A 143,634-nucleotide genomic window follows, 5' to 3' on the forward strand; every position below is an offset into this window, starting at 1 on the left:
TTCCATTTTCATCTATCCTCATTTCCCGCAGCCTTCCGTATACTGTCTCGGATACTAAACTGTAGTCTATGCTGGACTGTCTGTTACCGCTTTCCCACGTTATTTGTCCATCACACTTGCTTTCCGTGTTTACTATTACAAGCCGGTTTTCCTGGCATAGATCTATCACTAGAGAACCGTTGTGGTCTGTGTATCCATCCAAACCTTCTATATGGGCATTCATATCTCCAACTATGATTATTTCGCCCGAATCTTTGAACTCGTTTATATCTCTTCTCAAACAGTTTACCATTTGCTAATTTTCCTCCCTAGCACTACTTCCGGTCCACAGATACACCACTCCTAACCATGTATTTTTCCCCTCTATGGTGCCTCTTACCCATAGATGCTCTTTACAACTTTCATGCACTCTCTGCCAGTCGGTCCCTTGTTTAATAAGCATGCCAACACCTCCCCCTTTCTTCATTCCTGTGGTCCTGTTGCAACCTTCCCAGACATAATTGTCTATGATAGGTGGGGCTTCTAGGTCCCGGAGGTGAGTCTCGGCTAAAGCGTACACGTCTATTCCTTCCCGTTCAAGTTGCTTTTGAATTTCCACCCACTTATCTGGCTTTCTGCCTCCCTGCATATTTATGTAGCTGATTAAATATTTATTGCATTTGTTTTTCCCTTTCCGCTTACGGGGTCTGTTTTTGTCTTTTACAGAATTGTTTGCTCCATTGTTTTCACTTAAATGGCTTCTGTCAACGCTCTCAGTTAGTCTCTCAACCTTAGGCTAACGGCGCCGCCTAGCGGCGTGTGTCGGAGTTAGCAAAATTACACCGCTCCCCTTGCTTCCGCGCCGAATGGGACGGCCTAGGGTGCCTGGATGTTCCTCCTCGCCGCCCCTCCGTGCACGGAGCGGAGGGCGAGGAGGAACATTCAGGCACCCTAGGACGGCCGGAGCAACGGCGCGCCGCCGGCAGCAAATCGCGGAGGCCACGCCCTACGGCTTCAACTTCCGCTAGGCACGCTAGGTGGCAGCACACCGCAATGAAAGAGGCGGATTAAAGCCTCACTTTTGAAGTGGCAACGACGAGAGGCTCTAAGTTCGCTTCTTATATGCCAGCCAAATCTACTACGCGAAGGTCTGTTTAGCGCGCCATTTGGACAACCTCCCACACAGACGATATACTGTCTTAAAATTTAAGAATGTATATGATTTCGACTCTTCCGCGTGGAATGCCCCATAGCAAAAAAAAAAAAAGACAATCGGAAATATAGTTTTTGGCACCAACCGATTAACCAATACATTAATTGGCTAATGCCTTCAGCATGGGCTCCGTGATCATCCCGTGCAACGCGCGCGGGGGAATCTCGAAGGTCATGCCTGTAGATTATTTGGATTAATTTTTTAATCAATGCCCAGCCCTAAAAAGTCAAGGCTAGCGCCGATTAGACTAGCCACAGCTAGCGGTTATCGAAATTTGGAACGAATTGTCAGGTCAGCTGTTAGTCGCTAGGCTGAGCTAAATGCGCGGAATGCCTCGCGCTTTACGTTCGAATTTATTTATCACAATCGCTGCCGACGGCGCGTTTCGACGTGCGGCGTGCGACACCACTGCGCCCTCCCGTTTGAATTTGGCGCTTCGGCCTGAGGCGACCCTGGAAGCAGACGACGCGCCTGGGCGCATGCGCATGGAGCTGGAGGGGGGGGGGGGGAGGGGGGAGGGAGGAGGGGGTGAGATGAAGTGCGAAAAACCATAGAGTAGTATAAAATTCAGTGCGAAAAACTGCGTTTATAGTATGTCTTAGGACTTGCTTCAATATTTTGTTTTAAAGGCAGCTGGACCCTTACCTTCGAAATAACGCTTGTGTTTAAGAAGAATATTTTGCCGGGACCAATTTGCTGTGACATGTAGGAGAGGAGGCCTTTCCGAAGTTCCCAACCGAGTCTGGCTGCCTTTGGTGAAAATTGAAAACGCTTTGAAAAGTGTCGCGTAAAAACTTAAGAAAAGTGAGGACATGAGGGAACAAAGCAAGACACATGACAAGGGCCACAGCTCAAGAGGTGAATGTATTGTTTGCATAATTTTTGGACGCTTCGAACCTGAGAAGCTTTCATTCGCGGCCGTTTTGGTTCGCCTTTAGCAACCTGTTTTTTTGTTGTTGTTGTTGTGCTCACACTCTATTTGTTTTCTTGTTACATTCCAGGAATTGTGACTTTGTTTCTCCACCAGTTTGTTCCACAGCTTGTCTTTTCGCGTTTCGCGTGATGAGACGCTTGCACCCAGGCTGTACGAGTGATTGATTTGCTCCATGAATCTGCGCGTTCCCCGTCTTTCAAAGCCACCCCATCCTACTTGAAGAAATTCCGATGTTGCCCTTCGAAGAAAAATTTCATCTAGTGGCTGATGCCCTATTGCTCGATGAAAAGTCTTGAAAGAAAACTGGCGCCGGCCTGAACTTTTGAGTCATCTTGTAGGCAGCAGTCGGTCGCGTTAAACACGACGCCGAGTTGTATGGAAAGCAGAAAGTTAATTGACAGAAAGCTTGGGCTCGTTCACTCACCTTTTTAACTATCATGAATTGTCTCCTGTACGCATGCTTTTAAAGTTGCAGCATCGAACCAAAACAAATTAACAGATTTTGGGGAAATCCCCAAGGTGGGGTAAGTTTCTGCGAAGGAAAGATTGACATTCACCAATGCTGTAAGCTCTCATTTGTAGCAGTATGGCTGCATTTAAGTGGATGTCAATCTTTCCTTCGCATAAATTTACTCCTTGGAACTATGTGGTTGTCAAGTTTCAATGCCGTTTATTTTGGAAGCGAGTCAGAGTCCAGCCGCTGGCTGCGGCTAAAACGTGGATGCTGGCCGCTCTCGCGCCAGGGACGTGAGCGCGTGAACCCCGGGCTACATGAGCGCCTGAACGTTGAGCCCCCGGGACATAGTGGTATGTAGCATTCCCCCCCCCCCCCCCTGCTAGTTCGGGTCTTTATATCTTGCGGGACGACGTCGATTCCTCAATGGATTTGTGCGCCGTTGCAATGCTGGCTGAGGAGATGCTGCAGCACATTTTCCTCATCGACAACCATAGTGGGCGCTAGCTTTTCTTCGGAATAATTCCCAGCGGGTGTGCTGTCTATCATCATCATCTCTCGTGCCTAGTTCCTTCTTTCCCATCGACAACTGCATTTGGCACTGGCTTTTCTCCAGCAAGAGTTATCTCAGGACCCAATGTGCCCAGGGCTAATGGCATCGGTAAAGGCGACGGCTGATTTGGGTACTCGGTCCTCATTACGCCTAAATAGTTCAGATGTCTGTGAACCTGTCCAGCAGACATCTGGACTAACCACGAGCGGTGTTCTTTCTTCTCGAGTAGCTAGCCAGGAATCCATTAAGGCCCATTTCCGAAGTTTCTTATGAAAACTTGCTGTTGTGGCAGCCATTCCTTTTTCAAAGTGTCGGATTGTTCTGGATGGCGGTTTTGCTTTGTCGGCACTAGAAACTGCAGATTTGTCTGGAATTCCTGACCAAACATTAGTTGTGCTGGGGTTTTTCCTGTTGCGGAGCTAACAGTGGAGTGCTGTTTAAAAAGGAATCTTGCCAAGTGCAGGTTGATGTCCGTACCTTTCTTTCTGGCCAGAGCCAGCTTAAGTTCATACAACATGCGTTCAGCTTGGCCATTAGTTGCCGGGTGGTGTGGAGTGCTTGTAATTTTCTGAATTCCATTCGTTTGACAAAACGTTGTCATTTTGGCTGCAACGGACGCAGTACCGTTGTCAGTGACGAGCTTCTCTGGAATTCCAAAAGTCGCAAACAGTCAACAAAGCTCCAGGATGACCATTGCCGCAGTACCATTTGGCATGCAATGCACTTCCAACCATTTGGTGTATGTGTCGACGAAGACTATACTCGGTTACAACTCAAGAACAGCACCACTTCATGAAGTGTATCACTCCGCCAAAGCGCCGGACCCGTGACGTCAGTGCGCGCGCGTTTTGAAAGGGCTTTGCTATGAATGCGTGATACCGTCTGCCTTGTCTCATGCAGTTTGTTTGTCGTCACTGGAGTCGTTTATAAGCATATTAAGTCCAAAAAATCACGGGAACGGCTCACGCCATGTTCAAAATATTCCCAGTGGCGCCCTATTTGAGCCGCGCGGAGAAACATCCGGCTGCGGTGATAAGGCACAGCGGCAACATCCGGTGCCGTTCTTAAGTTGTCACCGAGTGTAAGAACATTTGCTGTTCGAGCGGTCCAGCTAAGTCCAAATGTAGCATCTACCAAAGGGAGCAATGGGTCCTCCCAAGTAGGCAAAGGAACTCTGGCTTCGTCTCTCCAGGACTGTTGACCATGGATGCTGATGCCTACCTAGTGGTTCGAACCAGTTGCGGCCTAAGAGGTTGCATCCAGGCGTCTTCATTGTCACCAAGGGTCGAGCCTCTGGGTCGAGCCCCTGTACTGCACCCTGACGATGGCAGTTCCCAGTGCTTGGAGGCCTTCCCCCGATCACGTGCGCAGAGCCACAGGTGTGTCCAGAAGAGAGGGTGGCTTCTTCAGCCAAGCACGGCAGAAGGTGTCTTCGCTGATGATGGAGTGTGATGCTCCAGAATCCACTTTGAAAAGGAGGTTCACACCGTGAACATGAGTTTCAACCAGATGCTTTGGTGTCAAAGGTGCAGCTGAGACATGATTGAGGTCGTAGCACTGGTCTTGGTGCCATGGCTTGTTATTTCTCGGAACGGGTGGAAGGACGGCGTGTAGCTTACCACTGTCTCTGGCCTTTTTCTTCATGCACACCTTCTCAATATGACCCACCTTCCCGCAAAACCGGCAACGTGATGATCGGTGTGCACAGGAATCTGGGCTGTGCTGCTCGTCACAGCGGTAGCAGGGCTTGCGCGATGTCAGGTGCGCAGAATTCTTCCCGGGCGCCTTCTCACCAGCTTTGTTCACCTCCGCGACGCTGCTTTTAGTGCTCTGCCATGGCAACTTGGCACTTTCAGAGCGTAGAGATATGTCCAACGCCTTTTGGAACTACAAATCTTTTTCGGTGAAGAGACGTTGCAGATAGGCATCTTGCAAACCGCAGACGAATCTGTCACATAACATGACATCGAGGGCAAGCATTGTTGCCTGCGCCCCCAATCCATCTCCTTGCAATGCATCCACCTGCAACGGTTTGCGAAGTTGCACTACACCGCTAAAGTCTTAAGGGTGGCGACGTAGGCCGGGATCAACTCGCCTGGTGACTGGTTGTGTTGTTGGAAACGACAGCGACTTTAGAGTTCGGAAGGCCTGGGCTCCAAGTGGTCTCGCAGGCAAGAGACGATCTCCTCGAGAGGAACATCACTCGGTCCTTGTGGTGCCACCAATGCTTTTACTGCCGCGTACGTAGTCGGTCCGCCAAGCATCAGCATAACGGCACGTTTCCGAGTGTCCGAGATGCCGTCGGCTTTGAAGTAGAACTGAAGCCGCTCCAACCACTAAGCCCAGCCTGTACCTGAAAACTCTGTGATGACGCCATGGGTCGATGCGTCAGTTTTCAAAACTGGTCATCCTCATCGCTAGTGTCAAGTTTCAATGCCGTTTATTTCAGAAGCGAGTCGGAGTTGGCTAAAATATGGCGTCGGAACAAGCAGCCCGCTCTCGTGGCAAGGATGTGAGCGCGTGAACCCTGGGCCACATGAGCGTGTGAACGCTGAGCCCAGCACCTAGCAGTATGCAGCAGGGGTATAAAGGCATGGTGAGGTTTACTAAAGCTCAGGCTGCTAGCTCTTTTATAGCGTATGCCAGATCAGTGAAGTGTCACCTGCTCCACAACAGATTGTGTTATAAGCAGGGCGTCGAGCCGAATCTGAACCGGAATGAGCTGGAATTTTGCCATAACGGAACCCAAACCGTGATTTTTTTGAGCCTGCTGAACCTGAATTGGAACTGAACCAAAAAAAGAGATAACAGTTACCGGTTCATGATGAAATGGTTCAACCACCCGTTGTTGATATCGCGCAGTCAATGTAATTCAGGCTTTCTCTTTCACACAAGATCAACTTTGTAACCTTTCACGCACTTTTCCTTTTCAGAGTGATTAGAACACTAACCATTTATACGTGGTCGCAACATGGTGAAAGGTATGCACACCAGTGCTGCAATGGTATGTTGCTGCTGGTCGCGCATTCTGAGTGAAAGGCTGAACGATAAAAATGACATACTTTGGGCGTCCTGAAGGTGATATGAATAATCAACTTTGCCCGTCCTACGTTTTGACTGTATAGAAGCATTCGAGCTGCAAGATTGCTGCTCTGCGCAACGACGAAGACCTAAACCCTAAACAGGCTTCCTGGTTGCATTTCATAATTTGATTAAAAAGGTAGCATACCTGGAAAGTGTAAATGCTTCACAAGAGCTATCCACAGGAGTAATTCAATAGCGAAGTCGCTGGCAAGGATGCATGTTCGATCACCTCCTCTGGCAGCCGTATTTTTGATGTTGACAAAAACGAAAACACCTATTTGTCGATATTTCAACGTTCGTTAAACATCCCCAGGTATTGAAAATTTTTCTGCCGCACTGCAATATACAATGTGCCTGATACCCCAGACATATTTTCAGGGCATACAACGTGGTAATATTTTTGGGCCAGTGTGTTTCCGCAGAAAAACAAAAACGGGCCCTTCACTTGGTTTTAAATTATAACGCAAAGAGTTAATACAAAAAGAGTCTGTGTTCTTTTTCACTGCCTTCAACTATCAAATAAGCACAAAACCAAGAGGTAGATTTTTAGTTAGATGTCCCTTGTCATCACTGCATATAATTCCTGGTATAATCTTTAGATTCTTAAGTCGCGTAGAGCGGACAAGCTTCTACGAACCATTTCTTGTCTTACATTGACGTCACAAGTTTGTTACAAACCACTCGAATATGTCACCGCAATACAGCTAACAAGGTTATACTATTTGGTGCTTTGTAGCAACAAAACTATTATTGCAACATGTTTTTGATTTGCTAAAAAACTGTCTTGGCTTCAGTTTGTAAAAGTTTGAAAAAAAAAGAAAGTCAAAGATACAGTTCCTTTATATTGGTTTTCAAATTAGAGTAAAATGCCCGAGTTAGTGATTGAGTGAGCGAATTGTTGTAGTAAGCAGGCGAATCTTGCCTTGCAGAGAGTGCCTACAGTTTCTCTGCTTAGCAGCACAAACTTATGTATGTCCAGTCACTATGAATCCCATTTTTGTTGCACGAACTAAAATTGGCATGAAGAATAGAAACCAAGGACAATTATAACAAAAAAATTACCTCCCGACATTTTGGCAAATTTTCAAGATGCGTCTTTCTTGCAGTTTGAAAGAATTCCTACGGGAAACGAAAAATAAATGTAAACCCATTTAAAGGTAAGCAAAGTCTCGACAGAATAAAAATCTGCGGTGATAGCTGCAATAGCTTCTGTTCTACAGGGGTAAAATTTTTGAAAATGTGTAATGTGTGCAATTTGAAGGAATTTCTATGGGAAACCAAAAAGTAAATACGTTAACCCATCCAAAAATATGCGCAAAGTCCATACAGAATTAAAATCTGTGGTGACAGCTGCAATAAACTTGTGTTTTACAGAGGTAAAAGTTACGAATTTTGTGCGACTCTTCAAACGGTGTCTGTGAGCAGTTGTCTCGGGGATATTTTATGAAGGGAAAGGGGAAGATTTTTTTTCTCTGCTAATCAACTTCAGCTGTCTTCTTTCCTGGGCACAAGGAGCTATATGCAAATGTTTTTCGTCCAAATTAGAAATTTTGATCAGACGCACGTGTCCCATCTCTGGTAAAAACAACCCCGTACTTGTCCCTAGGATGACCTAAGGCTGGGCGAGGAAGTGGCTGATGAATTGTTGTCTGCCCCTGTTCTTTAAAGGAGCCATGAAGAGAAAATACAACTTCATTTAATTTGAAAGAACTAGGATTCAGTGTCTCACTCAGCTCCATTACAGCCACAAAAGATGTTTTTTAACGAAAAAAAGCAAGAAGTATTTAAAAACTTTCAAATTTTGCGCCACAGTGACGTGTTATGAGCAAGAATGACTTCATATGGGCCAACAATAAAGCATAATTTTCAGTGCCTTAACTGCACGCTAGCATTCAAGTGATGCGGTCAAATGGAACTAGAGGCCCCATTACAGACGTGCAGTCGTGTCGTCGCGACAGGTCAGTGAGGCGGCCACCAATCGCACAAACAAGGTTCGTGACGTCATAGAAAAGTTGCGGGAAATCGGCTAGGGGGTCGCGACTGCTTCACACGTTTTCTTTAATATCTCCGTTATTTGTTTGAAAATTGCGATGATATTGGTATTATTGTTATCGGGAATGAGCAGTCTTTCTAATAAACCACACTTGTATTTTGTCTTCATGGCTCCTTTAAAGCGGCCGTGCAGACAAAATACAGGTTTGCTTTATTCGAAAGATTTCATGTTTTAGAATGCCCGCAGCGCTTGTCCGGCAGCAAACGATTCTGTATTCACTGAGAAATTAATCAATTTGGGTTAAAATTTTGATTCTCCCGCCAAATCGTGTGCGTTCTTGATGTGTGTCCTGATGCAACGAGGGCCGGTATTCAAACGAACTTTCAGTGCGTCAGTGGGCTCTTCAGCCTTGCTTACTGTCAGTCCTCCCTGTTGTCCGCCGTGGCTTTGTCTGTAACCTTTTATTACGGTAGAAAGTAATCTTTCATGAAACATGGGGTATGCTCGACAAACATGGCTTGCGCAAATTGGCAAGTGTTGTGCAAGACAACTCCACAGTGGTGGACTGCTGTGCAGCTAAAAAAAAGCATAGTGCACCCAGTACCAACAGCACTGCGCTTTGGTATATTTTCGTAACTTTCATTGTTTACCCCACCATACTTACTGCTGTAAGATGAATATGCATCACATTTAAGCGCAAATAGCTCCTTCGGCAAGCTTATAAGCCCTGCCTAAATTCCGTTTGCTTTTAGCAGCCTCAGCCAATCGCACAGCTGGTCATATGACATCATAGGTTCTGTTGCGGGAAATGAGCTTGTGGGTTGCATGGCCATTCCATTTTTTTCATAATTATTTAGCTTATTTGAGCGAAGTGTGTTAAAAGTGGCGTCAGTATGATTCTCAACAGGCAATCTTTCAAATGAACCAAACGTCAGTTTTGTTTGCATGGCCCCTTTAAAGATCTTTTTGAAATTGCGCCACTTTTGTTGGTGAAAAGCAGTATTTTGCTTTTTTGTATTTTTTACATTCTTTCTTTTAAAATACTAAACATTTTTTTTCACTCCACTGAAAATTCAATCAATCTTCTGAACCAGTCAGTTTGTTTGGGGATTTAGTCGAACCGGAACTGAACCAAAGGGAAATGAATTCGCCCGAACCGTAACCAAACCCGTACTTTTTTTCAGTTCGACACACTGCTTATAAAGGTTCCTTCCCATGCTAGCACTTGGGAGTACGTTCCCAGGCTACCTCAAGTGGTGACAATATTTTAAACATTCACGATTTGTTTTGAACCTTGCCATGGTTTGACTATGCATTCACTGGGCAAGGATGCAAAAGTTGAATGCAAAGGAAAAAATCTCAGGATAAAGAACGCGTTGGCTCACGCGTGGTGAATATTTGGCAGTGTCCATTCTGCTGGCAGCAGAGAGAAATATCCAGCTGAAATTCTGCCGACACTCGCCTCTCATTGGCTTGTAAAGCAACGTGACGTTTACATTGAAAATAAGTGTTTTGTTATTGTCACAGTACATCCTAACAGTGGTAAATATGAGGGCCAGAAGGGATCTAACTGGGCCTAACAGAATGTAACCTAACCTAGCCGAACCGACGTTACAGTAAGGCCCGCTTATATCGAACATGGATATATCGAATTATTGCCTACATCAAACCCTTGTATAATTCTGATAAAAATTGCATGCATTTAAAACTTTTTATATCGAACGCGATTTTTGCTCACAATGGCTATATGGAACTCTCCCACGCGGGATTTGTCGCTCTCCTTAGGCATGCGGCAGGCTTTCCCGCAATACATTGGCGCGCAGCGGTGACGCGAGTGTCGCTTGCGACTCCCGCGCGAGCTCAGGCGCGTCCAAACTGGCCGTGGCAGAGTGGACCAGCTCCACGCATGCATGCCGTTGGAGCCGAAAGCGCCACATTGGGCGCTGCGGGTTGTGGTGTCACCGAACTTCAAGTTCGCGCCACTCGCTGCCCGCACTTGCTCGGTTCGCTGGGTTCACCGTTAATTGCTTGTATCCATGCTTGTCTCTGCTCTGTCGACGACGCCGAGGACTCCGTACCGCTTCCGAGCACAAGCGAAGCCGTCGCTGCTGTGGCCCTGCTACGGCGATACTGCGGTGCCATTGAGGGCAGCGGTCTTGTGCTTGTCGACTGTTTAAGACACCGTGGAGCAAGCAGTCACCAGCAACGCATTGTGCTCCAAGAAGAAGGCTACACTCACGCAGTTCTTCCGCCCCGATAAATTAATGTTTTCTTTCCGCGAAAGTGTCCTATCAATAGTGAACTGTAGGCTGGTAAGAGCTCAGCGTTAGTGCGTGACTCCGTCGGCAAGATTGCTCTCATGTGTTTTTTTTTTTTTTGCTTAACTTTCCGTATCGAATTTTTGCTATATCGAACTATGTTACCATCCTCGCGCTGTTCGATATAAGCGGCCTTTACTGTACCTAGTCAAACCTAACGTTACCTAACCTATCATAACATAAACCAACCAAGCCAATATGATGGGACGCAACCCAGCTCAAGTACACCGCGCACAACCTGTCTTAAACCCAGCTCAAAGCAGCAGCGACAGCTAACGAATTTTTGAGACTGAAAAGGCCAGCCACTGTTCTCTTTATTTTTAAAGCAAAAGCTTTCTTAGTGGGATCAATGGAATTCTGTCAATAAATATAATGCGTTTCCCCGTAGACTGGTTGTCCGACCGAAGAGCTCTGATACGATCTCTGGACACACAGTGCGTGCACGAAACCGGGGTCCCATTGTTTCAAAACGGGTAACTGGAAAATTGCGAAAAAGAGACGGTTCTACATAAGACAATACAAGCGTCGATCGTGAAGAAGAAGTACAATAGTATACTGTTGTCTCATAAACCGCGTTTTGGTATGCATTTAGATCGTTTGTAGATGCGTTTACTTGGTGCACGAAAAATCGTTGCAAAAATCGTTGTTTTTGTTTGTGATTTGGGTCTTTGAAAGTTTGGCGGTAGACTGGACGCACTTTCAGCAAAGGCTTTGACACACTTTTTATGCAGTTTTGATGTCAGAAGGCTTTTGCCCTTGTCTCAGTTTTCTTTAGGAAGGTTTGGAAAATTTTTAAATTTTTACTCGGCTCCAATAACCGTCTTACTTACAGTCGCTGAATTTAGTGACACTAGTTTTACTCACTCACTCTTCTCAACTTCCAGGTTGCTTTTCGTAGTGCGTATCCTGGATGCTTGTTGGGCGGCACGGAGCCAGAATATTTGTAGGGGATGAAACGGGCAGCAAGCACAGATGAGCTGCGAGGTAATGTCACAATGAAAACCAGCACGGTCTGTAAATCTTTGGGGCTGCGCTAGCGAAGGAGAGGGCAGCAGCACCTGATCGACACAATGATAGTGGCTACGATTCTTTCGATGGCCTTGCACTTTTTTCTCCTACGACAGATGCCACTAGGTTAAGCGGGGACGTAGCTCTTAAAACAATTTCTTTTAATTTTCAAGTAAATCCTGTGAAACTTGTCAGTCTTGCTGCTTTTTCCCAACTGATTTCAAATATGCCATTATTTCTTTAGTTGGTCAATTAGTTACCAAGATAATGAGAGATAATTAGTCATTTTTGGAGGAGCAGTAGACCAAACTGTGTTGGTCGTAAAACTAATCTTTACATTTCCCAATACTATGAACCCTGGGGAGTGCAATAAGAGAATTTGTTTTTTGATGCATCGCTTGGAACTAATTTTACAGCTCATTAAACATTGGTGGCACCAGTGGGGAGGAACCATTTCGAATGCCCATTTCAAGCACCAAACTTTAGTTGCAAGCGATGCATCAAAAGACCAATCTTCTTATTGCACTCACCAGGGTTCATAGCATTGGAAAATACAAAGATTACAGTTTTATGGCTAACACTGTTTTGTCCATTGTTCCTGCAAAAATTATCTTGGGAACTGATTGACTTAATAAAAAAATAATGGCATATTTTAAATCAGCTGGGAAAAAAGCAGAAAGACTGACAAGTTTCACAGAGTTTACTTCAAAATTTAAAAAAAAATTGTTTTAAGAGCCCCCTTAACCTGGGCCAAGCACTTGTGACATTATCCGGCTGCTCTAGAAAGCACCGCTTCCCCTCGTCTTGTTCGTACTCCATGATAGACTGGTTCTCACTGTGTGTACCGGTATTTCCGCAGGCCGTGACCGGGGAGGTGGTCACTGGACCCCAAGGAACAAGCAGCGAAGGGCCGACGACAGGGAGCGTTCGGACGTGGACGAGTCCCTGCCGGTCGTCAAGATGTTCAGGGCCTTTCAGGTGGAGCTGGACGACCGCTATGACCGCTACGAGCGTCTGGTCAAGCTCAGCAGGGATCTGACCATCGAGAGCAAGCGCATCATCTTCCTGCTGCATCGCATCATGAGGTCAGCCGCCAACTCGCAGATTTCAATCTGCACTTTAAGTCCACGTTTCTTGCTCCCTCCCTAGCGGCCATTCTCTTCGTTTCAAGCAGGCCAAAGATATCTGTGAAGCACAATGTTTGTTCCTTGTGTTTACATGTAACAGTAAAGCTGGCAGCAGACTTGGCAAGTTTGTTTTTAATTTACACTATCGGAACATTAACGAAAAGTGCAGAGAATATTATTTGTTCCTCCTGTGCATTCTATGCAGTGCTCACATATATCTTAACTCTTTCGTGACCGTGCAAAAATGGACGATTTTGGGTGCTTCCAAAAACTTTTTTTTTCTCTGTTGAGCTACTGGACACATTTAGGATTGCCGTGCATGAAATTGTAGCTTATAGAGTTTTCTTTCAAAGACATAACAGCAGTTTTGGGAAATTGGTAATTATGGACAGTTTATTGGTCAACGAAACAAAAAAAATTGCCCGAAAAAAGTATATACAAAACACAAATAGGCAATTTTACTGAGTCTAAAATTATTTTAGGGACTCTAAGATATGAAAAATGTTTCTATGTTCCTAAGCTATAATTTAATATATACATCAACGCTGTACATCAAGTTCTGGATTTTTGCGGGCCCACCAACCTAACAACTCAGACGGCTGTGCCACTCTGCGAAGCCACTCGAGAATCATTTGGTCTCTCTAAAATATGCATCCAAGCATGCTTGTTTGTGTTCTCACACAAAATCCTTATCACTGCAGTGGTAAAATACAAGAAAAAAATTTACCGCGCTTGAGAAGCAGTGTGCGCCACTCCGCCGTGCTAATTTTACATGAGCGCCAGGCTATCTTGAAGGTGATAACGCGATACAGCGCGGTGCATTCAGCAAAATATCCCGGCCACACGTTGTCCAGACCCTACACATAAAAGTAGTTATTAGGCACATTTTGCTTATACAGTCGAACACGGATATATCGAACTCCAAGGGGATCGCGAAATAGTTCGATATATGAAAAATTCGATATAAAAAATATGGGCTCTGAGACCTCACCTATGGCGGACGATCACTTACCGATCGTCGCATTCAAGAATGACAACTAATTCCGCACTCACGACGCAACAGGACGCTTTATTTCCGTGAAAAAAAAATCGCTGATCTTGGCCTGCTTCTTCGTCCGGGAAATGAAATTAAAGACGCTGGTCTCGATCTTTTCGAGGCTGCACAACTAGAAAATTCCAGCAGTATGCTGCACCTTCGCACACCATGCACAACACGCACGCAAAAGAACAGCGCGCACGTACCACAAGAACTTTGAAGGTAACAATTCCAAGGCTCTCTGAACGGACTCCAACAAAGCGCTCGCGATGGTCATCTCCGAGAGAAACAGTGATCTCCGAAAGGTGCGGGACAACTCGCCAAACAGCCACAACAGCAGCAAAATGCAAAAGAAGGAGGAGGCCGTCAGCGCCTTCGTTCCCTCTTCCGTTTCCCGAGACGACATCGGGGGAAGACAGACCCAGAGAGAGAGAGAAAAAAATTCTTTTTCGGCAAGCCGGGGAACGTACGCAGCCGAAAAAAAAAAAAAGAACGTGCGCAGTCCTTACCTCACACTGTCACATTTTCCGAGCGTTCGGGCTTGTGTGCCTAGAGAGATGTAGCATTCCGTGCTCCGTCCGCTAACGCTACGGCGGCCGGTAGCGGGGCCCGACTGGGCAAGCGCAAATTCGTTCCGGTAGGGGGGATTAGTTCCGTGAGCCAGTCTTTGCCATGCCCGCGCAATCCTCTACATCCTGCTCAACCTCAATCAGGGGTGCAGCGACCGCCGAAGAGCACCTTCCAGCTCGCGCGGCGTTCGATATACCCAATGTCGGGAAAAATACGGTTCGATATAAACGTACGAATTCCTATACTTTTACACAGAATTTTCAAGGGGATAACTTATGAGTTCGATATAGACAATAATTCGATATACCCGTGTTCGATATATCCGTGTTCGATATATCCGTGTTCGACTGTAAATACAGCACGAAGTCAAAAACGAATCTGCCCTAGCAGCACCTGTCAATGTCTGAGGCTGTTGAATGGGAAAGTCTTGAATGGGAAACTGAAATCTGAAGAATCCACGTCATTGCTGGAGTCATCACTGCTGCTGGGTAAAAAAAATCAGCAGCAGCAGTGGCCGAAGTCCCTGCAACCGGTCCACCTTTGCAGAGCGCGGTGAAACAGGATGCTGTTTTCGCCCAACTCGCCGCTACCTTGGGCTCAAATTTCACTCGCAATGCCGTCTAACTACGCGAAATGTAAACAAGCAGCAACGGAACTGAAAAAAGGGGTTTCCAATGAACGCGCCAAATGGAGTCAGTTGTCCGAATAGCGCCGTTTTTAGTTGTTGTGGGAGGTTTGAAAATCATCGTTAACCCGTGAACAATGGCACGGTCACGAAGGAGTTGAGCATCGCATGTTGTTTGTTCAGAAAGGAAAATTTTTCTTACCCATGCTCTTCCACCAAACCATAAGGATGTGTGCAAAAGACAAACAAACAAACAAAAAACGAAAAACAACACCCGTAGCTTCTTTGGTGCTGCAAAGAAACGGTGGCAATGTAGCCCGGTCCCCACTAATGCAGGGAGTGCAGCAGAATTATTTCAGTCTTTGGTGTAAACAGCGGCATTTCATCTGCTCTATCTGGATCAGGATTACAGAGGGCGGTGGTATGCTAGCTCTTGAGATAAACTGTGGCGTTTCATCCCCTCTTCCGATCTAATTCTCTTGGATTGAATTCAGAAACAGGAGCATTGTTACACTCTGAGCAGTTGGAACACAGGACCCAAAGGCACATGTGCGCATAAAGTTTGTGTATGAGTATGCCAATAGTGCTTCTCAAAACACACTCTCTTCAGAAGCACTGGTGGATGTACAAAATGTGGACGTAAAGGTGGATTGTAATTGGTATCCTTCTTCTATTCGCCACTCTTTAAAAGCCTTAAAAACTGGCCATACAACCTGAAGCCCGTAATATCTGTTACCTGTATTATACGTAACTCGTATAACCCGCAAATGTAACCCATATGCCTGTAACACAGCCTGACCTCTCTTTGGTTCCCTTCCAGCCAAGAGCAGAAGGACAAGGTGCTGGCTGAGGCTGACAGCAAGCTGACCGAGCTGAACGCCTCATGCCTCAGGGAGATCGCCACCGAGCTGAAGGGCCAGAGCTACTACCTCTACCTCAGGGCGTTCTCTCCCGGTACGCGCAAGAGTTGTGCTTGATGCGGTATCATTCGTGCACTTGTCATTCTGAGCGTTCACGTCTGTACCACTCCTTTCGCAGTTCACTGATTCCCTTTGGTATTTCTGGAAGAACGACTGAAACATTAGGGAAGTTCTGATCCCCTGGAAGTTTATCATTTATGAAAATGCGAGATCCACTGTCGAGGAATCGCACCAAATTGTCCTTACCATTTGTAGCTTGTTTGGCTGGGTTGTTCAGAAATTATTTGTGGATTGCCGGAAAAGGCAGCTGGATTATTGCTCTGAAGCTCAATTCGTCGTGAAATTTCTACCTCTCGTTCCATGGTGGTGGTGAATTTGCTCAAGAATTGCTTCTTTCCCGCTTTCTGTCCAAATGCTTATCAAAGGTGTGTCGTGGAATGTGAAACTGGTCAGATGTTATGTTTGGCGAGCGGTCGATGTGGAAAGAAGGGAGGAGGGAATGTTTACTGAATATTGCCAAGCGTCAAAAACATGTCTTGTGGTCTGAGGTTAGTAATGTTTTGGAGAGGGAGGAAAATTGGGAGGAATTTCTGCAGAACTCCAATCTGGGCGACAGCATGCGAACATACAGCCTTGCAGTAATGCCAGGGATTTGATGAAGTCATATGTGGGAAGGCATTGCGTAGCTTAACTGATGCAATCCGTTATTTAACCGTTTATGAAAAGTGTAGAGCCGTAGTTTATTTCTGATTCCCAGCAAAAGAGGAAACAACGTGCACCATTTGCGGCCACCGCACCAATTACTGCCACGGCGTCATGCTGATTTTGTAATTAGTGTTCACATTAAATCTTTGAAATTGTTAATTTCACCTGTTTTATGATTAAAAGCAATAATTTTTGTCTTTGTTTCGCAAAAGGTTTGGCAGATTACACAGGCTAGCAGTACACTAAATATAGCTAAAGGGTTTTTGCCAGTGTGGTGTTGTCATAGACAGTGGCAGGAGAACAGTAGGAAGGGTTGATGAATGAAGTGGCTGAGGTTAGTTGGCTGGAAAAAAAGAACCCCCCCCCCCCCCACCAAAAAAAAAAAAAAGAAAAAACAGAAAGCTCAGAATATTACCTATGCATTCTTGACATTAATCTTATAAGATAATTAAGTCACCTTTGCAACTTGCATTTAAGACTAGTAAGGTTTCGTAAGCACTGCTTGGTTTAATATTGGTGGTTTGCCATAACTTTTTCACGATAAATTCTGGGAATAAATTATGGTTCAAATTTTTATTAGAGGCCCCAATATTTTTCTTTTTAATTGGTTGGGAAACTCTACAGTGGATAGAAATAAAGAATTATTGAAGTAATATTCTGCCTGAAGTCCCTGCTAAAAAAAAAAAAAGCGTATCACAGCCTTGCTTTTCCCATTTTATTAGGCCAGGCTTAGGGAACCGCGTGAAGGGTAGTGCAACGTATGAAGGTTAGGGCAATAGAAAACCACATTAATATTAACGCAGAAACCAGAGTAAGCTAATTTGGGATCAAGTGAAAGGAATTTTGACTGCCGCCTTTCTCCTCTCAAACCATTAAGTCATCACATTATAATTTACCCAGTTTGTTCAGCGTCACATTGCAACAAAAAAATGAAAAATAACCCTTGTATTTGGAATCCCTCCTCTTGAGCTTCCTTGAGAGGAGATCCTTGAAAATTATTTTTGCATGTGAAGGCATTGCAGTGTCCTCCTCCTCTCAGCTGAGTCGAGGAAACGCATTGGTGATACTGAGGCTTCCGTCTAAGCCTGCAAGCACAGCACAGCCTCTAAGAAGGAGCATGTTTGGGGCGGGAAATTGTCAGTTCTGTTCTTTCGGAGGGGAACGCCTTAGATGGATCGTTCGTGAAGTGGTTTCCCTATTTTTGCCTACTCGCAGGGCTTCAAGAGTACGTGGAGGCGGTGACCTTCTTTCACTACATCAAAGATGGCCGCCTGATTACCCTGGAGGAGATTAACAAGGCTTTAATCTTCGACGAGCAGGCAGAGGTGGGTGGAATCATGTCACCTCCCCAACCCTTCTGTTTCATGCTGGGACATTTGACTTCGACCTTCCACTCGCAGCGCATATTTCGTGCGTTTGCCTAAGCCCCCACCAGAAGTCGTCAAAGCCCTGTTGCATCAGATCTGGTGTCTGGAATTGACTGACACTTCATTTCTTATGCTTTCACGGAACATGTTGACAGGATGGCGCAGTGTGTGGTTAGTGCAGAGGTAAAATTTGAAACAGATCTGGTTGTCATTTCGCGGGGTGAATGTTAATCGTGGGGATTTGGTGTCTGCCAAGAAAACCGTAAATTCTGTTCCTTTACTAGTCCGTAAACTTGCTGAAAAGTTGGGGCCTTTCATGTAGTCTATGCATCATCATTATCATAATCTTTATGGAACGCCACAGTCAATTCCTTTGTTGTGTGCGTGTGCAGCAAGTTTACTTTAGCAACCAAGTCGAAGTTGCGTGTGGCAAAAGTTGCTTGCTTTAATAAATATTTCCCTTTTTTTTTTTTTTTTCGCCATGAACAGGAGGCTGAGAGTGACATCGTCGCTGCCAGCGAACCTACCCCAGAGACGCCGCCGGCCACAATTGCCCTGGAGATTACTCCCATGGATTACATACTGGGCATTGCCGACCTCACTGGAGAACTGATGCGCAAGTGCATAAACGCCGTTGGGCAGGGTAATCTCGAGGAACCGTTCGTGCTGTGCAGTTTCCTTCGTGACGTGTACACTGGCTTCATTGGCCTTGGGAACACTGCCGGTCGGGAAGTGAACCGAAAGGTGTGGACCCTTTTCCAGAGCGTCCGTAAAGTGGAGAACGCCTGCTACACCATCAAGGTCCGTGGCTCGGAGATTCCCAGCCATATGCTTGTGGACATGTTCAACTCGTCTTTCGCAGAGAAAGAGTCTCCAGAGTGTGTCTAGAACGGGTGTTTTTCTACCTTGTGTTGCGTTTTGCACGGCGTGCAATAATACACTGCCTCCGGACAGGATCTCAATAAAGACTACATTGGTCATATCTTGCTTGTGACTTGTCAATTTGGAGTATATATTTGTGTTTGTGTGTGTGTGGGGGGGGAGGGGGGGGTATAGGGAGCTATTCCTAGCCGAAAAAAACAATTGGCAGTACATTTGGGCTGGCCAAAAACAATTGGTTTAATTGGAACCAATTACAAATGCAAATGGTTCCAATTAGAGCAAGTGTGTTCTCGGCAGGTCCATTTGGGCCTCCAACCGTTTTTTTCGGCTGGGCAACAGCCAAGAGAGAATGGTATCTGTCACTAGCTGGTTGATGGCAAAATTCCCAGCTGTGAATTTCATTTTGAACGCGATCTCTTGGGCGCAGGCAGAATGCACTTGAAAAAAGCATTTGCGAAGGTTTTGCAGTGGGTTTAACTGGGTTGGCTAACGTAGTGTCATGTCGGAATTTTTAGTAAAAATAATGCGAGCTTGTCGCGGAAAAGAAATCAACCAGAGAAAAAGTTTTGCTATGCATGTGCGAAGTTCCCTGAAAAACGAAACTAGTTGAGCCATGATTTTCGCAGTTTCTTTCAGCTAGTTTCTTGCGGGGTGCGCATGGATGTAAGTTGTAATATACGCCTTTAGAATTGTTTTCAGTGTGGTCATTTTGATGAATCGTTTCATTGAGAACATTTTCACTGCCGTTAGTCGTGGTTCACGTCCGCAGGGCGTCGCGGCAGTCGAATCAAAATGGCCACGTGCGACCGGTAGGTGATGTTGGCTTCCTTCGCAACCGCAAAATATCGCGTAAATATCCGCCTTGCTCTAACTTCTTTTGCTCTCAGGTCCTTGCAGCGAAAATATCGCTTTTTACAAGCGCGTTTCCATTAGTCAGTAACACCCTAGCCCCCTCGCGTCATTTGTGAACTACCGATCGTCGCCGGCGAGGGGATATACACGTTATCATAACCTCCCCACCTGACCAAAGCTCCCTCTGCTCCGAGGTCCCGGAGCAGTGATTATACGCATTTATGACGTGCCAGGAAGCGACGGCTTGAACGGGTACCCGGCTCGCTCGTCCATTCACTTCTTTTTGCCCCGCCACCCTGAGATTGTTAGCTTTTTCTCCTAGCGACCCACCGCCTCGCCTTCACCCTTTGTGGTTTCACGCTTCGCTGTTGCTTTTCCTCCTACCCAGGCGGAGAACCATGCTAAGGCTCGCCGTGTTCCTAGTCGTGCTGGGACACGTCTCACTAGTGGACCGATCAAACTTCAAGACGTGCAATGACAGCGGCTTCTGCAAGTAAGTGTCATTGTTCTCTTTAACATATTTTTGCTTCCCCGCAAAGCACCCCCTCCCCCCACTGGCGCGCCGGCGCCAGCTGAACTTTGCTTACCATTAGGTTTTGCCTTCGCACGTTCAAAAATTAAATTTCCGCATAAAGGGCATCACTGAGGAATTCCCAGGATACAAAAAGAGGTAAAAAGATGTGCCCACTGCTTCGTGATTTAGAATTCAAGCGCGTACGGGTCGACCGGTGCAAGTTTCACCGCCGACGAGCGAACGGCATTTCATGCGCACGAAAATATAAGAAAATATTTAGCCCGAAAATATAAGCTGACGTATTGGCGTAAAGCATTTTTAATCTGTTGGGTGTCCCATCTCTCGTCTTCTGCCTTCAAGAGCGATCTGTTGAGGCAACTTTTTCGTTGCTGCCCTGCTCAGTGTAGTAAAGCTGTGTAACTTGCGACTGTTAGGACATGTTAGTATGCTTTAGTGAGGCCAGTTTACTAGCTATGCGCCACCAGTTTAAAACTTCCTTGTGAGAGCTAACCAGTTCAGAGTGTTAGCAATGCTTAATGCCATTATAAGGGTTAAGCGTGTTGGGCCAAAAATCGAAAAACATTTTACTGGGGTAGTGCTATCCTCAAAAAAATGTCTACTTGTTATGTGGATGGAAAACACTTCCAGAGATTTTTTTCTTTCTTTAAATTAGTTTGCAGGTGTAGACATCATGCGTGATGTGTGTCTGTGTGTATCTTAACCTGAAGTAAATCGTTCCCTGTGAATGCCTTTGTTAATTCTATATGTGGAATTACTTGTAACACAACTATAATCTTGCTAAACGAAGAGTTGCCAGGGGGCAACACCCAGCCCTCGTGCTAATCTTAAATTCACCTTGTGTTATGACAGTTTAGAGAAATAAATAACTCCTTTTGTACGTTTTTTTATAACCTTGAAATAAATTAAAAATGAGGGTGTACGAGAGCTTCCTGTCACCAGAACCCTTATACTTTTGAGGTTTTTGTGATGCCTTCAGGGCTTTAACCGCTGTCATTGTCTATTCTGTGACCATGATCATGCCTTAGATGAAGGCCTCCTACAAATTCTTAGATCAACCACTTCAAATGTTGTCGCTTGCATTTCATCGCTATTTTAGCGGTTTAAACACCACAAAGGTTGACCAAACACCATTATTACGGGGTTCTTCAGCCTCTACTCCCCTTGCACAAGAAGATAAGCATTCACCTGTACTATGTCTTGCTAATGTCATGCACCGCTGGCAAGGCACGCAAAACAAAAAAAAATTCCTTAACGCGTTTTCTGCTTCCAGCTAATGAAAGCAGAATGAGCGCACTTTTGAAACATTTGTAGGCGCATACGCCCCCCCTCATTCGCCATTTCCAGTCGTAGCCTATCCAGGGGTGTGGGGATTGGCCAAATGGCATCTACGGAGGGCAACACACTTGTCTATAACACAGCTTTTGCACTTCTAGCCTTATCCTGTCTCACCTAAACAGGATTTAAGAAAAACTACTACGGCATTGCAGAGTCTTACCCACCACTTCTGTCCTCAATGTTTTTCATAAAAAGATTGTGTGTGCAGTTTTCGGACACAACTTATTCAAGTAGACCTTGCTGTTATTGATAAGTGTGTTGTGGGCTGTACAGTTTGTCGTTGACACCATTTTTGGCACCTCTGTGTCGCAGGCGTAACCGCAACACCAAGCCTGGCGAGTCCCCTTACCATGTCCAGCTGCCCACGGTCAAGTCCAGCTCACCCAGTCGGGTCGAGGCGGAAGTGATCAACGTCAAGAACGGCGTCGTGCTGCGGCTGGAACTGATTGCGATCGACGATGGCCTCCTCCGCATGCGGCTCAACGAGGTCAACTCTGCCGTCGCTCGGTTCGAGCCCAAGGAGGCGCTCGTCGAGAACATCCAGGAGACCGAGTAAGCTGAATCGGTTTGGGGAGGAATCTTGGAAAGATGTGAAGCAGTGGCAACTCCACGGCCACTTTTGGGGGAAATTGTTAAAGGGGTCATGCAGACGAAATACAAGTTTGAGTTGATTAGAATGACTGTTCTGTCCCAATAACGATAGCACCAGTTTTGGTGCAAACTTTAACCAAATAATGAAGATATTAAGCAAAACAGATGGAGAAGTAATGACTCCCGAGCCGCTTTCCGGCAATTTATTCACGTGTTTGTGTGATTGATGGCCGTTGGCATAAACCACCGCCAAGAAAAAAGACTGGGAGGTTATAGTGGGTCCTCTGGTGTCATTTAATCGTATCACTTGAACGCAAGCGGGCAGTTAACACACTGAGAACTACATTTTTAGTGCCGGCCCATAATACCGTATTTTCGCATGTACAAGCCGCCCTGCATATAATTCGCACCCCCACTTTCAGCTCGCTGGGAAAGAAGAAAAAAACCCTCGCGTATTGCCCGCACACTTGATACCGAAAAGTTGCACCAAAGCTACTGCTCAAGCAGCACATCACATACTACATAGACAGAAAAAACGTAAAATTCAGTTGTTAAAGTGCGCTTGTCTTTGTTTTTCCTTCCTTGTCCTGGTATGTTTTGCACAATCGCTGCCATGGAAGGCTTAGTCAGTGTTACTGCGTAGGAGCTTCACAGCACGATGCACATTGCCGTGAAACTGCACTAAAGAACCCCACGTATTATCCGCACCCGTACTTTGCCATTGAAATTTTCGCATTTTTGGTGCGGGTTATACACGCCAAAGTACAGTATGTCTCTCTTGCTCATGTGGCGTGAAATTAGAACGTTTTTTTTTTTTCTTTTGTATTTCTTGCGTCTCTTGGCTAAAAAATCTTTTTCATGGCTGGAATACAGCCGACTGAGAGCAAAGGCTAGCTCTTCCAATCTGCTACAGGTTGTGTTTTGCTCCATGGCCCTGCAATTTTGTGAAAAAATGCTGTAATATAGGCAACGACTGTTCTTTCTTGGGGAGAAGGGGGGGGGGGGGGCATAGGGGACATAGCAACAACTGTGGGAACTCCATGTTTATGAATGTTTTTTTTTTTTTTTTTTGAAGAATGTCACAATTAGGTGGGCCGAGACGTCAGCAAGCATCTTAGAAATTGTTGATCGGCCACATCTGAGTGTGTAACCCATCGACACAAACCTTTTGTTAGCATTTGTAGGAGTGAAAAAAAAAAAGGCCGATTTTTCTCATACCTGTCATAAATTGCAAGTAACCAGCAGCAGTGCTTCTTATCTTATTGTCTTGGGAGTTAAATGCAGGAGAATGCAGTAATTTCCACTTAAGAGTGCAACCAAGGAATACAGTTTGGGACAGTTAAGCTTATAAAAAGTAGGTAAGCCTTCCTGTCTAGTTTTTCATAGTATTTAGGCAGGCATAATGAAGAGCTTAAGTTCAGATCATACAACTAAAATGCATTCACCGATCAATATTTTAGATATAGCAGTTACGGTAAAAACGTCCAAATAAACAAGCAATGTGAAAAATCGTTTCATAAGTGTACTGAGGCACTAGAAGGCAGGCTTAGTAAAAACGTCTGAACCGTTGAGGTGGCCTATGAAAGGAAAAAAAGTGCTTGGTAATTGCTCACACAATTGACTTGAATGAAATTTGTGGCATTTGAAAAATGTTAAAATGTAGAGAATAGGGTGTGTTGAAGATGTTTAAGTAACCTCATTAAAAAAAAAAAAAGGTGCGAGAAATTGTGGAAGTTTAGTTACCAATTTTAATCTGCCATACATCATGAGCTGAATTAGCTATGCAATGATTTTATCGAAGGCCGTCTATTACAGTGTTTCTGGAGGAATGCATATAACCCAAACTATTTTGGAACTGAAGTTTGTTGTATGAAGAGTGCTTGATAGAACAGGTCTGTAAGATGAAACTAGCAAGCTCGGAGAGCATTGTACCGCTTCTCAGCTGGTTTATTGTTGGTAAGAAGTGACATTAAATGAACAATAGAAGATGACCTTTTTGTGGACTTTACTACGAGGCGGGTGGGCTTTCATGCGGAAGCCTCAACTCATCTGTTGTTAGTGACACGTAAGCAGTCGGAAATGAGGGCTTATCAATTTCTTGCAAAGTGAATGAAGTGACATTTTGTGGAATTTTAAATGACAAGCTGACATTTGGTCCATTGTCACCTTAGGCTTTCGGGCTAGCACCTCAATTGTGGTAGCTGTGAAAGTGAATGCTTCAGGTTCCGGAGTCTGAAGAACAATTGCATTTTGTAACCATGGCATCTGTCAAATCAATTTGAACTTCACTTTCTGAGCTGGGCAGATTTGAAATGTGCCATTTCTCTTTTTTTGTATCAGAAACACTGATATGCTTGTGTCAGTTTTTCAAAGGTCACAATTATAAAAAAGCTCGTGCGCAAGGAACATGCTGCACACATTAAGGTTACAGTGTATGCACTTTAGGCTGCCACAAAGGGCAGAAGGGAAGTTAGCCTGACTGCTGCAGCAGTTATCCGTAGGACTAGACATTGGGATGAGCAAGAGATCAAGTGTGGACATGAAAACGTCAATCTGAATGTTTTAGTTGTGGTCTTTTGTCTCTTTTAACTAAGAGTAAATGTTTGCTCTAGCAACTAAAAAGTAGGGATTCTAGTCGTCTCCCTGTATGCATGTACCGGGCATGCGGCAGCACTTAATGAAGAAAAATTGTTTTGTGTTTGGATTTGTGGTGTCACAAAGTTGATGATGCGACGTATCTCTACAAAATAGTGTGATAGAGTAAACTGGCACTTAAAAATAAAATAGCTAGGTAGAAAACAGACGTCGAAGAAGCAGTTAGATTGGTGCCAAGTCTTTGTTTGGTCTGCCGGCTTTTATACCTAATTCAGTGGCTTACAAAAAAAAGAAAAAAATGTCCTGGTGCCAACAACAAGCAGTTGCTTAAACGTGGCAAGTAAAACTATTTTTGTTATTCATAAACCAAATTTAGTCAAATTAGGAATATTTATGCAGTTAACTAACCTAATAACAAAACTTAAATCAGGTTAAAATTATCTTCTGTACTTTTTGAGTTACGGGACTAATCTTCACAAAGCTGCTCCAAGATTAACTAATTAGGCAAGAACTCAACAAGGTTGTTATATCAGCATGATCAGGGAGGTCTATTCTGTGTAAGGAAGCTATTAGATTATTGCTTTATTCGCTTTAGGTATCCAAAAAGAAAGACAAAAGTTTCACTTTCTTTTTGACATGAAACTATTTGTGATTTCAAAAGGAAGGAAGATGAAACTTGTCTTGTTCTTTCTTTATGCCTAAAGGATATAATGCAAATAATCTAATAGCTTCCTTGCACAGAATAGACATTCCTGATCACACTGACGTAAAAATCTTGTTGACGTTTTGCCTAATTAGTTCATTATACCGAATTCTAGTTTTAGGTAGTCTTCTAACTTGAAAAGTATAGAAGGTATCCTTAAACTGATTTCAGTTTCGTTGTTTAAAAGATTAGGTATGTAAATGCTCCTAATTTGATTCAATTTGGTCCATAAATAAAAAAAGTCGTTTAAGTCCCCCCTCAACTTTGAGACGGTATACGATAGTCGTGTGTCAAGTGCTTGTGACAAAAAAAATAAAAGCATGAATGGGAGTGTGCTGTGGGCAGTAGTTTGAGAAGAACTTTTTGCTGGGCTAGTTGGTGAATAGATGCCATGATTTGAAGCGCAACAAAAGCACACGGACGAAAAACAGAGTAGACAGGCGCTAAATTAGCGCCTGTCTCGTCTACTCTGTTCTTCGTCCGTGTGCTTTTGTTGCGCTTCAAATCAGTGCAGTATTTTCCTGTTTACATTTTAATTGCTCGCTTATGATAACTCCGCCACGAAGGCTTCAGTCGAGTCGGTTGTGTGGAAACGCTTCGACGATGCCAGCGAGTGCTGATGGGTGTTCCCTCCCGCTCTCGCTTTGCGCAGCTTGCACCTGGAGGGCAAGGACGACAAGTCGTTCACGGTGACTTTCGGCAAGCACCGGGCTGTGGTTCGCGCCACTCCATTGGTGGTGGAGCTCTACTCCAACGGCCAGCTCGTCATGGTGGCCAATGCCCGCGGACTGCTGCGCTTCGAGCACCACAGGCCTCGGGATTCCCCGTAAGCCGCTCGGATGATCAACACGCTCGGTGGCAGGGCAGTGCGCTTCATTTCACCCGTGCTGGTTGCCACCGTTACGTGCGGGAGTATCTTCGACTCCTTGACATAAGGCATCGGGGATTTGGTGGGCTATACTCGATTACAACTCAAGAACGGCACCACCTCATGTAGTGTATCACTCCGCCAAAGCGCCGGACCCGTGACGTCGGTGCGCGCGTGTTTTGAAAGGGGTTTGCTATGAATGCGTGATATCGTCTGCCTTGTCTCACGCAGTTTGTTTGTCGTCACTGGAGTCGTTTATAAGCATGTTAAGTCCAAAAAATCGCGGGAACGGCTCACGCCGTGTTCAAAATATTCCCAGTAACGCCCTACTTGCGCCGCGCGGAGAAACATCCGGCTACGGTGATAAGGCACAGCGGCAACTTCCGGTGCCGTTCTTAATTTGCCACCGAGTATAATGTCCATTGGTCGCTGAATATGGCGTTGGCAAAAAAGGAGGTTTCATAGGATTTTTTTAGGTGACACGGAGCGCTGGAAGCCCCATGGCGAACTTTACACTGCTTATGTGGAGGGGACACGTTTTAAATATCCTTCCGACATGTCGCACCTTGAGTTTGAGTTTAGTGCGAAAGCTTGTTGAGTTCTGTCTAAGGAAAAACGACAGATTTATTGGGATAATGTGTTTAAGATCTCCATGATTAGTGTATTTGGGCAAGCTTTCAGAGAATGCTTCTCTGTGTAGTATGCATTTTCACTTAGGCATACTATTACGGTGAGCAGTATGTGTGTAATTTGTGGGAAAGCTTTCTCTCCCGGTGGTTTCCAGCTTCCCGTACCCAAAGTTGGCCTTATGCAGTCTGTTCTCTGAATTGCTGTTACCTCATCCAAATTTTCTGTTATGCATTTATCACTTTTTCAGTCAGAATATCGTAAATTATGGGACTAGGTGTACCTAGTCCATTCTTCAGCAATTTGAAGCACATTTTTTATTTGTATGCATGTTTAAACGTTGATGTTTAATTTGGGTACAATTGCTTTTCTGAGAAGAAAGACCGTCAAGACTTGCAAATTCAGTTCCTGCTACCATTTTGTAGCATTTAACCTGCCTCGCTAAAAACTTGGCTGGTACCCACTGCTCTGAGAGTATAGTACTAATTTATTGTTCAGTGCGTTAGTATACAGTGGCTTCAGTTAAGTGAAAGCCGTTATAGCCAAGTAAAAACAAAGGAAGTATTCACCTATAATGGTTAGCGGCATGTCTTTGAATGAAAAGCTCAGTAGCTTCTATTCACTCAGCTGTTTTATGGGGCTTCTTTTGGGTAATATCGAAACAAAGAGCATCTTGAGTCTTCTTTTTTCTTTTTTTTATTGAATGTTGTTTTTGTTTGTATAGTCTGAGTTAAAGCTAGGTGGCTATTTACTGAGAGGGTATTAACAAGCTGTTTCATGAAAGGAATTAATGCTGGCGGTTTAAAAAGAATCAGACGTGCAGTTATTTAATGTTTAAGAGCCTGTGAGTAAAATTCTTCTTTTTGTGACCCAGCAAATATTACAAGATGTCAGTTAGGTTTTGGGCAAATGTTCTGTATAAAGGAGAGCACGTTTAAATTGAGACGTTGCTAAAACTAAACCAAAAAAGCAATTTTCAAAGGTACGACCATTTTGAACATATTTCGTTAAGCAATGAAAAATGGATTTCGTTGAACTGCGAACAGACATAACCAAAAGCAGTCAAATGGAGCTAGTCAAGCATCAGTCGAGTGTCATTGGCAAGACTGGCTCTGCAAATGGTGGACTTTTTAATATCAGCTGGTTTATCGGTAACCGGTGCTAGGAAGTTGTATTGCATGCATTGGAATTGCATGTTGTCGGACAAAATTGATAATACTCTTGATAAGAAAACTCAAGACTGTGCGAAATGGCATGTATTCGCATCAAACTCAATTTCTTTGTGGTCGCCGTGTTGTAGCCGTGTCGACAGTCTCCACAACGCCTTCCTGCAGGCGGAAGAAATGCAGACTGCTTTTGCGTTTTGCAAGTTTGACGAAACGAGGCTGAAAGATCTGTTGTGCATTGTGTTCCAGATAACAATGGGGAACTAAGTTTGGTAAAGTTCAAAGGTAAAAGGGGCAGTATTGTAGACGACTATTTCTTTCCACTTTTTTTTTTTTTTCCCTGGAAGGCATTGGCAAATCATTTGCACAGTCATTGTGAGACCAGTGTGGGGAACTTGAATGATGTAAGGACGAACTTCAGTGTTATCATTTCCATTACATTAATGTTCGTAAAGTTTGCAAGTACTTTAATGTTGCGATGTTTAGTAGGGCAGCTGAAGTTTTTCTCGCATCCGGCTTTAGATTTTTGCCCGCACTGTTTAAAAGTGAGACTTACAGGGCTGTTAGCACTATTAGTGCACCAAATTTCAAACATTTCTTTTTAAATTCATGGCTTATGGCTGTCTTTTTAATTATAACCAATAAACGTGAAGCATATTATGCAGTCTAGTGGAAATGCAGTGTTCAGACATTCTTTAGGTGGGAAAACGTTCAAGATACAGTTACCTTTAGGTTTATTTGTATGGTCTACTTATTCATTTGGTGTTAAAGATTAATCATCCCGGGTTATTCATCATGTACAAACCTTTTATTAACCATAATGTTATTAACCATTATGCTTTTGATGTCTTCCACACAGTATTCCAGTCTCCTTTTTTAATTTTCTTTTTCCTTTTTTCAGGGGTAACATGTAATTGCAATCTCTTATGGTCTCTCAATTAAATGATTTAATCTGTGTTGCCACAAGTAAAAAAAGAGTATTAGATTAGTGCTTAACACGGTTTGCAGCTTTTGGTAAGAATTTATGAGGTGAATCATAAGTGTTGTGGTTAACTTAACAATTTGGGTTACTTCAGAATCAAGATTTGGGGTTACTTTAGTTCCTGTTTTAATGCAATCCACAAACTTGTGATCAGTGAGACTTCCAGTAATTCTGGTTAGGGGGTGTAACATCACATGCTAAAAAAATGATCTGAAGGGATTTTTGATGTTGGGAATTTGCAATATGAGTAGATAGAGTGTATTTTAGGGAACGGGAAATAAAAATACGCATGCACAGGGCATGCAGCTGTGTCGTTCAGCTTTCTTTTCATATCTGTTGCACAAATATCGGTTCTGTGAGGGCATTTCTGTAAGAACTATTTATCAGCCCAACCAAAATGGGGCCCACTAGCCCAGCAGTAGCTTATTGTTAAGTAGATACCTTGCTCTTACAGCCGGCATTGTTGCCTTTCAATCTACGCTGTGGAAATGTTACAATCAAGGATGTTTTATTGGCACACTGAGAGCAAATGTACGATCAGTCTATGTTGATAAAATTCTGCAGTATATTACGGTGAACTGTTGCATCCAATTTTTCGTGACCTAAGCACTAAATTGTACATTTTTGGGATCCGAAAGAACAAGAGAGATATTTCTTGCTTTATTAAAGAACTGCTTTTGCTATGAGCGACATGTAGTAAAATCCCTGGCATTGTTGTGGCTGATACAAATTTAAGAAATTCTCTGGCTAAGCTGCATTGCGTACGGTGGGTTACATTTTGGGTGCTACGAATGCGTTCTCACCTCGCAGTAAATAAGAATCGGTGGGAGCGTCTAAGAAAGCAATGTGCTTTTGGAAAGTGGCTTTGACTTGCGTGTAATGCATGTGTTTGGAAAGGAATTTACCACTTTTTATCCCTAAGATGGCTCTATGGCCACGCATAGTTTTGTTTCCTTAAAGGGACCCTGCAACACTTTCGATAAGTGCTTTCACTCTTTCCTTCGCGTCTGGAAGCACTGCGAAAGCTATAATTATCGCCAGCCCGGAGCAGCACTGCGTGATTTGCTTGTCGCAACAGATGCGCCTTCCATTTCTGCTTTCTTTTTGTGGCTTCTTTTTTTAGTTGCTCTCAAAAAGCGTTCATTGCTGCAACTGAAGGAAAACCGGCCAACAGCCGCTACATGACCTCAGTGACGCAATTCGAGCTGTCGAAAAACGTCAAGACCGGGAAAGAAAGAAAAATCTTTTGAATGAGTTTACAAGTTATCTGATGGGCATAGAACAGTAATTTTTGGCTGAGGTACTTTGCGACCCCCTAATCTAAGTAGTGGGTGTGTTGGGTGGCTATGTTCTGCAAGCATTTAAGATTTCAAAAAAGTTGAAGGAAGTGTTGCAGGGTTCCTTTAATACTGTGGGTGGTTAGCAATCACAGTTTTAAAAGGAATGAAGCGATGCCACCACTTCCACAGCTGTTTGGTAATAGGAAGGGCTACAGAAAGATGGTTGTAAAGCGAGTTGTAAATCGAATTTTGTAAAGCATGTTACAGAATGTAAGCCTACTTGGATGAAAAACAACCCCAAGAAGTTTCGTTGGGCTAATTTTTAACTCTGATATAGGGTACATTAAATTAGCCTGATTGTGGGTCCCTCTCCTGTGTAATGTGAACATATTTTTGTGTGTGTGTGTGTGTGTGTGTGTAAGAAATAAAATTTTTTGACTGGTAAATTGAGGCCACTGCAAGGAGATTGAAAAGTGTCCATTTTGGGCAAGGGAACTGATGCAGATTGTTCGCAGCATATGTGATGTCCACAACTGGGAGTGGCTTCACTACCGAGAGCAATAACTGCAGGCGTACTGCACCTGAAGTGGTTCAGTTTTACGACGTACCGTCCTCTTTCAGTGACATCGTTACATGTGACCTCAGTGCAGTGATGCAGTGTTGCATGCGGAATTTGTAGACCCTACAATCCGAGGGAGACTGAAACTAGTAGAGAAGTTGTCGCTCAAATCATTTACATGAATTAATCGGTTGTGCAGTCAAGCACCACCATCCTTTACTGGCCATCCCCAGCTTTCTCACGAGAGGGTCTGGAAACTTTCGAGGAGTAGGTTGTTCAGAATTTCGTTTCCCATCTTGCACGAAATGGGGCCATTCCCTTGGCCGTTCATTTTGTGAGATTGTCGAGAACAATGCCCACTCTGGCTCTCCCTCAGAGGTTAGCAGAATAGCATAGCGGAATTTGTGCCCGCAGGTTTGAGACTTTTTCTCTTTCGATTTTTTTCAGACGGGAAGGTGACGCCGCTGCTGGAGACAACCAAAATGCGGTGAGATTTCTTGAAGCAATTTTCTTTTGTTTTCAAAGACTTTTTGTTTCTAAGTATAGTACACAGTGCGATGTGCCACCATATGTTGATGCTTGCCGTTAATGAAATTGCTTGCTCCTAGTCAACTAGACTAGCATGGCTGTTGCCTGGCACTGCACTCTTTTTGACGCGTTCTAGCCCCTGCATTTCTCGAAAAAGCTTGCTAAACGTGCAAAAATCCCCCATTGCGTAGCTGCCCGCTGTTGTTGCCTTGTTGCCCTGTCTGCCTCCCTCCCCCTTCCCCGCTCTGCATGCCAGCCTGTTGTTCTGCTGTTATTGCTTCTTCACCTGTGCCTGCTGCCTCCCAGCCTTCTCATTCCACCCCTCCTGCTGCCTTTCTCCTTTTTTCTCCCCCTTCCGAAAACGACTGAAAAACCCGTAGGAGCCTTTCGAGCCTGTAAGTTCAGTCCACGATGTGTGCCACGCTCTGCTGCGCTCGGTGTTGAGCATACCGCGGCACATTAAGGCCGGGATCGGGAAGATTCTTATTTTCGTTCATAATCAGCTTGGCACCACTATGGTAAGCAGCACGTGGGCTTTCTTGGGAACTCCTTTTTTTTTTTTTTTCGCGAGGGAATGTCTAGTCTCGGCTTGACTTGTCTGCACGTGGCATGGCACGGGGCAAAGTTGGTGCTGTTCGTTGGAGAAATGATGGGCGTGATGGGGTTGAAACTTGCGGTGAAGCTGTCTTGCATTGGATTCTGATCGAAATTGCGGGCGTTTATCGGGTTGCGTCGTCAAGGACTTGCACGCACTTGCTTCAGAGCTAGTGCAAAATGGTCTGTAGCTGTCAACCTAGTGTAGATATCGTAGAAAAAAATCATGTGGCAATTAACCGCCAAGATGGCTCTATTATTATACTCAGCTTCATTTACTTGTCATTAGTTAGTTCACAGAAAAGTTGTGTTACTGAATTTCCGTCTGCTGTGGACACATGGCTGTCTATGAAGGAAGTATGGCCGCACAAAATGACTGTAATACCCGTGCCACACGTGCACAAAAAATGACATTAAGTGCTTAAGGCCTTAAGAAACCGAATGACATTATTTGGGCGGGCCGTGCTACACGCTGAAACGCAGACATTGAAGGTGTTAGGCATGATGGTGGTAATGACCAAAAAGAGAAATGCACTCGTTTTGTAGAAGTTCTTAACATGGAGAAAAATGTCTTGGAAGGGTTAGAAGTGTTTTCGTGAAAGAAAACGTCATGAAAAAGAGTGCTTTTTAAAAAATGGTGTGAGCCGTTTCTGAAAGTGGTTTCAGAAGCTGCCGTTGCCTGCCAGCGGTAGCCAAATTTGAAATATTCAAAACGACGTACCTGCTGCGGTGGCTCAGTGGCTAAGGCATCGTGCTGCAGATTACAAGGACGTGGGTTTGATTCTTGCCCAAACAGCAGCTGCTTTTCTGATGGAGGCGAAAAGCAAAAACGCCCGTGTGTGTTTGAGATTTTAGCGCACGTTAAAGATTCCCAGGTGGTCAAAATTAATCCGGAGCCCTCCACTACGGCGTGCCTCAGAGCCCAAGTGTAGCTTGGGCGCGCTCAATCCCCAGAATTTGATTTTAAGTGCAGAGCACTTTAGGGGCTCGCCTTGTCGTCATAGCTCACTCGCTGAACCCAAGTGGAGCCACACAGCATTTTGTCGTCGCAGCGAAACCCGGAGGCTTTGAAAGCCACGCGGTTTATATAGTCATAAGAGTTGAAGCTCGTGAACCACTGGCACTTGTCCTACATCTCCCCGTTGTTCAGCGCCAAGAAAACTGCAGGCACATTTGAGGCAAAATAAATGTAATTAACCGGCAACGCCCACGTTCATTTAGCAGGGGTGATCCAGCTGCGCCATTTGCGCCATTTTGCTACAATTGTACTCTCCTGCGCCCTGCTGCGCCCAGTGGTGTTTTACTTGCGCCAAATGCTCCGAACCGTTTGAACCCGGTCTTTCGGCCGAGAGTTGTCCCCTCAAACCAGCTGAAGCGAGAGACGATCACTCTGCCGCTAACCAGCACAATGGTTCCTAGGTTGGCAACTTGGAGGAAGTGGTGCACTCGATTATTCGGTTGGCCCAGCCGAGCTCTGCTCATGGTGCAGCCACAGTGCAGCAATAGTGCAGCCATGGCAAGTCGGCATGCATACACTCTGGAGGCGTGGACCGTAACGGAGTGGTTTCCCGCACTGCTGCAAACAAGCATAATGGAATTACTTCATGTGTATCGCTTGTAGAAAACTAGCGATTGACATTTGGCCACTCGTGACAAGATGCACAACCGAGAGTCTATTCTTTTCTGCGCTCGCGGTGAATTGTTTTATGACTGTGCGGCCTTATATTTAGGCCTACTGCAGTGGAGTAGCGCTAGCCAAAACTACATCAGCGTAAGTTTAAACAACTTGCCAGTTGGGATTTTCGCAGCGGGTTTCTCTTTGTTTTTGTTTTTTGTTCTGTTTTTTTTTTTCATTCCGCGTGACGGTATTGAAAATAAAGCCCCTTCATATTGCTCTTAGCCACCGCCTGAATTGCCGGGAATGTGGTGCTGATGTCGGCAATGAAAAGCGGCTCAGGTGGAATTTGGAAGAAAAGGGGACCTCATGCCGTGCGTTGCTGAAAAGGGCTGAAAACATTATTTCATCAGGGCAGGCTTTATTAGCAGAAGGCAACTCTGCCTTTAGCCACACCCTCTCCGAGCTGAATGAACCTTATAAGAAGGCAAGCAAGAAGCAATAGTATGGTGTGATGTGTGTGAAGTGCAATATTTTCTGTCTAAATATTGTCGAGCCGGACCCTCCGAGCTGTATGAACTGAACGAAACAGCAAGAAGCAACAAATCAGTGCAATATGTTTGAGATAGTGAAATAATTCTATTGTAAATAAAATGGGCCCCCTTTTGGTATCAGTAAGTTTTTGTAATGATTACTTGGTGTTTTTTTTAAGTTAAAGAAACGCTTATCATCTGCTTCACTTGCAGCGATGTCTAAAGGCTGTGGGGGCACACATTTTTGGTGCTTTAGTTACCAGCGTCAGAGTCTACAACTGTGGAGAAGTAATTAGCGTTGCCTGAATGGTTGCCAGCCTTCTTTATCTCCAGATAAATGAAGCTGCAACATAAGTTTTGTGCTGCTCCCAAGCTGCTCCAAAATCAAGCTCTGATACAATAGTGCTCCAAAATAACGTTTTTTCAGCTCCAAAAATTGCTCCAATAGTTCGAATGGCTGGATCACCCCTGATTTAGTTAGGAACGCTCGTTGGGTTATTTTTTACGATAGTGAGTGGGAAAAAGTGGCGGTGCAATGCCAGCACGTGCGGGAGGAAAAGCAAGCACAAAAAGACCAGAACTCTCGGTGGCGCGGTTTCAGGCAGGGGGCGCGCAAGCACTGCGAAGGCGGGAAATTTGAATTGCATTGGGTGGTAGCAGTGAGCGGATAACGGCGCTACAGCCCATCTTGGCAGATCACTGCTCTGCTCTTCTGACAGCTTTCACATTGAGTGGAACGGCTTTACTTTTTTTTTTAAATGTCCGCCACTCGTTACAGCTTGGCAGCTTTGCTTCAGTGTCGTTTTACTGAGGCCATTGCGCACTGCAGTGGGAAACCATTACCTCAATACAGTGCTTTTCTAGTGAAATTTTCTTGGTGGATAACAGAGGTTGCATGGCGGGGTTTGGGTTTGTGTGCACCACTACGCCTTTGTGGAGATTCGACTTCAGTGTGTACAATATATTCTTGCCTAAATTAGAAAAAACATCAGAATTTGTTTATTCTTTCTTTTTTTTTAAACTTTTGGTAAAGTGCATGGATTAATGGCTTTGGGGGGCAGCATGATGAGGGAAAGTTGGGAAAATTACTAGTTCTGTGTGAAGTAGCTGAGAAAGAAGGGCGGCGAGAGCTTAGGGCTAAAATTCTCCCTTGTTTTTTCAGGACGAAGACGATTTTGGGGAAGTTAGTATTCTGTTTTTTTTATATATATCTTGTATTAATCTCCATGTTGCTCTCACGATTATGGATTGGCTGCAAACTGTACATGCATTTGCATGCATGGGCACACAGAGATACACGTTTTTCATTAGCAGTACGAAATTTAAAAAAAAAAAAACTTTTTGACTGAAGTGGAAAGCACTTGTACTTTGAACAGTAGCAACAAGGACTAGAAAGACAACACCAACTAGCCCCTACAGATGCCCTGTCAACGTCAAACGTTTTATGCCTTAATGTGTCTCTGTGACAAAAAGAATGCTGATCATAGCTGGAATTGATGAATTATTTAGATTCCGTGCACGGAGCAGGAACAAGACAGGACCGGAAATGGCACTTTCTAGCGTGGCAAGATAACGTCACAACCGCTCAGCCTAGCTTAAGTAAGCGTCATCTGTCACAAAAGATAAAACCGCACAGCCATCGTGATAGATTTCACTATGCAGCCCCAGAATGAATTGTGATTGCTATAGTATCATCCATCAGGTGCTGCTACCCTCTGTTTCACCGTTGCAGCTCAGTGAACTCCCCAAACTCAGTGTACCATGAAAATTTGTTTGTAGTACCAGGAATTTGTTTTAAGCAGATGGTTTTTGCATTATGCGTATCACATGCGAGCAAAAGTGTTGTCTTAACGGTGAACTTCGTTGTAAAAGAGTTTGTCTTAACGAGGGCCTACTTATTTTTGTAGCTGACTGCTCTCAAACTTTGATAGATTTGTTTTTCACTAAAAATCACTAACTGTATTCGCTGTCATTCACTGCCAAGAATGATGACGATGCTGTGCTCTTGCTAGAATGATTCCCTGGCTTCGCATCTGGCTCTAAACCGTTTTCTTTTTATTTATTTATTTATTTATTCATAACAAGGAAAGGGGTAGGCTGTGTTTGGGTAGACACAGTAATTGGCAGTTCGTTGTTCACGGAAACCAACACATGTTGAACTGTGGTTCCTTTTTGGGATCGGTGGAGGGGACTGACCGAAAGCAAAATGGGTAGATGCATGTACAGTCTGGTGCAAAAGTATATAGAACACAGTAATTGCAGGGAGAATTTATTTGATTTCTTTGCTGCTGAACAGGCAAGCCTGTTCTTGGGCACAGATGCTGGTGTCTGGTCGGTGATGTGGAATGTACAGCCCTAGCTGGCCTTGTGCCATTAAACACAAACCATCATCATCACGTAAAATGCACTAACGCAGAAGCTGTGTTCCATTAAGTGTGGCCCTGGGGTGTACATTTGGTCAGAATGTTGGGAAATTACTAGTGGTAATTGTTTATTTTCTGTCAACGCAAGCCAAATGCCGAATACAGTGCATATGACGACTGAAATACTAGCTTTAAACTTGTGGTTCGTTGAGTTAACTTTATTAAGCTGCTGCACGTTGCTCAGGGCAGGTAACCTCTCAAACATACAAAAATTTAGCAAGTGTAGTTACCTTCTTCGTTTTGCCTTAACTTGCTCTCTTTCTTCTTCTTGGGTCCTCTCAGGAGTCAGAAGCGTATTATGACGTTAGTATACCCAGGCTTTGTTCCTTCTTTCCTAATTTTTGTAGGACGTGCTAGACTTTGTAGTAACAAGTGTTGTTTCAGAAGTAGTCCTTGCTGTTTCCTTTTTTTTGTGCAGTGCTGAAATTTTTACTTGTTCATATCTGATTGTGACAAGCTTGGTGAATATGCCAGTTTCACTAGCACAAAATACGAAAGCGGAACAGTTAGTCTAGTAGAGTTCTGAGATGTAGCTTACGCATCTAGCCGGCAATAAAAAAAATTTTGGCTTTTAAATGTTACACAATAATATGGAAGATGCCTCAAAGGGCATCTTTTCTGAAAACACAATATGACAATTCACATTTACAGTTGTATGCACATATCCATAGGCTTTAAAATGAGTGGTGTAGTCAAGTTTTGTGCAGGGAAATTTGTTTTGTGCGAGTTTTGTGCGAGGTCACTTAACACCTCTCAGAATTGACTGTTTCTGAAACAAACAAGGGGTGGTGGGATGGTGTAAAGAATCTTCTGGGATATGGCAGGGGAGCGGAGGGGTTGGAAAAAAAATGCTGGGGTTTGGGGGGGGACAAAGCTGTTGGGGCGCTTGCATTTTTGCGTACTCTTGTTGCCATGACCATAACACCTACTATTTTCACAAGTATCTTCAGTGGAATGTTGCTTCAAATGTAATGTATAGCAAAGGCACTTGTAGCAGTGTGCTGTTTTCTATTGAGCTCTGATATAATACAGTTGAACATGGATATATCAAACACGGATAAATCGAATTGTCTATATCGAGCAATCTGAACATCCACGTGGAAATCCCATGCAAAAGTATAGCGCTGTTGTACACGCATATTGAACTCCCGCTCACGGGCACATTCGATATATCTGACAAGTGCGCTTTCCCTGATGGGGGGAGGCATGTGATGAAGAGGACTTCTCGCGGGCACTGCCGCACTCGGTGAGAAAAAAGGTGTCGCCGCGTCACTTCGATGGCCTTCAACACTTGCTTTCGCACACTAGCAGGTGGGGCTGCCACACGGCGGTGAGAATGCAGAGAGTGATTTGGTGCAAAAGGCAATAAAGGAAAAAGGGAAGCCGACCGGAACCGCTTCAGGCATCTTCTCTGCGGGCTTGAGCGATTATCACTGGTGCCTTGAGTAGGAGACTTGTGTGGTGTAGTGCATGTTTGTTTTGTCCGCGGCACGCGTTTCTGAGCCATGGCCACAGAAAAACAGAAGAATTTGTATTTAGCAACGACAGCGGCCGTTATTCGACGGTTACAGGCCGGTGAAACGATGTCGGCTGAATTCCTGGCGCCATTTTTGAGTGCGATACAGCGCATCAAACCTGATGTAAAGGCGAAGGCAGCACGGCCAGGTTTGGCGGCGGCCAATCCGGTGCGTTTCGTGTGCAAAGCGGATTTGTTGCGCGGCTCCTGATGGGAGGTGTTCGGATACGGAAGACGGATGACGCTGAGTGCCTCGAGAGTGAATTTAGAGATCTGTCAGCATTCCCATGCGCCATTCCAAATGACACAATGGCACACGAGCTCGTAAGGGCTGACGACGATGTGCGGGCTGTGGGGGACGTCACTAATGCGAAAGAAGCGAACCCTACTAGTGCCCCTTACGTTCCCAACCGCCTACAGCAGTTGAGCTTGCATGAGTGTTCAGATTTTTTATTGTTGTGGTACAGTGTACAATGCCGGATTTTCTCATTTGGACGTCGTTAGTAAGGTTGAGGACGGTCTGGTGAACTTTGACTCAAAAAAGAAGCAAACGAGTCTCACTTTTTAATGTTAAATAATGCACGGGGGTCGTTGCATTGTGGTTCTAATTTTCCGTGCTGTGAGGAACACATTGGTACGCTACCGCTTGTCGGGACTTTGGAAAGGTCTCAGTGATGTGCGGGGTTTTTCAGATAAGCTTCAGATAAGCATCTTTTATATTTCAAATTACAGTGTAGACGACTCATAACTTCAGTCGTGGGAGCCACAAAAGCCCGCACTATAAGCGGTACAGCACTATAAACAAAACAAGCACAAATCCAACCACATCGCAACCTACGCTTCAATTTACCCGTTATACCTCGGTGGAACGGGAAGGGTTTCAGTTCATGAGCCCGTTTAATAAAGTAAAAGTAATTCCTTGTTTGTCATCGCTCAAACGAGTGCCACTTAAAAGCGGGGGCGCACTGTTTATTTCGTCACTGCTTCCACATTCAGACGTTGCCGCACACTTTTACTAACCGCTAGCGTGAGGGAGCTCATCTCCGTTTCTTCGCATCTTGAAGAATGGATACGGGGGCTGGACGGCGAGATAACGCGGTAAGAACACAAGCCGGATTTTTTTTTTTTTTTTCACCCCATCTTGCGTTGGCGATGCCAACGTCGGTTGATTATCAGTACAACGTACAGGTATCGAAAACCTCCTGCATCGCTCGTGGCCAGGCTGGCTATCCTTAGATGTTAAGAGAGAGAAAGGGGGGTTGATAATCTGCCAACATAAAAGAAACAACTTACCGCGTGCGTGGCGCCTCGCTATCTTCAGAGGTGCGCCAAAAGCATGGGCAGTTGTGGTTATCACGTGAGTGCAAACTGAACACGTAAACTGAAGCCGGCCGATGTTTTTTATTTTCTGCATCTAAGTTAAAGGAGAGTGGCGAGCGAGCCGCTGCGTGGGATGGGTTATTCTTTTTTTTTTTTTTTTTCCTTCTCTTTTGCAACCGTAAAGCAATGCGCCACCTGCACCAGTCGATTGGTCGATCAGTGCACCCGCCAAAAAAACCGCACTATAAACAGTATTGTGCTTCGGGCAACCACGTTTTAAGGGGTATGCTTATGCATTGAGTTCTATGGGAACTGATCGTCACAAAAGCCCGCATTATATCCGGTCCCGCACTATGAGCAGTTGCGTTATAAATGGTGTCTACACTGTATTGATATATCGAACTATTTCGCGATCCCTTTGGACTTCGATATATCCGTGTTTGACTGTAGTACCTTTAATTAAGTGAAAATGCTTCTCTGGACTTTCCCAGGCAAGATTTAGAGTTCTCAAGAGCAGAGTTTAAAAAGTCTTTGGTAAAAGCATGTAAAAATGTGCAATGCGCACAGGCAGTTATTGTGAGACGACGATGCGCTAATAGTGTTCGCAGTACTTGCACATCGTAGGCATTATTGTATAGAAACCACGTTATTATTGCCAAACCAATGAATTACCCAGTGAGCGAAAAAGCCGGTATCCGGCATTGGCGTCCGAAACAGGAAAAGGCTTCTAGACAAAGTCTTTGAAGCCTTTTGAAGCACGTGCTTGAGCTCCCGCAGTAGCGAATGTGGCTGTCGATGCCAGTGCACCACAGATATGAGTGGAAAAAGCTAAAGAATGCAGCTGAGCAAGCGAGCAGACAGGCAAATCCACCATTGTCATCTAATCTTCCATTACCTGGTGGCAGAACTGAGCAGAGGCACAATGTGTAGGAGACCGATGGAAGCCACTTGAAAGCATATGGCGGAAGTGGATTGTGAAGCAAATTGTGTAGAGTGAAGAGAGGATGTGGACCTTCGAAAATGGACAGGTTGAAAGCAAAAAGTCTCAAGCATTCAAGTGGGCATTAATGTTCTCGCTTTTAGAACCCTTGAGAAGTGCTTAGGTGTGTTTCGACATTTGTCATACTTTTGTGCGAGTGAGCGCAGTAATGTGGGGGTTGCACTAAAAGCCATTTAGCACTGAGGGTTACACACGTGACCAACTCTCTGCTTGACCAACGTGACAATGCTCTACCTTAGGCGCAAACATCAAGTTCGGCGGATTAGTCTTGGAGGGTCATGATAGGTGGCATGACCCTCCAAGACTAGTCCTGGTAAACTGAATTACGGACATATTTATGTCATGTTTCCCCATATCCACTAATATAACGTTCGTCGTAACAAAAATGTAGATCAGATTTGGTTGTTTTGGTCGTGTGAAATGTGCAGCGCTGTCTCGCATAACGTCACCTCAAAAAAAAAAAAAAAGTTTTCTGCGTTTAAAACTTTTCCGGTCATTTTTTTACAGGACGACGAAGAGTATGTATCGCCTGTAAGTTTTTCAATAGCAGGTGTTCGCTCCTTTCGGTGGAGACGAGATCTTCTTGTTGACACTTTCATGCCAGGAACTTAACGACGATGTACCCGATGACTTTGTTTAAGAATTTTTGCGCTTCGGTCACTAGCAGGAGCAGCAGGCCTACGACGAACGGGGTTACAAGGTGCACGCTGACGGGAAAGCCGACAAGCATGATGACGAGCATGCCGACGAGCATGTTGACAATCATGCCGCCGAAAATGACGGAGGGGATAAATTGCCCGAGGTGAGGTGTGGTGTCTGCTCGTGGGAGAAAAAAAAATAACCAACCCTGCGTGGTTGTTCCAGACTTTTTCAGCAAAAAGCTCAACAGGTTTGGACTTGACTTGTTAAAAGAAAAGTGTTGGTAGCACCATAGGCAAAGCTCTGGGGCTTGGGTGTTCGAAAGCTGCGGGCATCGATTGAAATTAGGTGGGGCCAGTTGAAATGCCCTTTCATTTATTGGCCGAAAACAGCTAACCGCGCCAAAAAACATATGTATGGTGGGGTTGGTGTACGGGGTGCGAAGCAGTTTTTTCTGCGTGTGTTGTCCGATGTGCTTTCACTGCTTAGGCCTTGAAGGAAACAACTTTAGTTCGAAGGACGTTTAGCTGCATGTGACAGGGGCATTGGAAGAAGTAGCTCAATTTCATTAAAGGAAGAGCCATCTGCATTGCGAACTTTAGACAAGAGCGAATTAAAAAAAAATGCCTTCATTTTTAACATTTGTGAGTTTACTTTTCCAGGGGAGTTTAGTTTTATTACTCTAACCTGCAGCCATATACCGCAGTAGAGCCATGGTTGAAAATTTGCGAAGGTCTAGCTGTGGTGTGTCGGCATTTTAAATTTGAGGACGTCTGTGTACTGTATATTTATTTTAGTACTTAAATTTACCCTGATTAGTTCGCCATTGGAAGTTTGTGCCGAGCATACGAATGCGGCCAAATGCTACCTGCCGAGCATTAAGAAGTCGTAGTGGGTGGTTCAATCCCCTGGTGCGCTTGGCACTGTGAAACTTGTTGGTGCCGGCTTACAGAGAAGAAAGCGCTAGAAGCTGGAACCATGTTTGGCTAGTGGCCAAAGTTGAGTTTGCCCCTAAAAAGGGGCATCCTGCCTGTTTCTGAACTGCTTTCTTTCGCCTCTTGTCGCAAGCATGCCAATTTTCCAACCCTGCTGCTTTTGCTTTAACTGCTTTCATATGCGTGTTTGCTTCACTGTGCGAAAGCTAGCCAAGCCAAGCCTACAAGGGTGGCTGCGGCATTTTGCTTGTCGTCTCAAGTGCATGTTGTATGGTCCTGCTTGGGCGCCATACTGCTTATTCTTTCTGTTCGACTGCGTGACAAGCCCTGTTAGTAATTATTTATGAATATTTAGACATACTGCAATTTCTTTCAGGGATTTTCGCAGAAAATACAATAATTTACTCTACTGCATCAGTATGAATGTGTCTAATGGTACCACTTATGCTCTTTTCGAACCTCAGTGTATGTTTTCAACTACTCTCTCCCCCACCCTCTCCCTCTTTTCTCTTTTGTGTGGTGGCATGGTGGCAGGCGGAGGAAAAGCCACACGATGAGGGTGACTTGGATGGTGCCTGGGAGGAGACCTTCAAGGGACACAAGGATTCCAAGAAGCACGGTACCTTCTTCTTGTCTTCGATTCATTTTGGCGGGCCAGTACCTGCTAAGATCTCCTTTTTTTTTCCCCGTTTGGTGGGGATAATGTTGAAGCGAAACTGAACAAAAGCCATTCTGAAAAGAAAAGAAATTATTAGCAGCTGACCTGGTCCGGTTAATTTGAAATTGGCAGCTGACTTTTTCTTTGGAAAGTAGTTGAATGCATACAGCGTGAGAATGACCCTTGTAGAGGTCGTGTGTGCAAGCAGAGGGAGGAATTGGGTGCAAGCAAGCTACCTTTCCCAGCATGTGGGGTGCAGTTCCTATCTGTTGTTTGTTAGCTGCCCATGCGGGGATGCGGAGGATTTTAAAGGAGGGTAGCCTTAATTAAATGACCCCGGACTGTACAAACGGATCCTGGATTAAAACTGGGCTGTATGAGGATCTTCATTTAAAAAAAAACGAAAAATGTTGGAATTAACGTGCTCTTTGTCTTATCACCCACGATGATAAGACAAAAAGCCTGCGATTTAGTTGTGTTACGCTTACTCGCTTCAGCTGATCGGTTTTGGGCCCTGTCTCACAAAAAAGCACGTTATTTGGTTGCCCGCAGGTCCGATGTCTGTTGGAATGGACTTCACGTTCGAGGGCTTTGACCATGTCTACGGAGTCCCCGAGCACGCAGACTCCTTTGCCCTACGGTCCACAGTGTGAGCCCCACTTTCGCTATTTTCTCGCGCAAAACGTCTGCTTCCTTGCTTAGCCGCATTTGTTTTTTCTTTTCTTTGTTTGAGAATGGCCCCTATGCAGCTGTTTGATCAGTCATTGACTTAACCCGGAATGTGCTAGTAATTCTGCGACAAGTGCTAAGATTGTCTTCAGCACGACAAAAATGAGCACGAATGTGTTTCTGATAACTTTTATTATTGTACCGTCTAAAGCTTCTTTTACTTTTCCCCACATTCGTCAGGGTCTTACGACCTTCTTTAGCAAATAGCCATCAATTTGATTCAACTTTTTTTCTCTGATGATGTGTATATAGGTTGTGCTTTTTTGGGCAATGTTTTCCAAAGAACGATTACCCCTGCGTTCAAATTCATTTACAACAGTCCGATGCAACATGCCTGGACGTCTCTTTATTGTTGTAATTTTAAAATTATGATTTGAATTAGGTAGTTTTTTGATAAATTGCCCTTAGCTGTTTGTGTTGCGTGGTTCTCCTGCAGCGGTTCAACGGACCCCTACCGACTGTACAACCTGGATGTGTTCGAGTACGAGGTGGACAGTCCAATGGCCCTCTATGGCAGCATCCCCTACATGCTGGCTCACAGGTACGTGTGGGCGTTGTCTTCTTCTTGTAAGACAAAGTCCTTGTATGTCTCATTAAGAGGTGGTTTTGGGTGACCCTGGTGTTGACACAAACTGTGCAAGAACCTGCGGGAGGCCAGAAGCGAACCACAGCATGCCAGCTGTGTATAGAAGGTGATTAATGATAGTGAAAGTTGGTTAAGGATTGCCTAGTGATTGATAGTAACAACTAGTAGCATTGGGGCAAGGTGAATTAAAATTGATTGAGATGGAATAATGATTGATAGCAGTGATTAGTAGATTAAGGTAGATCAACAACATTAAAATAGCGCGGCTGCTGTGTTCACGAGTAGATGTGTATATAAAAGGTACCCGTCACAATAGTACACCAGGCGGCGTTTTATTTCACTGTTACCTGTATTGTTAACATAATTATTGTACTATTTCGGTTGTATTTACCCCAGTTCTGGCCGTACCAATGTGCTAGATGCAGTTGTCACCTTCATAATGCGTCATTCTTGTATTTGTACTATAAGTTGTTTATTTCAATGCCACCATGTCGTGTTATTGCACAGAGTAATTTAGTCACAATAACCACCCTTAATTGGACAATAACCACCCTTAATTGGAAAGATGCAAAGTTAGGAGGCATACTGGAAAGACACTGGGCATTGTGTACATGCCCTGAGCTCTATGTCCTTTTCATTCTAATTTCTAGGAAACATAGTTGAATTCTTCATTATGCAATGAATGCAGATGCGTTTTGTAAAGTGCAGTTCACTGAGAACCATGGTGTGAAAGAAACTAAACTAAAAGGCTTTTTTTTTTTTTTCTCTTTTAAAACACTGATATCTGTACCCTGACTTGTTACTTCTTATAGTAGTTGCAGTTAAGGCTTTGGAGTCTCTTAATTTTCAAACAAAGCCCAGTTAAGCAACGATTGGCAATAACAGTGACATTTGTTACTTTTCAATATCGTCGTTAGTCGGTTTATTAGTTTTCCGTGTTAAAATGGCTTTGTTCCCACTTTTTTTTTTTTTTGCCTATCTGGTGTGCTTTTTGAGTAAAGGTCCTACACTGAGTTACAACAAAAGTTTTACTATTTGTTCTTAGTTGTGTGTACGTGTGCTGTAGGGGAATTTATGCATGCCTTGCACGCTTGCATCCATTGGGCCCTCTAAGGAACACATACATCCTAAGTTCCGTGTTTTTAAATATGTTGAACCATTATTACGTGGTATCATCATATAGTCGTCTGTGAAATGTAACTTCAAAGGAATTGAAAAAGAGCATCCTTGGGTGTGGGAAAATAGGAGTTCTTTTGGTAAAGGCGTTCACGTGCAGGAATGGCATCAAAAGCCGAAATTACACGAGAACCAACGATCATCAGAGGGAACCCAGTACCATTTTTAGTGTAAAAGTAGTGTTCGGGTCTGGTTAGAGTTTGTGTAAAGTTTTCAAGGCTGACAGTTGTGCACTGCACAAGTTCAGGAGGGTTAAAAAAAAGTAAGAGTAAACGCTTGTTTGGTGGTTAATTTGCATGCGTGTGTGGTTGGGTTCCCGTAGCGAGTCCAGGACGGTTGGATTGCTGTGGCTGAATGCGGCTGAAACGTGGGTGGACATTGAGCCCAACTCCAAGCAGGTCAGTGCGAACTTCCCTCCGCATGCCACAGGGTTACGCAGCGTATGAAACCTGACTGACATCTGGGTCATGATGTGGACATTTGCCGACGAGTTCCAGGAACATTGAAGGTTTCGCATTAGAGGGGCCATGAAGACGAAATGAAAGTTTTGTTTATTTGAAAAGATGTTGTGTCCCAATAACAATGACACCAATCGGAACTCAAACTTCCAACAACTAAGCGAGCTATTAAGGAAAACAGGTGAAGCTGTGACGGATCACCTGCCACCTTCTTTTCTTATGAATCACAGGGATCTATTTGTGTGATTGGCAACTGCCTACATAGACTCTGCCAAAACATGGTTGGGCAACTGTAGTGGCGCGTGTAGTTTTGTTTGATAGTATCACTTCAGTGCTGACATGCAGTTGACACACGTTTTGATACCCCTGCTACACTAGCGTCCGAATGTCATTTGACTCAAATGCAAAGTTGTGCTGCTCCTCTGGGTTTTGAAATGCCATTCGGCTCAAATGACATTCGAGTCAAATGAGCACCGAGGGAGACATTTGGGATGTCAAATGCCATTTCTAGCACTCTCGCGCACAGCGTTCCAAGTCAGCATAAACAAATACATTACTGGAGTACTTAAAGCAAACGAAATATTCTTAATTGTGGGACTTTGTTTACTTCTCGTTCACTTAAGGGGACAGACTGGTCTTAGAGCAATTTTTTTTATTTACCAACCAATTTTCATGAAACTGCACCGTTATATAGAGTTTTTTTAGCTGATTTCAAATCTGCCATTAGATTTTTTGTAAGTTGGTTATATTTTGAGTTAATTAATGATTAATTGCCATTATTTTGGGTCACAGTTACAAAATAACCACTCCATACAGAATGGCAATTACCATGTGGCTAGGCAGACAAATGACTAAAGAATACAACATAGGAAGAACTTTTTTGATTCAGCTATTTTTGGTCGTTATACAGCACAGGGAACTTTGCTTCTCCCGCGCTCTGCCAGAAATGGCTCGCAGGTGGTGCCAATTGAACACAATAATAATTTTCCAAAGCCTCCATTTGAAAAATTTGTTTCCAACATTGTATTCTCCGCACATTTCGGCATCAGAAGCAAAAAGAATTACAGTTGAACCTGCTCTGGGTGCCAAGATATCTGAGGATGAAATGCTAGCTTTGCATTGCAAGAAAAGTGCCGTTTCACCATCGCATTCTGCACTAACTGAGCTGTAGAGTGCACTTTAAAATACTATTATAATATAATAACTACAAAATATGGTGTCTTTTGATGAGGAAATTTACAGACTGATAGAAAAATGGCCGTGGAGGCCAAAAATGCCATTTTTGAGAAAACGCTTTTTTTGACCGTTTTTCGGCCCCAAAGACCCAACTGCCCCCTTAAATCATGACATCAAGATGTAATAATTCCCTACTTTCATCACCAGTGAGAGCAAGCGACAGACCAGTGTGGTCAGACAGCACAAAACAGCACAAAAATCTTCGATTGCGATTGAGAATTAAGCAAAAACCATGTCAAAGCTTGCGTTGTTTATAATTTGATATCATTTTAATGTCAAAGGCTGCTGTTAAATTTGATTGTTGCATTATTGTGTAAAAACAGAACTCGACAGCAGCAGCGCCACGCAGTACGGCGGGGGGGGGCGAGGTTGTTAAAGCTTTCAAATGTCATCGAAATTGTAGTGGAGCACGACGGGCTTCGAATGGCATTCGAATGACATTCAGACGCAAGTGTAGCAGGAGTCTTTCCCTTTATTGCATTGTGTCTGATATCGTGTAGGCTTTTTGGGGCTTGAACGAAGTCGAGTGTTTAGCAAAAGTTAGTTTTTTTTAAATTAAACAAGGTTGTATTTTGTCTTCATGGCCCCTTAATTAAGGGCGTTGTAAGTGCATTTGTTGTGTTGTTAATGGGAATAAAGTAAAACTTGCTTCTCTTGCACCATTTCTCTTAATTAAGGTGGTCCAAAAAAGCCACTGCTTGACTATAAAAGGAGTCGACTGGTCGCCCTTGTCTTGGCTTTGCGCCAAGTAAGATTGAGAGCGCAAAAATGCCTAATAATTCCGCCGAGACCTAGGTTGTTGCACCAGCACACGTAAGTCTCAGTTAGCACACCTAAGATCCTGGGCGGTCATTAGGTTTCTTTAAAACTGCGGCATCTTGAGACGACAAACGCATATGTTTTGGTGGCTATGAAGACCATAATCTGAGAATAGCCATTGTTATCTCTTGCAGGAAGGTGACCCTGACACGGTAAAACACTCCTGGATTTGTCTGTTTCCTTGTTCTCGCTTGTAACACGGTTGCAGTGCTTACACCTTGCACAAGGCACAAGCTCAGTAAACAAAATAAACGAAACCACATCCTTCATGTAGTTATTATGCCGTGAGCAGAAAATAGGTCAAAGGTCGATCCAGACATGTCGCAATATGCTTTTTGTGGGCATTCGTCGCTGAAACATATTGAGGTCCAAACGCTGTAGTCGCATTTGCGCTTGCAATCTCAGTCGTGCTTGTTATGTCGATTATGGGGCTTTAGTGTTGTGTCTTTTGGCTTATCAGCAGATATTCGGATTCAAATATGTACAATTCTGAACTTGCACAAGACACTGTTGCTGGCTGCTATCTGTGTTACTGTGGTGATGGGTCCTGCATTTGCAAGCGTGCTGGGGCTGAGTGGTACAATTATTGACTAATGTCATGGCTTAGGACTACAGTAGTGTAGAGACGGGAAAGGAGAGAGCGGGTGCAACTTTGTGGAAGTGCATAGTGCACTGAGCTGAGCAAACAGCTACTTCTCTTTCACCCCGCCCCCCCCCCACTGCACCAGAAAGGCACGAAAAAGTTGTCTAGTAGCAAGAAACTTTGCTCTATAACGTGTGAACACAGCAATGTGTGACTGCATGGCAGACTTTTGAAATACAGAATTAAGGAAAAGGGCTTAGAATTTTACTGCAAAACAGTGAGTTTTCTGCTGTGCACAAAGAAGTTACACCTGACGCATTCGTTAACCAAGGATACACTGACCATGTAGCCTAACAATCCTTATACTTCGCCACATTCAAAACATATTTCAGGATCCCTTTGTAAATTCTTTACCGTATGACTAGGCTCTCGTGGCGTCTCACAAAAACAGCCCGTAGCATCAATATGACCTTCGAACTCGGCCAAGGTCAAGCCAGCACCTCATGCGCTTGCGTAGTGAAAGCAGGTAATCGCACGTAGGGGCACGTGCCATCAGAAAATAATACAAGGAGGCGCTGGATCTATCCAAGTTCACTGCACGTGCGTGTGTACAGCATTGACTGTGTCGATCAGAGTCTGTGTATTGCCGTGTGGTGCAATTTGTGTGCGCATCTACTGCACAAAAAAAAACCGCGCTATCACTTGACAATTTTGGTTTACCTGCATTCAACCACAGCAAGTATTTCCCTCACAAGAAAAATGGTGCAAGGGTTTGTGCACGATTAGATTTTTTTCTCTCTCCCCCACAAGCGAACACATGCATGCCTGCTGCCACTGCTAACACGTGCTTCTTGCTTGGCCGCTGTGTTCTGTGCCCGTCCTTTCAAGACTCTCAAGTACATGTGCTGCAAGCATGCCTGGTTTGTGCCTTGTCGCAGGGAGTGCTGTCCTCCATGGTGGAGTTCGTGAAGCGCAGCCCACCCCCGAATCATCGGGAGACCCACTGGTTCTCGGAGAATGGCCTCATCGACGTCTTCTTCATGCTGGGACCGGGGCCAAAGGACGTCATGAAGCAGTATCGCTCGATCACTGGCACCACACCGCTGCCACCGGTGAGAGGAAGGCGTAGAGTAGACTTTGTTGGATGCTCTTACTCTTTTTTTACTTTATATGACACTTCTGTTGGCACTTTATTCTGTCTGACACTCATTTCTTTCTCCTTTTACTCTTACTCATTTATTTGACACCTATTTGATCCTGCTTGGCACTTTTACTCTCTTTTTACTCTCGTTTTGCACTTGCGCTGAAAGAGCATTCACACTACCCAAGGTGAAAAATTTCATGGTGGTATGGGTAACTGTCTCTGCATCTGTTGGTCTATTGTTCACTGTGTGAGGGGGGTGTTCCAGTTTTCTAACCTAGTGCTTGATAGCTTTGCAGCTCTCGTTAAGAGTTGCAAACAGGTGTGCCTATTTATTCTTACACATTGGCTGTTTTCCTTTTTTCAGCACAAAAAGCTTTGTGCATAGTTTCAACCAGATTGTGAAGTCTCATACATACAAAGCAATTCATTTGCCACTAAGAGCAGGGAGAAGAATTTCATTAGGACATGCACTAATTTAGGACATGCCCCTTTTTAGGACTCTTTTTAGGCATGTATAGAGGTGGTCATGGTTGTGTGGAGAGGTGGTAAGATGAATTCTCAATCACAACGAAGGGTTTACACAAATTGCCTGTCTTTGACCTCTGTGCTGTTAAAACGTTTGTAACAAGAGAGACGGACCTCCCCATTTATAGTCGCTCATAAGTTCAATGAGGTTTGTTTATCGCGGTTTCTGTGGTTCGCTCGGTGTGCAGCTCTTCTCGGTGGCATACCACCAGAGCCGGTGGAACTACAATGACCAGGACGACGTGCGAAGTGTCGATGCGGGCTTTGACGAGCACAACCTCCCCTACGACGCGCTCTGGCTTGACATCGAGCACACTGATGGAAAGAAGTACTTCACGTGGGACCCCTTCAAGGTGGGACTTCTTTTCTTTCTTTCTTTTTTTTCTTTTTTATGGAAGTGCAAATTCTTTTTCAGTTTGGTGTGTGATAGAGCTGGAATGACAAGGAAATGGCATGGTCTTCTAGAGTAAAGTTCTTAAAGGTGAAAGCCTTAGGTGTATGGAACCTGAGGTACGGAAAGTTGAATTACACAGAAAATTGAAGGGCGCATTGATAGAGGGAAACAGCTGCGTCGAAAAAAGATTTTGAGAAAGGCCGACAAAGTGCATGCTGGGAATGGGAAGCAGCAGCGTCAAAGGAAGCTAGCCCTCTGCCAAACATGCAGTACGAGCTTGAGAGGTGAAGGTGTTGTCGTGAGCGAACAGGATGCTCCTGGCAATGGCTAGCGAGCAGAACGAGCTTCATTCTGAGCTGCCCAAGTTGACGGGAGTGGCTGCAAACCTCTGCCAGAAGTTTCACTGCAGGTCGACGGAGGGTCCTATTAGGCTTTCGCTTTCACATTCTTGGGAAGTTCTACGCCCGCTCTGTAATATTTTTTCCTATCTTTTATAGGCTACAAATTGAACGGAGCCATTCAAAATAACTCCTTTGGGCTTTTTTAGAGCATACCTGTAATGTCGTGACATGGAATAAACTAGTGAATTGGGAATAGCTTGTAGTTAGTAGCCTATGCAAAGCTTTATTTCGTTATGGAGCACTGTTAGGGAAAGGCGGAAAACTAGTGTTATTTATCTGTATTACCTTTAGTAAATGAAATAGAGTTATTTTGCCCCTTTCAAGGCATACTGTTTTTTGCAAGGGTGTAAAAAAGATGGCACAGCCAGTGTTAAAAAAAACGAACTGAGGGAGGTGAAGGTTCTGTAGGATTAAGGTGCACGTTTTGCTGAGTTCTGAAAGATGGTGTTCCCTGCCATAACAGTCCATGTACTGTAACTGTAGGCAGCACCTCTGATGACACCCTAGATAAACCAAGAAAGCATAAAACCATGTGTAAAAGTTTGGTTGATGAGCTTAACTAGCGAATGGTCAGTTTTTTTAGATGTGGAGGCGTCTAGCCCGCTGTCGTTTTGAGCAACGCTGCTGCAAAAGCATGTTTATGTGCCACTCACTTTAAAGAAAGAAAAAGAAAATTATCAACCAGAAAACAGGGTTCGTACAGGTTTCGAAGAGAAAAATTCAAGGGTTTTCAAGGACTTTCAAGCCCCTGTGGGAGGATTTTTCAAGGCCCTCTGCGCGAGGTTATTTTGATTTTTTTACATCAAAGATCTGCAGACAAGGCTTTCAAAAGGCCCGACATATTTATTGCACAAAGAAAAAAATCTCACAATGCAAATTTGCTTGCACTGAACAGAAAAAAATAAGAATAGGTTTATCATATATCACAATGCAGATTTGTTCATGTCACACACAATAGAAAATTGTTCTATTGCCCCAAATAGCATTAACTGCACAAAGCAAAAAAAAATTAAGCAGCTCCTCCTAGCCACCCTCTTCAGGGGAGCTCCAGTCGCTTTTGCTGAATTTGGACCTTGATCGAGTGAAGCTCAGCTGTCTTGTCCTTTGCCGTCTTCCTGAGGCTATTTGACTTGACAATGTGTGTCACATCATTTTCTGCCTCTGCTTTTTCCGCATAGGCATCTGCAGAAGCCACGAGGTCATCAATTGTGGCTTCCAGTTTTTGTTTCTTTCTTTTCATTGCGTCAAGCTCTTCCTCTATGCAGTGCTTTTTCCTCTGCTTTGAAGCATCAAGGTCCTGCTTTTTCTGGGCTTCCAGGTATGCTCCGTACCTCTGCCTAGCTGCCGACACAGCAATCCTCAGTTCCTTAGTGATTGGAATTTGTAGGACACCACCTGCCTTCTCAACCGCATCACACACAACCCGTTGCGACACGTATGAAAGCTCCTTCAAGTTCTCTACGCACACCTGCCGGTTCACACTGAAGCCACGTTCAACTGTTGCTTGGCCGTGACTGAGGACAAGCAGAAGTTTCACAATGCTCCACAACTCCGAGTAGGTTGAATTGAACTTCAAGAGGTCAGCATAGAATTCATCCAGCCTATCAGTGCCCTTGTCAAATTGTCTAAGTTTATGTTTTTGCTCATGCAGGAGCTCCGTGTACTCAGCCAACACTGTGTCTCGAACGTGGTCAGCCATTCTACCCACAGTGATGAGGGTATCCAACACTTTTCTGAAAAGAGGAAGGCATTCGTCTGGCTTTGTACACATCTGTCTTGGGTCCAGTGAAGAAAGGCCCCTAACAAATGCAAACTTCAGGGGGCTTCTCTCTAGAACCTTCTTTGTGGCATAGATCAAGAACTGTTTACATTCCATCCGGAACTGAAACACATCCTTTGCGCTTGCATGAGAATTCTTGATGATTTGCTCTGCCTTGTAGCCTATATCCACCTTTTCTAGTGGAATATGGTTCTCAGCATTCTCAAGGTCGACCTTCAGCAGGCCCACGATTCCTTTGGCAGACAGGACTGAACATTTCAGAAACTTTGTGAACAGCTTCCTTAGAACAGTCTCTAAATCCCTTGCGAGGAAAAAGGCCATTGCTTTGTCTGTCTGGTACTCTACCAAAAAAGGCTTCAGTGCATTTGCCACACACAATGCAAAACTCAACTTTGCTGGGAGCAAAGCATCACAGCTGAACTCCAACAAGTTGTTAAACGAGGCACATTTAGGCAGGTTGACAGCTTTTTTTCTAGCAGCCTCAATGTACTTGTTGATGTCAGACCACACCAACAACGCTCGCTCAATTACAGGGACATTCTCTAACCACTGGTGGGCGACAAACTTGAGAGGAAAAGTGTGCTGGCCGGTGACTGCAGAAAAGTCCTCTCTCCGTGCTGGGACATCTTCAAAAAGTGCATTCAGACTAGACAACAGGCAATCAAGTCCCCATTTAGTTGCTGAAACTCCTGCCCTGTAAGCGTTGTGCACTGTGTGAAGCCCGCAAGTGCCTAAGTCCACACATTGAACCTGGTAATTTTGTTGCAAGTGCACTTGGATGTGCCTAAAGAACTTCAGATTAACATTTGGACCATCCATAGATATCTGAAGAACTTTTGCAAGGGGCAATGGCTCAAGGGCACTCAGCAACTTCTCCTGGATGTCATCAGCTGTAGAATGCCCCAGAAAAACGGAGGTATAATACCTCGTCGTCACTTTCTGAGCGGAGTCCCAACACCTCACGTGCACATCCATTTGCTTGCTTTGGAGACAGTCATTTGCCGACTCATCGAAAAGTACCACAAAAACTTCACACTGTTCTATCTCTCGCTGCAAAGCTGAGAGAAAGAAAGGCCCCAGACCATGACATGTCACATAGGCGCATTTCTTTTCACCACACGAAAACGCCTTTGCCACTTCACTGTCCGGGAACATGCGCTGAAATAACTCCCCTGCTTGCGATGACATCCGGTACGACATGTGGGATGTGACGACTTTCAGAGTCCAAATAATTTCAGCGTCAGTAACAAGCTCGTGCGTTTTGCAAGCGTCGTTTAGGCTTGGTGACGGCAACGGAGCCGTGGTAGCGGACTGCCCTGTCTCTCTCGCGACAGCAGTGAGATGGCTGTCCAACACGCGACCTTGCGTTATATTCACTGCAGCAATATGCTTGGCACTTTTCATGTGGCTTTTCAAAGCCGATTCACCCATGGCAGTCACATCAAAGGTTTTGCAGCAAAGCTTGCACTTAGCCCGATGCGGACTTGTTGTGTCCGGTGCAATCCACTGCTTGTAGTCGTCATGGTGGAGCCACGTAGTCTGAAACTTGCTTTTCCCGGGCATTGTCTCGCATATCAACACATCACTTTCACTGAACCGAAGAAGCCACGTTCAAAAAGCGCTGAAATCACGATTAGACGAATACTAGCGCACGGACGCGGCCGTATGACTCAGCGAGTGATGGCGAGGTAGCGATGCGATAGCGATGGGGATGGAAACGGCTCGTTGTCTTCAGTGTTGCCAGCTGCCTAACAGAATCGGCTACAGAGGTATAAAAACCGGTGTTTTCTTGACTGCGGTTCAGAATGATTAAACAAGAACAAAAGTTCAGCAACAAAGTCCGTTTTCTTGATGACAATTACTAAATTAAATCTAGAATTCAAGAAATTCAAGACTTTTCAAGGACTTGTAAAAAATTCAAGGTTTTCAAGGGCCTTGAAAACAGACTTCTGGAATTCAAGGGTATTCAAGGTTTTCAAGGACCTGTGCGCACCCTGAGAAAAAAAGTCAAGCATGGCTTTTGCCATCAGTGTAGCAGCATGCCTATTGTGCATTGGCGCATGAGAAGCGCTCTCGTTTTTTTTTTCTAAATGTTCATATTACAAAATACTATGGCGACCACCATGTTATCGTTCCAGTTCCAAACTTTATGAATTTTGTTCTGACTTGACAGGGGAGATATAGTGGGAAGCAGTATCGCTCGATCACTGGCACCACACCGGTGCCACCAGTGAGAGGAAGGCGTGGAATAGACTTGTTTAAGGCTCTTACTCTTTTTTACTCTGACACTTTCGTTGACTCTTTATTCTGTCTGACACCCATTTAACTCTGACACCACTGCCACCGGTGAGAGGAAGGTGTGGAATAGACTTTGTTTGAGGCTCTTACTCTTTTTACTCTAAATGACACTTCCGTTGACTCTTCATTCTGTCTGACACCCATTTAACTCTGGCACTCATGTCGCTCTCCTTTTACTCTTTAAATTTTACACCTATTTGATCCTGCTTGGCATTTTTACTCTCTTTTTACACTTTACACTTCTTTACAGAGTGCCTTATCACTTGGGGCTCTGCAAATGTGTCGTATTGGTAGCTGTCGCATCTCAAAACCTCTTCCACAGTGCTGAAGGGTATCCGGTGACGTCTTTTATGCTCTTCTGCGCGTACCCTTCCTTTTCCCCCAGTTCTCGCAGCCCGAGCAGATGATCCGCAACCTGACAGCCAAGGGCCGCCGCATGATCACCATCATCGACCCGCACATCAAGCGGGAGTCCGGCTACCACATCCACTCGGAGGCCACCGACCGCGGCTACTACGTCAAGAACAAGGACGGCGGGGACTTCGAGGGCTGGTGCTGGCCGGGCTCGTCCTCTTACCTGGACTTCGTCAACCCGGAGGTGCGTGCGCACGTGTGTGTTGGGATCATCAGCAGGCAGAGAAGCTCTTGGTTGCGGCAGGGGCACTGCTGAATTCCCGGTGCTTGCAGAGCTTGCCCTGTTTAAAAGGGCCATAAAGACAAAGTACAAGTTTGGCTCGTTAAAAAGGTTCCTTAGTTCGTATCCAGTTTGATCACAAACTTCAAACAATAGAAATTCTAGGAGACACAGGTGAACCTGTGGGGACCCCCGGCCACCTTCAGGCAACATCTCTGACGTCGCGAAATCTTGCTTGTGTGATTGATGGCCGCTGCCGATATAAGGCCACCGCCCAGAAACATGACTAGGCGATTATAGTAATGCCTCTAGTTCCATTTGATCGCATCATATGAATGCTAATGCATAGTTAACACTGATAAGTGTGGTTTTAGTGTTTCCCCATATTACGTCTCTGCAGCCCACATAATGTTACTGTAGTGAGAGATTTAAAAGTTAGATAATGTATCTTGCATTCCTTGTGATAAAAAATTTGAGTAGAGCTGAGTTACCAGAAGCTAGTTCCTCCACATTGAACAAGGTGTTATCTGGTAACTGTGGCCCCATTCAATATGCACTGTTGCAGCGTTTCTGGGGTACGGCAAGTTTGGAGAGCATAATTCAAGGCTAGACGTTTGTGACCCTGCGGGGCCATCAAAAGGCAAGTGTGGAGCAGTGTTTTTGCGAGCAGTACAGGTTTCCGCCTTCGGCCAGGAACGTTATTTCTGATGCAGTGTTGGCATGGGTTGCCGCAGTGGTGCAGATAGCTGTTGTACCCATCTCGCACTTTGCGAGAGGTTGATAGCTTGCCGTGTAGCCTACTGCTGATGCAGCCACACGGTGTCGAGTGTAATTCCTCGGACTTGAAGCGCGTAAGCTCTTTGCCGCCCCCCGCAGGTGCGCCAGTGGTGGGCGAGCAAGTTCATGCTGGACCAGTACAAGGGGTCGACGGAGCACCTGTACACGTGGAACGACATGAACGAGCCCTCGGTGTTCAACGGGCCCGAGGTCACCATGCACAAGGACTGCATGCACACGGGCGGATGGGAGCACCGCGACATCCACAACATGTACGGCATGTTCCTGGTGAGTATCTTTTCTTCTGTCTTGCTTGGTTGTGTGGTGGGGTTTAAAAATGGGAGCGGGTGTCAGGGCAGTCATATAAACACATGAGAGGGAGAAATGTGGAAACGAGCAAACGTGTGAGAACACATGCACAGTGTGAAACTGTGGCACTTGTTTCACAGAGTGGGGTGGGGGCCTTAATTAAGCTCTAAGTGGTGGCAGTTTCGGAATGGAAACTGCGTGGCACGCAATGGGGTGTTTTTAAAGCATGCATGTTAAGCCTGACGCTAAATAAGCCAAGCGTAGGAAACATGCACTGGATTGCTCTAATAGGTTCAGTGGTAAAAAAAAGGAAGGAATAACTGAGTTTATCTTTCAAGATTTCCATTCTCACTTTTCTTTTCCAGCCCATGTCGACTTACATGGGTCACCTGTTGCGTTCTGGCAACCAGCTCAGGCCTTTCATCCTGTCGCGATCGTTCTTCATCGGCTCTCAGCGTTACGGTAAGTAAGGCATGTTTTGCTGACTATTACCCAGAGGCTGGCGTATATGGTAACATTTCATAGACCAGTAGCAGGTGGGGCTCTTTCAAGCGGATCATATGAGGGAAATAAATGTGATTATACGATTATTCAACGAAAAAAAAATCTAATTTATTATATGGGGAAAAACAGTTACTGAGGACAGATGTGTGCTTTTGCACTTCTTGATATTCAGGCCAGATCTTCACTGGGTGCAAAGAACCAATGTATAAGTAGTTGTGCCTTTCCTTGGCCTCTGAAATGTGTTGTCTGCTTCAATCTGGACAACATGAATGTCTGAATGGCTGAATATTTTTTGTCATGGGGATTTTTAACAGTATACAGTATTTTGGTACGGGGGGGGGGGCTCCCCGAATGCAGTGCTGATCAAAGCCTGGGGACTCCTTTGCTACGTTCAGTTGTAAAGTGCAAAGTAATCACTTTTAGTTAACAATACTGGATGTTTGCTTTTATTTTTGCCTGTCTCACCAGAAAAGAAGAGATTGCAAAAAGCAGGAAGTAGCGACTCATCTATTGGGCCAATATGCCTTTAATGGTTCGGTGTCATGTGATGAAACACCGGGAGGTAAGAGAGGTCTAGCATGCAAGGGCGTTTCTAAGCTACAGAACCTTTGCTACAGAACAATGGAAAACCCACGTTTGCCTTGATCCAGCCAGTTGATTTGGAAAAAGTTGTGGAGGATTTGAGGCTGCCTTTTTATAAATCAACTACCCCTCTGTTGAAATGGCAATTATGGGGGAACACGAATCTTTCCAAAATCAAGTCAAACAGCAAATGAACCAACCCAGAAGTGAGCAGACCCACATCGCACCACCTTACCGTACACATGAGGTATTTCTTAATTGGGATGGTTTACTGCAATGCGATTGTACTGTCTGGGGCTTTACTGATACGGGCATTCCATGGCTTTCCCTAGCGTTCCACTACTGTCGTCGTGAGACGGAGCAGTGCATTTTTTGTCTAATTTTTGCACATCTGTACACCCCTCTACAAATCGAAGCTGCTTAGACTGTGCCAGAATGGCACAATTGTATTGACCTTCGCTTCATAACGGAGGGACCCAGGCTTAAGTGCAACCACAGGAACCGTTTAAATTTTGCTTCACTTCACCCATGATCGTCATCATATTCAGAGGAAGTTTGCTTTCCTGCAGTGCGTTTTGGGTTGACCACTCACATCAGTGAGAGACTGAAATCTTCGCTTTAGAACGAAAAAAAAAAAAGGGAGCACAGAAGTACGCGATAATTACCGTATAATGCGGAATATAGGTCGAGGCGGAATATAGGTCGACCCTCTTACCTTGTAGCCAAAAAATGCAAAAAAAAAATAATTAGGTACCAACCATTGTTTTATTGAGACTATAACTTGTTTCGTCTCAGATTACTCATTTAAAACTGTCTGAAGTACCGTCGGACGACTGCTTCTGGCTCGCTGTCGCCCACACAGCAGGTCGTCCTCGGTGCAGTCCAGGGAATTGCTTATGCAGCACTTCTTAAACACTCGCAAGACGATGTCGCCGTGAAGCGAGCGCAAAGCATGGGACACTCGTGTGCAGACAGGAGCGACAGCAAGTCTGTGCAGGCGGTCAGCAAACGTCTTTGGGTATCCATTCGTAGAGACATCGCACGACGCTAGCAGACAAAATTTGCCCCTTTGTACAGCAGCACAAGTGCACAGAGCAGCGCCCATGAAACGAGGCCTTCCGAGCGTTGCATACCGAGAGCTGCCCCTTCGGCTAACCCCAGTACCATAAACTTCTTTTGGTGATACCGAACTGGCGCAAGACGGGCACATCATTGGCCTTGGAAAACCCCCAACTTTTCTTTTAAATGCTGCTGTAAACTGGCACCAAGTGCTTAAACTCATTTTGAGCAAGAAGAAAATAGCACGCACACATTCGCCGACAGCGAGAGAAGCAACAAAACAAAGATGGCGTCGCGTCCGATTGATGGTGGTGGCGATGGTGCCTTTGGGGTTTGGATGGGCTTGATGGGCTGCCCGGTCGCCAGATGACAACTGCCAGTGACTGCAATATAGGTCGAGGGGTGACTTTTCGACAAATTTTTCTGTAAAAAATCTCTACCTATATTCCGCATTATACGGTATCCTGTGCACGATGGGATTTTGTCAGTGCTTTCTTTGTTGGGGCATGTTTGAACCCTGTGCCTCTCTGACTTGGGTGTTCTTGCCTGTGCAGGAGCCGTGTGGACGGGTGACAACGATGCTGACTGGAAGCACCTGCGCATCACGGTGCCCATGCTCCTGTCGCTCAGTGTGACGGGCATCTCCTTCTGTGGTGCCGACGTGGGCGGCTTCTTCAGGAACCCCGACAGCGAGCTCAGCGTCCGCTGGTACCAGGTGGGTTTTCCTCCTCCACTCTCACCTCTCGTGGGGGGAATGACACGCACCATAGTCTTGGCAGTACTTTGATTTCAAAGGCCCATGGGGTGGGCATTTGCCCCCCTCCCCTTGACCACAGGCCCTCCACTGCCTCTACGCAACCTCCAAATGCATTGCGACGAGCCAGGGGGTGTGCAGGAGGGGTTGGAGGTCATTCGGAGAGAGGCCGTTGATGGTGATGGTGGAGAAGGGGGGCAAAGGCCACTTACAAATAGAAATGCCTGTGTCTTGACTACCTCGTGTGAAGGAATTTGAAAAGCTCCTAACCATCCTGAATTTTCTTAAGTGGACATGCGGGTCGAAAAATCGCCATTTTTTCGAAATATGTTTTTTTTTTTTTTAACTTGCATTATCATCTTTGTAAAAGAGTCGAAAGTTGGGCAAGTTGGTATTGACGCATCTTAAAAATCCAACTGTGCGCAAATTAACGAGGACGTGAACACACTGAAGACACCACATGCGCTTGTGGTGTCTTCAGTGTGTTCACGTCCTCGTTAATTCGCGCACAGTTGGATTTTATCATCTTTGACTGTCCTTCTTTCATGGAAAAAAAAAAAAAAAAAGATGAAAGCGAAATACGAACGAGAACTTGGTGAAAATCGCGTCTGAATGACTCGCGGTGAGCCTAGAAATCACGCAATCAAGCCGAATTTCGGCCATCTTTGAGAGTTTTTGCTGCACGGAAGCGTGGCTGGCGGCCATTTCAGTCACTTGAGAGAGGTAGTCAAAGCCTTCTTCTCTCAAACAAACCACTCGCCAGCTTTGTATCTCCGCGTAAAAAATAATTTAAAAAATTCTTCCCGCTTGCTTTGAGAGCTCCAACTGGGTATTTAAATCACGTGACGCAAAATCAGGACCGCCATTGGCTCTCGCCACTTGTCAGCCGCCATCGCCTCCGTCGTTCCGTTTGCTACTTCGCGCTATCTTTTCTATTTCCTTATCGTGTGTTGTTAATCATGAACGGTGAGGAGAAGCATGACTTTAATCGCCGCAAGTCCTGGACTTCACACCCATACAAGGGAAAGTGCAAGCGGCGCAGCATTGCAACAATTACGGCCAACGCCGGCACGGTGAGGCCTAACGTTGACGCGCCTTCAAGCGTTGCGAGCGCGGCTCAACCAGGCGAGGCTGGTTTTATCAGCGACGCTATCAGCTCTGTACGTGCATCGGAGAAGTTGCAGCCTTCCAAGCCGGGGAGACAGCCGGCAACAGGAGCGGTTCAAGCACAGTTATCTGCGAAGTCGACCGTCTGAGTGACCTTGTGAGCGGCGCCATGTGCGCGATGTGCGGGAAGTACGGACTCGTCGTAGTTGAGGTCGCAGACAAGCGGAAGGGCCTCGCATCGGTACTGGAAATCAATTGCAAAAACGTGAAGTGCCCTGCAGGAGTGGCCACTGGTTTATTCTGTCTACTCGTCGCATTGCGCTGCCGCCATCGGCCGCGGAGGCCAGAACCTTCAACTCTGCACTGGAAGTCCCCGTGATAGTTTCGCCTTCATTGTGAAACCAGTACTCGCTGCACACGCGGTTGGCATCGGACACGATCATCTGTCCAGGTTTTGTGCCATTCTTGGTCTACCGAAACCACTGCACCAAAAGACGTTCCACAACATTGCCAAGAAAGTTCATGTTGCGGCCACAAAAGTCTTCTCTGACAACCTTGCTGAAGCAAGGCAAGTAACTGCGTTGTAAACTGGTCAGACTGACGTCAGTGTGATGTTTGATAATACTTGGCAGAAGCAAAGACGCAAGAGCTACAACAGTGTTGGTACAGTAAAACCTCGTTACAAGAGACACTGTTACAAGAGACACTTGGTTATAAGAGACATTTGAATGAAGGTGGTTTGGTTGGTTTTCCTATGTTCGCCATGTTAGCAACATTGCATACAAGAGACCTTGGTTGCAAGAGACACGTTTTTCGGTTCCCTTGAGTGTCTCTTGTAACGAGGTTTTACTGTACTGTCATTTCTCTAGACACTGGTCTTTGCCTAGATTTTGAGGTGCTGTCTAACTACTGTCAAGGAGGTTGCAGCCGCCACCAAAAGCTTGATGAGCAAGAGAAATGTGGCAAGCCTTTCATGCCCCTGTTTGTGAAAAAAATGTCGACTGCTCATCCCATGCCATGGAAACGGAAGCAGCACTGCGCATCTGGCAGAGGACGGTATCGTACAACCTGCAGTTCACTGTAGTGGAGACGGCCACCGCTCTCGCAGTGTTGTGGTTCAACAAGGGCCACACTAGCTTTGAGCAAGTTCACCTATAAGGAATCTTTCCTTCAGAAGAACTGGTCAGACTAAGCAGTGCAAGTGACCAGCGGAGGATCAGGCAGATGTCTGCCAAGCTGACTGCTGAGTCTAGGTCCCATCACTGCAGCCTGGTGAAACGGTCCCGTACCGAGGACTACAGCCGCAAGAACCGTGAGGGTGCAACTTATGCAGCAGGAGCGTTCTAGTTTTATTACCTCAATGTGGGCATTTCAGACTATATCCCCACCAAGTTTCATGTTGTTTGAGCAAGAATTTCTGAATCTGCCAAGGAAATAAACTTTCAGTTGCGTTTTTCTGTTTGTTGTTTTTGTCCGTTTTCTGAGTTTGTGCACACTTATTTTCCCACTTAAAGTTCGTATCACGATGAAATTTTGCACATATGTTCATTATAGCACGTAGAGTGCCGAAATCTTGTTAATTATGCCATTTGTGTCCTTCAATATTTCTGACAGTCATAAAACAAAAATATGCAGAACAAGAAAAGGCACACTACCAGTCATCGTTTTTTCGTGGTGAGGAAAATGAATATACGGCTTTTTCAGGTAGATTTCGGCACTCTGAACCACCTAGGCTATTTTAAAAGTTTCAGGAAAACTTTTTTATAGACAATAGTGTGCACAAAAAAGCCATTTTTCTGCACGTCATGCTGCGTAAAATTTCAACCGGAGCAGATATTTGAAATCTGATTGCATATACATGACAAGAGGAGCTCAATCTGTACAAGCTGCGAAAATTTCAGCCTCCTAACTTCATTAATAAAGAAAAAAGTTGTTTCGAGGAGCATGTCCCCTTAAACCAAGAAATTTATTCGGGTGGAATCAGCTTGAATAATAACGAACACAAAGGAAGAGGGAGATGCACGACACACTGCGATTCAGAGCTACACAACAGAGAAACACAGGAGATAGACGGCACACTACGAGACACGACACCCTCTTCCTTTGTGTTTGTTATTATTCAAGCTGATTCCAATCAAAGATGTACACACCAGAGCCATTCTGCCATAAGTTTAGTTTTTTGTGATTAGTTTTTGCCCTTGTGTTATACTTACTCTTTGATTTGTTGTTAGTATTTATCATTATTTTGTTGTGGGTTATGCAGGTGAAAAACACTGAATTTTCTCACACATGACAATTAAAAAACAAAATTTGTTTTTTTGTTCATTTGTGCGTTTTCTGGCACATATAGTCGACCTGGGTTGCCAAGTCCTGTTATGCTGAGGAAATACTGTTTTGAATCTGGAAGAGTCTCGTTCATGTCTGGTACAGCCTCCCTGGTATCTGGCGGTGTCATACATAACCAAACCAGGCAGCATTTCATATCTGGGAAGGTAATGGGGGGCAGTACCAGTATCCCATTTGAAGATATTTGAGACAGAATGTAGGGCACATTTCATTGATACGCATAGTGTGTGACGTGTAGAGAGCGCTGATCTTCAAGAGCTTAAATGCGTGTCAAAGGTGGAGCATTATCAGCGGGTCCTATTTGAACCAAAATCTAAAAGCGGGGTACTTCAAGAACCTTTAGTAGTCTCAGACACCAGTCCTGGTCCCTGAACGACGTTTCCTGCTTCACCCCCTTTCCTTTACCAGGCGGGTGCATACCAGCCCTTCTTCCGGGCGCACTCGCACATCCACACCAAGAGGAGGGAGCCCTGGAGCTTTGGCCCAGACACCCTGGAGCTGGTGCGGGGGGCCCTGCACCAGCGGTACGCGCTGCTGCCCCTCTGGTACACCCTGTTCTACGAGAACGAGCGCACGGGCGTGCCCCCCATGCGCCCCCTCTGGATGGAGTTCCCCAAGGACCGGCAGGGCTTCGCCACCGACGACCAGCACCTCGTCGGTGAGTAGTGGGCTTGATTCTCTTCTCTCGCTCTCCTCCTCCTCCTCCTCCACGTCCTGTGTAAACTGTCTTTCTGTGCATTTGTGTGGACACGTGTACATTAAGAAACATGGCGATGGGCACCCACTCTTAATACCCGTCCTATTGTAGTGCATGTATGGCCCATGCCAAAACTTTGATGCCTACCGCTCTACACAAAAGGGTGACCATTGCCGTAGTAGTCGTTGACGTCAACACGAAAGGTACCTAAATGGCCGCTGCTGTAAAGCATTGGGTTCGCATGGGATTTGAACCCAGGTCGCCAGAGCACCAGCTAGGTGCGCTTACTGCAGCGCTAACCTCGAACTGTGCCAGTATGCAACAAGAGTGAGCCTGGTGTGTGCACCGTGATGGGTGCACGTGGCGGGTGTAGAACAGGGGCGCACGGAAGAGAGCTCTGACTGTTGGGGCGTTGTAACTTTAAGTGCAGTTAGTGGCAATTGTCGGTCTGAGCAACTTGCATCACAAGGTTGAGAAACGAACGCAAGAATAAAAAAAGAAGCAAACACAATGTAGCAGTAACTAGTCTTTTATAAGGGCAGGGCTTTCACTTTCAAGGCATAGTAGCCGATAAAAGTGCCACCAAAATTTTTTTATATACCTTCTAGTGCTGTTTAATTGCGCCACAGTTGTACAAGTGAGGCGGGTTAGAGCACCTAAGCGATTAGGCTGTCCTAAACACAGTCTGTCCTAAGCAATTAGGTGAGGGGTCTTCCCTGTAGCCACTTGGACACTCAGATGGCAATACAGTTAAACCTCGATGTAACGAACTTCAATGTAACGAAACCCTCGATGTAACGAACCACGGAATTTTTTGTAACTTCAAGTGTATGCACACCATGTATTTCACCCTCTGTGTAACGAAGTCCCGTTTGCCGGAATTTCAATGTAACGAAGTTTCATGGAGAATGAGGCACGATATTTAAGTTGAAGTAGATTTTGGAAGACGCAAGCGCCGAAATGGGGTCCCAATAAAACGCGAACGGCGACACGGGTCGCCCAATGCCGCGGATGCAGCCAGCCACGGAGTCTTTGATTAAGTCCCTTGCCTACAAACGGCATGGCGTGCATACACGGCTGGCGCACTGTTTCTGTCGGAGCTTAATCGTCTACGGCTTAATCGGCATCAGCGTGAACCGCACGCAGCGTTTTCTCCCTGCAAAAACGCAAAACGCGCCCCGCAAGCCACAGGCGCGCTGACGCAGCCGCGGAGACCACCCGCGCGATGCGGGTAGCTCCAGCGACCGCTTCTAACCTCTCGCTGAAACGCAACTCGAGGGGCATATGAGAGGGGCGTGCGAGAAAAAAAGCGGATAACGTGGGCGAAATTTTCATTGTAAAACGTGACACGCGCCGCTTACGAAAGCGCCCATCAAATATCCTCCGCGGTGGTAAGCCTAATCGCCACTGGCGTTGCCGCCGCCGCCGCAAGCCGCCGCTTTGCACTTCGTTCGAGTTCGCTCATGCTTGTTGGGTTTCGTCGTCCCAGCAAGCATTTGTGAATCTTTATAAGCTTTGCACGCGCGGTTTTTTTTTTTTTTTTTCACACCGGCGTTTGCGATTGCGTGCCGGCGGCGGGAAGTGACTCGCGCTGCGCGCAGCAGTAGCGCTCGGGGATGCCGGCTGGCTAGACGATAAGGCCGCCGCGAAGGATATTTGATGGGCGCTCTCGTAAGCGGCGCGTATGACGTTTTACAGTGAAAATTTCGCCCACGTTATCCGCTTTTTTTCTCGCATACCCCTCTCGTTTGCCCCTCGAGTTCCGTTTCAGCGAGCGGTTAGAATCGGTCGCTGGAGCTACCCGCATCGCGCGGGTGGACTCCGCGGCTGCGTCAGCGCGCCTGTGGCTTGCGGGGCGCGTTTTTTCGGGAAGAAAACGCCCCATGCGGATCACGCTGATGCCCGCGTAGACGATTAAGCACCGATAGAAACAGAAACAGTGCGCCGGCCGTGTATGCGCGCCACGTTTTCTTTTTCAGGAAACGCTTCACGGGATGAACACTTCATTATAACCGCGAATTTCAATGTAGCGAAATTTCAATGTAACGAAGTAAATTACGAATTTTACCGACTTCGTTACATCGAGGTTTAACTGTACTCATAGGTCCACAATGTATACCTGCGCAAGGATTTGGTGATGATTGGTAACGTGCACTTTTTGACACCTACCCAAGCAGGGATTGGACAATCACTCTGGATTCATTACAACATATATGCATGCGTATGTGTGTGTGTGTAGAGGGTGATGATGTCCTCCTGCTGCTACTGCCGATGTTTTGATGTGTGCTTGTCATCTTCATCCATAAATCAGTTGCGCATAGTCAAAGAAAAAGGTACACCCTGTACGTGTTTCAATGGACGTGTGTGCAAGTCATTTTCTGTAAGAAACCTGCGCTACCAAATTGCTTTTTCGCCCACTATGGCTGCCGTTGCATGTGTTGGTTATTTTCCACCGTTTGGTGTGCAGTGTTGACCATGCTGGTAGTGTCTGCATGCAATTTGCACTGATTGGATTAGTCGTCTGCTTTGTAAAAGTGATGAGCTTTGAAGCAGAAGCGCTGCCGTTTCGTGCATTGTCCCCTAGGAAACTGCCTGCTGGTCCATCCCGTTGTCGAGGCCGGAGCGACCAGCGTGAGCGTCTACTTCCCCGGCGAAAATGAGGTGAGCGGCAGTTTTCGCCACCTTGTTAATAAGGCATTACGAGAGCATTCAGGTGGGAACATTTACTGAGATGAGATCAAGCGCCGTATGTAACTCGCATGCAGTAACCGATCCTGATTTTATCAAATTAACCGAGTAAAGCGGAGTGGAAGTTATACCTGTGCTACATGAACATTTTTTTGAAAGGCATTGGAGTCGAATGGCTTTGGAAATTTGAAATGCCATTCGAAATGGAAGGAGTTCCGCCGATCTTCACGACAATTCTCAAAGGCAGTTGAAAGTTTCCGCATTCATCTGCCATGTTTTGACGCCCCGCTGCTACCCAGCTTCGTTCTCATGACGTGGCAAGAAAATTTTTGTCAGGCCAAAAAACAGCTTCGTGAGTGATGAAATTGATTATGATCTACATACATGAGCACAACATGTGGAAAATAGGCAGTATTTTTTTTTTCTTTTTTGCACCGCTTGTGTTGAGAGTACCAAGTGACTTTGTAATCATAGACTAAGTGATAGTGAACAAAAACGAAAAAAAAAAAAAATAAAAGATTGAGCATGTGCTCCTTAAAAACCCAGTTTTAGTCGTAAATAAGTATTTCTGTAAATACGGCATGCAGAAACTCTGTGCAAGTACAAATGTTCGCGTTTCAAATGCCTTTGAGATTCTCAAAAGTTGGTTGTCATGCTCCTTTTACTCAAATGGTATTTCAACCAAATGCCTTTGAAAAACGTCATGTGGCAGCTTAGAGGTGTCATTTGAGTCAAATGACATTGGAATCAAGGACCTTTGAAACACTCATGTAGCACAAGTTTGAGACTGCCAACATCGGTGTTTGAATTGTTTTCAGTCCAGCACCTACAGTACCAGGGAAGTGTGTCATGTTTACTCACATCTCGGTTGCAAGGCTTTTTAGTGACGCACAGTGAATGTCGCGTTGCGTAAATTGCAGAAGATTTGTTTTTGTGGTATTTTGTAAGTTGGCTTGATTAAGGTGTGGTCAAACGTTGTAAATAATACCTGCTGTGGTGGCACAGTCGGGAGGGATTCTGTCTTGCCAAGAATGAAATTATGGATTGAATTTCAGGATTGCTGACGGAAGCAAAGTGCAACCTAATCTTGTGTGCCGCATTTGCTTCTCAATAAAAGTGCCCAAGTGGTCCGAACCGATATTTTAACTTTTCCGCATCCCACCTTAGTCCGGTTTTTGTGCTGTGAACACGAAATTCGAGAGTTGTTTCTGTGGACTTTATAAGAATGATATTTCTCGTGATGGGATTATGAGATTATGTTCTTGTATGATTGGTTGGGCATAATCTTGTACTTACCTGTATAGCTTCATTTTTCTTTTGCTCGGAAAGTTGGTCGCCTTGGCGTAAGGGAAGAATTGAATCCAATGTTGGCAGTGAACAGTTTTTATTGGTGCACGTGTAGTCTGCAGTTAGTCCTGTTCGATTTTGGTTGCTCGGAAGTAACCAGTGTGGTTAATACACCTGCAAGAGTCATTTTTATAAACAATAACTTACTTTCTTCTGTGTTTGGGTAAGAGATTTACTAGTCACCACCTGATTTTCAGTGTTGAAGGCACATGGAGTGTGTGATTTCAAGCACGTTGCTTGAGCGTTTTTCATTTCTTGTTGGGCCCTGGTAGTCAGAAATGATCTCATCTTCAGTAATGCATTGTGGTGGCAAATTTGAGCATGCCAGAGCAGGATGCAAGTGGTTTGGTATTGTTACATTGCTCCCGTTTTGCTGCCAGATCTGGTACGACGTTGAAACCTGGGACAAGTTTGAAGGCCTGAGCACCGTTTCCATTCCTGTCACTCTCAGCAAGGTACAGTCCCTTACAGTTTTCTACCTTTTGCGTAGACTTTTCGTGAGAGTGTCTCTTTAATTGTTAAAACGTGCACGTTTCTACTTCTTTTTTTTTTTTTGCAAAGAACTCGGAAGAACATACCAGGGTTTACTTTTGTTTCTTTTTTGGCTTTGTATAACAATTCGGTGAGAGATTGTTTGTTGCGATTGTGTAATTGAAATTGAGTGACCCTTCCGTTTGCATCTCTCTCTCTCTCTCTCTCTCTCTCTCTCTCTCTCTCTCTCTCTCTCTCTCTCTCTCTCTCTCTCTCTCTCTCTCTCTCTCTCTCTCTCTCTCTCTCTCTCTCTCTTTTTGAAAGATGTATCAGCTACCTGTCACACCACATCGCTCTGCATGCAATAATTTAGTTAGCATAGAGGTAGGGAACAGATGGTTCGTTGTCCCCACATTTGACACCAGTTCGAAGGAAATTTATAAACATTTTTTTCCGTCCCTGCGTTCCCTCTCTCTCAGATCCCGGTGTTCCAGAGAGGCGGCACCATCATCCCGAAGAAGGAGCGCATCCGTCGGTGTTCTGCACTGACCAGGGATGACCCGTACACGCTTCAAGTGGCACTCTGCAAGGAGGCAAGTTGGCAGTTGTCCTGTTCGTTTGTTCATTCATTCACTCACTCGCAAACTTGTTTACACTCATTCATCCGCACATTCATTTATATTTTGTGAGAGGTCGTGCCTCCCACATGAAGAAGCAAGATCGTGGTATGAGCGTGGTTTATGTGCTGTGCACTGGATTGATGCTTCAGCACTGTTTTTTTGAGGAGTAGGCTTCACTGCCGTTTACTTGGAAACATCATAAGGTTGCTAAAGGTCACACAAACACATTTATGCATTTACCTTCTGCGAGGAGCAGTACATGTGATCTCTTTGACAATGTTGTAAATGTTTGAGAAGACTGCCAGCCAAACAGTGCCCTCGCATTGTCCACAGATTTCATTGCTGCTTTTATACGCACTTATTGCAGATTATTTTACCCAGATAAAGCTACGACAAAGAAATCTGCGTGAAAAAATTCTGAATCACATGTAGTCCAAGTGTTGATGTGTTGTGTGAAAGCAATTCCCTGAATTGTAGTGTGCCCAAAATGTTTTGTGATTAGAGAGGGGAGTTTTTATTCCCCCACTTTTCTCGCAACGAAAAGAAACTTGTTCTATCCGCACTTGTCTTCTTGTGACTGTCGACAGCACAGAACATTCTTTCTCCTACGCAATCCGAAACAGTGGTACAGTTAAGCAACGGATAGCAGACGCAACTTTTGCAATGAAACGGTGAATGTGACTTCGGAATTGACCATAATAAAATGTGTGAACCAACCTTTGAAACACTTAACATGTTTTTTTTTTCTCCATGTTCAGGGCAAATCAGCAGAAGGAACTCTGTATGTCGACGATGGCTCCAGCTTCAACTACAAGAGGGGAGACCTACTCTACCTAAAGTTCCGTTTTGCTGACAACACGTTAACATCTGAGTGAGTACTCTTGGGAGCTGAGCCAAAGTAATTTCATGGGTTCGATTCCGGCTATGGTGGTTGCTTTGCAGATGGATGCGATAAGCAAAAACGCCTGTGTGTCGACATTTTGGTGCACGTTAAAAATCCCCAGGCAGCCAGAATTAACCCGGAGCCCTCCACTACAATATGCCTCATAGCCCAAGTGCAGCCTTGGTGTACTAAACCCCTAGAATTTGAAAATTTTGAAGCTTTTTAGAGATTGCTTGTTTTATGCTTGTTCGAATGTGTTTTCTTTTATAGCAACAAATGTGTGGTAAAACCTATTCTGGTGTATCCTGCTGGAAAATGAATGTTTGAATTAAGCAAGCATTCTGAATGCTTGAAAATTGTAATGAGTACTTCTGGGTTATGTCCCCTTTAACATTCTGGAAATGACCCAGAATCTAGAGCCGAATGTTCTGAGCCTGCTGCCTGTGATAATGGAACATCACTGATGACATTGCGATTTAACCTGCGTCTGTTTTTGTTGACGGTAGCAGGCCTTGTGTTGTTTCTGGAACGGTTTATCTGGGTAGAATGCAACACTTGGAAGAAAAAAAAAAATCTACAGCGCGATTTATTTACGAGAAATAGATTTTAAAAATTATTGTCAAGCACAGAGTTGTGAACTGCTGCTGACACCAAGTTCAGGACTGGCTCGTATACCAGTGGGCACTTGGTAAACCAAGGTAGATAGAGACGGGAAAAGCGAGGAGAGTAATACCCCTGTCAAACGTGCCCATTTAAGTGCACTTTTACGGAGTGCACTCGGCTGAAATGTCATTCGGGAGTAGCTACACGGCAAGTGTGAATGACACTTTCCAAGGAACGCACTTTAACCTGAATGTGTTTCCAAAACACAGTTTACCCGGGCAGGGTCGCCAAGCGAGTTCTCTCTTCAGCAAAGGTCTTGAAATCAGGAAACACAACATGTAATAGCGGCCGTCTAGATGAATATATGTAAGGTTAAAAGTTAATTATTGATATATTGTTGATTTATTTTCTCAAATAGTGAAGCAGCGACGAAAAGCGAGAAAATACTTACTCGCCCAACGATGTGCCAGCGCTGCCTGGTGGCTTGTTGCTCCATGGCGGCCGTTCTCTGAGGCGTTCGCGTAGGTGGTGTGCTGCGTTTGTGTTCGTGCTCCAATTTCAGGCTTTTCTGTTATAACCCACACTGTCCTATAATTTTACCCCAATGATAGCGATTCGCTGTGTAGCGAATAAATGCGAAGATATGACCGCCGGAAGATATGACCATCTTTTTTTGTGGCCATGTGAAAGGTACCGATTGGTGTTGAACCATGCAAGCACAACGAAACAAGTACATCGTTTCTAACCTGATAAAGGGGTGGAATTTTAAGTAATATTGTGAAATATTTACGCCAGCTATTATTTCTGACATCACTGCCAAGGGGACTGTTTCGTCATTTAGCAGCGCTCAGCCAAAGTGTCATTCAGGAAACCCAAGTGCACTCGGCGTAAGTGCACTTAAATAGGCACGTTTGACAGTGGTATAAGTGAGGAGCTCGTGTGTCTGTGATATCCTAATGCCTGTGTTCCTCTTGCTTTCAAGGGCACCGGTTTCGTGCAAACGTTAGAGCAAGCTTGATTAAAGAGATCGTTTCTATGATCTGTGGGAGTGTGTGTGTCATTAAGGGTTGTACAGACAACCACTGTCTCAACTCGGGAAAGGGCGTTCAGTGCTTGTAAAGAGTATGTAGTGCTCTTTGAACTTCTCGTCAATGGTGTCTTCGTCACTGTCAGTGGTTCTGGGCTTGTGGGAGTTGAATAACCGCAGTTATCGTTCATCCCAGGATCCTGAACGGCCCGGGCAAGTTCAAGACAAAGGCGTGGGTGGAGCGTGTGGTCATAGCTGGCTATCCCACACGGCCTACGGACGTCCAGCTCAAGACTAGTAAGGCTCCCGCTTCGCACTCCTCTGGTTCTTAGACGTGCTTCTTGCTTTTCGAAGTTGTACTGCACCAGCGGTACAGCCTGCATTGTAATCTTCAGCTTCATTTGGGCACTGTCTTATCATCAGCTGCCTACAAAGTTAGGCTGAAAGAGAGTTGGCAAAAAAAAAAAAAAAAAAGTTAACGGAGCAGTTTTGAAAATTCCATCATATTTTGATCTGAATTTAGTGAATTTACAGTGTACGTGTATACTATGGAACAAGTTAAGAACGGCACCAGCTCATGTACGGTATCACTCCACCTAAGTGACGGACCCGGATGTCAACGGGCGCGCGCGTTTTGAAAGGAGACTGCCACGAATGCATGATAGCGTCTGCCTTTTCTCACGTAGTTTGTTTGCCGTCGCTGCAGTAGTTTATAAGCATATTAGGTCCAAAAAGATACAAAAACGCCTCGTGCCATGTTCAAAATATTCCCAGTAACGCGCTACTTGTGCTGCGCGGAGTGACATCCGGCTGCGGTGATGAGGCACAGCGGCAACTTCGGTGCCGTTCTTAAGTTGTAACCGAGTATAGAATTGGTGTGTGCAGGGGTGTGTTTGGCAAGCACTCCCGAGTAATGAACCTCTTACCAAGTAATGAACGTCTGTTAGGTAATGAACAGGTTACCTCTGTCACTGAAGAGAAACGCAAACAGCCAATGCGTACTCCCAATGATGGCTTGTGGGCCGAAACTTGGCCCTTTACTGAACACCTTGAAGGACAGTTGACATCGGCCCAACAAGCCGTGCATAAGAGTGGTTAGGGTCGTGCTCAGGGATAGGCAACGAGCATGTTGAATTGGGGAACAAACTCTGGTTTGTTCATAGATCGAAATCATAGGTCCAGTAAAGATCAGATTAGATAACACTTTGTTGTTGCCCTGGGTGGGACCGTTATCAGGTCGACTTCAGTGTCCTGGTGGTGGCAGGATTCGTAAAGAAGGGAACGAAATGGACTTCGGCTGGCCATGTAGTGAGATGGAATGACCATCAGGTTAAGAGTGGTTAATGTGAGTTGTGGGACTAGGTGTAGGTTGAGGCTGATAACTGAATTTAAGGATGGGATAAGGAAATTCGGTAGCATACTATACAGTGTAGACCATTTATAACGTAACCGCTTATAGTGCGGGACCGGATATAACGCAGGTTTTTGCGACCACCGGTTTGCCTCCCATAGAACTCAATGCATAAGCATACCGCTTAAGATGCGGTTGGCCGAAGCACAATACCGTTTATAGTGCGGTTTTTCGGCGGGTCTGCTGATCGACCGGCGCAGCTGAGGCATCGTTTTAGGGTAGCAAAAGAAAAAAGAAAGGGTGAAATCGGCCATCTGACGCAGCGTGCACCCCTTGCCCTCCTCTAACGTAGACACCCAAAGAAAAAAAATAGGCACCCTCTAGTTCGTGCGTACCTGATAACCACAACTGACCTTGTTTGAATCTCGGAAGATAGCGAGTCTCCCCATCCGCGCGCGGCAAGTTGATTTTATTAATTGTGAACCGCATGGCCCGTTTTCGCGCACGAATCGTGCACATCAGCGTTGTGCGTGAGTTTTTTTTTTCGTGCTCGTGTCGACGATTCCGCGCTCGCGGTGGCTTCTTCGCGTGGCAGTGGGAGGAGCCTGACGACTTGCACCAATGGGGAGACGCGTACCTAATGGCGGGAGATTCGAAGCGCTCCGAGCCGGCTAGCCGCGCCAGAGATGTTTAGGCTTACCACCGCGGTATTTTTTGATGGGCGCTTTCACAAGCAGCGGGGATGGCAGTTTATATTCCACTTTTTGCCCACATTATTAGCGCTTTTCTTGCATGAGCATCTTCGCTTGCGCCCCGTGCGGCATTTCAGCGAGCGGTTAGAAGCGGTCGCTGGAACTTGCTGGAACTGCCTGCACCGCTTCACGGCCAGTGCCGACGCCATGTTGCCGCCTTTTACCGCGCCGCCCACACCACGGCAGTTGTATCCGCGCTGGCGTGCACTGCACGTTTTCGCGATACCAAATCTACCACGCGGTTCACGCTTTAGAACGTTGTTGCTGATAAGCCACCGCTCTTTCCCTTTCCGAACATTCGAGCCGCGCGAAGCCGAGGATTTCCGTTGCGCTGATAAGCAGCCGCCTTCGGCATCGTGAACACAAGGTGGGTTAAAAAAAAAAACCCCGCTGGCGTTCTTATCACGTCTTGCGGCATATGTTCATAGACGCTAAAAACGCAGCCATGGTCTCAAAACAAACACAACGGAAGTTAAAGCCGCGCTCGCCGTTTGTGAGACTGCGTTTTTGCCCAGCAGCAGCGGCTGATGTTAAAAATAACACGAAATATGGACCGTGCCTTCGTTTTTAAGTGCTGTGCGTTTGAGTGATGATAAATATAGGTTGACTTGAGAGATAGGTGGCGATGTGGTTGAATTCGCGCGTGTTTTGGTTATAGTGCGGTACCGCTTATAGTGCGGATTTTAGCGGCTCCCGCGACATACGTTATAAGCGGTCTACACTGTAGATTCAAACAGGGCAGGATAGGGGCAGTTGGAAGTCGATAGAAGCAGCCTTCATATAGACTGATGATGATGATAATTGTTTCTTTCCTTGTACTTTTTGTAAACGTATGGTGCTCTTCATGGAAGTGTTAAGCTGCTAAGATACATATATGCCTCAAAATCGCATTTTAACATCACTTTTTCTTTTCTTTTCTTTTTCCCCCCCTCCCCTAGGCAAAGGAGTGGAGAGCTTGCGGTTCACCTACGACGAGAAGAAGCAGCTCCTACGAGTGCGCAAGCCAGGTGTGAACATCGGCGAACAATGGACGCTTCACGTCGTCTCTTAGCCTTCTCGTCTGTGTGTGGTGTGTGTGCAGTGGGGGGTGAACAGGCCGCTCCATTCTTATTCACGAAACGGCACGTTGTTCCAGAAAAGACTGTTTACTCCCTTTTCTGTTTAATGACAAGAAAGAAAAAAATTATTTTCCGGGTGCGTTTACTCTGTGCGAGTATTAACATTTAAGCATTGTACGCCACCATCTCTTTTCACGCGTATCTTTTTTTAGAAGAATAATTAAGTTTTTTAAGGGGGATGGGCGCGTGATGGTTTATAACAAGCGGTCGGCCCATGATGTAAATAAGCGCGGCCTTGTTTCGGGAGACTTTTACTTGGTTACCTAGCGTTTATTTCAGGGAGGAAGGTAGCGTGTACGAAAGGTTTGCTGCGAATGGCGCTTTACACCACTGCACTTTGTACACAGCCCGGATTTGGGCATTCTGTCATTTGTGCGTGTTGCTCTTTTCCTTTGTTTTATTGGACTTATTTCGTTCCGGTCTCAGGCCTATATGCTGTGCGTTTCGAAGCTTAGTTTTTATAGGTTAAATAAACTCGAGTGTTTTTTTGCAAGTTGCTGTGTGTGGTCTTTCTTGCTCTTGTCACTTTGCTTTTAAGAGTGAATAAAGTGAATTTCGACAAACTTTTTGTTTGCTTGAAGAGTGAACTTGAATTGCATGGACGAAGTATGACGGTGAAGTCTGGTAGATAATTCCTTGCATCGTTTTCAATGTTTTTACATTCACCGATGAAGGATGGCTTACGAAGTCATTTTTCTCTTATCTTCATTGTAAAAGTTGCATTATAAGATTGCCACATATGGTTTCATGTAGAAATGGCTTTATTACAAGAGATCGCTAGCATTGCTGAGAACAGAGTAAGCTGCGTAATTTTGAGCACAGGTAAACAATAAAGGTACCTGGTGAAGATGTGCAGATGTTTAGGTAGTTAATTAGCATTACAAGGTTCTTGTAATTATGTGAGCCATGTAATTCAGTCGTATACAAAACATTGGCACCTTCCAAAAAATTAACCCTGCCAGTTTAACAAAACTGAGGCGACAAATCCTGTTGCTGCAATCGGACGGGCCAGTCTTCTCGCCAAATGACCCATGTCCCAGACATCTGCATCATGCGGACCGCGAGTCTCTCGTTTCGGGGAGTGAGAAAGCTCGCGCCTCTGCCCGACACCGCAGTCATCCACAGAAGCTTCCGACTTCAATGTCCATATGCAGTGTCATCTCTATTGGCGGTGAGATGTTTGAGTGGCGCCCTCTGGCTCTGACGTCAGCTTAGGGACTCGTGCCACTGTCGTCTGCTACACTCCGTTTGTGAGGAACAGCAGCGCCTGTGCTCGGAATCGCCGGCTTTGATGTTTTAGTGCATTAAAAAATTTCCAGCAATTTTTGCCAGCTTCTGGCAACTCTGAATAATTTCGTGCTGTATCCCGCTCAAGGTCGCGACACACGAAGAGAAAGAGAACAACTTTCTTCCGAGCATCGGCGAGACAATCGTTTTTAACTCGTCCTCAGTTTCTAGCTTATTGCGAGGTTCAGTGCTCAGGGCTTCTCGATAAGTATTCAAAATGCGTAGGCTTCCCTAAAGCATGTTTGAGATGCTCTTATGAAGACTCAACGGTCTAATGCTACGCACTAAGCAGCGGTCCCCTACACGCCGATCGCACGGCAGCAAATAAAGCGGCTGTCTTCTATTCCTTTCATTGTTGTTGGCTTCTATCAGATGAATGTTTTTTTTTCTGTGCCCAACGCTTCTATTTTTCTGCACCGTCCCAAACGTCTTATTAGGAAGTTTAAGGAGATTTTCAAGGCTGACAAAGTTTGTGTGAATATTTTCTTCAGGCTGTACGCAGAGATACCGTTCTTCAAAAATCGGCTTTCGTTACGCGGCTGCGAGCAAGAAGGTGATGCCCACAGCGTGCGTTGTTTATTCACATGCAAACACAATGAGGAAGTTTAATTGTGCTAAGCCACCGCGAAACAGCGCAGACAACGTTGTCCATAGTACTCGAAGTGGCCTTTGTGAAACCCCGAATTTCTATACTAACCATCGTTAGCATAACGAACTGACTCTCAACTCGAACAGTTATGACATGATTACGGTGTTCACGGCTTCGTATACTCGCTCACAAACGCAATAAATACTATACGCGACGGTTTCAAAACCGATGAATATATCAAAGCAGCTCTTCATTGTATTCCAACCCTTCCAGGTGTAAAGAACAAATCCTGGCCTACACTGGATGGCGTGCTATGAATTGAAGAAAATTACTCTTGCACTCTTTTCTCCTGAACTGAGGACCCCGATCACTAACCAGCTAGATTTCACTGTTAAAAGAGTTTCCTCCTCCTGCTCCTCCTCCTCCGCCTCCTCCTCTTGAGTGCAGTTTTACTATACGATCTGAATATTGCAAAGAAATGGCTCTGGGAAATGTACCGAAATATCCCTCCAGGTCTGAACAAACATAGTGTTACTGTATTTTTACCGTAGACGTGAGTAGTTTTGCTCAATAAGCAAGCCTGACACAGTAGGTTATTTGGAACTCAACCTACCGTTTTTGCGGCCCGAAATGCGTGTCGGCATACCGTCGGCATAGTGACAACATAAAGTGATGTGATACAGTACTTTTGAGCTTTCGGTAAGGTTGCGGAAACTGTTTTACTTTGGATGCGATTAAATGCCTTCTGCCAAAGCGGACAGCCCCGAAGGGCTGGAATTTGTTTTGGTCTTGCATTTTAGCTCTAGTGGGTTATTAGCAGCTGGCTGGTCCCTTTGTTCCAAAGATTGCTGAATACAGAAGCTGACGCCTAGCTCCGACTCTTCGCGCTCCGCACAGTACCGGCTTCGCAAGGAATGGGGTGACGCCGGCAATGTTTCTTCCGCAGCGGTATCTAAAACTGTACTTCAAATCACTCCTTGAGCTAGTGTATGCGATTTTAAGTCTATCATTATGATAAAAAGTTACACACGCGCAAAGTGTGCTGCGGTCAAGCATCACACGTCAACCGAGCGCAAAGAAACAGCATGGAGTGCGAGTCCAAGCGAAGCCGCCCGTGGTCGCGCTCACCGCCAATACTATGTCAAATGACATTCTGGCTCATCATTAGCTTCAGCCAGACAGTCGTGAGTGACCTTTATCCCTCCTTCATTTCAAGCTACAAGACAAGAAACCATGTTTCGCAGACTTCTTGCAGTCTACTCCCTTTCAGTTCTCCCCAATGTTCTTTCTCTCGCATCCCAAATTCACCTCGTCCAACCCCTCCTTAATAAGAGCAGCAGCTCAACGGTCTTCTGTTTTGCTCTTTTAATAAACGTTCACATCTCAACCTACTGCAGTGAAAGCTCGTTAATTCGAGCTTGCCATTAATTCGAACTGATGCCATGGTCCCGGCACAGCCCTGTATATTTCAATGTGAGAAAACTCCCGATAATTCGAACGCGTCTGTATCCAGAACGGTTAATTTGTACTGAGATCCTGTTTCCATCGTTCCTTGCAGAATAAAGCGGCCAGGAGTGATTACAATGTGCTGCAACTCTAAACTAAACCAAATTTACTAGAGATGCAAAACAACAGAATAAAAAAACAGCGTAGCACATGCGCTACGCTAGCTGCTGCAACAGCTTATTTCACTTCCGCAGCGGGCATGAGTGCTCCAGTGCTTGCCGTTGCAGGTTTTCTCAGAAATCACCTGCCACAAACGTGTCGTAGCACCTAATTTGCGATGACGAGTCCAGAGGTGGTTTCTTTGTGTTCTGCCTGCGCAGTATGGCACGATGTCTATTCATTCCAGCGCCCACCCGTTAATTAAAACTCCGCTTAATTCGGACAATTTTGTGGTACCCTTCGAGTTCGAATTAACAAGCTTTTACTGTACTATACTGCAAAAAATAAAACACAACTGAACAACCCTGCAAACAGTACCCAAAGTGAGAGTACAAGTCGTCACTGCTGGAAACTGAAAGCAGGAATGGCTTACTTCGAAAATTTTGACCTTGGATCATATTTGCATCTCCTTCCTGCATGGCAGTATGTAGTTAACCTTGGCCCTGAGGAATGCCTCGGGCCATTGGATCATTGGCCATATCCATCCCGTCCATATTCCATCGCCAAACACAATAGCCCCGCGTAAGCACCCCATGACGTTGCCTTATTTACGACGCCTTTGTGCCCGACGAGACGTCGATTGTTTCGCGGGCGCGGCTGGAGCCGTGCGCGCTTTATTTACAATGCCGGGTGCATCTGTCAACCTTGAGCGCGCGGACAGCAGTAGCAGCTGTGGCCCGACGTACCATGCTGCGAGCAGCACGTATTCGGTCACCGCCGCCCGACGAAAGGTTCTTCAAGCACGCATCGCTGCCTTTGTGCATCGCGTGAGTCAACCAAGCATGCGGCCGTGCACTGTCGGACGCAGAACAGCCGTGCGGACATCACCGCGGAAGCCTCCGTGAAGTTGGCATCGCAGCCGGCGCAAACCACTCGCATCGCGTTGTGAGTCTCGCCCCCGAAGACATGAAGATGCACGATTGTTTGCGGGTAAGTGTGTTGGCTCCTTTCCGGTCGTGGAGAAAAAGGCTTTCTTTCCTCCATGCTTGCGGCTAATTCGCGGGAGGTAATTTTGGTTGCGTTCCGGCAAGTAGGCTGGAGGGTGAATTTTCTTTCCCAGCCATTTCGGATCTCCGAGGACGTGCCGTGGAATGTTAAATATTTCGTGAGTGCGTGTGCGTGTGTTAACGTTTTTAGGTTAGATGTGTTTGTGTGTACATTAGTGCCACAATGATAGTTAGCATGCAACGAATAATATATATGACTCCAGGGCAAGAATGTAATATTTTACGCAGGTAGTCAAAAAAAGTTGCGTGACGGCACTTGCGAGTTCAATACTCAATTTATAGATTTTTTTCAAAACAAACTGTACGCCAGCACGCGACGTTAGAAATTGCGTGCACTCATCCCACCTTTTCGGTCCTCCATTATAGCAGACAAAAGCTCATTGTTTTAAAATGCCGCGGTACGGAGCACGCGCGCGTGCCGGTAAAACAAAGCAACGAGCAAAAAAAAAAAAGCGCAATTACTGAAGCACTCACGCTATTCATCCACCAGTCGCTCACATGGAGTGATGAGCGTACTCCATCTCGTGGCATCAATCGTAGGCTCAAATTGCGGTAAGGGGCGCCAACGCCGTCAGTGGCGTCAGTTTCAGCAAGCGATGCTGGCGGCATCTGGCGACGGAGGTCGAAAGTTGGTAATGAGTCGGCGGCCTCCGGATTTCGCTGGCCTGATTGTGTCTGAAGGTTGGCTCCGCCGCATGCCATTCAAGAAACCAGCGAAACTCCCTCGAGCTCGGACGGTGCGCGATGTGCTGATGCGGAAACGGTTCCGGAAACAGGATGCCTTACGAATACACCCGCAAAGATGGCAAGAGCTTCGCCGTCTATCGCGTGAGTTTTTCCCGCAAGACTCGTTTCCCGATCCTGTCTGTCGCGCCCGTTTCAATACTACACGAACAAAATGCTTGCACGTCGGCGTACTCAGTAGCGACGACTCAGTTAAATGTCCACACGTTGAATGAGTGCTCTAAAAGAAGCATGAATGAAAATGCAGAGCGGATTGCGGTTGCAACTACAGTTCCGGCTTTGCCCCGTAATAGTCTGGGCCACGGTAGGTCTAGACACGCCTTTCGGTCGAACTGCCAAAATTGTCAGCGCTTGAGCTGTCGTCCTATTTCTGTATCTCTCGGTGTCCGAGACAGCGCCCGTCTGGACGCGCACTGGCCCCCGAAGTTGGTGCCGGCGAGTGCTGTCGCGACAACAAAAACGATAGCGTAGAAAGCCCGGCTAAACCTGTGTCAAGTGTTTCTTATCTGTGAAATGTCATGATGACCTGAAACGTCTCGTTTCTACGACATGGCCATATACACAATTTTGGGGTATACATATCTAGCAATAAATTCTGTCTGCGTCTGGCTGCTATGGTAATTTAAAAGTTACACTTTTTTTTTTCATTTTATTTACCTGGTAAGCTTGTTTTTTTTTTTTTTTACTTTTTACCTTCGCCCTCTTTACTAGGCGCTACAATTGCCTTAATTCTTGTTGCAATCAAATTAAGAATGTCTAAATAGCACTCCTATATACTTTGCCGTTCTCCTTCATTTGGAGAAACTTTTCTGTAACAGCTTATATTTACCCTTTTTTTATGTCGTTAGACCGATCGTGTCTTCACTGCACTGATCTTCACTGATCAGTGGTCTTCACTGATCGTGTTTTTTCAAACTGGAAAAAGGAAATAAACGCGCGTACAAATGGATTTGCTCCGTGCGCATCGGCATCAATCGGCGCACAGCACATACGTTTTAATTTTGGCCGATCCCCGCTGTGGGGAACGCATGCATATGCCAATCTATCATTATAAATTGCGCACGGATCACGCGACATAATTGCGCGCGGGGCCAATCTCTCTAGACCCGACGAGACATCAGTCTTGCTAGACCCAAAACGTGCCTCCAGGATGCCTTACGAATACTCCCGCAAAGGTGGCAAGCGTCACTTAATCCACCAAGTGAGTTTCTCTACGTAGTCGATATATTTACGTGCTGTCTTCTGCTGCGCATTAATTTTCAGTATTACATATGTTCTCACGTTAAATGCGTGCTAGAAAAGCAGCAGCAGAGTATATTGTGAGCTTTCGGTGGAATTGACAAATGTTTCGCGCCTATGCGCTGTCGTCCCGTTTATGGGAGCATCTGTTCCTCAGTGAAGCAGCACCCTCGAAAAGGGTTCCCGCGAATCCTGTTGCGGCAAACGCGATAGTAAGCGTTAAAGTCACGAAGAATCTGCGTTGAGGTATACGTCATGCCTACGAAATTTCGTGATGATCTGAAACTTCTCGTTCCCGCCACGCGCATTCGGAATGTGCGCAAGTGTTGAACTTAAGTATCTAGCAATGAATGCAGTCCTGTGTGCGTAATGTATGGTTTAACTGGACACACTTCGCTATTTTATACTTGCCCGTCCATTATTAGGCTCTGTATTGCCGAAATTTTTGTTGCGATCAAAGTACAAAGCTCGACATGACCTTCTAAGATTTTAGCGTTTCTCTTAGATTAACAGGAATCATTCTTTGTTCGTCCAAAATGTTCCTTTTGGTCTGTTCTTGTTAGTATGTTCCTGTTCTGTTAATGTGCCTGCTAGCCTGCTTTTAGACTAACAGTAAGAGTCTCTGTTGGCCTCCATGCACTTTTTTGTATAGTTGAACCTCGTCATACCTAACCTGGAAAAATATTCGATGTAGCCAGAAGTTTGATGTGCTGGATGCACATGTACTGCATAGCTGTCTGCAAGAAACAAAATTATTAGTCGTCTGTGCGGCTGTACAAAAAAATTTCGTACGCAGTAGCAGAATTAATACAACCGCCACAAAAAATGCGAATTTGTATAGAGGACGTCTGAGTGGTTAATGCAGCCAGCAAGTTATAACAGGATGCCTGCAGCTTGTGAGTTTGTGTCTACGCTTGTATGGGCGGTGGACAAGGCCGGACTTGAATCGCAGATAACTGCGCTTGCGTGGCTCGGTACAAGTAATTTCCAAGCCATTTTGATGCTATACCAACGTTTGATATACAACTAATGTTTCATTTTTTTGAATACGCAAGATCCTTTGCGCCCGATTTTCACAAAATAAAATTAGTTCGATATATTGCGAGTTTTGATATATGGAAGTTCGGTTTACCGCCGTTTGCTGTGCGTACTGCGACCGCGATGGATCCGTTATGTATCAGAAGTAAGGTCGTGCAGGAACCTGCCGAACCAGTAAATCAAAGACAAAAAACAACCGCGCCAGTTTGAAACACCTATACATGCGTCAGCAATCTGGTTAGGTTTGTTTAACAGTGGTATTTTGCGTGATATTTTCCATTTAGGGGTAGCTTGTCTAAAATTAGTGACTGCCACGGAGCTACCATTATGCCTTCTAAAATGCTATAGGCTTTGACATGCAAGAAAATCAGTAAAACACGAAAAAAAAAGGAGAGAAAATGTGATTGTGCGTTTTAACAAGACTTAACGACGAGGCAGCCCAGATCCGATTGCATTAAGGGAGAAAATGGAGCTCTAAGCGAATCACGGAGCGCATATTTTGGCCATGACGTGGCCCCCATCACAACATCTTTTCACGTCCAAGCATATTTAGTGACCAATGGCCAGCCTAGCATGCAAACTTGTTGCCTGTTAGAGCTCCCCGCAGGTGGCCGTAGTCCACTACGACTGACGTGTTTATATTTATGGCGACGCTTAAATCATCTCGCCTCCCGCGAACGCCATTCCCGCGTAGCCACTGCGCGGGCACATTCTCGTCTGCTACGCGCGCAGAAGACCAGTCGTTGCACGTATCGTCTGCTCGCTCTTCGAAGCCCGTCACTCAACGCCGGCTATGCTCGAACGTTTCAAGAAATCTTGGGCACGGGTAACGTTTCCTTTCTACCGGCGCGCGTTCTTTTCTTCCTTTCATTTCTGACGCGCTGGAGCGAGCTGAGACGCGAAGCTCGCTTTCAGGGGGCGGATGTTGTTGCGAAAACTTCAGCGCGCGCCGATGCGGAAAGAAACATGGCGGAGGGTTGGAGAGGAGGACAGTGGGGCACCGGAAGGCCGCGCGGATGAAACTGTGTCAACTGTTCGGCGTTAGTTGTTTTTATCGTTGTAGGAAACGAGCGTGGAACGCGGTAACGGCACTTAACTGGGCTGGACGGCGATGCGTGACAGCCCGTAACGTAGTGCGGTGGGCGGTGCACGGGACGTAGTTTCTGTACACCACAATATCGGCGCGGTTAGCTAGACGGGATTACGCGAGAACTAAATGCACAGGGCGGGGCTCTGCCTTCTTGTCAATCTGCGAAAGATTTTCTTTGTGAAGGGTGCTATATACGTGTTTTCTAGACGAGGGAGCATACCGTAATCAAACAGAGAGTGAGTGGGCAGTTTATAAACTATGTCGTTATTGTTCAGCACTTTTGACACCCTTAAAGGGGTCCTGAAATGCCTTCCGCCGATGCATGGATGTACATGTAACCAAATAAAGCAATGTATTAGCAATCTCCTCCTGCAAGAATTTTGATAAAGCGATGAGTATTAGCTGAGAAATCGTAAATCAAAAACCGTGAATTATCGTCGCGCCGTATTTCCTCCTCCTTTCAACTGTTTCTTCGCTGTTGGCCTCCCCTCCCATGATGCTCCGCTCCTCAGCGGTGACGTACTTCCGCTATTGCGCTCCCACAGACTGCCGTCTGCTACGGGCCAGCTCTTTCGGCTTTTTCATCTCTGTAGACACCATGGACACAGGCTGGAAAAGCGAACGAATGACCTGGCCGCATGTGTGCGGCCTGGCCTTGCCCTTTCGCGGTGCACGTAGCTGCAGTTGGTATCGGCGGCGAACTCGCAGCCGCGTGGGGAGAATCGTGCGCTCGTTCCCTTTGGTGCACCGCGCACTGTTTATCCAAAAAGCGCGGTCTCAGATGTGGCCCCGCTGGTGCCGGGTGTTATTTTGCGGTGGTTGTAATTCCTACTACCGGCGGCATGTCAAAAAAGACATTTTCAACCGACACAGAACCCGTGCACAAAACGCGCCGGATCGGATCGCTTTATCAGCGGCGATGAACGTGAAGGCGAAGAGCAAACTAACGCTGCACTCGATCAGCGAGAACCCGTGTTCTGACAAGCTGCACCCATGTGTTGCATTCAACACTGACGGGAAAGCGTTTGTTTGCACTTGTTTGGATAGTCGTAAAATGTCCAAACACTCCGGCACTCCGCTAGCAGATCAGCCGGCGAGACATTTCGGAAAACATTTGACAGATGGCGCCGTATGCATTAGTGTGTCGCTACGCAAAACTGATGAGGCGCTCTACTAAAACTCCCATCGCGGTGTCACGTAGCGGGACGCAAAAATTTAGCGTTTAGCGTATGCAAAGGCCACAAACGCTGTACTAAAACTCTATTAGCAGCAAAATAGCGTGCGTATGTGAAACCGCTTGCGTTTACAAAGCTGCACGCCGAGCGCGTACGTTTCAAACCTAGTGACATCGTTTAAATACACTGGCAAGCACTGTGTAACGTAGTCAGATATCAACCGTATGCTCAGGCGACAAGCAAGAGCTTGTTTTATGTGGGGCGGAGATTGCGCATAAAGGCCCGTTCGCACTTGCGACGAAAGCGAGTGAGAGCGGCAGGAATTCCGTCGCTTTGTCGCGCGACGATCGTTTTTGTCGAATGGTCGGGACAAATTTTGGTTGCGCGACAGAATTCCCGTCGCTTTCGCTCGCTTTCGTCGCAAGCGGGAATGGAAAGTTCTGCCGCTGCCGTCTGCTACGCAGCTCGGAGGTAACCGCGCGATCTGCTCGGGCCGGATGAACGCGCACACTCCCGCGCGGCAGCGCCCCAAGCGGCATACGGCCGCGTACATCGCTCCGGCCGCCCGCCTGGAGCCCGCCCTCGGCACACTAGCCAGTATATTTCAGGCACTATAATGGAGGAAAGATTTTTTGCTTCCGATGAACCTAGTTCTTTGCCCCTGTGTTTTTAAATACGTGAAGTGGTTAGCACGTCGTCCTCACGCAGCTCTGTATCGTCGTAGCATCGCTGATTGTCCGAACGAAGCTTGCAGCTAAGCCAATGCAGCGACCGAAGCTGTGTGTGTGTGTGTGCATCGCCTCCTGTGTGTTGTGGACGCGTTCGTTTCGCGATGAAATGCGACATTGTACTTCTGCGGGTGGATAGTGCTTCCCATGGTCTGGATTATCTTTCTCGAACGACGTACCACTCAACCTCGCATGGGGTATGTGCAGTGTGCCTGGCTAAAAGCCTTCTCGCTTGCGCGCCAGAGTTGTGACTTGCTGCTCGTCCCCGTTAACCGGGTGTGAGGTGAGTGCCGAATTTACGACGGGCAGGAGGAGGCAACTCATCGTCTGTCAATCGCGGTTCAGACTTGCAACGCATGTTGTGACGTTGCGTTCGTTCGAAACGCATCTCTGGATTGTTTTGAAGTTGAATAAAATGTACGCGTCAAACCCGGGCATTCGGCTCAGGGCGTTCTCTGCGATTGCACCAAAGAAGTGCCACGGGACTTTCTTTATGGTACGTACTCACGTAAGATAAAATCCACGTCGTGTTATGGCCGTGTTGCATTCAACACAAACGGTTAAGCGTTTTTTTACACTTGTTTCGTTTGTCGTAAAATGTCAAAGCACTCCGGCACTCCGCTGGCAGATCAGCCGGCGAGCCGACGCTGAGCAGACGACTAATCTCTTTGCCGGAAGTGCGAGAAAAAGCCGCCCAATAGCAGGATGTCTAGCTCATGACGAACATCTGGGAATCGATGATGTAGACATGTGAAGATGGCGGCGTCCAAAAACACGAAGGAAAGAGTGAGAAAAAAGCGGCAAACTTTGCAACAAAAGTGTGAGCTTTCCGCTGCGCGTAAAAGAGTAATACTTGGCACAGGTGACGTTGGCGACCCAATCTAGCGATTGCGCTAGTTCATTTAGTGTGCTCAAAATGCCTTTCAGGGCCCCTTTAAGAATATGAGTTCAAATTGGAACTTTGAAGCCATTTGAACCAGGCGTTACCCCTTTAAAAGAAAAAAAACCACACTGCCAACACTTGGTCGGGTCTCGTTTTAACTGATATACATTGTCGACTGTTTTAAATCTTAAATTCACTTCCGTGAAACGTGACCCACGCGAAAATATAGCCAGTTTTAGCAGGTGCGCCTTTTATACTTCAGCAAGTCTAGTCCGAGCGCAGAAATTAGTTTCTCGCAGAATAAATACGTTCCTTTTCAGCAGTAATTTTCGTAGCCCGTTGGGGCGTGCCAACTCCGTCGCTGCACTGCGCAGTTCGCAATAAGTGGACTTTTATTGCCTTATTAAAAAGAGCGGCAATTGTTGTACCCCTTCGTTCGGATAGCGTGAAAGTTCGTTATAAACGAAGCTGTTATAGACTGTCGTGCGAGAGAATTGTACGGCAAACAGCCTGTGCTTCGGCTGTTGTGAGGCGCACATGTTTTTGACGTCTGCTGGAACCGCGCATACCCAGTCTTGCGACTATAGTTATTATTTTTTTTTTTGTTATTGTACAATATCTCGTCGTACAGTTCAACGACCTGTCGCAGCTGTCCGGTGTACGTGCAGCATACGACGCCGCACCATGCGGGCGGCAGACATTCGCAGGCACGATTCATGAGACTGCGACGCGTTTACGCCTCTCGTACTTGCCGGATGTGCTGGACGGAAACGAGACTGCGCGTGAGAGCACATAGAGCGTAACGAATATGGCGCGCGTTCTTTTGTTCGTTATAACCGGAGTTCGTAATAAAGGCACATTCCTCGCTTTCCCTCTCATCAGTGCACGTACACTACGGCTGTGCGGCCTTATTGCGCAAAACGGCGAGAGTTTGTTATAAGAGCTGCCGATACAGCGGCATAATCTGAGGAAAGTTGAGGCGCGAACGCGCCTCACCCCGCCGCCCAACCGCGGCACGCGAGGCGCCAGACGTGGTCGACTGAAACGTGGCTGAAACATAGGCGCGTTTGACAGCGCGCTAGCACGACTGCATTCCGGGGCCGCTCATCACGGACGACATGTTCTGCGTAGTATACGTTTCGAAACGTGCACCCCGCGAAAGCTGCCGCGAAGAAAAGATTGCCACGCTAATGCGCTTGCCAGGAATAGCCGGTCTCCGTAACCTTTTTTTCCGAATGATCGGTGATCCCCCGTTAGATTCCGTGACCAAAAAATGGGTGACGCCATTTTGTCTGTTCGAGGTGTTCGCAGACGAGCGCATGAATTGTAGCGATGTTGACGTGACGGACACAAACTTTCTTTGTATAGCAATTACCGCTTAAAAATTGGAAATATGACCTTTGTATTTTTATGTGTCAATACCGCCTAAAATGTGAAAATGGGCCTTTTGTGCTTCTATGTGTCAATCATGTGTCTTTTATAACCATGTTTTATGAACTTCCTTGCTGATCTTGCCGCCCCCCCCCCTTTGTGTAATACCCCGAATGGGCCTTTAAGTGAAAAAAATGATGATGATGACACCTCGGCCTGAATCAGCGATTCGGTACAAAAACCGATATTAGACCTATGCAAGACTTCGTCCCTATAATGAAATGCTTGAGACTCTGGTGTTTTCCTTTTCATTTGCCCGATCTTAATTGCCTAATTGAAAACCGCTTATTTTTATTTCGCGAATCAAGTAAGCAATTTTTTACTTTACTTTCGGTTTAACGAAGTCCCTGCGGATCGCGCGTGCGTGCCACAAGTATTTTAACTATCAGAAGCATCGTACTCTTGCCTGCGTGTTCGTATCCACATATAACCCATACCCAAATGTTGCGCGCACAGTAAAAAAAAAAAAAAAAAAAACCGTACCCGCGTAACTGCTGCGTAATGCACCCTTTCAGGCTTCATAAATAGGCAGTGCAATTACATAGTGTTTATTCTGATGACGAACGTATCAGCGCGATCCACTGTTCAAGGAACACGAGAGCGTATTTCTAGAACTTCCGTTAAAGGGGTCATGAAGATAAAATATATGTTTTCTTGATTAAAAAGACTGATTTGTCTCGGTAACAATGAGACAAATTTTATTGCAAACTTCGAACAAATAATGGAGACATTAAAGAAAACATGTACAGCAGTGGCGACCCCCTATTCATTCTCCAGCAACTTTTCTATGACGTCACAGAAAATTTTGATTTTTTTTTTCGTCACAGCAGTTTGGATTTGGAAAGGGGGTGCATAGACGTGCAAAATTAGACCGAAAAATCGTACATCCCCTCAGTTAGAGGTGGATAGACGGATTGTTGGTAATTCCGTTGTTCCTGAATTGGCGCCCCCTCGATGTTCCGAGAACCGGTGGTGCAGTCGAAGACAACGAGGCCTATTCCAGTGGCAGTAGACTTTAATGTCCGGAGAGTCAGGGATGTAAACAGTGCGTGAGACGACGGCGTTCACCTCGGCGTGCACCAACACAACCGTCCCTCGTGTCGTCCCACCGCCGTCTCCCCCAGAATCCCCCGATCAACATCAAACACAGCATACACAAATCACAACTTCATATGCTGCCCAATCACAGCCAAGAACACAGGTACTCTCCATTCGCCCCGACTATTCATCCTCGCCATTGGTCCTGCCTGAATCCTGTCACCTCCTCACCCTACTGCCCCTTTAGGTGGAGGAAAGACGTTCTCACGGGAAAGGAAGAGTCAACGCCCTGACAGCCACTAAACGTTACCGCGACGCCATCGCCGGCGCCTGGCTTACTGAGGCTAAGTACTGCTAGACAAGGCCGGCTCCTCAGATCATCCGCCACAAACGCGCGCCGCGTCCGCTGTCAAACGGCGTCGAGCATAGATCAACACGGCGACGTCTCGTCCTGCTAACGACGGAAGCACTCGGTGTATCTCGCCGCCCCGTGCCCCCGGTACCGTCCTCAGCCGACAACAACAACAGTGAGGGAAACAACAAAGCATTGCGCCGCCGCCGCCGCCGCCGCCGCCGCCGCCGGCTTTAGGCGCCGGGCACAACTCCCGGGCAATTTTCCTCTCAAGCAGCCCCCGTCCGAGTGAAAGCGGTGGGGGGCGAACAATGCACACTGCCGTCGCGTTGCAAAGCGGCTCGGAACACAGGAAGGTCGTACGCTGACCCCTACTCGCAAAACTTACACCACAACAAGGTAACATACATCAATGACATACACCAACTTAACTCCTCCCCCCTCAAGAATGTTACCGGACACTTGCTGTCCGTGTAACATGACAAAAAAAAAATAAATCTACTCATTCTGTTACAATACCATTACATCTGTCAAACTCCAGCCCTCCATAACCGTTGGACAAAGAAAAGCATCACTCTACACTATTCCCCTAATAATCAAGATAACATAAAACATACTTTTAGGAAAGTACATGTGAAGTAAGATAAACACAAATACGCCTCATATACAACACATCGCAACAACCCGAACATGCAACCATGCAGCGTGCACCATTGGAGAGGCCCACACGGCATGCTCCTGAGGTCTATTTGGGAATCGCATAGCACCCCTCAAAACTGACGATACTGCTTCACTGCACACCAACGTACACACACACCCACATCACCCAAAAACACCTTACACTGCTATAACACCACAACACAAACCCCGCATCAAGGGAATCAAAACTCTTGAGGTCAACAATTCTATCATCAGCCCAACAGAACACGTTACTGCAATCGCATGTGTTTAATAACCACCCAAATGGGCCTGGGTTAACAGCTTAGAGTTATTCGTCATACCCTAGCCGCGATAGGGCATCCGCTGCCTTGTTCAAGGAACCCTTAACATGGGCGATTTCCAAGTTGTACTTCTGAAGTGCGAGGGACCAGCGCATGAGCCTTGCACTAGAAGGCGCGGAACGGGTCAGAAAGGTAAGCGGATCGTGGTCCGTCAAAATCTTCACCTTATTACCGAACAACCACGTGTCAAGGCAGCCCAGAGACCACACGATAGCGTACGCCTCTCTTTCTATGGCGGACCATTTCCGCTGAGCTGGGGTAAGCTTCTTACTCAGAAAAGCTATTGCCCGGTTAACTCCGCTCTCTTCCTGCGAGAGGCATGCCCCGATCGCCACCTCTGACGCGTCTGTCGCAAGACAGAAATCCTTGCGGGGGTCTGGCGCAGTGAGTCCCGGGACGGCCGTTAGTGCTTCCTTAACTGATTCGAAGGCAGCTTGTGCCTCCCCGTTCCAAGGCAAAACATTCGGGACCCGCTTGCCCGTAAGCGCTGTCAGCGGAAGCACCAGGTGGGAATAGGCGGGAACGTACTCACGGTAATAATTGAGGAGCCCGAGTATGCTTCTCAACTCGCGCTTCGTCCTCGGTGGCTTCAGCTGCTCGATCGCCGCAATTCGGTCCGGATCAGGGGCATGCGTACCAGATCCCACCACGTGACCCAGATACTTAACATGCGACTGCGCGAATCGGCACTTGGAAGGGTTCACCGTAAGCTTTGCGTCCCGTATCGTCTGTAACACAGACTTCAAGTGGGAAATATGGTCCTCCCAAGTCTCCGAAAACACCGCCACATCGTCGATGTAGGCGCACGCATACTGGCGGTGGCCAGCGAGGAGTCCGTTAACTACTCTCTGGAATGTTGCCGCGGAGTTTCGGAGCCCATAAGGCATGACCTTCCACGCATACAGGCCATTATGAGTGGCAAAAGCGGTTAGGCTCTGAGATTCCTCCTCAAGGGGGATTTGCCAATACCCACGGGTCATATCAAGCACGGAAATATACCTAGCCCCAGCTATGCTATACAGAAGCTCAGTCACGTTCCCCATTGGGAAGCTATCTGCTACCGTTATGGCGTTAAGACTTCGGTAATCCACACAGATCCTTATGGAGCCATCCTTCTTCAGTGCACACACAATCGGGTGCGCCCCCGGGCTGTGCACAGGATATATAAAATCCCATTCCAAAAGTTCGGTTATCTGTCTCTCAACCTCCTCTCTCATCGCCATGGGAACCTTGTACATGGGCGGGCGCGCCCGGGTGGTTCCGGGAATTAGCGTAACGCGGTGTTCGCCTACAATGCACTTCCCTGGTCTATCCGAAAAAACATCACCGAACTGCACCAGGACTTCCTTAAGTTGCCTTGCCTGCATGGCGTCCAGACTAGTCACCTGGAAGTCGGTTTTCTCTGCTTTAGCCGACTCTTCTATATGCGGGGCCGTTTCTATGTCACCAAACTCTGCGTCCGTCTCAAACACCACGCCTACGTTGCTAGCTCGGACGTAGTACGGTCGCAACTTGTTCGCGTGGACAAGTCTCTCGTTACCTTCTTCATCACGTACTACATAGCTATCGTTACGCTGCCTCTCTTTTATTGTGACAGGACCCGTCCACTTTGGTTGCATCTTTCCACCGGCATCCATCTGCACAACTAGAACCTCATCCCCTACCCTGAATTCCTTCTTCCTGGCTCGCAGATTATACTTCTGCGTATAGGCCTGTTGAAGTCTCGAGCTTCGTTCGTTGACCACCTCAGCCGCAGCGCTCATTCTCTCCCTCAGTTCCATGAGATAGCCAGCCGCTGGCTTATTCAGACCCGATGGGGGAGCCCATTCGCCGGTCCATGACTTGCGCAGAATGCTCAGAGGCCCTTGGGGAACTCGGCCGTACATTAATTCGAAAGGTGACACACCTGTTACATCATGCGGCACTTCCCGGTAGGCCCAGAGTAGGCAAGGAACATAGCGATCCCAGTCACCGCCGTGCTCATCTATCACGTGGCGAAGCATCGCCTTGAAGGTACCGTTCCACCTCTCGACAATCCCATTGCTTTGAGGGTGCTCTGGAGTCGCGAAACGCACACTTACGCCCAACCTCTCCATGAGTTCTGCAGTCAACTTGGCGGTGAAGTTGGTGCCTTAGTCGCTACATATTAGCTGCGGCGTGCCACATCGTGAAAAAACCTCGATCAAGCCCTGGCAAGTGGCTTTTGCTGTTAAGGACCTCAGCGGAATCACCTCCGCCCACCTGGTGCAGAGGTCGACCACGCTAAGTGCGTACTTATGACCCCGCGCTGAACCTGGCTCGAGCGGCCCTATGCAATCCAGGTATACCACTTCGAATGGTGTACTCGGTCTCGTGAGTGGCGTAATAGGGACTCGGTCTGTCACGAGCTTACGAGAATGAACCTGACAGCCATGACAAGTTTGGCAGTGCCGTCGGACGTCGGAAGCCACCCCCGGCCAGAAAAAGGAGTTTTTTATACGCCCCTTCGTCTTCTTCTGGGAGAAGTGGCCGGCACATGGGCTATCATGTGCTAACCCAAGCACTTCCGCGCGCCGCAATTTGGGAACCACGAGTTGTAAACAAGTTTTGCCCTCTACCACGTCCTTGTGGTAGAGTAGCCCTTCTTGAATTATCATACCGTGCGTCCCCTCCCTGGCTTGGCGCCAGGACTCTGCGAGGGACTCGTCGCTCCTCTGCTCCGCCGCGAACGACCTTTCAGTTTCGGGGAGGAAACCCTCGGCCTCGCTGTAACCCGTATCGCTTCCCTCGCCCGTCAGTGGCTCACCGTTCCCGGCCGTCAAAACATTCCCCGGGCGCGTTCGAACCACATCTCCTCTCTCTTCAACAGTGGCGGGCAACGGTTCTTTAGGGGTCGTCGCCTCAGAAGTCACAGCGGCGGCACTTGCATTAGGCATGCAGCTAAGCCCGTCAGCTGGCCGCTGAAAAATTGGCTTGTACGAATCCGCATGCGTCCCTGAGCCGCCACTAGCCGCCGACGCACTTGTGGTACCACTTAATCTTCCATCCCCCAACGGGGTATCGCCGACCGGTCCCGACACAAGTGAGCTCGCGTTATCTTTCCTACTCACGCCTTCGGCAGCTTCCTGCATCGTCTGCTCTGCTACAATTTCTTTTTCCAATCGCACCTGCTCCCTTAGCTCCGTTTCCAGATCCAGCGCATTCGCACACAGGTCTCCAAAAACATCGGGAGTGATTAGGGCCCCCACGTTACTGTCAAGTTCCTCTGTCACTGCACAGAGCACCTCCATCCGCTGAGTTGCGCTTCCCGATGCGTCGGGGACCCCAAGAGGAATATACATAAGGTCTGCCGTGACTGACTTGCCAAAGGCACCCGTGAGCTTCACCTTCCCGCTACTCTGCCCCAAAATTTCAGTGGGCACGTCACCAGCTTTGATTACTGTGATGTCAGCACCAGAGTCAACACGAGCGGTGCACAATTTGTCACCAATGAGTACCTCTACCCACGGGCCATTCTTTGGGAGCCTGAAGTTGCTGTCGCGACTCACTCGTTTGACTTTCTCTCGCCGGTTGTCAAAGTTTCCGGCCACCACCCTTAAAACATCCGCGTCTGGGTTCCGGCCCGACCTGCAGTTTCTCTTGTAATGCCCGTGCTGGCCGCACCCAAAACAACGAACTGAGTTCGCACGCGTATCTGGCCCGCGGGGAGACCTGTCCCGATTTCCACTCGGTTGCTGCCCACCGCCGACCGGTGGTGACGCTCCCTGTGTGGAATACGAGACACTCTCTTCAAAGTTTGCCGCGATCTCGGCTATTTCTTTTGCCGGCATCCATCCCTTCAGCTCGCTTTGGGTGACATAGGCTCTGAGATTCTCTGGCATTAGCTGCTTTAGCCTATCAGCAACCAGAAGTTTCTGAAGCCGCTCAAACGTCTCAACGTTCCTGCTCCGCAGGTAGCACGAAAACATTGTTTCAAGTCTCGTGGCCACCTGGCTCCACGACTCGCCCTCCTGCCTGGTGACCGCTAAAAACATTCTGCGGTATTCGTGTGCGGTCATACGAAGCTCTCCGAGGACTACCTCCTTCAGTTGTTTGTACGGCATGATTTTACCGTTGGCCTGGTTAGCGATGAATGCGCCAATTTTTTCGTTCAGGTACGGGAGAAGTATAGTGCCCTGAATTTCTTCAGGAATGTTTAGGGAACTAAAAAGGGCGTCCACCGTCTTAAACCACGCGGGAATAAGAGCGTTCTCGGTCGGCATCGGGGCGAGAGCGGTCTTTAGATCTTTTGCGTGCCGCGCGATGCCAGTTCTCTCACTTTCGAGCTCGCTGTTCCGCTGTGACATCTGTGCGGCTTTGAGCGTCATCATCTCGAGCTGCAGCTTCAATAGCTTCATTTCTGTTTGCACGCTATCAGAACTAAGGTCTGTTGCCGTACCGGCAGGTGACTCGACAACCTCGGTATCCATTTTCTCTGACTCCGTACGCGCTCCCGAACGCAACTGCATGCACAAAAGGACCTCAGGAGATGCAAAAAAAAAATGTGTGGCCTCACCTAGAAAACGTGCGATGCGTAGCGCCCGGTTGTCCGCACATAGTAACACACGCCAGTTTGTGATTCAGGGAGACGACAGCAACGCTCCGTCCAGCTGATCTCGTCGACGAAACGTTCACCTGATAGTCGTCCTAGCAACCACTGGTCCACCGCCAACACTGACGAAAGGCCACGACTCCAGTCCCACAGCCGTGAATCTTTGGAATTGGGCTCCGCTGCTCTCTCGACGCACACGATAACTCCAGTCACCTCCTCTGCAGAGCAACAACTGCTGCAAAGCACTTCTCTTCTGGCATCCCAAGAAGTACCGCTACGTCGAGGTCGCTCCCAGGTTCACTCGTCCGCCACGAGCAGTTTTTTTTTTTTTTTTACACCCCCACGAAGAAGACACGGTCCAGTTTTGTGCCGCAAGGCGTCTTCTTGAAGTCTCCACGTCGAGGTTTACGCGTGCAGTGCACCAACGGCTGTCGTTACCCGTTAGACGCACCAACGCCTGATGATTTCCGAGGTATCCCCTCCTTCCGACGCTCCTCTACCAGCCGGCTCCTTGACGCACCAACGTCGAAGTTTACGCATGCAGTGCACCAACAGCTGCAGCCATCCGTCAGACGCACCAACGTCTGACGATTTCCGAGGAATCTCCTCCTTCCGACGCTCCTCTACCAGCCGGCTCCTTGACGCACCAACGTCGAGGTTTACGCATGCAGTGCACCAACAGCTGCAGCCATCCGTCAGACGCACCAACGCCTGACGATTTCCGAGGAATCTCCTCCTTCCGACGCTCCTCTACCACCCGGCTCCTTGACGCACCAACGTCGAGGTTTACGCGTGCAGTGCACCAACACTTGCACCTTTCGTGACAGGCACCGACGTAATGACGCCTCCCAATCTCTCCGCCGTCGACTTGCCTTGCTGATCTTCGGCTCCCCTGTCTTCGAACTGCGGGGCTAGCCAATCCTGCCGACTGCGCCAGTTAGAGGTGGATAGACGGATTGTTGGTAATTCCGTTGTTCCTGAATTGGCGCCCCCTCGATGTTCCGAGAACCGGTGGTGCAGTCGAAGACAACGAGGCCTATTCCAGTGGCAGTAGACTTTAATGTCCGGAGAGTCAGGGATGTAAACAGTGCGTGAGACGACGGCGTTCACCTCGGCGTGCACCAACACAACCGTCCCTCGTGTCGTCCCACCGCCGTCTCCCCCAGAATCCCCCGATCAACATCAAACACAGCATACACAAATCACAACTTCATATGCTGCCCAATCACAGCCAAGAACACAGGTACTCTCCATTCGCCCCGACTATTCATCCTCGCCATTGGTCCTGCCTGAATCCTGTCACCTCCTCACCCTACTGCCCCTTTAGGTGGAGGAAAGACGTTCTCACGGGAAAGGAAGAGTCAACGCCCTGACAGCCACTAAACGTTACCGCGACGCCATCGCCGGCGCCTGGCTTACTGAGGCTAAGTACTGCTAGACAAGGCCGGCTCCTCAGATCATCCGCCACAAACGCGCGCCGCGTCCGCTGTCAAACGGCGTCGAGCATAGATCAACACGGCGACGTCTCGTCCTGCTAACGACGGAAGCACTCGGTGTATCTCGCCGCCCCGTGCCCCCGGTACCGTCCTCAGCCGACAACAACAACAGTGAGGGAAACAACAAAGCATTGCGCCGCCGCCGCCGCCGCCGCCGCCGCCGCCGGCTTTAGGCGCCGGGCACAACTCCCGGGCAATTTTCCTCTCAAGCAGCCCCCGTCCGAGTGAAAGCGGTGGGGGGCGAACAATGCACACTGCCGTCGCGTTGCAAAGCGGCTCGGAACACAGGAAGGTCGTACGCTGACCCCTACTCGCAAAACTTACACCACAACAAGGTAACATACATCAATGACATACACCAACTTAACTCCCTCCGTCTAACAACGACGACGGTTAAAGCGAAGCTTTCTTCGCGCGAAATCAAATAGCGAAGGGTGGAAGTCATCAAAGCGGCTGTGATCAAAAGTTCAACAAGTCAAAGTCCAAACCGTCTGCGAGCCAAAGTCAGACGACAACCGAATCCCTCACGTGAGAGCTTCGCGCTCAACCATTGTCGTCGTTAGACGAAGGGGTGCATATATTTTTTTAAACGATTGGTTGTTTGGTTGAATAAACGTCCATTGAGAAAAGGGGAGGATAGAAGCCAATGCGCCAATAGGGAATCCCAATGAGTCAATGAAAAAAGGCGTTCAGAAAATGAGACAAAATGAGAAAGAAAATGGTTGCAGTGAATTCGAAAAAGAACCGAAAACCTTTTCGCTGTGCGGCGAGGCACATCCGTCGTGCTGCGTACCCTTAGATAAGTGCTGGGATGTAAGAGGTTCCTTTCTCACATTGTTTCACCGGCGTCCCCAGTTATCGGCCCCTCTTCAGAACTCTTGTGAACGGTGATATGTAGCCTTGAACGTGAAACGCGCTCACGATAAAGATAGGAAGACACCATGACCTAGTCTGAACAGCGAAACTTCGCTTTCTGCGTATGAAGCCGGATATAATAGAGCAGGGGAGGGAACGCAATGACGATTGTGACGATGCGCGTAACTGCGGTGAAGCCGAACGTCGCGGGGCGAAATACGCGTATGACTCGTGCCTTAACTTTGCTCCAATCAGTTACTAGTGCGGGTTATACGAGTGAAAGTGGGGTAAATAAGACGTGAGACCAGTCAGACTATTCCTCGTGCGCGTCGTTTCGCGTAAAAAATGTTTCTCCAAACGGCACTTCTGTGAGCACGAGAGAGGACAGAATCACTTTAGTACCTGGAAATTTGACTAGTCCGCCGTACGAGGGGCCCTCCTTTTTGAAATGTATAGGTCGAGTAGCACACCCGTCGACTGCAGCGCCCTGTAATTTTACGGAATTTTTTTAGACATTTTTCTAAGTACTACATTTTTCTTTCCGTAGCTTTTGCCTACCTTATTATGGGTTCTTTTTCATATAGGTAAGTTATTCTGATCGTCCACGGTCGTTCACGTTCACTATTGCATTCACAAGTGCGTCTGACCTCTCTCTCATATATATATATATATATATATATATATATATATATATATATATATATATATATATATATATATATATATATATACAGAAACATAGGTCAGCAGTCTACAACGCCAAAGGAGGCGTTGTAGACTGCTGACCTAGGTTTCTGTATTTCTTCAACGAGCCCCTCATTTCCTTACTATATATATATATTTATATATAGAAATAAGAGTTGGCAGTCAAGAAAACCACGGAAACCATCGCACCAGACCGGTATTCTGGAGGTCGTGGGTTCGGATCCCACCTGGCGGGCATTTTTTCTTCACTTTCTTTCTTTCTTTCCAAATTCTTAATCTGTTTCAATGACCTACCACATCCTCCCCTTTGATTTCCGTGGTTTTCTTGACTGCCAACTCTTATTTCTGTGTTATTTTCAACGAGAACCTCATTTCCTATTCTGATTCGCTATATATATATATATATATATATATATATATATATATATATATATATATATATATATATATATATATATATATATATATATATATATATATATATATGTATATATATGTATATATATGTATATATATATATATATATATATATGTATATATAATGGAACGCTGGAACGCGAACGGGGCACGTTCGCGGCAGGCCCTATAATTAGCTCACAACTTATCGCGCGGATGATGAGTGACACGATGGAATCCCACTTTAATACCCCTCCCCTGTCACACGGCAAATTCAAACTGAATGACATTAGCTGTTGGTGACATTCGGCTCGGCTGTGCGGGTCTACACGGCAGAACAAATGTCATTTGATTGTGAGCGCGGTGACGATTAGCGAGCTCGCAAAACCGCAAAATTACATTTCAAGCGCATCTAGAATGTTTTCACACCTAATATTTTTTAAGAACGTGACAAATGATTATTGTTTAAAATAGAAACAAGAAAACCACCGCTTTAGGTGACATCAGTGGACATCACAAGCTGAGACAAGTCTGCAAAAAATCCGGATTAGGGTAGCGCGCGCACTGGGGACGAGATTTTCTTTTTTGTTAGTACTTGTTTGTGTTTCTTTATTTGAACAACAACACAAAGAAGAAAATATCAGTTTGCTGACAGTTTTTAGAACGAGTATTCTTTGGTTTATTAGTGAATTTTCCAGTCTAGGCACGCGCTACTGCTGTCGAGGCTACTCATTTGGCCACTAGCTGAGGTCCGGGACCTCAGTTAGCCGCTAAATGTCATTCGCCTCAAATGTCATTCGGTATTCTCGTGTAGCGCCGAACTAATGACATTTAGAGCGAATGACATTTGCTCTGAATGTCATTAGATCTGCCGTGTGACAGGGGTATAAAATACGTTCAGGCGGTTTTAGTCGCGCGAGCCATTTTATAGCGAACACGACAGTCGCTGTTTTCTAAGCCGGAAAATGCAGTTGCGACGCTGAGGCGATGCATCTATTACGACGAGTCAAATTATCCGCTCACCTGCTTTGTCTAATGTGTGTGTACACCAATGTCGGGGGCTCTTTCTTGGAGTTCGCGATTGTTTTGAGCCTTTCAAATGTGGTGAACTATATATAGTCCCCGTTCACGCACGCGGCAAAGTCGTTATTCACGCGTCGCTTCGGCAGTTTCACGTTTCACTCGAGTTATTGTTTTGAAAGCGTCGAGAGTGGGAGGATGGATATAACACGATCCCACGTTCCTTTTGTAGTTGGTTGTTTCGTTGTTTCGTTTGTTGTGTGGAGCAATAATAGTGAGGTCGGGTTAGCACGCTGCCCGTTTTTGTGACGAATGACTATAACGCCGGCACGTCGGTGCTACTATTCTCAGTTGTACTATTTATTAATTTTTATTTATTTCATAGTACCCCTAGAGGTCCTCAATGGATTGTGTTCCATGGAAGGGGGGGGGGGGCGTACAGAGTCTGTGAACGTGCACATGTTGACAACAGTACTAGAGAAGGAAAAAAAATAATACAATGAAAAAATAATCTTCCATACTAAAAAATATGTCAGGAATGCGAAGTGTTGTTAAGAAAAACCAGTTTTGACTTGTAAACGGATTGCGCATGCGCAAGAAAAGCACTTACAAATGCAAACAATTTACACTGCGGTAAGAGAACACACAAAGAAAGACCTGCAGTTAAAGCGCAAAAAAAAAAAAATGAAAGCGCGGGGTGCACAGCAGTACATTTAAACGAACAATGCAATTCAACGCATCGCAATTGGCGAAGCATCCCTTGAAATTTAGTGATGTCGGTTGGGGTCGCTACATGTGAGGGTAAATTTTTCCGTTCAGTTATGGAATGGGGCAGGCGTGGAGGGCGTTTAACTTTGTTGGGATGGTCCCTGCGCGACAAAATAGCTGATGGAGGCTGAAAGAAATTGCTGTGAAGTGTTGTGTTCAAGTATAGATTTTGTGGAATAGTGACAGGCGAACATATTCGCGGCGAAGGCAAAAGTTATCCACAGTTGAGCACGCTGTTTTAATGCTGTGACACTTGAAAATGTTGAAAAATTGCAAAAAATGAAGTGAACAGCATGATTCTGCAATGACTCGAGCGCGGTTATTTGAGATATATGCTTGATGAGGATCCTAGGTTGCCAATTCGACTGCTTTAGCAATTTCCACCAACCCGGCTGCTTTGCAGCGTTAAGTGAGAAGAGAGGATATAAAAAGTTGGCCACGTATCTGCTTGTTTCGCCGCAAATGTCGTCAGCAGACCCTGCTACGTAAAAGCCTCTCCTCTCCCCCACTAGAGCCCCTCATGATCTTAACCTCCAATGTCGATCTTCCTATAAAGACTGCAATGGAGGTTCGCTGGACTCAATTTTCCCAGTACGCACTACTCGCGTACCATCTATCGGTACATTTTGTTTCTGCTGTGCTTACAACTGTTCTAGTCGACATTTTTGTTTTAGTGTTCGCTTTTATTTCGCCTCTCTCCGAAACCGTTTTTACCGAGTTCTTTCTTCCTTTTTTTTTTTGTAAAAACCCACCCCTTTTACTCTCGGTTACATATTTGTATTTTTCCTCATATGTGCATGAGGTTTTCGCATACTGCGAAGAGACTGAGCATGGTCCATAGCATGAATCAGTAAATTATGATTTATTCCCGCGGCCGATCAATCGTAATATTTTTGTGAAATCGTGAAACAATTAGTTGGAGCGGGCGACCGCCGAGTTGTTCGGTGATGGTAATTAAAATGTCAGTCTTATTTGCTTTTAGTTCTGGGTAATGGGTATACTACGCTGACATCTGCTGTTGTCCGACAGACAATGTATTTAAAAACCGAAAAAAAAAACCTGTGTCAGGGAAAGCTTAGGCACTGCAAGTGGGTATTAGAAATGCGATTAACCAAAATTTCGAATACTTCGTAAGTAGTGTTTGGAATTCGATTCAGTGCAAACACATTTACTGCCCCGTACATTCGAGATTCTACATTATTCATAACTTACAAGCAATAAAAGAAATAATTGTTTTCACCTTCGGAGGCTCGTAATGTTCTGGCTTCACCGTATGGCTGGTGTGCGCGTGTTGGTTTTGCCACATGACGCGGAAGCTGTGCAAGAAAGCTAACGTGCGAGAGGGAGCTGAGAGTCTTTCTTGGGCCACTTGAACGCAGAAATTTTGGTCTGCCTATCACTCGATTCAGCCGCCCGGCCAAAGTGAACCAGATGCTGCGCAATAGGTTTATATACCCACTACCATTCGTAAGCATCTAGATCTGGAGGCAGTGTTCATACTTGCCAATATTGTTGAACAACAACAAAATATTATGCAAATAGGTAGAAAATGAATACATAAGTGATATTTGCAGTGTCCCTTTATTATAAATTCGGGATGCTTGATTTTTGCGACAGCAAATTCAATGCTACATCCACTGCACAAAAATAAGTCACTCCGTCGCCCGCGCCACTATATGTAGCTCCTGGCGGCATTCCGAGTTGTTCAGCAGTAATGAAAGATTGCGGTAGATGGCGGCTGAGTTGCGCGTGCAGAAGAGCCTCGGAGGGGAGCAGTGGAACGCGGTAAACTTGGATTGGTTTACTTGGCAGGGGCGCAGTCGACTGTCGTCTTGAAACTACTTTTGCAACGCAGTGAGCAGAGATGCGCGGCCAATTTTTTTTCCACATATTCGAAGTTTAGAACAAAATACTACTAATTTTATTAGGATTAAAGAATGGTTAGAAATGCAACTTGAAGATTTTTTATAATGTTTAAAAATTACTCCCACCTCCCCTCGCGGGAACCCCTGTGTAGATGCGACGCATAGGGGGTTCCGTTGTTGTTTCCGGTAGGTTCATTCTCCCATCGCGTGAAACGTGCCGTGAACCCCCTGCCGCGGCTATGAGCAACGTGGCGCGGCTATGACGCAACACGATCCAACACAATCCACTTTAATCTAATCCAAATCCAAGCCAATCCAATCGAATCCAATCCAATGCCCCTCGCGAGAGAGTGTTCGCTATCGGAGAGGAGAGGGGGTGAGCGGCGGAGAGCGCAGCTCGCGCGGCGAGGAGAATGGGGGAGGGGTGTGGACGGACAACGACAACGCCGTATGGAGGGACAAGGCGAGTGAATGAGATGCCGTAGCATCTAAAAGAACGAGCAATAAAAGAAAGAATGGATTTCACATTGCATGCGCGTTATCTTCTGGCGTTACTGCGCAAAATGTGTTCGTGTGTTGGTTTTGTCTCATAACGCTGGAGCGGTGCAGAAAAGCATAACGTGCGGGAGAAAACTGAGAACATGTTTTTTTTTTTAAAGCGAAAGCTTTCTTAGTGGGACCCACGGTGTCCTGTCAGAAAACTAATGCATTTTCCCATAGACCGGTTGGTCGACCGGAAAGCTCGGATAAGATCTCTAGACACACGGCGTGTCCGCGAAACCGGGCTTCCGTTGTGTCAAAACGGTTGATGTGATTGATTGATTGATTGATTGATTGATTGATTGATTGTAGGGTTTAACGCGCCGACGCAACGCAGGCGATGAGGCTTGCCGAAGTGGAGTTCTCCGGATTTATCTCGGCCACCTGGGGATCTTTAACGTGTTCTAAAATCTCGAACACACGGGCGTTTTCGCTTTTACTTTCTGTCAGAAAAGAGGCCACCGTGAGTGTCCAAACGGTTGTTCGAAAATCGCGAAAAAGGAACGGTTTTAAATAAGACAATGCACGCATCGGTCATGAAGGAGGAGTACAATGGTGTATACCTCCACCTCGTAAACCGCGTATCGGTATACATTTAGATCGTCCGTATAAGACGCGTTTAATTAGCGCGCGTGACAAAATCGTCGCTTAGGACCATTTTTCGTTTGCAGTTTCGGTATTTGAAGGTTTGACGATCGACTGTACGCACTTTCAGCGAAGGTTGGATTAACTTTAACGCAGCGTTGGTGTGAGAAAGCTTACGTGCTTCTCTCGACTATCTTTACGAAGGAATGGTACGTTTTCTCACATATTCGAAGTAAGTCTAAATAAAATCCCGCTAATTTCGTTAGGCTTAAAAATGGTTCGAACTGTATCTCAGAGATTCGACAGTTTTTAAGAATTGTAAACAATAAGAAGAAGGAAGAGTTGGCGGGGCCACGCAGATGCGCACGATTTTCTGGCTTCACCGCTTGGCACGCGCTTTTGCTTTGTCTTCTCTGCATGACGTTGAAGCTGTGCTAGAATGCTCGGCGTGCGTAAGGAAACCTTTTTTTTTATCTCTCGCAGATTCGAAGGAAGTCTAAATAAAATCTCGCTAATTTCACTAGAATAAAAAAAAAACGGTTTTGAAATGTAACCTTTTTGCACCTAAACAGACCGTGAGAAACTGAGTTCTCTTCCCAGTGTATTTTATATATTTTTCGATATGTCGGTAGTTGTACATGTTAGGTGGATTCTGCATTTACTGGTTAACCTATACACAGCGTTCGTATTTACTGTAATGCCCTGCTTTTCTTGATGTCCGCGCTGAAAACACCCGCTCGGGACGAAGCGACCCGACCCCCACCTTGTCCTTCCGTAACCGTAATGCTCTTGCCATGAAAAATTCAAACGTTACGCTGGAAATTATTTTAGTCGCAGTTCAAAAACAAACGCTAAAGAAAAAAAACATTCAATTCGGTTAAATGGGAAATGTTTAGTTACAAAAAATATAGCAAAGCTCTCATTTTTATTCTAACTTGCCTAATGTAAATAGGTTTGGCCGCTAGCAGAAATCATGCAAGCTTTTAGTAAGCTGGGTATCCCGGTTTGAAAACCAAGTCCGCTTCTGTCGCCCGCCCCTCAGAAGCGGCGAATGCATTTCGCCGCACTTCACACATTGCATGTCGACGGGATTTGCCTAGATTTTTTTTTTACTTCCCTTTGTATATATTGTGAAAGTTCCTCTTTGGCAAAATTCCTCTAACGCTAGAATTAATGACTACTTAACGACCCCAACGGGGGATTTTAACTTTCCTGCGTGTTTCCGTCGCAAACCTAATGTTTGTTGGCACTCCGGATATAACTTCCTCGCACAACTGCTGCTCACCCACCACAGCAACGACCATGCATTTTACTTTGCGCCTCAGGCTCTTCCCAGTTAGTGGTCCTGCTCCCGTGCGGCTGTTGGCGTCTCCTGTCGTCGTCGTAGTTGTAATAGTCGTCTCATGTAGTCACGGTACTAAAACACCGGGAAACTCGTTTACGCCTCGCACTAGGCCGTAACGCGTGCTAAAAAAAACCTCGTTTACGCCTCGCGCTGGATACCTTCGTGCTTCAAAGATAAGAGACTGTTTCGCAGCAAAGCTGCATACCTCTACCCCCAAACGGTTTTATCTCCGTTGGCAAAAACGCCAAGGTGCCAAGAATACAGTTGTACCCTGCATGCTTGGCCCCTCCCCAGGTTTCGCGTTAGTGGAGATGGCGCGGGATTTGTTTTCTCCACAAACAGTCTACATCACAGTTATTCTTACTCTCTGTACGGTTCTACTGCTCAGAAAGCTGCGTGTTTCTCAGCCGTTTGTCGCCTCCGTCACTGACCGCGTAGTTGCCTTTTTTTTAATGCGACAGTGTTTAAAGCTCTGCGGCTTCTCCAGCCTCTACGAAAGCGGCTAGCGCATTAGGAAGTGACGATGGAAAAAAAGGAAGGGGCTCATGAAGAGAGCTTCCTGGCGGTGCAGCATTTCCGTCTCTGCTTGGCATGGCCCTTCCCCGACACATTGCACATCCTGTGCAACGTCGACTGCACCCTTCCTGCATGTATACTAATGTTATCGCAATTAGAACTGCCTTGGCGCTGACAAAGAAGCGGCCAGTTTTTTTTTTGTATCATTTATAGGTGAGTACGTAGAACTTGTACGAGCACGAGTGATTCTTGAGGACAAGATTTACCGTTATGGTTGTATTCGGTACGGACGCCAGCTGGTCGACATTTAAATTAACGAGTAATAACAATAACAAAAAAATCTGTTTTCCGGCCTTATAGGGAAATAAGCAATGGTAAGGCATCGTGGGCAGTGCATATAGGCGCGCATCTATTCTTAAGGCTAATATTAGCGTCGATAGTTTAGGATCACGCTTCTGAAGTAAAAACTGTGGACTGTTAAAAATAAAGAAAATCCGAAGGAAATACGACCGCCCACGCGGTATTGAAATCTGCAACAGCAAAATCGTACGCAGCTCCTTTCGGGCGTGCTAGTCGATATCGTCATGACCGCAACGTGGAAACGCTTGCAATTTAAGCTTCACGGTCGATTCCCGGCCGCGGCAGCCACTTTTCTAATGGAGGCGCCAAGTAAAACGCCCGTGTGCACGAGATTTCGGCGCACGTTAAAGATACCCAGGCGGTCAAAACTAATCCGGAGCCCTCCACTACGGCGCCCCTCATCGCCTGCGTTGCGTCGGCACGTTAAACCCTACAATCAATCAATCAATCAATCAATCAATCAATCAATCAATCAATCAATCAATCAATCAATCAATCAATCAATCAACCAATCAATCAATCAATCAATCAACCAATCAATCAATCAATCAATCAATCAATTAATCAGTCAATATAAGCTTCACGACGGGCACATCTAGCCGTCCTCGAACTATCGCTTCTAGCCTTTGATTTGAGCATAGCCAAACTGAGTCTCTCTCGGTTAACGTTTGTACAGCAAGTCCCTTTAGAGCCCGCGTGATTAGCCGGTTAAAAGTGACTGCATTATTTCGGGCAGAAGGCGCGCGCGTTTTAGCTCCTTGTACAGACTAAAAGCCCACCGCTATTCAGCATTTTTTGCAGTCAGAGGCGGTCAGCTCGTAATTAGTGGCACTTTTCATTGAAAGAATTCCTGCAACGTGCATATTTGGGGCGCGTGTTTCACGGCTGCATATTTCACAGCAACAGTCCGGTTATTGAGGCGAAAGCCGCCTCAGTAGTCGAGGAAGCCAGCGTTGTTGAACGGATGGCACCGAAAAGCCTCGCGGTGCGCAGCGCGTGGGGAAAACAGGGGCGGCCCAGCCACGAGAGACATTAATTCCGAAAAAGTAGCAGCGTGAAGTGAAGGAGACTGCGTTTATATAACACACCCTAACACAAAATAATAAAACAACCGTCAGCGCACTTAAGTGTGCTTACGTATCGCTAGGAGAAGCCACAATGTTTTCGCATTCGAAGCTCGTAAGCCGACTAGTGTGCCCCGAGGAATTGTTTTTAAAACAAACGAGTATGGGCAGTGGGAAAAAGACAGGACGAGTGCTAAAAACTAGCGCTCGTTTTTTGTTTTGTTTTGTTTTGTTTTTTCAGCCGTTCGTCATCGTTTGTTTTGCACTGCCCATGTTTCGCAATATCCCGTCGTTCCACCTTAAATGTTACAAAGTACCAGTTAAACGCAACTGTGTTGCCTCTTGGATTTATTATTCCGTGTTCCATTCAGAAAACACCCTGGTAAAATAGTCCTTTGAAGTCTTTTTGTTGCTTTAAACATTGGGTACCAGCCAGGTAGCATTTACCACGTACCACATGTTTTTTTCTTATCTGCGTTTGCCCTCAATTGAGGGAGAAATGCTCATTTGATTGAACTTCCCGAATGAGTCACCGGTAAATAAGCGACTATTAACCGCATTGGGGGGGGGGGGGGGGGGGGGAGCGTAGAGCTCTACCGTTGATTTTTTGCTATAAATAGCGGTCGCTGTATATTGTTGTTATTTGTTAGTTGAACAGTTTCTTCTACTCTGGATGTTGCAGAACGTGATAACCTCATGTAAAACGCAATACGGGATTTTCTACTCATCACTGAATCTTATCGGGGATAAAATTCTGGAATAAAGTATGGACACCACTCAGCGCGCTGAAGTTGTCGAACCGCACCTCCAGATTTGAGACAGTGTCGCAACAGAGAAACAACAATGGTTTATTTTGGGCATATGTGCTTCCTCAGAGGGCACAGCAGTAGTTTAGGCGGTGAGGAATGCTGTATCGTCGTGAGCTCCGGCGAACACCAGCGAGCGAGCGCCGTTAAAGTTGGCTTCGCCGCAGTTGTGGGGTGACTGCGGCAGAAGCGCCCTTCAGGGAAGGGATGGTGCAGTGAAGCCACCTTACCGTCAAACCTTGGCCTGGTTGCGACGTCATCGTTAAACGCCGCATGACGTACCGCCGCACCTCGGCTCTTTCACTCTCCCGCCTCTCCGCCATTGGCGGGTTGTTTAAATCCTGTTCGGGATGTCCGCTTGCCGGCCGATTCTAAAAGGAAAAAGCTGTCGAGACGGGTGTTTTTAGTGATTTTTTTTGTTCTTTTTGTATTATTCTAAAGCGCCAGAGAGTGTATTTAGCCACATCTGAGCCTAATCTTCGCTGAATTGGTACAATTGTGAGCATTTTCGCTTGCTTGGGAAGGCACAGTTGGAAGGCTTAAATTTATGAGGAAAGTTGGCGCTCTTCAGTAAACAGCGAGAAGGCTTGCGATGGGCGTCCGAATGAACGTCTAAAAGTTTCTGCGCACGTAGCAAGGCTGTCTGGGAATTTTATTTTGAACTCGCGGTGAGAGCGGAGGGACGGCGTTTCTAGGGAAAGCGCAGCCGACCGCCGTGTCGAGGAGGAGGGCGTGGCTGGGCAGCGTTGCACGCCAACGAGATGACTTGACTCGCGTGTCGCAAGCACCGGCCGGCCTTTAGATCCCTGCGTCCCTCGTAGTGTGCTGTATTTGCCGGCGTATACATACTGAGGCGAAGCGGCGGAACTTGCGTCGGAATATCACCTTGCTTGTCGCAATTAAAAAAGGTGGTCAGTATTTGACGAGTAATCTTTAAACAAGTCACGGAACCCCAAACCAAATTGTGCGAGGCACTTCATTTTGCTAAATGGTCTCTTCAATAGACTGAAATTTTGGCGTGACAGGCGGACGTGCTTTCTTTGATATAGTTTCCCGTTTAAGTTCGCTCTAGAAACGCTATCCCGTTTTAAAGCGGTAGGGGGGAAAGGGTGTTATTGATACAGCGTTTGTCACGTTCGCGATTGCAGTTAAAACCCTGTCACTCTGTCTGATAGCAATCTCGGAAAACCTCCGCATTGCCTTTTCGCCAGGGTCTCATCCTCCGTCCCCGCTGTTCTGATAAAGCGCCCAAGTTTCACCTTAACGTAAGGCTAGTTTTTAAGAAAACATCTATAACGAGCGATAAAGTCAATCTTCCATCTGACTATGATGGTGCCGTTCGGAGGCCTCATTCACTAGAAGGTGTTGTTCCGTTACGCAGAACTCCCCTCCCTCACCGCGTTTTCCTCCTCTGCCTACTCCGCAACCGCTTCGGACACTCGACCATCCGCACGAATGCTACCGCATTGAGAAATACTTGGTATTGCCAGAGCGCAGGCATTTTTTGTTTTGTTTTTGTATCATATTTCTATTACCCGGGGCGTTCGCGTGGGCGCGATCTCGGCGCTTTTCCTGCGGTTGGTGACGCAGACCGCTGTACGCTTTTACGCTCGGCGGTGACGACCCGCTTCTTGAACGACAAAACCCTCCTTCTGTGTGACCGTAGACCCGTTCACTCGCCCAGGACTGACAACCAGTGGCTCCCGCGAAGTCATTCTACGCTTCAACTTGTTAATCGCCGACCGCTGTTGATTTTAGCGCGCAGTTTGGCTATTTCGCGGGCTTGACGTCGACGCAGCGAGCAGGGCCTGTTGTTACCTAGATGCTGTTGGTCGTCCGTTGCGTAACGGGCGAGGAGGAGCGGCGTCGTCGTCGTGCAAGGACGCTTGCGACGGCGCACGACCGGTTGCCCCGTCAAGGTTGTCCTCTTTTATGCCGAGCGAACTTTTTGTTGTTTCTTCTCCTTTGCTCCGGATGGGCTTGTCGGTCACGTCCGTTCCGCCGCCGCGGTGGTGGCTAGGTTGTATCCGCTATGGGTGGGGAAGACGGCCCCTGCGCTGCTCACCGGAAGGTATCGAGCATTATTAGGCGGCTACTTCCATGTTTCTCACGTGCGTTTCCTTCCTGAAAGTGGGTTAGACGAGGCTTTGACCCTGTCGTTCCTTTTCCGTACCTCTCCGCAATTGCGGTCACAGCGCGCAATCGCCGGCTCCGGCTGCGGAGGGTTGTGGGCGTGGCAGCGCACGTGGCTTTTCAAAAGCCGCCTCTTCAGGCTCTACACGCGGTGTGCGCAGTCGGAAGCTTCACGCTTACGGGCGCCGCTCTATTTCAGAATGCTGCACTGCCGAAGAAATCGTATTATGAGTCTCATTCCGTTGTTAGGAGTGACGGATGAGAAGACGCCTGTAGCCGTGGCGAATCAGAAAAAAAAAAAAAAAAACTGCGGCGCTTCTTGGAAGTCTCAGCGTAGCTTCAAATGCACCTCCAAGTGAAGATTAATCTGTATCTCCAAGTTTATCTTCGAATGAAGCTCTAACTGTAGCTTCAAGTAGGTAGGTTCAAGTGTATCTCCAAGTGCAGCTTCATATGTATTGCTCCAAATGTTAGAATGAAGCCGACAGGAAAGGAGGCAGTGTGGGGGCGCGGATAGATCTTTTTCTTTTAGTAGATGCATACTAACAAAATTGTATGCAGCTTTCTAGTGAGTACCACGCAAAAAGAGAGACAGAGGGGAGAGAGTAAAAAAGCGACCACCCCGTGGTCTATTCTTTGGCGCAATGCGGTCACTTGAGTAAAGCTTAGGGCCACATTAGTGAGCTTTGTTGTGGTAGTGACCCGGAATGAATAGCCGTAGGTTGTACAATGACGCGAAAATTTGATGACACTTCATTGGTCGTTACTTTAGGCTGAAAGAGGTTGCAAGCTACGCTTTATTCTCTGTATAACTGGCATGGCGACGGATAAGACGGACAGGCAGAAGAGCTATATACAGACGACACAAGAGCATGTGCTTTCTGACTCGTGTGTGCGTCTTCTGCCTGTCCCACGTGTTATAATAGGGTTATTAGTTTTGTGGTAAGACCAATTGTCCCTGAAAAAAAAAGTCGTCCGTTTAAAAAATACTTAGCGTATGTCACAATGTCACATCCGTGAACTCTTTCCCCTTCCCCCCTCTCTCTCTCTCTCTCTCTCTCTCTCTCTCTCTCTCTCTCTCTCTCTCTCTCTCTCTCTCTCTCTCTCTCTCTCTGTTCTGGTTCATCCATGTTTTCTTTTCCAAGCACGTATAGTTGTGTCATGCAGCCGTCTTCGGGGTCCGCGAACTTGTGATATCCGACGGCAGCAAAAACCAAATGCGAAGAAACCGCCAAAGTAGTCTAGCATTCGGTTTGTCTCAAACGTCTGAATGCGTCAGTACGCGGGGAAAATAGTGGTTAGGGAAGAGGTAAGTGTATCCGAAGCCACATTATGATTTGCATACTAACCCTCCCCTACCCCCTCGACATCTCATTTTAGCCTTTGATAGGAACAAAAAAAAAAAAACCTGTAGATGTCATGTAGGTGTCCAAAGTACTGTTCGGTTGGTCTGAGGACAAACAAATGTACCAAAGGCATCATAGTGAAATCATTTTGGTGGGAAAATTTACTTTGTATGACACCAAATGCGTTGTTTTACGAGCTTTTATTAGCAAACTCTGCGGATTGCTTTCCGTCGGTGTTTTCGCGCACTGCGCAAAATTGACAATTTTTTGGCCAACAACTCCCTCAAAAAAAAAAAAAAAAGTTCTTGCGTTTTTGCAGCCGCCCCTTTCCATAGGGACGATATCCCGTGCAAGCCGGGTGAGCTTCCCAAGCGTTGTAGTCCCACACAAGGGCCGAACGCCAGGCAGGGAAGTCGCTTGTACCTATTTTGCCGGTAGGTGCCCGGCGCCACCAAGGCACACGAATGCACACGGTGCTTTCCAGAGCCACGGTCGACGCTCAATTCGCAACCGCCCGTGGCAGGACATGCCGCCAGACTCCTTCACCCCCGGCAATGTCCCAACGAGTCATGACGGCCGGGGGCCCCGCCAGGTGGACAAGGGTCAGGGGCCCCTCGCCGACTCGCTGTTCCTGCCGTTACGCTTCTCCATACGAATCTAGCTTCGCTGGGGTGTAAGCTTAGTTTGGGTTCTAGAACAGTCCCTGTAAGCTTGAGTGTGCGTGCCAAGCAGTTCATGTTAAGGATTGTCCCCATGTCTGCGCGCTGGGTTTAAACCAAACGAATCACTCTGGTGCAGTCTGTCCGATGATTCGCTTTAAAAGAATTCCTTGCTACTCTGGGCGAACGCATCTTAGCGAATAAGCATGCTAAAATTCATCGTCTTCATCAGTAGCAGCATCCAGTTGCTGTGTACTGCAAGACAGAGGTCTCTCCAATAGACTTCCAAATGCGCTCGTCTCCTGCGTCTTCCGCATCCATTATTTGCTCCCTAGTTGGCGCATCGCGTACTGCTCTCGAACAGTTTTTGTGTCTACCTACTTCTCACTGCGTACCCCAGGTTGTTTTCTCCAGTGGCCAGCATGTAGTCAGTCCATCCGCATAGACACGCCCGGCCCAGCTCCGCTTCCATATTTGAGCCCTATCTTCTACACGGATGTTTCCCTAACTTATGTTCTCGTCTCCTATCCCTAAGCGTCACTCATACCATCCTCGTTTATACAGTTCTGAGCCGACCTAACTTCTCTTTCAAAGAAATTTAAATGTGCGCGCTTGAAATTAGCGTAGCTCACGTGATTGTGCCTTCAGTGGCTTGTGCAGTGCATATCGCCAGTAGCGAATCTAAACTGACCTCTCGAGGCCAGTTGTCATGAAGGGCGGCAGGCTTTGGAGCATGGCCAAATGGGAGGATGACACGCTCCGTTAGCTCGGCAGTGTTAGTTTCGAAGGGGAGGGGGAAGGGGGGCGGCTGCCCCTCCTCCCTCTGCTTTTCCGTCATTGGATATCTGTCAGCGCAAATGGCACTGCAGATGCACTGCCTTGAACTCGCATGGCAGCGAGCCAACGCGCACAATTGGCCTTTCGTTTCCCAGTTTTTTTGGGCCGTTTCTTCAAATGTATTGTTTCCCATAGCGGCTCCATGGCGTGCGGGAGAGGTCGTCGCTTCCCGTAACCGGGGTAACGGAGAGCCTTGAATCCGGTGGTCGATCGCGGCGTTGTGTCACGGGGTCGCCTTAGTCATCTGACAGCGCGCGAGTTGTGGGGTGTATACACACAACAAAGGTTCAACGGCCTTCGTCCCTTTCGAATGCGTCTGCTCCTCGTGGAGAAGTAGTATCGATTTTTTTCTTTTGCCAGGGAGAGGAGGAGGGGAAGACGAGGAGTCGTTGTCCGCATTTTCTCATGATCGACCACGTGCTTGAGCGTAGACGTACAGGGGGGTGTGTGACCGCGGCTCAGAGTAGTCGTGCTTCAGCCACTGCGTATTTCCTTCGGCTTCGGGCTTTAAAGGATGCGTTTAGGTCGAATTGGAATGCAGATATGTAGTCTAACGGGGTCAGTACAGAGGCTGTCGTGAAATTGGTAATTTTGTGAAGTCGGGAGTGACGGACACATTTACTTACATTACTTACATTTACATTAGCAAAAAAAAAAAAACGTCGCTCGCCGTAAGCAAAAAAAAAAGCGTTTGGTCTTTTTTTGTAAATACGATAGCTGTGACAGCATGCTCGTTGTTGTTTTTTGCACTTTGTTTGAGACAATTCTTTCACGAGTTTACTTTCTCAGGCAACAAGGCTAAATGCAATTAAGTGTCTGACCCTACCCAGCTTAGCGACGGCCCGTGACACATAATAGTACTTATACGTAAAACTGCACATACGCAGTTTTACGCGTAAGTACGAAGAACCAACTAGCCCAACAACCTGCTTTACATAACAGTACATCAAGCAAATGTAATTGGCAGGACAGAACTTATATCCTTAGAAAAAGAAGAAGCTATTTTTGCGAACAGAAGTTTTAAAGTTCAGCGAGTTTTGTTGACGGGTTTGCTGGTCTGATACTTGAAAAGCCATGAGGAGACAACAGGACAACAGCTCGTCCTGTTCTCTTCCCTATGTGTGTCGTCCTGCGCAATCCTCATGGCCTTTCAAGAATTTTTTTAACCTTATGAAACAATAGTCATATGCGTTAGGCAATTGTATACAAAGAAAATGTTTCGAAGACATTTAGATAATGGCAGGCAACGACAGACAAAATAAAATACTAAAATACGCAGTGTTTTATTGCGATTACATGAGAAATAACACAATAGTTTTACGTTTACAAAAGAAATAAACCAAATAATCGCCCAATGTTATGTATTCATCTCGCCATAGTCAGGAGGGATAATTTTTTCTTGTTTTGGTTTTAGACCCACGCAGTGAAGCAGTATTTTGATGTAGAGAAAATATTGTATAGGCCATTGATTCAAGAGTCCCGGTACTTATGAAATTAATAGTTGATCACCGTAATTGAAGAAAGCGGTTATCGCCGACCAAAGGCTTAGTTAAAAAGGCTAAAAAGACGTTTCGGCTTCCATACGGAAGCCTTGTTCAACTATGTATCTTTCACCCGACCAGACGAGTTTTCGTCAAACCTTGGATTTCACCACCGTAAGTTGTTCTAACCCTTGTTTTCACTATCGGTTTTTTCTTAATTCTTTGGTATTTTTTATTCGTGCGTGTGATAATTCGTACTGAATAGATCGTTCTCTGTTTTGTATTGGAGACAAATTTATAATGCCGAACTATAATCCCGTAATTGGCTTATTTTTAACGTTCTATAGTACTTCGTAAAGTAAGGCATACAACTTTATCGATGCACTGTATTTTCAACCGCCCTCAGAGCCCCTTTTTTGTAAATCCAAGGCATGATTTAAATTTGCGTCGTTGTCGACCACACCAAAGAGTAGAAACTTAACCTGGAATGCAAAATAAATTTGCCGTTTTATTACCGTCGGAACACGCAAGCCCCTACTGCCCGAGTTACGTTCTTTCGCAGCGAGTCAAAGCGCGAATTGATTCCGTTGTTTCTTCGTTAACTGTTTGATTTTTCCTTTTTTTTTTGCGGGCTTTACTTCTACATGCCGACACAGAGCGTCGCGGAACAGGTTGTTTTCTTTTTTTTCCCGCCCGTTCCCCTCGACAACACTTCTTCGTAAAATGTAAACACGTTGTGTTTTTGGTGAGATCGAGCCCTCAAAGACAATATTAACAGAGTACAACGGAATAAATCGGTTGTGCATGTCTTTCATTTCATTCGTTTCGTTTCATATCTTTCGATTTCATTTCTTTAATTTAAAAAAAAATGCTTTTACTATTTCGGGTCTTTTACTTTTCTTTACTTCTTTAATTAGTTTGTGCTATTCATTCCTTCTATTTAATTCATTCAAGTCGTTCATAAATTCATTCTGTTCATTCATTCACTCATCAATTCATGTATTCTTTGAATTCATTCGTCATTCTTTCATTCAGCAGTGCAGTCATTCAATTCATGTGAGTGTTGCCGTTCCTGTTACCTTTTTTGTTCTTGCCGGCGGGTGTCGCACGCATCACAGTAGCAGTTTTTTTTATTACTGGTTTTTATATTTTTATATAATTATACATTTATTTATATCTATTTTTAGATGTTTAGATATGTTTATACTATTATTGGCAGCCTTTAGACGGCAATCCGAGCGCTGAAGAGCGCGAACATGGCCTTCTTTGCGCTCCTTTATACTTCTCTCGCAGCAGTACAGCGCTGTATGCATGTTGCTATTGTTTCTTGTTGAAAGAAGGCGTTGTAAACATTACCACATCTTAGTCACATGACATCACAGAAAGATGTTTTGTTTAATTCTCTTTCGTCCAGATGCATGCTTTTCCGTTTCTGAGTCATTGTTGAACCCTTTACCACGTCGCTGCAATGATATTGTACACTGGTTCCTTCTAAATGAATTTGTGAACACCGTGTCAATATATAGCTAACACTCAGTTCGTGTTCCTCCGTGCGGCATTGTTGCATGTGTGTGTAAGGGCGCGAGATTGTATTGGATGTATTAACCACATTCTATAGACAAAAAGAAGAGCGTACCGATACCGCGGATCCTGAAGACGGCCCGCGAAGACATTCCCTTCGCCCTTGCTTGAATGCGACCGTGAGTCGTGGTCGCCTTGGGCGCGCCCGAAGTCTCTCTCGCGCAAAGGGGGGGGGGGGGGGGGGGGTGGGGGTAGCAAGCAAGCGGGTCTCCCGCGGATATCGGTCAAGTGCTGGACAGTGCTGGATAACGCGCCAGGCCACGTGACTCAAGCAGGGATGAGGAAGAGAGAGGCTGGATCGAGGAGCATAAGGAGGAGGAGGAGGGGGATTCGGAGAGGGTGATTCCGAGAAAACGCCGCGGCGTGGGATGGTGGGGGGGGATGAAAACATCCATGTGGCGTCGCCAGCATCGCCTGCGGCGTCCTGCTGCGTGCGGTCTGCGGCGCGGTGGTGGTGGCTGCGGCGTCGCAATTCGACTGGCGTCGTCGAACCGTCGAACGTCGAGCGACAGACGACGCGGGAAGCACACCACTTGTTGAGTGCTCGCCCGTAGCGCTGGTTTGCGCGCGCGCGCACGGATCGACGCCGCCGCCGCATGGGCGCATATGTTGCGCGAGTCGGCCCTGACACACTGTCGACCGCCGCCGCCGCTCTAAGGAAACCCACCTGGCCGCTCGCGGAACAACCCCGGCTTCGCCGCGCGCATTCTTTCGTGACACTGGATCTTTTGGCCGGCACTGCGCGCGCGAACTCCAGAACAACGCTGTGAGCGTGTTGTGTGTGTAGGAACGGCCTGTGTTCTCCAGCCCCGCGGACTCGAGCGCACCGCCGGCTGCTTCTCGCGTGCTGTCCCCCGTCGTCTATTTTTAAAAGCCACGCCCGGCAGAGACTAAGCGCCGGCTCCGCTTCGCTCGTTCGCGGCGGCTTCCTGGTTCGTCTCCAAGGTCGGGCCTCTCGCGGCAGTCGCTTCGATTCACCGCCGAGTTTCTTCGACCCGGCCCGTGCTGGACACCTGAGTGTTGTTGTGTGTTACCGTGTCTACCGGGCGCAGGTGCGTCGCACGTGTGCGTCCCCGCCTCGACGTCGCATCTATTCAGGCGCGCGCGGTGACCAACGTCGGCGACGGCCTCCTTCGCCGGCCGCTTGTGCGAACCGCTTTGATCGCCTCGTCGCGTGTATCGTGAGTGGTGGGTGGTGCGGGCGAAGTGTCGTCGAAACGCTGGCGTCCACCTGCGCCGGTGTCGTGCTCGACGGTCCGGACCCCACGTGAGACGATTGACACGCCGGCTGGGTTTTGTGAAAGCAAGCCGCCGCCCGTTCGGATTTCGCCGGTTCGTCGCCAGCAGCGCGTCGTCGTCGTTTCGTCAGCCAAGGTCCGGCCGTCGTCATGGGCCTCGGAGTCAACGCGGAGACACGGCGCCTGTCGTGGAACACGTGGAGCTCTAAATCGCCGATCTATAAAGTGAGCTTTACTCGGTAGCTTGTTTCGAAACTGCGTAGGCGAATATTCGACAAAGATTTCGATACGCCTTCTTTCTGTGGATGGAGTGTCTACGTAGCGGAGTAAATGGTACCAGCCGCATTACACATAAAAAAACAAAAAAGAACATTACATTCTGTCTGAAGCACCGTTCGTTATTCATTCATACCACGTGGCGTGGAATCTGCTTTGTTAAGCAGCTGCAGAGGCAAATTTTGGGCAAAGCATCCTGTTTGCATTTTGCAAAAAACCTAGAATACTGTCTAATGGATGTTAAGCCCCTGACCGGCTGGGGTTGTGTTCTCAATGCCGAACGTCGTGGTTTCGGATGGCGGCAACAGCTTCTCTGGAAATTCGGAAGCCGCATACTGTCTCGGGTGATGTCGCAAGAGTCCTAGTTCTGTGCTCAGGTCCCTCGCACTCCCACTTCAACGGTCTCATGACACCCGAAACCCCGTCTACTTATCCTTCCATACCCACCCTGTCCGCTATAGCACCTTCTTATCTAAGCAAAAACGGCCGTGTGTTCGACATTTCGGCGCACGTTAAAGATCCCCAGGTGGTTAAACTTAGTCCGGAGCCCTTCACTACGTCGCTCCTCATCGCCCGTGTAGCGTCGGCGCATTAAACCTCATAATCAATCAAACATTCTTATCTACACACGTCTGCTCAAAAACTCACATCCCCACGCACTGACTCTCACTCGTGCACTAGTGTTTCAATTTCAGTGTATTCACTCACAGCGCACATGGGCAGATGCGTGGAAAAAGAAAAACCGCTCAAGCCAGCTTGAAATACCCACGGCCCCGATATATAGTAGACATGTCAACTTGGGAATTGTTATAGTCATGGTGACGAAATACTCCAGGACCCGATATACAGGGTGTTCCAACTGGCATGCACGAACGTTAAAAAAAGAAAAAGAAAACCTAGTGCATAATGTTTCCAGTACAATGGAGTAGCGGTTAGTAATTTCTCGTTAATTATATTTGAGTAATTAATTGCAATGATTTATTTAACTCGAGAAATACCGCCCTATTCATTACAGTGTCAATGAGGCACTCTAGGTACCCACGAGGAGCATCTGACTGCGGTATTTTCAGCGACGTACGACTTGCGCACTCATTTATTCTGACTGACGAATAAACCCCGCGAAAAATGAAAATTCGTTCGTGACGGCGCTCCCACCAGCATCATAAAGCAGCGCCCTCGAATAAGCTGATCGAAAGCAATTGCTTTGCGTACGTGTCAGACGCCCGGAGAGACAGCTAGCGCATCACTTCGATAATGGCATGGAAGGGGCAGCAACAGCAGTTTCGCGGAGCGCGTGTTGCAGATAAGGCAGAAACTCGGTCGCGATTTCTTCTTTTTCTTTTCTTTTCTTTATTTCATTCTGGCTAACTCAGAGGGAGCCTGTTCGAGGGAGCTGGTTTATAGTGGAGGCGGAAGCGCCGTCACGTGGTATTCTTCATATTTCGCGAGGTTTCTTTATCAGTCGGAATAAATGAGTACGCAATTAGTACGTCGCTGAAAATACCGCAGCTGAGCACGAGGTCGCGGGTTCGATTCCCGGCCGCGGCGGCCGCTTTTCAGATGGAGGCGAAAAGCAAAAACGACCGTGTGTACGGGATTTCGGCGCACGTTAAAGATCCCCAGGGGGTCAAAATTAATCCGGAGCCGTCCACTACGGCGCGCCTCATCGCCTGCGTTGCGTCGGCGCGTTAAACCCTACAATCAAACAATCTGAAAATACCGCAGTTAGATGGCCTTCATGCGTGCCTACAAGTGTCTTGATTGATTGTAGGGTTTAACGCGCCGACGCAACGCAGGCGATGAGGCGCGCCGTAGTGGAGGGCTCCGGATTAATTTTGACCACCTGGGGATCTTTAACGTGCGCCGAAATCTCGTACACACGGGCGTTTTTGCCTTTCGCCTCCATCAGAAAAGCGGCCGCCGCGGCCGGGAATCGAACCCGCGACCTCGTGCTCAGCAGCGCAACGCCTTAGCCACTGAGCCACCGCGGCGGGTCCTACAAGTGTCTTATTGACACGTTAATGGTTAAGACAGTACTTCCCGAGTGAGATAAGTAATTTGCTGCGTCTAGTCTCACGGCAGTTCCCATAAAAGCTGGCTGGCCTAAAATTCGATGAATATTACCTCCCAACGTAACCTAATCTGCTCTACCAAACGTATCGTAACCTACCCAAATCCAGCCTAACTGCAATGAACCTACCCTACCCAGACCAACGACACAGAGCACAGCCTATATTAAACCTAATCCAACCCATTCTGTAATCGTCGATCGCGTGATACAGTAATAACCAGAACGAAAGAAAGCACCAACAAGATCACGATGAAGGGAAACTTCAAAAATCAAGAAAGCGAAAAAAAAAAAAAAAAGAAACACTTCCCACCCCTGCCGGACTCGAACCTGCGCTTTCTCGTTTAAAACGCCCTTTCAGACTCAATAGTATTTGGCCGAGAGAATCTCCGGGTGGCGTGCTTAGCCAATCAGAGGCGATATTGCCGTGAGAAATTGCTGACGGTAATTCTCATGGTTCCCATGAAAATATACACTGCCTAATTAATTAAAATTACCTACTTAAATCTCATTAACCCAAAAATTACTGGCCGCTGCTCCACTGAACCTGAAACAGTACCCACTAGGTTCTCTCCGGGTGACGCCATTGCTCATTTTTAAAATCTTTGTGCGTGATAGTTGGGACACCCTGTACACTACGCATGTCAGCTTTGGCAAATGTCATAGTCAGGGCGAGCACGTGCGCAAAGGGACATACTAGGATTTGTGTAAGCGACTGTTACCGACTCCACAGCCTATATATAAACAAACAAAAGAATACAATGGAAGTATATTCACAATATGGCTATATCTTTAAACAAATACTAGCGAAGTTCGGCCGTAAAAAATAAAATTGGCACAAAGGTATTGCTATAAAATTTCATTGTAAAAAAAAAAGAGGAATTGTGCACTCCCTGCTCACACGAGTTTACACGCTGGCGTTCATTCACTGCGATACTCACTCTAATACGCCCACCTCAGTTATGCGTACTCATGCTCCCTCTGGCCGAAGGCTAGACTGTCTTTCACCCTCATGAGGGCACTCGTGAGTACACTTTAAGTGAGCTTATGCAGCTAAATAGATGGCGTGTAAGACGGCGCACTTTTTCTTGCTCTTTGGGTGTCATTTGTTTTTCCTCGAGTTCACTTGAAATAGTTTAGGACAGCTTGTCCCTGAAATAGCGGCACGCAGCGCTAGTTGTGCTTGCGCGTTTTATCGCTGATACCTGCGTGCGTTTTTCACAACTGAAACAGCTGAGGCGTGTCTTCGTTCCCAAGAACCGTCACTGCTATCGGATGGTGACTCACGAGCCGGATGTGAGCACAGGCGCGTTTGCGGAGCTTGCTCGCGCGGTAAAAAAGTTCGCGAATGGCTTTTTTTTTTTAAAGAACAGCACAGGGTTAACAGGTGTATTTTTCTAAAATTACTCCCTAGTCTCACGCACTGAAACCCTATACATGTTAAAAAAACGTATGACCCCCCCCCCCCCCCCCCCAACCGCCATTTCACCTCAGCGCATACCGTACCGGTTATTTGTATTATTATTGAGATATTAATGTTTATCGAGAAATCAGTATCCCCCATTTTTCAGATCCTGCGCTCGAAACTATTGGCTCATGCAGACACCTGGAGATGGTGGGGAGGGGGGGATTTAGCTGCCCATAAAGACAGTCGATCATGGTTTTAAGCTACGCGGCACTGCCGTCCGCTCCCACCACCAAGATCAGCCATTTGGGAGTAGCTGAAAAATAAAATCAAAGAGAAATCAGCCGTACAATCACGGAGAGCGCGTGCCCACCACGTGTTAAGGGCTTTGTTTTGACGTTGCTTTGTTTTTGCCTTTGTTTTCTAAGTTTATTTTCCGGCTGTTTATCAAGTTTTATTTATGTTTGCGGGCTTTCTTTCTTTCTGAAGTCGTCGAGCGCTAATTAGTTTTCGATGTTTTAAGTTGGGGATGAGTTCGGGGTTTTTTGACAGGATACGCTCATCGAGAAGGCACGGCGGTACAAGCGGCCAGGTGACCTTATAGGAGGGCTGTGCTCAGCATGGCTGACAAACTTACTACAGTTTGTGTTAGCAAACTCACAGTCCTACTCGCTTTACTCCCTCCCATTCCCGCCAAGGCAGCGCGGCACAGCGGATCTAGTTTGTTATCGACTATTGGTAATCACTTGTGATAATCAGAATGTAAAACTAATGGTTGTTTATTTGAGGCGACCTCGTACTCAAACGAGGTATGGTTTGGCTTGAAGAAACACGTTGAAAAACGTGCGGCGCAGTCCTTTTCTGTGGCCACACTTTTTCCCAGGAGCGCGGATGGGTTGTAGAGCAAGCGATAATTCCGAATGTGTTGTGAAATGTCTGTGTGAACTAACGCTTGTAAAAGGTTATACAGCCGTCGTGGCGGAAAAAAAAAAACGCGGTATGATTTGTTTATAGATAAATGCTTCCACTATCGCTGCATGAATTACTTTTAACCACGGAGTCTTATTCTTGCTCCGTGCTTTTAACCAATGTTGCAGCAAGCATACGCGCACACACAGATGGATTCCGCCGCTGCGAAAGCATCATCTTTATGATAGATAGCCTGGTCCAGTCCGGGAAGTTTTATCTTATCTGAGCAACTGTTATCTGGTGTAGGTTTCGCTCCTCGTGTGTAACCGCTCCCGCCCCCGCTTTTGTACCTCGCCGACTGGGTTCTGTTTGTTTGCTGCTTTCTGCGCCGTAGCGCGGCAGCTTTCTTTTCTTTTTTTCTTTTTTTTTTCCTCTCCGTGAACAACCTTTCGGCGCACGTGTGTCGTGATTTGCCGCGCGGCTTGTTGAAGTGTGTAATGACCGCGATTAAGATTTATGAGTCAAGAGTGACTAGACGTTGTTTGTCCGCATATTTCTGTAGAACAAAACGCGCCATCACGTGTGTTGTTTAAGTATACCTCTGGCTCCATGGGGCGGAATTTCGAAGTTGTGTCCGTTTCAAAACTGACCGTTTCAAGGCGTGACGCAGTTGCACTTGCGATGCCCTTAACCTGCACCGGTGCACAGAAACGAACGCCCACGCATTGCTCGTTTTGCGTCACGTGCGCGTACTTCGTCTGCTCTCAGCCAATCACAGCTCGCTTGAAGTGGACACTTTGAAACGGACGTTAAGCGGGCGAAACATAGCATTCCGCCCCAGGTGCGTGTACGCGCTACTGCACTCTTAAAAAAAAAAAAAAAAAAAGGTCGTGTCACTTACTAACAGAACACTAACCCGTTACTTGTCCCAGTATAAACTAGGTACTTAGTGGATTTTACAAGCTGGCCATGCATAGCCCAGTAAAAATCTAGGCGTGACAGTGTGGATCGTCTGAGCGTGCACCGCGACATAGACACATTCAACACGTTCATATCACACGCATACAACCAACAAATAAATTGAGCAAGAAAACCAGCGGAATGCACGAGAAAATGGGTACAATTTAGTTACCTTAGAAATACATTTGCTGTTCTCGCTTTTATAGCCAGCAGCGGAAAGTCATTTGATAGAGTTATGCAAAAATCAAATATTTTAGCCATAATTTTAGAATCGTGCATTTTAATGCGAGCATAAAGTCTGCATGCGGATTTGCGAAAACTTTTGAATCGTTATTTGGAGTGGGAAAAGTGCTGCAGTTATTACGTTCAATAATTCATAGAATTTTGTTACTGTCAGTGAATGTTAGTACCAAACAAGCAGCAGTTACTAAATGCACGGTCTACATTAGTAATGGTTCCACACTTAGTGGCAGGACGTATACGTACCGTTCTGGGGCGTAGTAAAGTTCGTAAGAAGTTGGTAAATACAGCCGTTACTACCCTTTTACGAGCTTTTTTGTTAAGGGTATTTCCCGCAAATCCTCACCCCTTTATCTTCCTCTTGTTTACTATAGGCGCAGTCATTTAGTCACGGTACAGTTATAATTAACTGGTGATTTTGGCAGCCTGAGCTCTTGTGTTGCACAGTGCAGAGCACGCTCGTGTTATCCTAATCACGCTCGGAAAAATCACGAATTATTAACGTCTGGTGCGGCCAATGGTGCACCAGTGGCAAGTGGTGGGCGTTGTTTCGAAAAGAGCATATAGCTATGCTAACAAAGTCCTGTTAAATAAAAGCGGTTGAGTAAAGAAATGCTGTCGCATCGGGAACGTTGTCACATCACGCGTTTGTTTGCGTGTGTAGGTTCCGCTGCCATGTCTTCCATTGTTGCTGCTTTCCATTATTAAGCGTCTACTGACTACTGGATGATTGAGGAGAAAAAAAAAAAGATTGCCTAGAGAGCCCGTGCGTGTTTTCTGCAGCCTATTGTGTGCGGTTGCGGCCATACCGCAATCGATAAAGAGGTCGTTCTCCGATCATATCTGGTCGGACGACCGCCTGTAGCTATATCGTGCGCGACATATTACATTCTTGGATCGATGAAAACGACTGCGTTGAATACGTGTGGAAGCAGTTTACCGGTGGCTTTTATTGAACTATTAATTGCTACCATCTTAAAATGAGGGCAGGGGCTTGGGCTAGGAACAAAATCACACCGGAGTGTATCTTACGGTTGAAATATGCGCAGCGAGAACAAAGTAAATGACTATTGCTCGAAAGAAAACGCGTACAACAGGAACTTCGGCATTGCGAGGTCTTCAACAATGGGAGATAATGTATCTCTGACTTTACAGACAGAGTTGCCGGAATGGGAGGGCGGGGGTGGGGATGTACTGACTTCAGTTCAACACAAAGCTGTCATCAAATACGGTATAGCAGAGGTAACGGTGATCCGACGCCATGAATTGAAATGGTCGCACTAACGTCGCCGTGCGTCGACATGCCACCATGTAAAAACTCCTGCGTTAGCAGTTGTTCGTTTCATCTACTTAGCCACTACTTCCAGCGGTCAAGGAAAAGCAAGGTTACTCATTACATGACGGTTAAACAACGTTTGCGTAGTCATTTCTTGATTGATTGATTGTGGGGTTTAACTCGCCGACGCTACACAGGCGGTGAGGCGTGCCGTAGTGAAGGGCTCCGGATTAAGTTTGACCACTTGGATACCATTAACGTGCGTCGATATCTTGAACACGCGCGCGTTTTCGCTTTTCGCCTTCACCAGAAAAGCGGCCGCCGCGGCCGGGAATCGAACCCGTGTCCTTGACGAAGTCATTTCTCAAAGGGTGGGTTGTGCCTCATTTTTTGTTTCGTAGTTGTCGTATTTCGAGGTCTTGTTGATTAGTTTTCAAGTATGGCGAATAAAATACCCAATTCGTGGATTTTTGGAGGCGTTTTTATAATCTGCAACTGAACCTTAGCAATCAAACCAGTGGTTATAAAGGTGACCAGTTACCAGTTACAAACAACTGAACAGTTTTTAGTCATAAAAAAGCTAGTTGTAACTGCATGTGGAAAATAAAATGGAATGGGTCGTACTCTCGCTAGAGCTTTATTTTTTTTCGGAGGGGGGGGTAAACATTGGCCTAAGTTTGCTTGGGAACCCTCTATGAAACACATCGCAGTGCGTTGTTTTACCGGTTGAATCATCCTGCTGAAACCTCTATTGTACTGCTCCTGTTTTGCAACGTGTGCCGAACAAAGGGCAAGACAATGTGCAAAAACTGCGTACTCGCGCAGATAGACTCCCGGCGTCGAACAGTCGGCAGCGGTGGTTCGCGCACGAAACGTGAACCGGGAACCTTGGACCAGTTCCAGTTTTGTTTAGTGCGGTCGGTCGTGCCATGACGAACCGTAATATCCGAAGGACGTGGGGATGAGCCTAATCGCCGACGGCACAACCGAGATTTTCTTTTTTTGCGTTTTTTTTATTTCTCTTCTTTTTCCTTCACGCCTGACTTGGCCTGCGGCCAGCAGTCACGCCCTTCGTGCAAGCGTGAAGCAAGGCCGCCATGGTGAATACGTCGACAAGAGCTCCACTAATGTGTCCGTAGTTTTGCGATATAGGGCACATAGGTTAACAGCAAATGGTTGTAATTTGGAGCACCCCCTCTCCTTTTCTTTTTTTAAAGGCGAAAGCCATAGATCTCGATGGTTGAAGCACGCGCATTGGAATGTATACATAGATTCGCGACGTACAAAAAATACGATCACTAGCCGGGGTTCGTGCGTCGGGAAAGGGTAACAGTGGTGCCGGGAGAAGGTCGGAGAAGGGCTCTGAGAAAGGGCGACGCGGCGCAGCGCCGGAAAAGGGTATACACAGCTGCCGCACGTGCAGTACCAGCCTTCTGGAGAGGTCAAGATACCGACGCAGCGAACAGGAGGCGATGGCGTGCGAGTGGAACGAGCATCGAAGGATGCTGCCAAAAAGATTGGTCAAGTGGTTACTGGCGCAGCGCAAAGTTGAACAGAAAATTCAAGAGCAGATCAACAAAAGGTCAAACTATATGCTTTCGGCCTCACAGTCTTGGAAGTTCTCGGCTAGAACCACATCTACTGGCTCTATTCGCGGCATCCCCCGTGATTTTTTTTCGTAATGTCAGGACAGCTTCCCACCTTAGTATTGCCGATTGTTTTTTATTCAATGTTGAATTGATGTTTGGCTTTAATGTATCTTACGGAAAAGAATCCCGGGCCATCTCTACAAACGTTAAACCTGTGGAGGGGTGAAGCATGCAGTGTATAAGTGAATTCGTGGCGCCTTGACGTTTTTTCCAACGGAGAGGAAACCGGTTAGGGGGTAGAGGTGTACAGCTTTGCTGTAAACGTCTCTTGATTGATTGATTGTAGGGCTTAACGCGCCGACGCAACGCAGGCGATGAGGCGTGCCGTAGTGGAGGGCACCGGATTAATTTTGACCACCTGGGGATCTTTAACTGGCGCCGAAATCTTGTACACACGGGCGTTTTTGCTTTTTGCCTCCATCAAAAAAGCGGCCGCCGCGGCCTCTAAACGTCTCTTGTCTTTGAAGCACGAAACTCTAGCGCGAGGCTCTACGCGTTAGGTTCTAGCGCGTAGCGTAAACGAGTGTCCCGCGCTGTTTTAGTACCGGGACTACGTGAGACGATGGTTACGACGACGACGTTAGACGCCGACAGCCCGAGCCCCTAAGGGACTTCGCCCCTAAAAGTTCGAACGCCCCTTCGTCTAGCGACAACGATGTTTGATCAAACGCGAAGCTTTCTTTTGCCGCAAGCCGAATCTATTCGAAGTCCAATTTCGTGAGGAATTCGTTTGTTGTCGATTTGTAGTTTGAACTTTGGTCGTTGCCGGTTTGGACTTTGATATTGCGGTTCAATCATCTTTCAGTCCACCCACGATCATCATCATCAACGCCCCTTTGCCTAACGACAAAGTTGGTTCAACCATCCTTTACTTCACCCACGATCAGAATCATCGTCGGAAAAAGTTGGCTTTCCTGCAGTGCGATTTGTTGTGGACGGTCGCAATCAGTGAGGCAAAGAAATCTTCGCTTTAATGTAACCTGTTTCCACTTTCGTACATATCGTATAACGATGGCCTCCTTAAATGTCCACCTCTACCGGATCTTCCCGCCGTTCACACAAAACGTCTGCCTTGGTTTTGCAATGCGGCGGCAGCCGTTTGTGCCAGACCGTAATAAGTGAAATAAATTGGGGGTTTTTCTCAAACACCGATATTTACCGGTATTTTCACGCACAGCAAGTTTGGAGGTTAGCGTGATTTTTGTCCCGGAAATTTAATCGATATAAAGATGCCGATGGTGGCAAAATGGCTTTCTATCCACTGTTGCCAACAACAGAACTAGCAAATAAACGAGTCAGGTGAATGCATAAAGAAAGCTAAGTGGAGCGATGCTAATCCGTAAGTTTCTTCTTTACGGTTGCATTTTTTAAATAAGCAACTTACGTTCTTAAGCAACTTAAGGTCTTCGTTGCTTATTGAAGGTGATTTAGCATTGATACTGGAGGAAATAGGAGTACATTATCATATTTGGCTTTTGTCCCGAAGTACAAGTGGAAACAAAATCTAAGGGCAGCTCTAAATTGGCGCAGCGTTCAGTGTACAGTGGTGTTGCTAACATGTTCTATACACTTAATTACCTTCGGCTACGAATTGAAAGAAAGAGAAGCGTCTACACCACTGAAAGAGAGGCGGAGGGGGACAACATTTGTTCAAAAAGCTCCCCCTTCTGATATGGCAAGTTGGGCGCCTGTTGGCGACGGCTTCCTGTCGGCGGAATCGCCGCCATGCTGGATGCCTAGTGCGTGGGCCATCGTATGGAAGCTGAGTCGCTACCACTTACGAGCGAGGAAGACCGCCGCCGTCGCTAGGCTGCTTCTAATTGTTTTAATTGGCCATTTATACAGCCAGCTTCGGGTAGCGCCACCGTGCGTAGCCTTGTCAGAATAGAAACACTTCCGCGCTGTAGGGAACTTGAGACACTCTGCGACGTGCACCCCATATTTATCGTTACATCCTGGCCACCGGCTTAGAAGGTGCGTACGCGGTTGACCCGGAGCAGAAATGCGCTAAACTGAGCTTCTTGATATCGGGCACATTTTATGCGCATTCGCGGGAAATAGTACTCCGTCCTTCGTAGTAAGCTGAAAAAAGAACCTTCCCACAATATTGGGGGCACCAAAACGGTAGCGGTGGAGGAAAGTACAAAGGGGAAAGCGCGCGACGATGAAGCAGGGCGTCTCTGCTCTCGTCGCAACCTCCGCGCTCCCAATGTGTATACGCGGTATCAATACGCACGTTTAGTAGATAGCGATAGAGGCAGCATCAAAGACATAGTTAACTTAGCATTCAAGTTAGGCCGGGTTCAGACTGTTGCCGCTACTGTCGTAATATCTTTAAAGAATGACGTCATTTCAGGTCTCAGCCAACCGAACTGCGTGACACGCTGTGTTTGGAGCGTTCGACCCCTAGTGGCAACCGCATACGTTCCTCCGCAGCCCGTAGTGCACTCAATCGACGGAAGCTCTCTGCAAGCGTTCATCCTGCAACCCTAACCTGCTCGCATGGCCGAGGGGATTCGTTCGGCATTTACTCCCCGTGATTTGATTCAGCGCGGTCAGTCGCCCCATTACGGACGCACGAAAGAATGGCGATAACAGGGGACAATCGAGCCGCATGGGTGGGATTTCTACCACGCGTGCGCACTTCTTTGTTCTCTCTATGCACGCTCAACAGCAGCGCGTGCCAAGGTCGTTCCTTGACTCCTGTGATTGCATTTTGTCGTTATCTCGACTTTCTCGATAAAAAGAGAACAAAGAATGGCTGAGGCTTAACCTTGGATATGCAAAGCAAGAGCTTGGCCTAGTCTGAGTCTTGGTTTCGCTTGGTTAACCTTTGATGTAGCTTTGTTGTCGACCACGGCTCAAAGCCGTTCGGTTTCGTGCAACGCTCACAGGAGGAGGCCCGGTCTCGCTTTCATTCTCGGCAAACGCGGCGCAAGACGATTCACGTAGCCAGAGACGACGCAGCGGCGCATGCCTGGGACGCTTCGGGGGTGGTCGGCTGCCGATCAGCTCGGCCACTGGCAACCGCCGAGGCCACCGCCGCTCATGGGTTGAGCGGAACGACGGAAAACGGAGTCCTGTGCGCAGCGCCGAAAGCCGGCTCGGCGAATCACGCGATGCGCTTCGAGGGGGTGTGTCGGAGGGGGCGTTTCTCCGGTCAAAAGGTGAACTTCCGCATCCGCGGCGAAACCACTGGAAGAAAGTAGTAAAGCTTCGCTTTAAAATGCGTTGCAAGCTGGCAGTCAGATTGTTTGTACCGCGGATGAATCGGAATGGGCTTTCAACGCGATATTTTCATCTCGGTTATTCGGCCGCAGCGAGCGCCTTGTTTACCTCGCATTATTTTTAGATGCGAAGCATCTCTTGCTCTCGGCTCCGTCGTCCGTCCATCCGCACCTCTCCCCCTGCACTATATAAAAAAAGAAATAGTTAACGGCGCCCGGTTTCGATCCTACGACTCTCTGGCCGCGACGGGAGGCACGTGGCGCTCTTCCCACTGCGCTACAAAACCGAAACAGGAGCAAGTGCTACGAACGCGCCATATGTCCTTGACTCATTCAAACTACGCCAAGAAGCTACTGATACAACGAAGGCACGCGAAGCTGAACGTCAACGGAAACGACGAACTGAAAACTTTAGAGGAGGATGTTGAATTTCCCGTGGGAAAGCTGTGGCGGGAAGCGCCACGCGCCTTGCAGCTCAACCAGAGAAGAGGACGAAGAGGGTGGGCAGCGGGGTAGGAGTGTGAGCACGCAATAAAGACGAGAATTAGTAGGTGTTCGATCAGGTAACGCCGGTGTCGGTCTCTTCGCTGTCTCTACATTTCTCTACAGTTCTCTGTCTCTACATGGGGGTTCACACTACTTTCCCATTCGTGCTCTGGTAAATGAAACAACATAACGGCAACACAGTGGAACCTACACGGAACCCCTATGATGCTTCGCATCCTCCTCATGGTTCCCCACGGGAAGATGGTGTAATTTTTTTATACATGTGTATCTGTCACTGTTCTTATTGGTACACCCGAGCCAGCAGTATGAACAGGGAAAAGCTTACCAAAGACACGTTACTTGTCGCTTGGTCGTACACATCGCAGAACAAAAAGTTTTTTGTAGCACAAAATTAGGAATGAAGTTCGAATTTCTTTCTTCGAATATTATACCTTCCCCTTCGAGTACGTTCGAGGGGGAACGTATACTCTTGCTGAGACCTTCGGAGAGTAACCGGGATTGCGGCGACCCGACCGGAACGTTTATTCCGGCGTACTCAGGTCTCGGCTATTCTGCGCCCATGTTCTTGCAAAGCGCCAAGGTCAGAACGCTGTTTGCGGGAATAACTCCGTGCGAGCGCAATAACGAGGTTGCCCGCCGTTCCGATAATCACCTGCACCCCCCGTGTGTTCTGGGGTCTTCGATTTATCAAATGCGCATCGCTCGAATGCGACCAATGTAGTTGAGTTCGGCGCAGCATTGTGCAGCGGCTGGGTAATTTTAACAGGCGGCGGTCTCCTTGCTATGAAAATTTAGCGTCGGCCGCATACTTAGTCGAGTGACATGGACAATGTAACAGACAAACCGTATACGTTGGCGCGCGTCAACATTGTCTCGTCCTCTGTCCTTTTCACTCGTCTAAATGTGTAGCGCACGCTAAATTTGAATGCCAGACTGTACCAACTAGCTCTTACACAAGTCTTCGTTAGTTCCTTACAATTATCGCGTAAAAAAAAACTAGATCGGCTATCTTACGTTTTAATTGCTGGAAGGGAACCTGAACCATGTAAACCGAGCAGCGGGAATCAATGACGCAAATAAGAGAGAGAGAGAGAGAGAGAGAGATAATGTGTGTATGTGTGTGTGTGAGAGAGAGAGAAAGAGCGAGAGCGAGAGAGAGAATATATTTTTGAATAATATATTTATTTGATACCTTAAAGCTCAGTGACAGCCTGTGGTAAGGGGTGTACAAACTTCAAAATATAACAGGGCTGAGATATATGTTTGTGATATATTATATAACAAACATATATATAAATATATATATATATTGATTGATTGATTGATGGCAGGGTTTAACGCGCCGACGCAACGCTGGCGATGAGGCACGCCGTAGTGGAAGGCTCCGGATTAATTTTGGCCACCTGCGGATCTTTACCGTGCTCCGAAATATCGTACACACGGGCGTTTTTGCTTTTCGCCTCCATCAGAAAAGCGGTTGCCGCTTTTATATATATATATATATATATATATATAAATAAGGCTTGGCAGTCAAGAAAACCTCGGAAAGCAAAGGGGAGGATGTGGTAGGTCATTGAAACAGATAAGGAATTTGGAAAGAAAGAAAGTGGAGAAAAAATTCCCACCAGGTGGTATCCGAACCCACGACCTCCAGAATACCGGTCTGGTGCGGCTCGGGGGTTAAAAAGAAGGTCCCCTTCACCCCGAGAAGTCGGAGTGGCACTGGCTACCACCCCCAAGCATAGGGAAAAAAATTACATTGACATAAATACCCCAGAAAGTGGAGGGGAAAATTGCCCCGCCGGTAGAGTAGTGGTTATCGCACCAGACCGGTATTCTGGAGGTCGTGGGCTCGGATCCCACCTGGCGGGCATTTTTTCTCCACTTTCTTTTTTTCCAAATTCTTTATCTGTTTCAATGACCTACCACATCCTCCCCTTTGCTTTCCGAGGTTTTCTTGACTGCCAACCCTTATTTCTGTCTTATTACAACGAGCCCCTCATTTCCTATTCTAACAGCCATAAATGACGCGGGAAACGTTGCGAGGGTTCGGAGCAGACGCAAGGAAAAAACTGCAGTTTCAACTCGGATATCAGAGACGTCGAAGTGTCGCCAGGGTCCAATCTACAACGATATTTACAAAGCATCAGGGCCGTGGAATCAGCCCGGTGTCTGTCTTTTAAGACTTGTTTTAAAAGCACACTTAACATTTCGGCATTAGCGCAGCAGACTTCAGGATTGCCCTTTCGGTCAAAGAATGGAGGTCAACGTGTTTGAACGGCACGGTCAGGGTTTTAGCTGACCGTTTTTGACGCTCCGCTATGCTCGAGTCCAGGATTCCTGCCCAAGCGCCCCTAGTTCTCAAAGCTGCCACCACGTGCCGTAGCAGAATGGAATTTTGCCTACACGGGCTATTTTCCCTCATTCTTCTCGGGGCGGTCGCGGCGTTCAGCCGGTTTGACTGTCAAGTGCGACGGCGCAGTCAACTCCTTCTCCTCAAGTTAATTGTTCGTCTGTGAGCGGGGAGTCACTTCAATAGAGTTCCCCCGCGACTATTGTGGGATGGCAAGAGGATGCCTCAGAATAGTTGAAGCTTGAGCCGGTTGGTGCAAAAGTTGGGACGGAGCGAAGACGAGACACACACAAGCGCTTTGTGCTTGTCTCGTCTTTGCTTCGTCCCGTTCTTTGCGCTGCCCTCTACTCTGAAAGCGGATGCCCTCTGCGTTAGGATTTTGGCGGAGCTTGGAAAGGTTGTCCGCTGCGAAGTAATTCACAACTACTAGATATACGGCTTATGTCTATCTACGACGCTATTTTCCTGTTTATCGCACATTTCATACCACCAGAAAAAAAAAAAGCATTCGATAATAATTACTTATTTCGGACAGCTACAACTGCGGAACGATATTTTCGAGTAAAAAAATGCTACGGCAGCAGCCGCCGTTTCTTTCTTCCTAAATTTGGTATTCTTGAATGGCTTTTGAGAAAATTCAAATTGCAGGGACGCATCTAATTACGTGAGCAGAAAGCATGAAATTTCAAAACGCGGTCAAAACAGTACCTGCGAGCGATGTTCCCGGTGCGTCACCTTAGCTACTTCAATGAAGTTCTGGAATTGATTCATTTTATGACATCGTGACGTATCAATAATTAGTTTTAGAATTCCTCTGTCACTGCTCATTATTACCTTTCCGCACGATGCGAACTCACGGACACACCACTAGAGATAAAGATTTGTAACTAGTGTTTCAACTAAGGGCTTAGCTTCCATATGAGTAATATTCTACATATATTTATTTATTTATTTATAACTATCTCTCAGTTTCCTCGATAAGGCATTGAGTAAGGTAAGCTAAAAAAGACACAAGTACAAGTTTTAGCATGTGTAACAAGTAATGCGTGAACGGGGTATATAAAAATGAACGCTAAACATAAGAAACGCATAAAACAAACCTACACATAAATGAGGATCTCACCTCATGGCAGAACAAAAACTGCAATTCACTGCACGGATATCGCGTCTGATGAATATTAAATTTTACTGCATTTCCTGCAAGCGATGTCGATCGCATGAAGACTCCTAACCTTAGGTGGCTTCATTAATTTATGTTGTCGGTCGCCCTCCAAGCCCGTTGTAATCGCGGGAATTATTCGTTTTAAAAGTATTCACAGATACTGTTTTCTTTTCCGTCTTTCTTGTTTTTCTAGAAATAAGAATTCCCGTTGCCAACACGCCATTTACCACAGCAGAACGCCTTTGAGGCGATATAAGAATAACAAGGACACTGCGCTAACATGAGTGCTCACTGTATATGAACTCCGAAACGTATTGTAGAAAAATTCTAAATTTAAATCACCCCGAATATGTGTACTCCAGTTACAAGGCCGAATACAATCCGCGAATTGGAGTGAATTGGTAAACATTCATGTTGGATACACATAAAGAAGTGCGGGGGTCACGAGCAATAGCGTTAGGTCAAAAGGAGGAAATCCCCGCTTCACGTTTTATGAGGCGCACCACAGTGGATTCCTCCGGATTAATTTTGAACACCTGGGGATCTTTAAAGTGCGCCGAAATTCCGGACACACGGTCTTTCTTGCTTTTCGCCTCCACCAGAAAAGCGGCCGCCGCAGCAGGGAATCGAACCCGCGTCCTTGTGCTTAGCAGCGCAACGCCTAAGCCCCACTTTACCCACACCCTCTCTTTTTCGGAACCGGCTTCCGAAACAACGACAGCGAGCCGCCTCATGACAAATACATTTTTTAGGCGAAGCTCATTTGAATATATAGTGTTTTTTGTATTTTGCATGTATGCAAACAAAAAGTTACGTATCTGAAGAGTGAGGCGTTCTTTACCGTGGGGCGTTCGAAAAAAAATGTCCCGATGTAGGCATTGTCAGTACACGGTCACCACCAATGTCACTCGCCGTTCTTGACCTCAAGCTTATGCGTCTCAACACTCGATCCGCACCATCAGTAGACTAGTTAATATGATGCACCGTCTGCTCGTTCGCTAGAATTAAAAATAAAAGTGCGTGGATAAATGTATATGTCTTCCTTGAGGATGCCCATCGTCAACTTTCAACAGAAATTAAATTTGTTTACACCGATCCTGTAAATTTGGCGCCACCTGCGTGTCACGTACCAAGACAAGCTTCGCTGGTAATCCACATTCACCTGGAATGTCTCGTGATTTTTCTTTTCGATTATTCCTTACAAAATTGGGAGCTATCAATCTACATTTATTCTACTATAACACTTACATGTTCCAGCGTGACCAATTCGACACTTATTGTTGCTGCAGACATACATTCTTACGCAGTAATATTACCACTCCAGGCACATCGGATAATTTCAAAAAAAAAAAAACTGCGCGCAAATGAACGGGGACAAAAACACACGAAGACAGCAGAGAACCCCGTTAATTTCCGCGCAGTTTTTTTTTTAGATGCATTATTTCCAACTCGCCCAAATCTCAACCCTTTTACATCGGATAACTTGGAAACCCGCTCAAAACATTTTAAAAGTGTAGCTTTTCTGTGTGGACTCAACACGCAAACCCTTCTGTCCGTCTGGGGTGCAGGATGTGCCAGACTTTCCTGCATGCGAAAATTGTAAGAATAAAAGGCCCTGAACCTTCGTGTTTTAATACAAGAGCACTCATATCGGCCTTCCCAGGGAAATGGAGAAAACGGCCGCAACAGCACTCAATTGTCGTCGTCATGATTCCACAGCTCAGACGACAAGGACAGAAAGAAAAACGCAAGACAGGCGCTAAGTGCGACCGACGCATGCGATTCGCATGCGACTGATCCGCCAAAACCCGTCCTAACAATCAGTCGTAACGATCAGTCGCATGCGAATCGCATCCGCCGGTCGTTCATGTGTCTACCGCTTTAAACAAGTCCTCGCCAAAAACGAGCATCTGCAGTATCTGCGAGCTTCCAAAAAAAAGTGAAAGGTATGACATCATGAAAAGTATGTCATATATGTGATCTTTTGTTTACGTTCCATGGATGTATTATATATACATGGTGGTTTCGTCAATAAACTTTCAGCGCCTGTTTGGTGTCCTTTCTTTTATCTTTTTACTGGCCTAAAATAACGTAAAATTACGAGCAACAACAGTTGTAATAAACACGTTCGATTTGCGTGCTTGCAACTCCCATGTTAACAACGGGCGCGGATTTTGCTGCCTCAAACGCTCGCTCGAATTCGTTTTCGTACCGAAACGACCTGTACCGAACTGCCCTGTTCCAAAATGTCCTGTACCGAAACGTCCGTGTACCGAAAAGACCGTACCGAAACGCCCTGTACCGAAAAGACCGTACCGAAACGCCCTGTACCGAAAAGACCTAGACCCCCGAACCCCCGAAATGTCCGTGCAACGAAATGTCCGTCCACCGAAATGTCTGCGCCGAAATGTCCTACACTGAAATGTCCGGATCCCCATTTGACTAAAATGCCACCTTTGAGCTGACACACGACGTTTTTCAAAACAATTTGATTGAAATGCCGTTTGAGACAAAAGAGCAGGACTATCGACCTTTAAAAATCTCCAAGGCCTTTGAAACGCGAAAACTTGTACTCTCGCACCCAGTTTGTTCGTGCCGATTCGCAATTATTTGCGAGTAAAATTTTGTTATTAAAGAGCTCGCTCATAATCACTTTTCTTTTGTTTTTGTTTACTATCACTTGGTCGACTACTAGAAAGTAGCTTAGACTCCCAACACCGGTGGTACGAAAAAAGAAAAAAAAAACTGCCTATGTTGTGCAAGTTTTGTGAGCCGCGGGATGACGTGCCTTCGAATATCTCTAAAAGTTCGTATGCACACGTGCTTGTGGGGTCGCAAATGATCGTCATTCAGCGGAATCAATGGTAAATTGGGTAGGCCCATTACCAATTGGTTCCTCTGTAGGACCCACACAACATACAGTGAAGGTAAACTTTTGGCTGCGACCTGTATGGATATGAGGCTACAAATGAAAAGCTATAATTACACTGCAAACAATGGTACAATAAATGGAGAAGCCGACGTTTCACAACCAGCTTTCTTTCTCAGGGGTGACTGGGGTCAGCCTGCTGCCGCGTCCGATAGCCTTTCAACGCGTTAGGTATCTCACAAAGCCCCTCTCTGTCTAGCGCAGGCCATGCGTGTACACAAAAGTGAGAGTCCCAAGGTAGCGATTAAGGTATTGTGACGTTGTGCCACCAAGTTTTCGTTCTCGACGATGGCCGTCCCGACGAAGTCGTTTCTGTGGCCGGGTGCATGGCAGTGCTATAGCTATACATGCACCATGAGCTGACATAATCTCTTTACTGCACAACAAAGAGCCACCGAAGAAGCCCCCGAGGACACAATGACCAGTCTCATTCGCCCCAGTGTCGCCCATCTCAAGGAACAGGCTTGCTCCCTGCCCCCTTCCGCGCGTCGCCGTCATACCTAAGGGCCTTAGTCATACCGATGGCGCCCCTTTCCAGGAATCGCTCCTTTTTCGCCCCGTTGGCCTCCACGGCTTCAAGCCGGGTATAATAACACTTCCGACATTGCTGGATGCAGACGTCTCCTCGCCTGCTCCCATTATAGTAGGAAGGAACTTTTAATCGGCTGGTGTGGCGAGAGCTGCAACAGCTGTCTATAAGCTTTCGGCGCCCACTTTGCCAGTGGAAAAGCACAAATGGCACCCCCGATATAGGAGGCTGGTTCTCCAGCAACAACCCCCCCCCCCCCCCCCTCCCTGGTCAATCCCCTTAGCAACGCCACTGTAAGTGCGATCGCTGATTATTTTTGAGTAGAACCAGAGTCCTTCAATACACCGAATGCAACGACGACGGGGTGATAGAGAATATCAGGAAAGGCGAATGCACACGTGCTTTAATTAAAAGGCACTTTGGTTTCTTTCCTTTTTATTTTTTTCGTGACGGTTGAGGGGCTCATTAAACGCGGAAAGTTTGGTCTCTCTCTTGGTCTGTTTGTCAGCCTGTCTTTCTGTTCTTCGATTCAGCCGCCCGGCCAAAGTTAATGCAGAGGAGAGTTCTAAACAATTAAGTCCGCTGGCAATGTCAATACTTGTGATTATTGTTGAGCCGAAACAAAACATTAAGCATATTTGAAATAAAACACCAATACATAACAGATATTTGCATTGTTCCTTAGAAAAATTCCAAATGAGTAGTCCTTGAGAAGTTAATTATCTGTACGTATGCTGCAGAAAACATTATTACAAAGCATTTCCAACTTCTGATAAAACAAACAATGCAAACCCGCCGCAGCCCCTGCTAACAACGAAGCCGGGACGGAAGCGTGCGGCGATAAAAAGAGAGAGAGAGAGAGTAATTTATTGCATGGAAAGAAAACACAGAGAGGTCGGCCTGATCGTAGTCTCTGACCTGCTACTTTGTGTGGGGGTGGGCAAGGGGGAAAGAGCATAGATGGAGAGGGTGACAGGTATGACGAATACAATAGGTACCTTCCGTAATGCATTTCTAAAAACGCCTTATTAAGCACTTGCGTTATAAAAAAAAACCAACGCATACAAATGCGGAATGCCGAGAAATTGCCCTACATCATTTAGCGGTCTAAAAAGGCACAGGTTCCTTTTCCCGCGCAGTGGCCCTCATTTCCGCAGCCTTTGTCGTAGGGGATCCGCAAAGTGTGAAAATAAAATAGTTACTCTCACTGATTTTTGAAAAAAAAAAAGCGATAATAAGTCGTCAAAACACGACCGAGGAAATACGGTGATACTGTCACTGATTTGTTATATAAAATACTTAATAAGTCGCTACAAAAAGAATAATGAACAGTTAGGTTTTATAAATGCTACAAATATCCCAGTAATATTCAACAAATAAACGGAAGTTTTTTTTTTGGCAAGGCCGCACAACCAACTGCTGGCCTAAAATAACGCAGAACTGCGAACAAGAACATCTGTAATAATTAGGTACGAATTGCGTGCTCGCAACCACCACGTAAACAACGCGCGCAGCCTACAGCGCATGCCGGAATTCGCCTTTGTACCGAAACACCCGTGTCCCGAAAGGTCCGTGTCCCGAAACGCCCGTGTCCCGAAAGGTCTGTGCGCCGGAAAGAGCGTACCGAAACGCACTGTACCGAAACGTCCTGCCCCGAAAAGACCGGAGCCGAGCGGGGCGGCTGCCGGCGGCCCGCCGCCGGCAGCCGACCGCGGAGGCTATGGGGGCTGTAGAGGATGCCGGCCACTACGAGAGAGGGCACCACACGTTCCCACTCTCTAACCTGGCATCAGACTCCAGACAAAAAGTGCCCAGTAACATTTTTCTGTGAACCAATCACGTGGAATTTTATGGCGTCTTGAAGTTAACATACTGTAGTACTCAAATCCGGGAGAGCAATTGGATATCTGATCTTGCAGCGACACAGTGCTCGATTTAGGAGAGCCAAGTGGTCCATTTTTCAGAGACTGCCCATAGACGCCATTGATAAAAAGTTATATGCCCAGGTAACACGCATCGTTCGAGTTACATGATTGAAAATACACAGTAATGGAGAGTGAAAGCTGTTCTGCATACAACCGGGAGAGCAATTAGCTCACTGGTTTGGGTGAGGAGCTATTGATTTTTCATTTTTCGCTCCCTTCAGTTACGGAGCGTCGCGCCGCCACACGCCGACAGAAGGCGCTGCTCTCCGCGGAGGCGCTTGGGCAGGAATCCTGGGTTCGCCCGACGGCCCGCTAAGCACAACCGCAGCGTCAGCGGCAGAAAGGCTTCTTTTTAGCTAAGCGATAACCGTATCTCCCTCGACGGGGAATGATTCGCGTCACTGGTCGTGCCGTATGCGTGTGCGAACCAAAATGTCGTCGCAAAGTAAAGATACGAATTGGAATTTGGTCGCTCAAGTAATGTACAATACCGTGTTTAGTGCTTTATTTCACAATTTTAATACAATGTAGTTGCTTACACGGTATAATGGTTCTAAATTATTTTTAAGAAGCCGATAAACTGTGGAATAGCCAAGAAAAGGCTGTCTTTCTCGGCGCTGCATAGAAGCAGCCTTGCCTTATCGTCGACGCTTTTCGCTTCCGTACTTCAGCTCGTTGAAGAGTGTGGCACCCACGGAGCGAGGGGCACCTTTGCCTATTCGGAAGAGCTTTCGCGATTTCGTCGCTCGCGTATAAACTAAAACAACGGAGTTCGCGGGAGCGCGCTCGTATCGAAGGGCAGTTGATATTCAGCACGGTAACGTAAGCTGCCACGACGGTCCGCTAAGAGGCCGGGATAAGCGGAGCGGGGCCCCGCTCCGGTATCGCCGCTAGTGCCCTTGCGCGCCACGCATGCGCAATGGCGCTCCCGCTTGCTTTCGGAGCGGAGCGGACCGTCAGAAACGGTCAGCTAAAACTCCCTAATATTTCGTGTTCCCGGGCATCACCAAAGCGCACACTTGATACGCGTTTAGTTGCGCCTGGAATCAGACACTTGAAAACAATTCGCGGGCTGTTCGAGGAGCTGGTGAGGTGGCAATAAGCGGGTGTGAACGCCACGTCAAGGCGCAGCCTGCGAGTAGTCTAGCACAGAAGGCTAAAAACGCAGGCGAAACTGACGTTTTGGGTTAGGCATCTTCAAGTGGCTTGAGGGCGGTCTAGAGTCAAAACGCAGTGTCTAGAGTGCCATCCGACGACATTCGAATATTTAGGACTGGACTGGCACCGCCTAGATCGTCTGTCTGTGTGGTCTAGGGGTTCCGTCTTAGCTTCTTGATGCCAAGAACGGTGGTTCGAAACGGGACGCACCCTCTTTTGTTTTTCTTTTTGTTTTGTTTTTTAACGCGAGTGTTTTATTCCAGGATACACAGATTTCAATGACGTCATGTCCGTCACGGAAATGACGCCATTACAACGAAGCAAGCGGCCTGTAAAGGGTGCACCCCTGCACAACGGATCTTCTTGCGGGGAAGCAACCTTTAGTGCTAAAGAGTACGTTATACTTAGGGTTGTTCGTTTTCTTGTTTTATATTTCAACTCGAAAGTGTTTTTGTACCGGGGTACACCAAGATTTCACTGACGCCTTATCCGTCGTGGAAATGACGCCAGTACAACGAAGCAAGCGGCCTGTAAAGGGTGCACCCCTGCACACAGGGTCTTCTTGGGGGGAAGCAACCTTTAGTACTAAAGAGTACGTTATACTTAAGGTTGTTCGTTTTCGGGTTTTATACTTTCACTCGAAAGTGTTTTTATGCCGGGATACGCCAAGATTTCACTGATGTCATATCCGTTACGGAAATGACGCCAGTACAACGAAGCAAGCGGCCTTTAAAGGGTGCACCCCTGCACACAGGGCCTTCTTGCGGGGAAGCAACCTTTAGTACTAAAGGGTACGTTATACTTAAGGTTGTTTGTTTTGGGGTTTTATATTTTAACTCGAAAGTGTTTTTGTATCGGGATACACCAAGATTTCACTGAAGCCATATCCGTCGCGGAAATGACGCCAGTACACCTTTGCTGAAGTGACCCGCCAGCAGGAAGTCGCACGCCAGGCACACAGACAGCCGGCAGCACAAGACAGCCGCCGACCCGCAAATCATGCTCAGCTGCATATTTCGCTCCACATTTCACTTTCGTGTTTTACCGATTCCTGTGACAGCGGAATCAACCACCGTTTTGTCACCTTTAAATTGATTTAGGTGCGGAGTACCTTAGGACCGCACAATTTCCGTCCACGTCCGTCGGCATAGCATTTCCAATCGCAAAAAAATCACACAGGCGCCAGCAGGATTCGTGCCTGTGTCTGGTAGACAAGACAGAGTTGGTGTCAGTCGTCTTACCCATTGGGCTACGACCGTGAGTTAGTACCGGAGAGTCAAACGGCTTACACCCTCGCCTGTAACGGTGCAGAGTACCTTAGCACCTCCCAATGTCCGTCCGCGTCCATCCGTGCGCACACCACCATCAAGCGATAATCAAGCGAAATTCGATTGGAGCCGTGAGTTGCAGTTTCATTTAGGGAATAATCAAGGTACAACTCACGGCTCAAATCGAATGACGGTCGGGGCGCAAATTGGATATCGCTCGGAGCGCAACTTACTCTGCACCCTTGCCACGGAGTGGAGATGATGCCATTTTTTATGGCTTGCGTTAATTTTTGGTGTTTTAAATGATTGCTTTCTGTTCGTTAGGTCATTTTATGTTAGTTTAGATTAGGTTACTTTGCACTACATAGGGTAGAGCGATGCCGTTCCAGATGCGGCATTTTGTTTACAAAACGTCGGTGGACGTCGATATAGTGGAGTGCTTAAAGTACCGTCCGACGGTAGTCTCGACACAGCCTAGCAGCCTAGTTAAAATCGTGTGATCGCCGACCAGAAGTGTACCTTTTTTTAACAAACCTTTGATCGGCGACCACACTATTTTAACTATGAATCTTGTACCCGACCAGATGGGATTTCGCCGAACCTTAGATTTCATTGAAAGCGATCTGTTTGAGCGCATTTATCCGCCGTGGCGCGCGCCTCTCAAGGCATTTGGCCGCTCGCGATGAAAAGGGGATGCGAATGGGGACGGCTTCACAGGCATTGCTTCCGAGGGACCGAGCTCATTCCCGACTACGCCGCTTTGTCCAGGGGTTCACTTTAGAATGACGGGATGACGCGCTCTCGGGATAGCGTGTGTAATTCATAAGCGGCCAGCCCGAGGAAATTGTATGGGCTCCGCGTCTTTGGTGACTTGAAAGGCTGGTTCGGAATTACAGAACATTGACCGTTTTTTTGCGGTGGGTCATGTATACATGGTGGAGTCACACACGGAGCTTGTCTGGTGGCTTGCGTTAGCGGAGAGCCAACGCAGCGATGATTTGTTCAAACATGCCGCGGAGACGCGCAATCTGCTATTCTCGGAGCGGGCACGCATGAAAGCTACCGCGGAATGCCTTTTACCGCCTCGTATTTTACCACCCCTCATTTCATGCACGAGAGCTGGACCGTTCCTCAACTCGATCTTCGCCCGGTCCTCTGGTCTCGCCTTGCGTCGAAGCCAACTTGGACATGGGTCACTTCAAATAAATTTTCTCCCTCTCGCTGTCTCAAGGTCGGTTGATGGCTAGTTGCGGTGAAAATGACTCGTACCGTTAGCAGGGGATTGGCCCAAAAGCTTATTCTTCTTCGTCTTCATCTAATCTCCTTTCATCCCCATCGCCATCGAGCCGCACTGTTGCACGGCACGAAGAAGAAGGCGTAGAAGCAGCTGCTGAGGGGACACGTCGTCGCGTTTCTGAAACGCCGCTGACCGTCTGCCAAATTCGAAGCGGCCGTACAGGAGGGTACGACGACCATGCTGCGCTTTTTCGCCGTCTCCTCCGTCGTGCTGCTCTACATCGCCGCGACCCAGTGCATCGCGGCCCAAAAGGAGGAAGCCTTTTGCGAGGAGAAGTCGTGCGACGCCGACTGCCGAAGGAAGTACGCCATGTCTAAGGTGGACGTGTACGGGAAATGCGATGACAAGCACGAGTGCCACTGCTACAAGCGCCACTCCTGCAACGGCACGATCTGCGAAGACCTTTGTCACCAACGGCTCGGCCACGAAAAGAACCTGCACTCGAACTGCACTGAGAGCCAGTGCTACTGCTCCTACGACAAGAGGTGCGTGCAGTCCGAGTGCTCCAAGGCGTGCGAGAAGCGCTACCCGGATGCGGACGTGCTGGAAGCGGTCTGCAACGACAACGCCCTGTGCATCTGCAAGTGGGAGGAGAATTCTGCCAGGCAACGCTCCGGCGATGAGGAGACCGAGGCACCGTACAGCGATTCACGGCACAGCCAGACGAGTGATCCCAACGACCCGGGTCCCAACGTCTTCATTCCTGACTTCTACTAGGAGCGCCGCGGTGAAAAGAAGCATCGCAATCTGGGGGACAGCGCGTCATGAGTGACTGCTATGATTAGCCTTGTTGCAGTCTTTGAAGGGAAAAAATAAAAACATTCCCCGCAACACTTGTCTGCTCACGTGTTTAGGAGGCGTGATATGTACACGTCAACGCGTCGACATATATACACGTCATGTCGATGTGTATATATACGTCACATATACACACGTAAACCTTTTTATGCACGTCAACCCGTTGACATATCAGCTAGTGTCTCAGTATTGTACCGCCTCAGTGCTATATCGACGTCCGCGCGCACCCATATAGGCTATGTTCAGACTGGCGACGCAGAAGCCATATCGTTATCGACGTAAAAAAACGGCGTGTCACGCAGTTCGGTTGGCTGAGACGTGAAATTACGTCATTCTTTAAAGTTGTTATGACAGTTGCGGCAACAGTCTAAACCCTGCCTTAATCTATATTGACCCATCTCAATCCACGCAAATCCACCAATTCAACTAATTCGTTTTAATCCACCTTTGTCAATCCTTATCCCAACTTTATCTACTTAACTAATCATTACTATCAATCAGTCATAACCGCGAATGGCGTCGTCATTGCTTAGGCGCCGGAAGTGACGTCCGGACGTGGTCCATCACGCTTAAGATGATGCCCCACCGATGACGTCACCCGAAAGTGAATAGAGCGAAGGCGACAGCGTCGATAGCTTTTCTGGCTCGCGCATGTCGTCCCTCACGACGCTCCTCGTACGTCGCATCCGGGGTCTTTGCCTGCTGCGTTGAAGATGACCTGAGCGTCGTCAGCACATAAGTGCAAGGGCCGCTTTGAGCGCTGCAATTTTTCGGTCTTCTACGCCTGTCATTTCCCTAAGGTCCCTCGTATACCACTGCTTTAGGAAAAATCGTAATGGGACGAAGGACTCCTTCTCAAAACTCGGATTTCGGCGTCGTCTTCGTCGTCGTCGTCATCGTGACTAGCATGAACAACAACCTTTTGCTGCACAATCCATGGCTATGGTTAGGGAAAGTTCTCTTTCGCAGTAGCTCCCTGAAGGGGCCCTCCGTGCGTTGCCGCAGGGAGTAGCACCAGAAATCAATCTGAAAGGGACAAAAACCTCGCCAGTTTCAGAAAATAACAGCCACATCTACGGTGTCAAAACATCGCTAGCGTGAAAAGCAAAATGAGCAGGTGTACCCGAAACCGATCTGAACGGGACAAAACCGTCTCAACTTTCCAGCCCCCGGCGCTTGAAGGCGACCTAATACAAGCGCAAAAATCAATGGCAGTTGCTTGGTTTGGAACCCCGCCTACCAGTGGGCAATCGCTACCTCCCGCGATAGCGAAAATTTCTCGGTAGAAAAATCTCCACAGCCGGCCGCAAAAACTCGCATTCTTCTCTGCATGAACGACTCCCTAGGCACGTCGTGATGAATCTGCAGAACTAAACCTCCAACTTACGTTCAACACCCCTCTGAAAATAGCTAAATTCCTCTTTGCTGCGTTCGAGGAGTATGGGTAGAAAAGGTGCATCGAGATTATGCGTAGAGCTACTGCGAAAACCCCCTTTCATAATTGGCAAGCGCATATCTTTACCAGGGGATTGGCCAAGCAGCTACGTATTGATGTACCCGTCTCAGTCCACCTCTTACTCTTCATCCATTGCCCATCCATCTCCATTGTCATCGAGCCGCGCGTGCGCATTTCTCTTGGGTGAAAGAAAGTGAAGAAGCAGCTCCCGAAGCCACACGTCGTCGTGTTTCTGGAACGGTACCCGCTGCCTCGCCTCCGTTACACGTCAAGTGACCGCAAAGGAGTCTCCCGCCGTACAATGACCATGCTCCGTGTTTTCGCCATCGTCCTGCTCTACAACGCAGTGACGCAGTGCATCGCGGTCGAGAAAAAACGTTACGTTTGCGAGAAGGACGCTTGCCACTCCTACTGCCGACAAGAGTTCGC

The 143,634-nt window shown here is 46.7% G+C and overlaps 3 protein-coding genes across 11 annotated transcripts; 2 read left to right on the forward strand and 1 right to left on the reverse strand.

The window, feature by feature from the left end:
- Window positions 1-1,868: 1,868 nt before the first annotated feature.
- Window positions 1,869-18,868, forward strand: LOC144137673 (translin-associated protein X-like). Of its 2 annotated transcripts, XM_077669608.1 has the most exons (6): window positions 1,895-2,050; window positions 11,413-11,512; window positions 12,396-12,621; window positions 15,715-15,848; window positions 17,735-17,844; window positions 18,376-18,868. In XM_077669608.1, exons 2-6 carry the CDS (start codon window positions 11,479-11,481, stop codon window positions 18,772-18,774), a joined length of 903 nt encoding a protein of 300 aa, XP_077525734.1. In that variant the 5' UTR covers window positions 1,895-2,050; window positions 11,413-11,478; the 3' UTR covers window positions 18,775-18,868. The 2 variants fall into 2 exon arrangements, with proteins under 2 accessions (XP_077525733.1, XP_077525734.1); XM_077669607.1 differs by lacking the exon at window positions 11,413-11,512 and having other exon boundaries at window positions 1,869-2,050.
- A 656-nt stretch (window positions 18,869-19,524) lies between these two features.
- Window positions 19,525-74,433, forward strand: LOC144137671 (neutral alpha-glucosidase AB-like). 8 transcript variants are annotated; one of them, XM_077669597.1, is made up of 25 exons: window positions 19,525-19,577; window positions 20,009-20,113; window positions 21,803-22,042; window positions 26,032-26,205; window positions 31,309-31,348; window positions 31,770-31,784; window positions 41,055-41,192; window positions 42,499-42,583; window positions 43,175-43,271; window positions 43,788-43,892; window positions 45,436-45,511; window positions 47,761-47,778; window positions 49,148-49,321; window positions 50,067-50,231; window positions 55,137-55,349; window positions 56,262-56,450; window positions 56,837-56,933; window positions 59,171-59,331; window positions 63,232-63,481; window positions 66,105-66,181; window positions 67,936-68,010; window positions 68,506-68,619; window positions 69,405-69,517; window positions 71,356-71,456; window positions 74,201-74,433. In XM_077669597.1, the coding sequence occupies exons 1-25, from the start codon at window positions 19,561-19,563 to the stop codon at window positions 74,311-74,313; spliced, it is 2,952 nt and encodes a 983-aa protein (XP_077525723.1). In that variant the 5' UTR covers window positions 19,525-19,560; the 3' UTR covers window positions 74,314-74,433. The 8 variants fall into 8 exon arrangements, with proteins under 8 accessions (XP_077525723.1, XP_077525725.1, XP_077525724.1 ...); XM_077669604.1 differs by lacking the exon at window positions 19,525-19,577 and adding an exon at window positions 19,593-19,617; XM_077669602.1 differs by lacking the exon at window positions 19,525-19,577 and adding an exon at window positions 19,708-19,924.
- On the reverse strand, window positions 51,370-54,452 carry LOC144137672 (uncharacterized). The gene has a single exon (XM_077669606.1). It carries the CDS (start codon window positions 54,014-54,016, stop codon window positions 51,710-51,712), a length of 2,307 nt encoding a protein of 768 aa, XP_077525732.1. The 5' UTR covers window positions 54,017-54,452; the 3' UTR covers window positions 51,370-51,709.
- Window positions 74,434-143,634: the final 69,201 nt, after the last annotated feature.

The sequence above is a fragment of the Haemaphysalis longicornis genome, unplaced genomic scaffold (assembly GCF_048455015.1).
Source record: "Haemaphysalis longicornis isolate Haplotype H1 unplaced genomic scaffold, Haemaphysalis longicornis Haplotype H1 scaffold_430, whole genome shotgun sequence".
Lineage (NCBI taxonomy): Eukaryota > Metazoa > Arthropoda > Arachnida > Ixodida > Ixodidae > Haemaphysalis > Haemaphysalis longicornis.

Excerpts from the sequence above, each read along its gene's own strand:
- LOC144137673 (XM_077669607.1), top strand. The coding sequence starts at position 2,005 with ATGAGGGAACAAAGCAAGACACATGACAAGGGCCACAGCTCAAGAG. Across the intron at positions 2,051-12,395 it reads CAAGGGCCACAGCTCAAGAG|GCCGTGACCGGGGAGGTGGT; the intron begins GTGAATGTATTG and ends GTATTTCCGCAG. Across the intron at positions 12,622-15,714 it reads CTGCTGCATCGCATCATGAG|CCAAGAGCAGAAGGACAAGG; the intron begins GTCAGCCGCCAA and ends GTTCCCTTCCAG.
- LOC144137671 (XM_077669597.1), top strand. Across the intron at positions 56,451-56,836 it reads ACATGTACGGCATGTTCCTG|CCCATGTCGACTTACATGGG; the intron begins GTGAGTATCTTT and ends TTTCTTTTCCAG. Across the intron at positions 63,482-66,104 it reads CGACGACCAGCACCTCGTCG|GAAACTGCCTGCTGGTCCAT; the intron begins GTGAGTAGTGGG and ends ATTGTCCCCTAG.
- LOC144137672 (XM_077669606.1), bottom strand. The coding sequence starts at position 54,016 with ATGCCCGGGAAAAGCAAGTTTCAGACTACGTGGCTCCACCATGACGAC.